The sequence below is a fragment of the Neofelis nebulosa genome, chromosome 15, assembly GCF_028018385.1.
Source record: "Neofelis nebulosa isolate mNeoNeb1 chromosome 15, mNeoNeb1.pri, whole genome shotgun sequence".
Classification (NCBI taxonomy): Eukaryota; Metazoa; Chordata; class Mammalia; order Carnivora; family Felidae; genus Neofelis; species Neofelis nebulosa.
In genome coordinates this window covers 3,933,915-4,058,822 of record NC_080796.1, presented here as the reverse complement: position 1 = coordinate 4,058,822, position 124,908 = coordinate 3,933,915, and the positions used below count along the sequence as shown (strand labels likewise).

General features: G+C 41.0%; 3 protein-coding genes and 2 long non-coding RNA genes across 5 annotated transcripts; 3 read left to right on the top strand and 2 right to left on the bottom strand.

Annotated features, from left to right (window-relative positions):
• Window positions 1-26,726: 26,726 nt before the first annotated feature.
• Window positions 26,727-38,481, top strand: LOC131495896 (ankyrin repeat domain-containing protein 26-like). Its single transcript, XM_058701069.1, has 6 exons — window positions 26,727-26,884; window positions 27,118-27,255; window positions 29,392-29,514; window positions 33,438-33,508; window positions 33,839-33,932; window positions 38,087-38,481. Exons 1-6 carry the CDS (start codon window positions 26,753-26,755, stop codon window positions 38,255-38,257), a joined length of 729 nt encoding a protein of 242 aa, XP_058557052.1. The 5' UTR covers window positions 26,727-26,752; the 3' UTR covers window positions 38,258-38,481.
• Window positions 38,482-38,539: 58 nt separating this feature from the next.
• Window positions 38,540-62,928, top strand: LOC131495903 (ankyrin repeat domain-containing protein 26-like). Its single transcript, XM_058701081.1, has 7 exons — window positions 38,540-38,581; window positions 42,688-42,740; window positions 43,085-43,178; window positions 47,392-47,444; window positions 47,791-47,884; window positions 61,861-62,151; window positions 62,691-62,928. Coding segments are annotated over exons 4-7 (609 nt in total). The 5' UTR covers window positions 38,540-38,581; window positions 42,688-42,740; window positions 43,085-43,178; window positions 47,392-47,442; the 3' UTR covers window positions 62,913-62,928.
• On the bottom strand, window positions 51,125-51,772 carry LOC131495987 (uncharacterized). The gene is made up of 2 exons (XR_009254242.1): window positions 51,290-51,772; window positions 51,125-51,191 (listed from the first exon to the last, which is right to left on the bottom strand). It is a non-coding gene; the product is annotated as an uncharacterized LOC131495987 (long non-coding RNA).
• A 1,230-nt stretch (window positions 62,929-64,158) lies between the features above and the next one.
• LOC131495948 (uncharacterized) lies at window positions 64,159-72,110 on the top strand. The gene is made up of 3 exons (XR_009254194.1): window positions 64,159-64,378; window positions 70,445-70,489; window positions 71,867-72,110. It is a non-coding gene; the product is annotated as an uncharacterized LOC131495948 (long non-coding RNA).
• An 11,337-nt stretch (window positions 72,111-83,447) lies between these two features.
• Window positions 83,448-88,973, bottom strand: LOC131495906 (ankyrin repeat domain-containing protein 26-like). Its single transcript, XM_058701085.1, has 3 exons — window positions 88,658-88,973; window positions 83,825-83,939; window positions 83,448-83,663 (listed from the first exon to the last, which is right to left on the bottom strand). The coding sequence occupies exons 1-3, from the start codon at window positions 88,906-88,908 to the stop codon at window positions 83,478-83,480; spliced, it is 552 nt and encodes a 183-aa protein (XP_058557068.1). The 5' UTR covers window positions 88,909-88,973; the 3' UTR covers window positions 83,448-83,477.
• Between the last annotated feature and the right edge of the window lie 35,935 nt (window positions 88,974-124,908).

Below are 124,908 nucleotides of genomic sequence, written 5' to 3'. Positions count from 1 at the left end.
TACTCTACATTTTACAAGTTTATTTTATCGTCCACCTCTCCCCAGCAAACCTGGGAGCCCAGTGAGTCCACGTTCCCTGCTGAGCCCCCCGCCCAGGGCAGAAGGCACCCCTCCTGCAGGAGCCTTCTGTCACCCCGAGGGCCCTGGCATCTCTGTACTCTTGCAAAACTTGCTGTCTGTTACACACACACACAAACACACACACACACACACACACACACACACACACACACACGCCAACCTTCCCCCAAATCTTTCACATAGAAGTAGTTCTGGCCGGTTCACCAAGGGACTCAAATTTGCTGTAACAAATCATGGTACAACTTAGGTCCTGGTGATGGCTGCACCCCCCATTGAACGGTACACTTTAGGAGGGTGGATTTCATAGTGTGTGAATTACATTTCAGTAACTGTTTTTATAGGAACTACAGTGGGGGCGCCTGGGGGGCTCAGTGGGTTAAGCATCTGACTCTTGATCTCAGCTCAGGTCAGGATCTCGAGGTTCTTGAGTTCCAACCCCCACATCAGGCTCTGGGCTGATGGTGCTGGAGCCCACTTGGGCTTCTCTCTCTCCCTCTCTCTGCCTTTCCCCTGCTTGTGCTCTCTCTCTCTCTAAATAAATAAACTAAAAATAAAAGATTAAAAAAATAAAACCAAGTAACTGCGGTGAGACTGTCACCTCAGGGCTCACTGCTGGGTCCTAACACCCTCCTCCTTGGTTACATCATCCGCCCAGCACTGGAATATGAAATCTACGATAGTGCAAGGCATTTCCAATTGCAGTCTGTGTATATGCAGTCCATAAATAAATAAGGCAGAGTCCCAGTCAACAGGGCAAAGTTTAGACAGTCATGTATTCACTGTCATGTGTCAAAAGCCACCGAAAAGGTTTATGAAGCAAAAGAATGGATATAATGGGACCTCTAGAATACATTAGATTAAAAAAAAAAATCAGAACAAAGACCGTTCTGTGCTTGTAACATCTGGAAAGTTTCCAGGAACCTCAAGTAGAATGAAAAATGATTTCCGGGGGTATTGACTGAATACAGTCATGTATTCACTGTCATGTGTCAAAAGCCACCGAAAAGGTTTATGAAGCAAAAGAATGGATATAATGGGACCTCTAGAATACATTAGATTAAAAAAAAAATCAGAACAAAGACCGTTCTGTGCTTGTAACATCTGGAAAGTTTCCAGGAACCTCAAGTAGAATGAAAAATGATTTCTGGGGGTGGGGGTGGGGGGGCAATCTTAAATAAAAATTGTAGATCAGTTCTGGGTTCACCACAAAGGAAACAGCATTCTTTATGTCAAAAATGAACACATGAGAAAAATCACCCAAAACCCAAATTAAGTAACGTTCCACAAACTAACGGCCTGTATCTCCAAAAATGGCAATGTCAAAACAACGTCAGTGTCATGAAACACAAAACAAGGTTGACAGGCTTTTCCTCATCAAAGGAGGCTATAGAGTCCTGAAAACCAACCGCAGGGTTGTACCTGGACCCGGCCCTGGGCTGAGAACAGTTCTAGAAAGGACTTACGGGGGACGTCTGAGAAAGGTCTGTAGATTCAACAACAGCATTATAAATCTTGGAAAATTGAGTTCTTTTCTGAGTGAATATCTGTGCTCTTAGAAAATATACACTGAGGGGCGCCTGGGTGGCGCAGTCGGTTAAGCGTCCGACTTCAGCCAGGTCACGATCTCGCGGTCCGTGAGTTCGAGCCCCGCGTCAGGCTCTGGGCTGATGGCTCGGAGCCTGGAGCCTGTTTCCGATTCTGTGTCTCCCTCTCTCTCTCTGCCCCTCCCCCGTTCATGCTCTGTCTCTCTCTGTCCCAAAAATAAAATAAAAAAAAAATGTTGAAAAAAAATTAAAAAAAAAAAGAAAATATACACTGAAGGGGCACCTGGGTGGCTCAGTTGGTTGAACATCTGACTTCAGCTCAGGTCACGATCTCAAGGTCTGTGGGTTCGAGCCCTGCGTCGGGTTCTGTGCTGACAGCTCAGAGCCTGGAGCCTGCTTCGGATTCTGTGTCTCCCTCTTTCTCTCTGCCCCTCCCCTGCTCACACTCTGTCTCTCTCTCTCTCTCAAAAATAAATAAACATTTAAAAAAAATTTTTTAACTACACTTAAGTATTTAAGGAGTAGTGAATAGAACACCAGGTCTGAAATGGTTGTATCTAGAGGGGGAAATTATAAAGGAAATGCTGTAAAGTATTAACAATTTGTAACTGGGTAAAGGGTGTATGGTAGCTCTTTGTCCCATTCTTGCAACAACTTTTAAGTTTGGAATTATTTTGAAAGAAAAAGCTTAAAAACTTGTGGACCTAACGAACATGCATTTGTCTCTGCTACTGAAAACAACGTGAAAATAACTACAGAGGGGGAAAACAGCTGTAAATGCCACAGGGATAAAGTGAGTGGGAGAAAAGATAGCAGCAGAGGAGAAATGTCAACGAGTTTTTGTAAGGTGAAAAGCAGGGTGACTGAGTTAGCAAGACAAAGCTGAAAACCTTTCTTCAACCAGAAGCAAGCAGATTCTTGCTCTAGACCTGTGGGGCATCAGCAAACTACAGCCCATGGGCCAAATCTGACCCACCACTTTTTTTAAAAAACAGGAACCCTGTTTTGTGGTAGAGTCCCCTCCCTAAGGAAAGAAAAACACAAAACAAAAAAACCTCAAGGCAACCTGGCCAAACGCCTATGTGACAGCATCCCTCACGACCTTGTAACAGGAGACCACTGAATCAGACTGCATGTTTGCATGTTACCCATATACGGGAGACAAGGAAGTAGAAAATATATTTAAAAAAACTATTGGGGGGGCGCCTGGGTGGCGCAGTCGGTTAAGCGTCCGACTTCAGCCAGGTCATGATCTCGCGGTCCGTGAGTTCAAGCCCCGCGTCGGGCTCTGGGCTGATGGCTCGGAGCCTGGAGCCTGTTTCCGATTCTGTGTCTCCCTCTCTCTCTGCCCCTCCCCCGTTCATGCTCTGTCTCTCTCTGTCCCAAAATTAAATAAAAAAACGTTGAAAAAAATTAAAAAAAATATATCGAGAATCCAAACACATCTTCCATGACCAAGAGACTATCATCTGTTGTTTATATTGGTGTAATAGGTAACTAAATGGTCTTCTTGTTTGTTTGTTTCTTCTTTTGTTTTTCCTCTGTTTCCGTTAATTCTAAACACATTGGATCTAGTAAAACATAAGTCGGATTGTGTCCTTCCTCTGCTCCAAGCCGAATTGCCTCCCATTTCACTCAGAGTACATGCCCAAACTCTTCCTAATGCCGACAAGGCCTGTATATGATCAGGTGTCTCCTTCTCTCTCTCTGATTTGAACTCTTTTCTACCCCTTTCATTCTGTCCAGCCATACTGATTTCTCACTACTCTTTAAGTACTTTGGACATACTTCTGTACTTGCTGTTGACTCTGTCTGGAATGCTTTCCCTCAGATACCTCATGGCTTGATTTTTCCTTTGTTGTTTGTTTTTCCTTTCAGGTTTTTGCTTAAAAGTCACTTTCTCAGCACGGCCTTTCTTGGCCATCCTGACTAGTACTTCAACTACCCTTTTCCCTATAACACATCAAAATGTGATTTCTCTGCTTTAGTTTTTCTCCTCTAATACTGTATATTTTGCCTGTGTAGCTTATTGTTATTGTATGTTTACTTCACTCATGAGTAGGATTGTTATCTGTTCATTGCCATGTCCTCAGTGCCTAGAAAATGTTCTAGTCTATATAGTACTTCTTCAATAATGTTTATTGAGTGAACGGAGTTTAACTTGTGTGTATAGTTTTTAACATAATACTAGTCCCCACCTTGACAAAGTTTGGCATGGGTTCATTCTGACAAGTAAACCTGCCAGTTATATACAGTTTTTGGATTTTAGGGGGCCCAATATTGTGTTTACTTGCTACTTATTCTTTTAGTTGTATTTATGTTAGTTTTCATTATGGTGAAATGTATCAAAGGAATAGCAAACTTCCTTTATATTTATTAAGGAAACTAAAATATGGTGGCAAATTATTATAGGACTTTAAAAATTCTTGCCAAAGATTATGAGCCCTCAATATCTGAAATAAAAAGATGAAGTTGTAATTGATCACTTACAAATAAGAGCGAGCTTTGCTGGTTAGGTATAGTCGTTTCTAACAGAGCAGTCTGCTATTCTTATACAGGGTTTGGGGAAGAGTGGAGTTTAAGGATGGGGGGACTTTCAGAAAATTAAATGGTTTGTCATCATCTGAAGCACCATGCTTATTTGGGTGATACTGTTGTGGATTGGTTGCCACGCTGAAGCATGTGTATTGGAGTCATTTTTGTCCTTTATTTGCTGTCTTCCAGAAGGAAGGAGCTGAAATGGATTGGTTGGTGAGTAGGGCTGGTGGGCATTGATTAACACATTTAAAACTGATTCTGGTGGCTTCTTGTTACCATGGCTACGTGTTAGGGTTTCTTTTTGTTTTGTTTTGTTTTGTTTTTTCTAAGTTTGAGGTGGCTTTCACCAGATGTTTTCTACTTAAAAGTTGCTTCTATTGACTGGGTTCAAAATGAAAGCTATTTCAAATTCTATAATTACAGATTCATTTTTGAAATTTGAGTTGAGAGGAATTGTTTGACAATTGCTTTCAGAAAGATTCTTCTTTTCTTGGATGTTATTTCCACGAAGAAAGTTATCTGTATAACAGTTTTTGAAAAAAAATTGTTAGTTTTGTTTTTGTTTTTGGTGCTCTTCGGGGCTCATGTTTAAGTCTTAAATAATCTGTGGGAAATTTCATTATTTTTGGAAATGTACGTAGCTGTATGGTAATAATATTCTGTTGCATGCATTTAGTCCATGAAAACAGAATTATAATTTTCTTTTTGGTGAATCCCCCATTTTTTTCTATCAGGATTAGATATTAGGCTAAAAGTATACAAAATTTACCAAATCATTTTTTTAAATTGTTTAAAATGTTTCTTCATTTGGAGAGAGACAAAGTGAGAGTTGGGGAGGGGCAGAGAGAGGGGGAGACAAAGATTCCAAAGCAGGATCCAGACTCTGGGCTGTCAGCACACAGTCCGATGTGGGGATTGAAGCCACAAACCCTTAGATCACAAACCGAGCCAAAGTCATACACTTAACGTACTGAGCCATCCAGGCGCTGCAAACCATTTTTTTTAAACAAAAGCACAACTAATCAGATGATTGTTATTTTTGAGTGATAGATAATAACATATGAGTACTTTTGAATTTTTTAAGTTTTTCCAGATTTATGAGATATAAGTAACATACATCTGTGTAACTAACTGTAAGGTGTACCTGTATTAATTTGATACACTTTTATATTGTCAAATGATTACCACAATAGTGTTAATACTTCCATCATCTCACATAAATATCATTTTTTGTTTGTGATGATCTAGTCTTGTAGCAACTTTCAAATGATATGATACAGTATTGTTCACTGTAATCACCATCCTGCACATTAAATCCCCAGAATTTATTAATCTTGTAACAGGTAGTTTGTACCCTTTGACCAATATCTACCCATTTCTCACAGCCTCCTAACCCTGGCAACCACCAGTCTGTTCTGTTTCTTGTGCAGTTTTTTTTTAATTCCACATATAAGTCAGATCATGCAGTGTTTGTCTTCTGTGTCTGACTTCTTTTCACTAAGCATAAAGCCCTCAAGTTTCACTCATGTTGTCACAAATGGCAGGATTTCCTTCTTGTTTGTGGCTGAAAATATTCCATTGTAACTGTATACCATATTTTTTTAATCCATGGATCCACTGATGGATGCTTAGGTTGTTTCTTGACTATTTTTTTTAATTTTTTTTAGCGTTTATTTATTTTTGAGACAGAGAGAGACAAAGCATGAACGGGAGAGAGCCAGAGAGAGGGAGACACAGAATCTGAAACAGGCTCCAGGCTCTGAGCTGTCAGCACAGAGCCCGACGTGGGGCTTGAACTCATGGACCGTGAGATCATGACCTGGGCCGAAGTTGGCCACTTAACCGACTGAGCCACCCAGGCGCCCCAAGTTTCTTGACTATTGTAAATAATGCTGCAATAAAGATAGGGCTGCAGATATCTCTCCAAGATAAGGATGTCATGGCTTTAAGATATATACCCAGAAATGGGATTATTGGCTCATATGGAGGTTCTATTTTTAGTTTGTTGAGGAGCCACCATACTGTTTTACATAGTGGCTGTCCCAATTTACAGTCCTACAGGAGTACAAGGAATCCCTTTCCTGTACATCCTTGCCAACGATATCTCTTGTCTTTTTGACAATAGCCATTTTAATAGGTCAAAGTGATATCTATATACTGCAGTTTTGATTTGCATTTCCCTGATGAATAGTGATATCGAGCACCTTCTTGTGTACCCCTGGCCATTTGAATATGTTTTGAGGAAAGACGTCTTTTAAGGTGCCTTGCCCAGTTTTTAATTATATTTGTTTTTAGCTGTTGAATTGTACGAATTCCTCACACATTTTAGATATTGACGTTTTTCATATTTGTAGCTTGCAAATGTTTTCATCCTTTCCATAGGTTGCCTTTCCGTCATGTTGCTTGTTTCTTTTGCTGTGCAGAAACATTGTTGATTGCATTGGTTGTTTTTGCTTTTATTACTTGTACTTTGGATGTCCTATCCTAAATCATTCGTAAGATCTATGTCAAGGAGCTTTTATCCTCTGTTTTCTTCTAGGAGTTTTATGATTTAAGATTTTATATAGAAGTCTTTATTTGCGTTTGGGTTGACTTTTGTGAGTGGTGTAAGGTAGAGGCACAGTTTTATTCTTTTGCATGTTAATATCCAGTTTTCTCACCATCATGTATTGAAGAGATTACCTTTTCTCTTTTGAGTATTCTTGGGTCTCTTAACAAAGAGACTTTATGCATGGGTTTTTAGTTGACTTTATGCATGGGTTTATTTCTGGGTTCTTGATTCTGTTTCATTCATCTTTGTGTTTTGTTTTTTTGTGTGTGTGTGTGCAACTTCATACGGTTTTTATTACCATAACTTTGTAATAGTTTGACACCAGCAAGTGTGATGCTTCCAGCTTTGTTCTTCTTTCTTAGGATTGTTTTGGCTATTTGGGATCTTTCTTGTTCCTTATACATTTGAGGAATGCTTTTCCTATTTCTGTGAAAAAGGTCATTGGAATTTTGACAAGGATTGCATTAACTCTGTGGGTGGTTTCAGGTAATGTGGATATTTAATGATACTAATTTTTCGAATCCATAACAACGGGGTATCTTCCCATTTGTTTGTGTCTCTGCTATTTCTTTTACCAATGTCTTGTAGTTTTTACTGTACCTATCTTTCAGAAATCCTTGATTAAAATTATTCCAAAATATTTTGTTCTTTTTGATGCTTTGGGGAAGGGGATTTTTTCCTTGTATTTCTTTTTCAGCTATTTCATTGTTATTGTTTAGAAATGTAACGGATCTCTTGATGCTGATTTTGTAATTTTTTTTTACTAAATATAATCTATTGTCAAATTGGTTTCCATACAACACCCAGTGCTCATCCCAACAGGTGCCCTTCTCAATGCCTATCACCCACTTTCCCCTCTCCCCCACCTCCTATCAACCCTTAGTTTATTCTCAGTGTTTACGAGTCTCTTATTGTTTGCCTCCCTCCCTCTCTGTAACTTTTTTTCCCCATCCCCCCCACCCATGGTCTCCTGTCAAGTTTCTCAGGATCCACATGTGAGTGAAATCATATGGTATCTGTCTTTCTCTGCCTGACTTATTTCACTTTGCATAATTCCCTCCTATTCCATCCACGTTGTTGCAAATGGCCAGATTTCACTCTTTCTCATTGCCAAGTAGTATTCCACTGTATATATAAACCACATCTTCTTTCTCCATTCCTCGGGTGATGGACATTTAGGCTCTTTCCATAATTTGGCGATTGTTGAAAGTGCTACTGTATACATTGGGGTACATGTGCCCCTATGCATCAGCACTCCTGTATCCCTTGGGTAAATTCCCAGCAGTGCTATTGCTGGGTCCTAGGGTTGTTCTGTTTTTAATTATTTTAGGAAGCTCCACACTGTTTTCCAGAGTGGCTGCACCAGTTTGCATTCCCACCAACAGTGCAAGAGGGTTCCTGTTTCTCCACATCCTTGCCAGCATCTGTAGTCTCCTGATTTGTTCATTTTAGCCACTCTGACCAGCTTGAGGTGGTATCTCAGTGTGGTTTAGATTTGTATTTCCCTGATGAGGAGTGACGTTGAGCATCTTTCCATGTGTCTGTTGTCCATCTGGATGTCTTCTTTGTGAAAAGTGTCTATTCATGTCTTCTGCCCATTTCTTCCCTGGATTATTTGTTTTGTGGATGTGGAGTTTGGTGAGTTCTTTACAGGTTCTGGATATTAGCCCTTCCTTTATGCGATATGTCATTTGCAACTATCTTCTCCCATTCTGTCGGTTGCCTTTCGGTTTTGTTGATTGATTCCTTTGCAGTGCAGAAGCTTTTTATCTTGACGAGGTCCCAATAGTTCATTTTTGCTTTCCATTCCCTTGCCTTGGGAGATGTGTCAAATAAGAAATTGCTGCGGCGGAGGTCAAAGAGGTTTTTTTTCCTGCTTTCTCCTCTAGGGTTTTGATGGTTTCCTGTCTCACATTCAGGTCCTTCATCCATTTTGAGTTTATTTGTGTGTATGGTATAAGAAAAGTCATCTAGTTTCATTCTTCTGCATGTTGCTGTCCAGTTCTCCCAGAAGAAAGAGACTGTCTTTTTTTCCCATGGGATACTCTTTCCTGCTTTGTCAATGTTTAGTTGGCCATACATTTGTGGGTTCACCTCTGGGGTTTCTATTCTATTCCATTGGTCTGTGTGTCTGTTTTTGTGCCAATACCATACTGTCTTGATGATCACAGCTTTGTAGTAGAGGCTAAAGAGACAGAGTGTGAACAGGGGAGAGGGAGAGAGAAAGAGAGAGAGAGAGAGAGAGAGAGAGAGAGAGAGAGAGAGAGAATACAAAGCAGGCTCCAGGCTTCGAACTGTCAGCACAGAGCCCAATAGAGGGCTTGAACCATAAACCATGGGATCATGAACTTAGCTGAAGTCAGAAGCTTAACTGACTGAGCCACCCAGGCACCCCTGCATCTTTATGTTGATTTGGTATCCTTCATCCATGGAACAGCTTTTTGGTGGTATCATCAGGATTTTCTATATATAAGAACATATCATCTGTAAACAAAGACAGTTTTACTTCTTCTTTTCTGATTTGGATGCCTTTTATTTCCTTTTCTTGCCTGACTGCTTTGGCTAGGACTTCCTCTATCCTGTTGAATAGGAGTGGTCAAGTGGGCAACTTTGCCTTGTTCTTGAACTTAGAGTAAAAGCTTTCCGTTTTTTACCACTGCATATGATGTTGGCTATGGGCTTATCATATTGGGCTTCATTATGTCCAGGTGTGATAATTCAGTACCCACATTGTTGAGAGTTTTTATCTTGAAAAGATGTTGAATTTTGTCAAATGCTTTTTTCTCCCATGCTGGGATGATGATATGATTTTTTTATCCTGTTAATGCGGTGTATCAAATGTATTTATTCGATTTGATTTCTGAAGGATAATTTTGCTGAGTAAAGTATTCTTGATTGGTAGTCTTTTTTCTCTTAGCACTTTGAATATGTAATCCCACTGCCTCCTGGAATGTAAGGTTTCTGCTGAGAAACTAATAGCCTTATGAGGGTTCACTTGTAGTCACATAGTCTTTCCTCACTCTTTTTCATTCTTTTGACTTTGTTCTCTGCTGACTGGATAATCTGAGAGTTCCTGTCTTTCAATTCACATTTTTTTTTTTTTGCTTGACCCATTTCCTGTCAGTGATCACTCTTGCTTTTTTCATCTCCTTCATTATACTCTTCAGCTCCAGGATTTTTGTTTAGTTAGCTTTTACTATTTCCAGCTCTTTGTTAAGCTTCTCATTTTATTCATAGAGTGTTTTTCTGATTTTATTGAATTGGCTTTTTGTGTTTTTCTTGTAACTCACTGAGTTTCCTTAAAACTGCTATTTTTGAATTCTCTTTTGATTAAATTACAGATCTCCCTGTGTTTCCGATTGATTACTGGAATATTATTGTGATCCTTTGATGGTATAACATTTCCTTGATATTTTATATTCTTTGCAGTTTTGCATTGCTGTCTTTGCATTTGAAGTAGCAGTCACCTCCTCCAATCTTTAATGACTACCTCTTCAGTGTGTCCAAACCTGATTTTTTTGCTCCGGTGGGATGCTGGAAATTCTCTGCAGGACACCTGGTTTTCCAAAAAGGCTCTCTCATCCACGGGTGATTATCTTAGAGAGTGTTTTCCAGGGAGGGGCTCACCGATGTGGCTGAGAGGGAGGGGCTGGAGGCGCTTTATGGGCTATTGCTAGGTCCACAGATTAGACTGTAGTATGTCTGCCTGTTACCTGATGCACGGGTAGGCAAGACTTGTCCTCGGTCCCTTGGAATACGGTGCTAGATCCCCACAGCTCCTGCAAAGGCAGTTTTGCCCGTGGGTGGATGAGATGCCAGTTTGTTGTAGGTGGGGAGACGCAACAACGTACATCTTGTTCAGCTATGATACTGATATCGCTCTGACATATGGGTATTTTATTTTTTTCTTTTTTTTTTTTTTTTAAATTTTTTTTCAACGTTTTTTATTTATTTTTGGGACAGAGAGAGACAGAGCATGAACGGGGAAGGGGCAGAGAGAGAGGGAGACACACAGAATTGGAAACAGGCTCCAGGCTCCGAGCCATCAGCCCAGAGCCTGACGCGGGGCTCGAACTCACAGACCGCGAGATCGTGACCTGGCTGAAGTCGGACGCTTAACCGACTGCGCCACCCAGGCGCCCCCATATGGGTATTTTAAAAGTAGTTTTCCCCCTAAGATATTTCCCTGATTTCTTCTTTCATGTTATATGGACCTCCTGCTACTTTAAAACTTTGTTGAAATTAAGCATTCTTATATTTAAAAGCAAAGCCCAAAATAGAGCACACATCTAGTTATTACTCCCATGTCTAAGAGTCACTGCCTTTAGGAAATGAACTCTAACTTTTTAGTGTAACCTTCAAGGTTCTTCAGAATTTCTTTCCTGACTGATCTCTTACTACTTGCTTCCATGTATTTTATGGTTTTTTTTCCAAGTTCCTATAAGCTTATACTTTTTCCTTTCAAGGCACCTAGATGCCATCTGTGTAATTTTTGTGCTCACATTCTAATCTCTAAGAAAATGGTTTTCTCCCGTTTCTTTCCCTGGCGACCTCTGCTGTTTATTTTCCCTCTTCAGTAAAGCCTTTCTCGTCCTCACTTACAGCTTTTCACATGTCAATTCTTACAAATCACATTGTATTCTAATTGTATATTTACCTGTGTTTGAAGCAACAGATGAGTATTTCCTTTTGTACGGTTGGTACTTCAGCACTGTTCTCTGAATTAATCAAATTAAGTCAGATGGGTAAAATTCAGAACTTGATGAAAATTGTCTTTTTATTCTTTATCAGTAAAATTATTAGAAAACATTGGCTTTTTTATGGCTTTTTAATGGCTTTGTTTTTTTTTTTAAGGAGGGAACCTGGTTTACATGTGAAGAAGTTAAAGAAAGGTGAAAATGAAAAAGGGACATCAAAAGGATCTGTGATCACACCAGTGTTGCAGAAGTCAGATTCCCTAACTGGTGGTCCACTACAAAAGAATGATGGCAGCCATTTCAGTGAAAAGGATCAGCATGAAAGCAGGTAAAATCTATAGATTCTTTATGTGCCTGTGAAGGAATTTTAGCAGTGATTACCTTTTGTGGAAATAAAATGCTGTAGTGCAGGTAGGTCCAAGCTAAAGCAAGAAATACTCAACATATCAAACACACTGCTTGAAAAGTTGTGATGAGGGTAAATGACTTTGTCAAGGAGCAGTTTGAGTAGTCACCATGAAGCATGGAAGATGAGTAAGTGTAAACAACTCCTTACAGCATTTTAATAGGGAAAGGTAATAGAGAAATGGATGATAACTGAAAAAGAATGTGAATTGCAAAGGCATTTTCTTTCTCTTTTTATTTTAAGATGGGAGCTTTTAGAGAATGTATTCTGTTGGAAATGATCAATAGAGATAGACATGGTTAGTTAATTTAATTTTGTTTGCATTTGCAAACATTAGGAAGTTTGTTGATTGTATTACATTATCTTTTAAAAATTATAGTAATTGTCTTTATTACTCTTATTCATGTGATTTTGTGCAAGAAGTTGATTTATTCTGAATTGGTTCCACAATGGGGTATTCTCATACAATTGAATGTGCAGATTTAAAAATATATATGTATGTATCCAAGTATATATATATATATATATATATATATATATATATTTGTATATATGTATATATATAAAATATATTAAATTAAATTAATTAATTTATTAAATTAATTAATTTAATTAAATAATTAAATAATTTAAAATAAGTAAATCAATTTAATTTAATAATTTAATTAATTAATTAATTAAATATATATTTATATATATGGCTGTATAATTTCTTATATGTATGTATATGTATATTTATTATATGTATATTATATGTATAATATACATATTATATTTTTATGTATATGCATATGCATAATATACAAATTATATGTATAATTTCTTATATATGTATATATAAGTATATGTGTATAAGTTCTATATGTATATATTTGTATACACACACACACTTATCATAAATGTATGCAAACACTGAGGCCATTCTGAATAAAACTAATCCTTCCTTGATGATTTTACATATCCAGTGCCTTTGATAGTATCACAAATAGCTATGATTGTGTTAGGGACTTTAAAGTATCTGGTTCTATTAAATTAATATTATTTAGGTTCTGGGGAAAGGGGAAGATTTTGTTTATTTACAATTGGAAAAGAAACTAGTAATCCATAACAGATTATTCCTTTTGGACTAGAGAGCTCTAAATTACCAAAACCATGCTTCCTGTACCAACAGTGCCATTGACACAGATTGTATGCTCAATAAGTATGTGTTAAATGTGGAATTAAACAGTGGAATGAATGAATGAATGAATGAATGCCTGTTGAGGAACTTCTCTAGAAGAAGCAAATCTTTAGTTTACTGAAAGTAGATTTCTCATCTTGCCAAGTATAAAGTCTCTTAAAAAATGTGTAAGATTCAGAAATTGTTATGTATCACTATAGCTAGAAATCGAATCATAATATAGATTCATTTGCTGTCATATTAGTTAGAAACACTGGAGTATTACTTTAACCACATAGTATAAAACACATGCTTTGAAGGCACATTCCTGGGTTTGAATTCAGGGTCTGTTCTTGGCCAGCGACGAGGTCTTCTTGGGAAAGTCACTTCGACTTTCTGTGCCTCATTTTCTTCCTGTGTAAAATACCTAATATAATAACCTACTTCATAGGATTGTTGTGGGGCTTCAAATACCTTGAAGACATGTAAAGTGCTCATAGTAATGCCTAGAGAGTAGTTGCATAGTGAATCTTCAACACGTTAATATCATGATTGTTAAAAAGGGGTTCTTTCATATAGGGACTTAACTTGCACTTTCCAAGTAGGTTTTAGTGCCAGTAAAAGTTTATTTTTAGTAAAATGACAACAACACAAACAATGGTATCATTCCTATCAAATAATGCAAGTAGCATTAGGATTTTCCTTTGCTTTTGTTAGTTAGTACCTAACGTTAGTACTTTGTTGTGCTTGCTTCAGCAGCACATATACTACAACTGGATACACCTAATCCCTTGTTAATATTAGCAGTAGTATGTTTTCTATGTTGTTTAATGTTACTCTGTTGTTTAATCCCCTTTGTAGAAAATTAGATTCAAATGCAGAGATTTTATATCAGAAACAATAGGTTTAGATACGCTTTGTATTTTAAGTATTTAATATTTGCCTGAAAAGAATTGTTTTTTTTTTCAGACCTGCAAAGAAAATTTCTAAGAAAAAGAACAAGGTAAGCAAAAGAGACAATGTAATTTTATTTTATTTATTATTTGTTTTATTTTTATTTTATTATATTATTTTGATACATATTTGTTAGGAATATTGTTCAGTGGCAAAAAATTACTTTATGAAAGATGTAGTGAAAAAATAGAAAATCTTCCTTTGTTGTAGAGACATTTGCTGTGAAAAAGTTATTTAGAAATACTAGCTATGGGGGCGCCTGGGTGGCGCAGTCGGTTAAGCGTCCGACTTCAGCCAGGTCACGATCTCGCGGTCCGTGAGTTCGAGCCCCGCGTCGGGCTCTGGGCTGATGGCTCAGAGCCTGGAGCCTGTTTCCGATTCTGTGTCTCCCTCTCTCTCTGCCCCTCCCCCGTTCATGCTCTGTCTCTCTCTGTCCCAAAAATAAATAAAAAACGTTGAAAAAAAAAAAAAATTAAAAAGAAATACTAGCTATGGATAACAGTGTCTTTTTGATAAAAATCCGTTCTTTTAAAAAGTCTCTATGGTTTTGCTTTTAAATGTTCATTCACTTATTTTTAAAATGTATTTTGAGAGAGAGCACGCACAAGTAGGGGAGGGGCTGAGGGAGAGGGGGAGAGAGAATCCCCAGCAGGCTCCATGCTGTCATTGTGGAGGTCAACGTGGGACTCAAACTCAGGAACCCTGAGGTCATGACCTGAGCCAAAATGGAGTCGGATGCTCAACCGATTGAGCCAGTCAGGTGCCCCTGTTTTTGCTTTTATAAAAAGATGGCTATTTATCACTTCTCTACAACTAGTATATTTTATAAATATTTGGGGGACATTTTGAAATGGTATTATTCATTGGTAGGTCAAAAAGCAAATTACTTCTATGGATGATCTTGTCGACTTCATTCAGTCATCTGAAGCAGCTTCAGAGCATTGTGAGTTGCCTTACTCTAAGAATTTCATGTTGCTGATTGAACAACTTGGCATGGATTGTAAAGGTACGTATATTGCTGTAGTAATATGTGCACACCTTGCCTACTACTGCACCATAGAACACTGCTGTATTATAGAGCTGCTCATCTCAGAAATATGTTTTATATTAAAATAAAAGCAGAACTATTGTATCCTCTCAGCCAAAGAGTCATCATTTCTACTGTACCTTTCTTAGAGGGAATGGCACATCTAATGTGTTTGTTAACTCTGCTTCTCTTCTGTGCCTTCACCCAGTTCAGGTCATTATTTTTCTCCTAGATGACTGAAATAACTTCAGGACTGTTTTCCCTGCTGTTCTACCTCCCAGGACCTTGGTCTACACTGCAACCATAATTAGTATATGTTTTAAAACAATGTGTCTTTCATCATGGTACCCCCTTGCTTAAAGCTTAGCTAGTACTTCTCATTGCTATTAGGTTAAAGGCCACAGTCCTCTGGCTTCATCTTGTATTGTTTTACATCCTTCTTTCCGTCTGTGTCTTATCCACTGTTTTAGACATTTCTTCCTGTGAAAGAGCTTTTCGTTTCCAACATTTTTAGTTCATATATGAAGTTTAGTTCATATATGAAGTGTGTCATTTGATAGTTTTGACATATGTTTACACGTATGAAACGATAACCATAATCCAGACAGTTAACATATTCATCACCCTTAAAAATCTCATGTCCCTTCATATTCCCTTATTATGAAGCTGCCAAATTGTTTTCTAAAGGAGTTGTACGGTTTTCCATTCCCAACAGCAGTCTGTGAGAGCACCAATTCCTACATACATATTCATGAACACTTAGTATTGTCAGCTTTTTGAATCCTAGCCATTCGGATGGATATTTAGTATATATCTCATTATGGTTTCAATATACATTTCCCTAATAACTGATGAGCATATTTTCATGTGCTTGTTTGCCATCTGTGTATCTTCTTTGAATTGTCCAAATCTTTGGTTGTTTTAAAAATTTGTTTGTTTGTTTTCTTACTTGTTGAGTTTTCAGAATTCTTTGTATATTCTAGACACAGTTCCTTATTTTGTTTTCTTTTTTTTGTGGTTGTTGTTGTTGTTGTTGTTTCCACTGAGGCATTTTATTTTCACATATGTATTACATCCCTAGAAAAAGAATCCCAGGATTTCCCCTTCTGTGTGTTTTCATCTTGCTTCTTCATGGTCCATGACTGTAGCTGAGGTGGTCAGTATAATGAAACCAAACTGAGCAGATTATTCTGCCATTTTTCTAGATCTTTGCATTTTCCATCAATTCTGGGGCCAGTCACTCCACGCTTGCTTAACCTGCCTGTGAGTTTCACAACAATTTACCCAACTCTTTTGATCATCAATGATTTTAAATTCACCAGTGTAACCATGCTTCATCATCACAGTTAGAAAGTGGACAATGTCTTTGGAGCATGGCCTAGTAAGAACCTGGCGTTTGCTTCTCTTTTCAGTATTGTTATGCTTTGGGAAGCATCTGCCACGACATTCACTTGCATCATGATGGTGGCACAGAAAGATGGTGGAAAGAGCTAGGTACAGTTCCTTTCTCACCTCTCTTTTTTTTGCAAGGTTTTTCTTCTCCCACTCTGTGACTTTTCCTTGTCTCAACAGTGTTTTTAAATTTTTTTCAACGTTTTTTATTTATTTTTGGGACAGAGAGAGACAGAGCATGAATGGGGGAGGGGCAGAGAGAGAGGGAAACACAGAATCGGAAACAGGCTCCAGGCTCCGAGCCATCAGCCCAGAGCCTGACGCGGGGCTCGAACTCACGGACCGCGAGATCGTGACCTGGCTGAAGTCGGACACTTAACCGACTGCGCCTCCCAGGCGCCCCTCAACAGTGTTTTTAAAGAGCAGTTTTTCTTTTTGGTGAAGTCCAGTTTACACATTCATTTGTTCTTGTATGATTCTTGCTTTTGGTTTTCATATCTAAGAAATATTTGCATAGCACAAGGTCACAAAGCTTTTATCTCATGCTTTCTTTTAGAAGTTATATAGTTTTAGGTCTTACATTTAGATCTATGACTGATTTTATATTCTTTTTTATTTGTGATACAGAGTATGGATACAAGTTCATTCTTTTGCATATGGATATCTAGTTGTTCCAGCACCACTTATTGAAAAGGCTGTGTTTTCTCCACTTTATGCCATTGGTCCTTTGTCATAATAAGTTGGCCACATATGTGTGGCTTTATGTATGGGCTCTATTCTGTCTCATTGATCTCTTTGTCCATCTTTGTACCAATATTATGCTGTTTTAATCACTGCCAGTTTATAAGGATTTTTGAAATCAGGTAGTGTTTGTCGTCCTGCTCCGTTCTTTTCAGTGTTCTTCCGCTACTCTGGATCCTTTGCATTTCCACGTGAATTTTAGAATCAGTTTGTCTGTTTCTTAAAACAAACAAACAAACAAACAAACCACAACTCTGGTGGTCTTCTGGAAATTAAGTTTAGATTATGTTGAATCTACAGATTTATTTGGGGAGAATTGGCTTCTTGACTCTATTGAATCTTTTAACCCCTGAACAGAGTATATATCTCTCCCTTGATATAGGTCTTTTAAAATTTTCTCAGTAATATTTTGTAGTGTTTAATGTATAGGTCTTTCTGTCTTTTATGATATTAACTGTGATTATTTTTTTATTTTAAGTGCAGTTGTAAATAATACATCTTAAATTTAATTTTTTTTAATGCTTACTCTTGAGAGAGCGACAGAGCATGAGTTGGGGAGGGGCGGAGAGAGAGGTAGACAGAATCTGAAGCAGGCTCCAGGCTCCAAGCTATCAGTACAGAGCCCGACGTGGGGCTTGAAATCACCAACGGTGAGATCATGACCTGAGCCTGAGCCCAGTGCTTAACCAGCTGAGCCACCCAGATGCCCTGAAATTTTAATTTTTGATTCTTTATAGCTAATATATAGAAATACAGTTGATTTGTGTGTAATGATTCTGTATCCTCCAACCTTGATAAATTTATATGTATGGATATATTTAATATTAGAGAGAATACATGAGCAGGGGAGAGGGGCAGAGAGAGAGAGAGAGAGAGAGAGAGAGAGAGAATCTTAAGAAGTCCCCATGCTCAGTGCGAGCCTGACATAGGGCTCCATCCCATGACTCTGGGATCATAGCCTGAGCTGAAATCAAGAGACAGACATTCAACCGACTGAGTCATCCATGTGCCATAATACATTCATTTATTAATTCTAGTAGCGTTTTTCTTAATCCTGTCAGATTTTCTACATAAGCAAAGGTCATAAAATTCATTTTTAACTACTATTTTACTAACAATGGTAAATATTGTAGACTTGTAGCCAATACATTCTCTGTCACAACTAATCAGCTTTTCCATTGTACTATAAGAGCAGCCAATAGATACTGCATAAATTAATGGACATGGCTGTATTTTGATAAAATTTAATTTACCAAAACAAGTAACATGGACCATAGGCTGGAGATTGCCAACTTCTATTTTGTGACCATGTCCTTGCTAGTAGAGACAGTTTCACTTCATTTTCTATCTGGATGTCCTTTGTTGCTTTATCTTGTTTGATTGCATTGGCTAGACCTGCTAGTATAGTGCTGAACAGAAGAAGTCATTCAGTGAATGTCATTCCTGTCTTCTTCCTGATCTTATAGGAAATGCATTCAGTTTTTCACCATTGTTTATAATGTTAGCTATAGAGTTATCATGACTTGTTTTGTTTTGTTTTGTTTTAAATCATATTGAAGTTCCCTTGTATTCCAGGATTGCCAAAAGTTTTTATCTGGAATGGATGTTGAATTTTGACAAGGAACTTATTTTATCTACAGAGATAGATACGGTTTTTGAATCTTAAACCAACTCTGCATTTCTGGGATAAACCCCATTTGGTAATAACAAATTATCCCTTAGCGTATTGTTAGATTCCCCCCCCCCACAAACACACATGGCTGTAGTTTAATTAATTAATTAATTAAATATAATTTATTGTCAAATTAGCTAACGTACAGTGTCTACATCGTGCTCTTGGCTTTGGGAGTATATTCCCATGATTCATTACTTACATACCACACCCAGTGCTCATCCCAACAAGTGCCCTCCTCAATGCCCATCACCTATTCTCCCCTTCCCCCACCCCTCCATGAACCTTCAGTTTGTTCTCTGTATTTAAGAGTTTCTTATGGTTTGCTTCCCTCTCTGTTTGAAACTATTTTCCTCCTTCTATTCCCCCATGTTCTTCTGTTAAGTTTCTCAAAATCCACATATGAGTGAAAACATATGATATCTGTTTTTCTCTGACTGACTTATTTCACTTCACATACTACCCTCCAGTTCCATCCATGTTGTTGCAAATGGCAAGATTTCATTCTTTCTCATTACCAAGTAATATCCATTGTATATATAAACCACATTTTCTTTTCCCATAAATCAGTTGATGGACATTTGTGTTCTTTCCATAATTTGGTGATTGTTGATAGTATAAATGTTGGGGTACATGTGCCCCTATGAATCAGCACTCCTGTATCCCTTGGATATATGCCTAGTAGTGCAATTGCTGGGTTGTTGGATAATTTTATTTTTAACTTTTTGAGGAACCTCCACTCTGTTTTCCGGAGCAGTGGCACCACCCATGCATTCCCACCGACAGTGCAAGAGGATTCCCATTTCTGCACATCCTCACCAATGTCTGTTGTTTCCTGTGTTGTTAATTTTATCTACCCTGACCGGTGTGAGGTGGTATCTCAATGTGGTTTTGATTTGTATTTCCCTGATGATGAGTGACGTTGAACATTCTTTCATGTGCCTGTTGGCCTTCTGGATGTCTTCTTTGGAAAAGTGTCTATTCATGTCTTCTGCCCATTTCTTCCCTGGATTATTTGTTTTTTGGGTGTTGAGTTTGGCCAATTCTTTCTAGAGTATGGATACTAATCCTTTATCCGATATGTCATGTGCAGATATCTTCTCCCATTCCGTTGGTACCTTTTAATTTTGTGGATCGTTTCCTTTGAAGTGCAGAAGCTTTCTACATTGATGAGGTCCCAATAGTCCAATTTTGCTTTTATTTCCCTTGCTTTCAGAGATGTGTTGAGTAGAATTTGCTGTAGCCAAGGTCAAAGAGGTTGTGGCCTGTGTTCTTCTCTAGGGTTTTGATGGTTTCCTCTCTCACATTGAGGTCTTTCATCCATTTTGAGTTTATGCACGGTGTAAGAAACTGGTCCTGTTTCATTCTTCTGCATGTTGCTGTCCAGCCCTCCCAACACCATTTGCTAAAGAGCCTATCTTTTTTCCATTGGATACTCTTTCCTGCTTTGCCAAGGTTTAGTTGGCCATACTTTTGTGGGTCCATTTCTGGATTCTCTATTCTATTCCATTCGCCTTTGTGTCTCTTTTTGTGCCAATAGTATACTCCCTTGATGATCGCAGCTTTGTAGTAGAGGCTAACGTCTGGGATTGTGATGCCTCCAGCTTTGGTTTTCTTTTTCAACATTATTTTGGTTATCTGGGATCTTGTGGTTACATACAAATTGTAGGATTGTTTGTTTTAGCTCTGAGAAGAATGCTGGTGCAACGTTGATTCGGATTGCACTGAATGTGTAGATTGCTTTGGGTCATTATCGACATTTTCACAATGTAGCTTCAATGCCAACTTCGTGAAAGCTTGTCTTATCTCTCTACTGCTTGCAGTCCTGGATACTCCAAGTAAACTGTAAACATCCAGATCTGTGCCCACTAAAATGGCCATATACACTATTAGGAAACAGAATGACCCTTTTCAGGTCCCGGACGTAGTCATTTTCATTGAACCAGACTCCCATTCTTTCTCTGATACAAGTTCTGATGAAAGTGAACATTCAGATATGCAGCTGGTTCCAACTGAGAGAATATGCAGGTTTGAGAACTTGTGTTCACATTACTCCAAGAGCGAATCAAGCATCATGAAATTTTCTCCCAAAATGTCAATCTGTGTAGGCTCAGTAATCTCCACTTCCTCAGATCACAAAAGATATCAAAATACTTTGAGGAATCTAACCTTCTTAACATTCTGTTTCTCCTTTCTTCCTTTAATCCTAAATGTCTAAATCTTCTCCTTACCTGCGAATGGTCTCTGGCTCATTTCTAACTCCTTGTCATGCAACCAAAACATACGTTTGTAAAGTATAGAGGTGGAGGTAACAAATATTCAGACTAAAATAAGCAACCAGAGGAAAATCGAGAACATATTGTCCAATACCACCATGGGACAAGTGGTTCTCCTAGGGGTCCTTCTCAGCGTGGGTGTGGTGGACTTGATCTGCGCCAAGCTTCAGGGCCAGGTAGAAACTGCCGGTAAATGCAATAGGAAGGATTTCTGGCTGCCATCAGCCCAGAATAGGATGTGGGGAGAGGGGAAGGATGGGGACATCCCATGAAAGAGAATGCTGGCATATGAAGTCTCTGGCAGGACTAGGGTGAAAAGAGCCTGAGTAACTGAAGCTTAAGTGAGAGAAAGGGTCGCAAGAAGCTGGGAAGCGAAGTCAGAAGGCTGATGATGTAGGTAGTGAGAAAAAGGTGGGGAGCTAGAACACAAAACTCATAGCAGGGGCGGAGATGAAGGGAGGAGAGACAGGTGCACAGGCATTGGGATTTCCCTTCCAGAAGGCCATGCCTCTGCCACTGCCGCCGCCTCCCGCTCCAGCAGAGCCTGGGGCCCGGCCCATGCCCACCTCAGTCTAGGGGGGTCGCCTCCTACAGCTACTCCCCCACCTTCAATTCCCGGCAGGTGGCGGACCCCGCCCCCACAAGGCCAAGTGCCTGCTGTGAGCCTGTGAACAAAACACCTGCTCTCCAGCCACTGCCAGGGTGGGGCGGGGCAGGGCGGGGCACTTGGGAAGCTGGGGGAGGAGCCACAAAGGCAGCAAGGAGCACCGCACTTCCCTCTTCTTTTTTAATGTATACATTCAGTGCTATCAGTCTTCATGTGAGTGCTACTAGGGTAGCACTACAAATTCTACTATGTTTTCATTTTCATTCAGTTCAGAATCCTTTCTATTTTTTTTTCTTTTTTCATTACTTCTTTGACCCAGGGGATATTTCGAAGTGTTCTGTAGTTCACAAACAGTTGAGTATTTTCCAGAGATATTTTTGTGCTTGTTTTTGATTTGATTGTTTTGTGGTCAGGGAACACACTATTATGACTTCAGGCCTATTGACTTCTTCCTTTTATTAAGGCTTATTTTTGACCCAGAACATAGTCTTTTTTGGTAAGTGTTCCATAGATCCTTGAGAAGAATAGTGGTGGCCAAGTCTACTATGCCCTTGCTGATGTTGAGCCTATTGAAATATCAGACTATAATTGTGAATTTGCCTATTTCTATTTTCAGTTCTATCAATTTTTACTTCATGTACTTTGAAGCTATTAACAGATACATGAACATTTAAGATTGCTCTTAATTGACCCTTTTATGATTATATAATGACCTGTTTACTGCTGGTAATGATTTTTTTGCTTGAAACTGTTTTGTCTGCTATTCATATAGCCACTCTAGCTCAGCCTTCTTTGGTCAAGTGTTAGTGTGGCATATCATATTTCTATCTTTTGAACAAATTTCTGTCTTGACATTTAAAGTGCATTTTGTATAGGTGGCATATAGTTGAGTCTTCCTTTTTTATCCATTTTGACAGTCTGCGTTTTAGTTGAGGCTTTTAGACCGTTTTCATTTACTGTGATTTTTTTTCAATATATGAAATTTATTGTCAAATTAGTTTCCATACAACACCCAGTGCTCATCCCAAAAGGTGCCCTCCTCAATACCCATCACCCACCCTCCCCTCCCTCCCACCCCCCATCAACCCTCAGTTTGTTCTCAGTTTTTAAGAGTCTGTTATGCTTTGGCTCTCTCCCACTCTAACCTCTTTTTTTCTTTTTTCCTTCCCCTCCCCCATGGGTTTCTGTTAAGTTTCTCAGGATCCACATAAGAGTGAAAACATATGGTATCTGTCTTTCTCTGTATGGCTTATTTCACTTAGCATCACACTCTCCACTTCCATCCACGTTGCTACAAAGGGCCATTTACTGTGATTTTTGAGATAGTTGATTTGAATCTGTCATCATGCTGTTTGATTTGCATTTGTCTTATCTGCTCCTTGTTCCCGTTCTCTTCTTTTTCTGCTTTCTTTTAATCGAGTAATTTTTATGATTCAGTTTTATCCATTTATTTATTTATTCACGTATTCATTTATTCATGTATTCATTTTTTCACTTATTTATTTAGGCTTCCTAGCTAGAACTTTTCAGTTTTGCTGCTTTAGTTGTTGGTTTAGGGTTTATAGTCTATGGCTTCAGCATCACAGTCTCCCTTCCAGTAATGTTATACCACATCGTATATAGTTTAGGCAAATTACAAGAGTTGACTTCCATTTCTTCTTTCCTAGACAGATCCTTCCTGGGTCAGTGGGATTATAGTTTTCATGAAATTTAGGAAGATTTGGGCCATATTTTTTTCCTGTCCCTTTCCCCTGCCTCTTTGGGCAATTGTATATTTCCCAGTTGAAGTTTTCTCCCAGGTTTCCAATGTTAAACTTCAGTCTTTTGTTTTGTGATGTCTAATATGTGTTTATTCCTACCCATCGTATTGTTCATGGCTAACATAATTTACATCTCTGTAAGTGCTATTTGGTTTTTAAAACTATAGCTTCTATGCCTCTAGTTATCTTTTCATGCTTTGTTTGGAGATATAGTTAAGTTACTTACAAACAATTGGATCCTTTAATCTTGCTCTTACGAATTATTGGCTGAATCCAGAGTGGTGATCAGCCTAAGGCAAATTATGAGTTTTTCTATCTTAGCTAATGTGAATAGACACTGTCCCTCGTGCTGTGGGAGCACCAGGCAGTGTTTCCTCTACTCTTTTCAGATTTTTTTCCCTTGATGACTAGGAAGTAACAACCATGTATGCACTGGTTGTTACTCTGCTGAATAGCCAAAGGGGACCCTGTGCAGATGCCCAGGGTTCTTTCTGTGTCCTGCTTTCTCCTCTCCTGGATGCTGACCTGTCGTCTCTATCTGTCTTGACTTCACCACACTCTCAGTTTTGCCACCTTGACACAAGGAGTATGGTGAAATCTACTTAAATAATTTATGTCTCCTGTGTCGTAGCCTGAAAACTCTCTCAAGGGAATGAGTTTGGGCATACGTGTTAGGCTAACGTGTTTTGTTTTCAGGGATCATTGTCCTTCATTTTCTGAAGATCTGTGTCTTGAAAATCATGTTAAAATTGTATTTTGTCTGTTTTGTTTTTGCTTGCTTCAGGTAGGAAGATAGGAAGATCAATCAGTATGGGTTACCCCATCTTGTCCAGAAGTAGATTACAGTGGAACTTCAGCACATGCTCTAGACTGTCGAGAGTGCTTGTCTTCCTCCTTTGCTTAATTGCCTCCTGCTCCTCCTTCATTCCTCAGTATAGTTATCTCTTCCTCAGGGACATCTATCTTCCTTGGGCCCAATCTAGATCAAGTTATGATCACAGAACTCTGTCTTCTAATAGGAACTATCTGAATTTAGAATTACCGTTTGAGTTGTCTTTCTCCTTCACTAGACTTTAAGCTAATCAAGAGCCAGGGGTCTTCTCTATTGTATGTGTAGAGCTGAGTATAACATCTTCCAATGAAGGTATATATTTATTCAATGTTTGAATGAGTGAATTGAAGATGCACAGGCCTGTATATGCAAAAAGTACTCATCTATTTTATTTCTGTTTCTTCTCTGATGCAGATTATGCTGGCTTCTTGAAAATCCAAGATATACGTGTTTCCTATGAGAAATTAAGGAAACTTAACAAAAATCACTGTAAACTTCTTATGGGAAAAATGACAAAAATGGAAAAAATGGTTAGTGCACTACAAAACGAGCTACAAGAAACCAAAGACATGATATCACGGTTAGAGCATCAAAAAGTTGAATGGGAACGTGAATTCTGCAGTTTGAGGTACAGCATCTTGGCTTTAAGGAAATATTTCAACTGTTTCCTTTTTTCCCAAAGATGTGTAGAGGCAGTTTTGTAATTGCTGACTTACCTTATGGGATTTTTCTGGAAAGAATACTTGTTTAGTGTTGTGAGGTGTGCGATTCTTGGAAAAAACACAGCAAGTTCTTAACAGTGAATACTTCTAATACTTTAATGTATATTCCAAATCACAATTTTAATGGCCATATAAAAGTCCACCATAGTCCAAGAAACATCATTATTTAAGAGATTGAATTCTGCCTGTTTTTCATCTTTCTGTATTTTAATTAATGCTGTCAAGAATGTCTTTTATAGAAATCTGTTTCTACATGTCTGGTTACTTACTTGGAATCAATTCTTCAATATAATGTTATCTGGATAAGGTATAAAAATTTTAAAAAAGGTCTCTGATCCATATTTTTAAATTGTTCTCAGGAAAGTTTATATTACTTTCTGTACCTACCAACAGAGTATAAAATGGTCATTTTTCTCAAGACAGTAAAATTCCCCAAAATTGATTCCGTTTGCTTCTTAACATGCAGGGGTTAAAAGGTAAAGTGGGGGTGCCTGGGTGGCTCAGTTGGTTAAGCATCTGGCTTCGGCTCAGGTGATGATCTCGTGAGTTTGAGCCTTGCTTTGGGTGGGCTCGAGCCCGGCTTTGGGTGAGCACGAGCCCCGCTTCAGGTGAGCTCCTCTTCTCTCACTGTCTCTCCCTCTCTGTCTGCCCGTCATGGGATTCTGTCTCTCTTTCTCTCTCTCTGCCCTCGCTCACTTGCGTCATCTCTCTCTCAATAAAAAATTTAAACAAAGTAAAATGGGGGCGCCTGGGTGGCTCAGTCAGTCAAGCATCCGACTTTGGCTCAGGTCATGATCTCAGGGTTCGTGAGTTCGAGCCCCACATCGAGCTGTGTGTTGTCAGTGCAGAGCCCACTTTGGATTTTCTGCCTCCCTCTCTCTCTCTATGCCCCTCCTTTGTTTGCATGGGCTCTCCCTTTCTCAAAAATGAATAAACTAAAAAAAAGTAATACAGAAAGTGATTACTGATAAGTTTTTTCAACATCTCTGTCATAGGTAGATAAAATTAATTCAAAAGTGTATGCTGAAAGGTCATATTACTCTTTATTGTTTACTTAATTAATACGTATCCTGTCGTGTTCTAGAATGGATGTTTAAGTGATTCCTAAAGTAGGTATGCATCAACAAGGTAAGTTGCAAGTGTTGTGGAAGAAGAAACAAAAAGCATAGGCAACAGATATTAGACTAGTCAGCGTAGTCTTGGACGACAGTAATCTGCACATGTATGTTGTGTAAACAACATCCACAGATGCTCTCTTTCACTGCACATCATTTTTGGAGGTACCTGTAAGGTTTCATCAAGTGGAGATTTCATTTCCAGTGAGTTGATAAACTTGCTTATAAACAGCAACTTCTCTTTTTAATGAGAAACTGAATTATCTGTCCTATGGAGGAATAATTATACCTGTGGGAAAGGGGGTAATTTTCAACTCTAACTTTCCTGAATAATTTCAAACTTCCTTTCCTACAACATCTACCAGAGTTATTACTGACTGAAACTAACGAAGTTGCATAATGCTTTCTCCTGGCTTTTTTTCAACTGTATATATGGTTTGGAAGAGATTGAAGTGACAAATTAAAAACATGAGCCCTACAAGAAAAACAATCGGAAAACATAGAAATTTTTCATTTGGATAATAAGCCAACATTTGTGGAACCAGATCATCAAATGAACTTTTTATGTCTAACAAAGCAAATTTTAAAAGAAGCACATGTAATTGCAGATGTACCTTAAAACAAGAAGAAGAAGAAGAAGAAGAAGAAGAAGAAGAAGAAGAAAGAAGAAATGCTGATATGTTATATGAAAATATTAGGGAAAAGTTAAGAAGAAAAGAAGACGAATATAAGAAAGAAGTTGAAACAAAACAACAAGTTGAACTCGCTCTTAGAACGCTAAACATGGAATTGAAGGCCACCAAAAATCAGGTAAATCAGTTTTTGATAAAAACTGTATTTCCATCCATATTACATAGTGTAATATTATACATATATATTTTATAGTATCCCTTTGACTCAAGATATATTATTTAGGTTTAAAATAAATTAAAACATGGGATTATGTTCTTTTGAACATTTTTTTAAAGTTCTCCACTTCAGCTTTTGACCTTTTTTTTTTTTTAACGGTATGAGACCAGAATCATAATGAAATGTGTCTCCAGGTTGTAGAAGAGCGCAGTGACACTCAGTGGCAACTTTCTCCAGATCAGAAGGCCAGAGTCTTACAAGATGGAAGTCTAAACAATCACCTTTACAAGCAAAAGGAGCTAGAAATGGCTCATAAGAAAACTAGTTCTAAGGTATCTTCTTTAGTTATTTTGAAGTACATGTGTGTATGTATTTGTATATATTCTATTTTTTAGTTATTATTACTTTTTTCTCCGTGTGTGTATGTATATATATATGTATGTATGTATGTATATATATATATCTATATATATACGTGTGTGTGTGTGTGTGTTATGTATATATATGTGTACATATATATGTATGTATATATGAAACTGAACTGTGTTCATCATGGAAACTATAGAGGATTTTAAAAGCACATATATTTTGAGGAGGGTCATGGGGGATGGTGGCATTTTTGCTTCACTGGATAAAATAATATTCTTGATTAAATGCATTTGTCTGCAACAAATAGTGACATTCATAATGTCCTCATCCAAGGGAGAGGCTTTTATTACTTTCTGTAGGAATTGATGAGCTCTCCCTAATCTCAAAACTATTGCTACTAGCAACATGTGTTTTGGTTTTGAACAGTTACTTCACTGCCTTGATATATTACTAGGTTAGTTGAACACTTCCGCTAATGGACAGGAGGGCAAGTGTAGCCAGTTCACTGATCATATTTTCGGTATCAAGTCTCCTACTTTTGAGAAAAGTAACAGTTTTGCTTCAAGAAGCATCCTATTTCATTACAAGGAACTTTTGATAACAATGGTATGCTGTGGTATATACTTAATGATAATTTATTGATAGGTATTTTATTCCTAATAAAATAGCTGAGTGTATTTCCCCTCTTTTATATTTATTACTGTTTTCAACAAGAGGCAATACAAGTTATTGTAGCAGTAAATAATCTCATGGTATTCTAAGAGATGTATAAATTTCACCTTATTTCCTATGAGTATTTTGAAATACAAGACTTCTTTCGTACTTGTGTATTTACACTAGAGAAGTGGCAGTGGTTGGTGCAAGAGCACTTGTTGTGGAGTGAGAAGACCTGGGGAGAGTCCTACAGCTCACCATTTTAATCTCTCCATTCTAGAATTGTGATAACCAAATGAGTTCATTGATGTGTGTAGAAGTGTTTCTATTATAGTACAGTGCCTAGATTTTTCAGTTATCAATAGATATAATTCTTATAACTGACTATAGAAATGGTAGCAAAGTAGATACCTATGAAATATTCTCAGGAAAGAAGAATTTTAGGAAATTTAATCTGTCCGAGTATATGCAGAGCTAAGGATTTTACTGTGGGGTCTCTGTGTTCGATATCTACTGTAAACTCAATTTTTAAGTGTAGTCAGGTTTATTAATCTTTTATTTTAGGCCTTCTGGTTTGTTGTAAATCAGAGAAAGGCTTTTCCAATTCTGAGATTCTGAACACTTTTCTCACAAATTCTTTTTTACTTTCATGCCTTCATTTTCTACAGTTAAAGTTCTGAACTTTTTGGAACTTACGCTTGTATAAAATTTGAGATTTGGAGCCAACTTTATTTTTTTTCCAGTCGGATATTCACTTACTGTAATCTTCCTTCCTTCCTTCCTTCCTTCCTTCCTTCCTTCCTTCCTTCCTTCCTTCCTATGTTTCTTTATTCATTAGAGAGAGAGAGAGAGACAGAGAGAGAGAGAATGCAAGCAGGGGAGGGGCAGGGAGAGGAGAGGGAGAGCGATAATCCTCAGCAGGCTCCTGACTGTCAGCACAGAGCCTGATGCGGGGCTTAAACCCACAGAATGTGAGATCATTCCCTGAGCCAAAATCAAGAGTCAGACACTCAACCAACTGAACCACCCTGGCACCCCCTGAAACCTTTTCATTGTTTAAACATAGATTATGCTTTCATTTAAAAGAAAATCATGATAATGCCATTTTATTGAGTGCTATCTGAAAATGTTTTTGGTTTTACTTAGCTTTCTGATAATCATGAGAAAACACAAGATCGGTTGCATAAAAACCACATGTTGCAGGATAAAATTGTCGTGCTGAGACTGGAAAGAGACACCATAAACAATCAGAAGTAGACAGGGAGATAACACCTTTAGTGTCTTTAACTGAATTCAGTGAACAGGAATGTGTATGTGTTACAAAAAGACGGTGAATTGATGTATGTGTTGATATTTCTCAAAGTACGTATGTGAGAGTTGTCTATTATTAACATAATTTAATAATAAGATGATTTAGAAAATCAGTAACAGAAATGTCTTATTAGGTAGTTGTGAGACAACTTCAACAAGAACTGGCTGATACTCTGAAGAAACAGTCTATGTCACATCTTCATCTGGAAGATGAAACACGGAATCTCAAGAAGAAATTAGGTCAAATCAGAAGTCAGGTATGTAGTAAATGTAACCTGTCAACAGCTAACTTATAGCTAGTTAAATAATATAAAGTGTTTTAGGATACCAATTTCCATGGACCGCTTTCTTTGGTATTTTCATTATAATTAATTTATTATGATTTTAGTATCTTTACAATGCATTTATTTCATAAACTTCTGCCTCTCCTTCTCCTATTTGTGTTATACATTGTTTTCTTATAATACTTACTTTTAGGAAAGTTGAGGCTTTTGTATCCTTCCTCAGAGAAATTGAGAGACTTTTTTCGTTCTTTCTTTAATTTAAATTTTTTTGACAGTTTATTTATTTATTTTGAGAGAGAAAGTGAGAGAGAGTGTGTGCATGCATGTTAACAGGGGAGGGGCAGACAGAGGAGAGAGAGAGAATCCCAAGCAGGCTCCATGCTGTCAGTTTAGAGCCAATGTGAGGCTCAGTCTCATGAACCGTGAGATCATGACCTGAGCTGAAAGCAAGAATTGGACGCTTAACTGACGTAGCCACCCAGGTGCCCCAAGAGACTTTGTCCCCTACTAAACAATGTTTTTTAATGATATCTCTATTACCATGATGAGGCAAGCTGGATCAAATCAGAAGATAATGTTTAATGGAATGATTCAGATAATTATCTTAGTTCTCATCTTCACTTTTGAGAAGAATGTATATTGATTTCAGGATGACTTGTACAGAAAGATCACTTAACAAACCACTTGAACTTCGGCATTTCCTTCATTTTCTTTGCCTTTTAGACATATTGTCAAAGCACGGAAATATTCTGATCATGTGTAGTATGGACGCCCAAAAGCGAGAATTAAGAACATTCTCTGTGTCCTGCCATTGGGTTTTTTTTAAAGCTATTTTGAGGTACAATACACATACCATAAAAGTCACCCATTTGCCACGCACAGTTCACTGTCTCTGTGTACACTCGTGCAACCATCACTGCCATCAAGTAGAATGTTTTCCTCATCCTGAAAGGAAACCCTTACCATTGCCCCCAGCCTCAGGCAACCACCAGTCTACTACTTGGTCTCTCAATGGAGTTGCCTCTTGTGAATATTTCATATAAATGGAGTCACACAACGTGTGGTCCCTTGGGACTAGCTAGCTTTACTTAATGTTTTCTGGGTTCATCTGTGTTGGTTACAGCTTATATCAGTGCTTCATTTCTTTTTATTGTCAAACAGTACTCCATTGTGGGCTAAGGCCCTTGTTCATTCATCAGTTGATGGACCTTTGGGTTGTGTCCACTTCTTGCCTATTAATATGGCTGCTTATGAACATTTACGTAGTTCTTGTGTGGATATCCGTTTTTAATGTCTCTGCCATCAGATTTTATCCTCTGAGTTAATCGGGTTGATTTTACCATCTCTCAGCCGTTACTCATGCTGTCCTGTCTTTTTAGTTCTGTTCCTCTTGAGTAAACCTATGTTATTCAGACTTGGCTCACAGTCTCCTTTCCAATGAATTTTCTCTGACTGTTCTAACTCCCATTAGCTTTAACTCTCTTGACACTTGTCATCTAGCCTGTGCAGAACAATTTAGTCCTTTATTTGACATTGTTTTTATTTTTTTCATGACAGGTAATTTCATCTTCCTAAGTATAAATTTAAGGGATAGTAATATTTGACACGGGTGATACTTATCCTTGTATAAATTGAAAATACTTTAACTTAACAGTTTTTCCAATAAAATTAATTACTTTATACCGTATCAATAAATTCTTCTTGAAAACATTGGTATAGCAAAGCTTTTATTCTAAATGTATGCTAAGAAATGAAATACTAAATTGAGGGGTGCCTGGCTGGCTCCAGTCGGATTAGAGTCTGCCTTTGGCTCAGGTCATGATCTCCATGTTCTTGAGATGGAGCCCTGAATTGGGCTTTCTGCTGTCAGCAGAGCCTGCATTGGATTCGTTGTGTCCCTCACGTTCTGAGCCACTCAGACTCGTACTCTGTATCAAAAAATAAACGTTAAAAAATGTGTGTATATCTCTATACACACACACACACACTTATATAAGTAAAACTATTAATGAAAGCACTTAATCAAATAGAGGAGAAGTGTTCAATCAAATGTTTAGTTTTTTTTCCCTCTCACTATGAAAAAGCACGCTAAATTTGTCTTTCTTTCTTACACAGCCAGAACTGTGATTTACAGATTTGTATCACTTTACCAATGCAAATATCTGGGGACAGCTTTTCTGATATGCTTTTACCACAAACCCTTAATCTCTTCATCAGAGTACATGCTAAAGCAGCCTAACGTAAACAGTATGGACATGAAATGATGGAGGAACTTTAGTTTCACAAGTCTCGTTTATTTCCATGTCAGTGGCTTTCCCTTGCCTCTGATGGTCATGTAAAGGATCTACTACTGAGTCAAAGAGGTGCTATTTGTACCGTAGTCTGTGAGCATTGTCCACTCAGTGGTATAGAGAGGAAGTAAGTTAAAAGGATTATAAGTGGAAAAAAGTACTGTTGGCTAGTGGCATTGGCAAAGTTTTTTGAAGTACTGAGGAGAGATTCTGGGCCTCATGCTCCCCATTTGCTACCACTTGCGGTGGAATGAAGAATAACTTCAGTATAATTTGTATAGGGGAAAACTTGTTTTGGCAAGCCACCTGCCTAAACTATCACATTGTATTGGAACACAAACTACAGCAACAGTAATCATGCTACATGCAGACACTTAGAGCTGACTATGTGCCACGTACCCTTCTAAGTTGTTCATCTATTATTTCCTAATGTAATCTTCCCAACATCCCAGTGGGGTAGATACTATTATTATTTATTTTGAGATCACTTTTTTAAGGTCCTTTGTTTTGAGAGAGACAGAGAGAATGTGGGGAAGGGCATGTAGGGAGAGAGAGAAAAAGGGAGAGAGAGAGAGAGAGAGAGAGAGAGAGAGAGAGAGAGAGAGAAAGAAAGAGAGAGAGAATCCCAAGAAGGCTCCTCACTATCCATGCAGAGCTCGATGTGGGGCTCAATTACATGACCCTGTGATCATGTCCTGAGCTGAAATCAAGAGCCAGACACTGAACCAACTGAGCCAGTCAGGTGCCCCAGTAGGTGCTATTATTACCTTCATGTTACAGATGCAGAGATTGAGACATGGAAGTTTTAGGTAGTGTGCTCAAGGTCATACAGCTCATAATGAGCAGAACTGGGAAATCAGACCCAGGCATTCTGGCCCCTACTAGGATATTATTTCTCAAATTCTTCCATTAAATATCTTGTTGTCACTGAAAATAGCATGTTCAGTTTTATAATCATGAGAATAGAAACGTCATTCACCTATGTGAATATGTAAAATCATAGTTGATGTGGTGCTTGGAATATGAAAATAGAAATGTTTACCATGAGGTAAATTCTTATATTTCCTCCATTTGACCAATAGATACATTTGTACATTTATGTGATCATATATAATTTAAAAAGATTAACAATGTTATGTTTTTGTAGGAGAGTAAGGTTGGTAAACTATTCTGTAAGAGTATTGAAACATTTCATCTTTGTAAGCCATAGTCTCTGTTGTAGAAGCTGAACGCTTTTGTTATGACCTCAAAGTAGCCATCAATCAGCATGTAGAGGAGAGAGTGGCTGGCTCCAAAAATATTTTACTTACAGCGGCGCTTGGGCGGGTTAGTTGGCTGAGGTCCTGACTCTTAATTTCCACCCAGGTCATGATCCCAAATCCCACATCATGAGACCAGTCATGAGACAGAGCCCCACATCAGGCTTCGCCCTGAGCTTGCAGCCTGCTTACCATTTTCTCTGTCTCTCCCTCTGTCTCTTTTCCCCACTTCTGCATGCTCTCTCTCTCTCTCTCTCTCTCTCTCTCTAGTCAAAAAAATTAAAGAAACAGGTGATAGTGTTCTACTAGATTTTCAGTGGTTAAAATTATTTTTTCTCTATTTTAGTTGCAAGAAGAACAGGAACGACATGCAGAGGCCGTAAGATATGCTGAGGAGATGAAAGATCATGTGCAAAAGTATAATTTAAGCCTCACAGAAAATAACTTGTTTATTTATAAAGCAGATAAACAGTGTAGTATGGGAAATGTATTAGTTATGCCAGTATATCATTGTTAAGCTGGATACAAATTCCAGCTTTGAGCTATTTTTAAATGCAGAATTGTGGCATATTATCTCTCAATTTTGCACCTTATCCACAAAACACGATGAGAAAAATGGCACAATTCCGAAATCTTCCTCTTGACAAAATTTTAAGGATTTCTGTAATACCCTCATTTGTTCAGAAAGTATGTGTTGTTGTTTTAAATTTATGTGTGAGAATAATTACCTTAAGATCTGCATTTTAGGCTACAGGTTAAAAATGCCATGCAAGAAGCAACCATCAAACATCAAGTGGCCCAGATTCAAGATCTTGAGAGCAACGTGATAAAGACACGTTTGGTAAGTCGGTCTCTTAATGTCTGTCCTACTGAAAAGGAATCCGTATTTCACTAGTAGTAGTACATAAGAATGTTTTGGACCATATGGAAAATCTCACTGCTGCAAAGGTTTGGTTGATATTGTTCCTACTTGCTACTAGTGATGTAATTCTTCTATATAGATGAAGTTGATTGAATTCATAAAGTAATGACCTTTATAGTGAGATTTTCATAAAAAACATTGTGAGAATCTAAAAAAAGCAACATTTTATATATACCACATTGAGCATCTGTTTTAGTCCACCTTTGGCTACTGTTAATAATGATGCTGTGAACATTGGCATACAGATGTGTGAGTCCCTGCTAATATTTTTCAGCGTGATTCAAACATCCCCAATCTTTGAGTGGTCATTTGATCTTGAATACTGACATTCTCTTGTAATCTCATCCCTTCAGTGAGAGTTTGAGAACGGGTTATTTTAATGATGATTTGTTGTAATTTGTAATTATAAGTTTGCAATTTATTATCTTCATTAACAATGACCGGCAGATCATTATGCAAACGTCCTTCTCAAAGGAATGGACTTTTCTCCTTGTTGGATTTTGTAAAGGAAAAGAAATGCCAGTGAAAAAGGAGAAATGGCTGCTCTGTCAGGGCCTTACCTAGTAACATAGTGCTCCTACCATTGCAAGTTCAGACTCAATTTTTTTTCCATTCACTTCAGTTAGTCAGACTTTCAGAGATTTCACAATTCAATCTCAGAAAAGACTAATGTGCATTCAGGATTCTCATTTATTGATATGTAGTGAAACCCCAACTGTTTTCCAACCAGAACAGTTAATGTCCTCACACTCTCACCCTCCTTTGTAGGATTCTCATTGTAAATCCTAAGTGGGAGCAATGAGGTAGATACGCTGACCAACTCGTTTCTGTCAGTCACAAAAGCTATATAATATACATCCAAGTTTCATTAGACAGCTATACCCGTCAGGGGAACTAGAACATTCTGTTGACTGGTCCTTTTTGTGGCTGAAGAGACATTGAAAATTACTTCCTTTTCTAGACGTCTTATTAATGAGTCACATTGTATTAGGGAACTTTTCATGCGAGTAACATGATACTCAGTTGATCAGTCTTCTATGAATGAGAGTGCTAGGCATTGTCTTGCTACTGTGTCCTGAAGAAATCTTTAAGGTCTCAAAAACTAAAATTTGTAAGAATATCCGAAACTGGTGAAGCTTATTAAAGAATAATGAGGGATTTAGTGTAGATACCTATAGGAAGGAATTAGGGTTATGGCATGAAATTACCTGCCACTTTAAGGTGTTCCCTGTGGGAAAAAAAAAAAAAAAACTTAGATAGCTTTCAGCCAACTCAGTCCATAGCTCTGACTTCTCTAGAAGGTCCTTATCTCCTGAATCCCCAAACCAGGGGCTACCTGGGTGAAGATATTTGATGCACACAATTTTGAGGTGAAGAATCTGGATTGGGAAGAAGAGGTAGCTCTAGCCAACTTAACCTTCCTAACAATATAGTCAAGTATGCGTCTGAAAGGAACTTCAGAAGACTTCCATAAGTTGAAATCTCTATGGACGAAGAAGTTACTCAAAAGGAAACAAAGGCAAGCCAGTGATCATCCAGCCCTTGTGATAAATGTCGTGTTATAAAGAAAAGTGAGACAAAGTATGCTGGTCAGCATCCTAAGGGTAAGGGTGCCCCCTAAGACTCAATAAGAAAAACACACTCAAAGTACCACAGAAAAGAGTCCAAATAAAATGTACACGATTAGCTGTCTACAAAGGTACTCCATGTCAAGTAATGATTTTTGAGTGTGCGGTTGAGGATGTTGTCTATGAGCACCTACATGGAAGAGCGAAAAGTACACATGGCCTAGGTAAAGGGGCCAAAGCTAGAAATGTGAATTAGAGAATCTGGTTGTGAAGGCTTAAGAGCAATTCAAAACACAGATAGCAAGGGGCAAGGACTTAATGTCAGGGGTTGCCGTCCTTCAGAATTACAGTGTGGTTAAAAGAGAAGAGGGAGGGCATGGTCATTTTTCTCAGCTGCTGCTGAAAAGTGAAGCAGGATAGAGACCTTAATAAAATAAAAAAAAAGAGGTTCTTGATGACCCTCAAAATGTCTTAGTGGAATGATAGGAGTGAAAGTTAGATTTTAGTGTAAAAGAAGGAAATAAGTGAAGAAAAGTTGATTCTGTGGATGAGACAATACATTAAAGAATGCTCGAGTCCACTGCAAGGGGAGAAGCAGCGTGATAGGTGGACAAATCTTCAAAAGTTAAGCAAATGGTTACTAGAAACGGAGAAATTGAAATCTTTCTTCCTTATGCAGCCAGTGCTGGAATTTACAGATTTGTAGCACTTTACTAACTGCAAAGCTCTGAGGCCAGCTTTTCTGATATGTTGTTACCACAAAGCCTTAATCTCTTCATCAGAGTACCTGCTAAAGCAGCCTAATGTAAACAGTATGGACATGAAATGATTGAGGAACTTTGGTTTAGCAAGACTCGTTTATTTCCATGTCAGTGGTTTTCCCTTGCCTCTGATGGTGATGTAAAGCATCTCTTACTCAGTCTAAGATGTGCTTTTTGTACCGTGGTCCGTGAGTATTGTCCACTGAGTAGTATAGAGAGGGAGTTAGTTAAAAGTATTATAAGTGGGGGGGAAAAAAAGTACTGTTTGCTAGTGGCATTGGCGAAAGTTGTGTGAAGTACTGAGGAGAGATTCTGGGCCTCATGCTCCCCATTTGCTCCCACTTGCGGTGGTATGAAGAATGACTTCAGTATAATTTGTATAGGGGACCACTTGTATTGGCATGCCACCTGCCTTAACTATCTCATTGTATTGGAACGCAAAATACAGCAACAGTAATCATGCTAAATGCATACACTTAGAGCTGACTATGTACCATGTACCCTTCTAAGATGTTCATGTATTATTTCCTAATTTTATATTCCCAAGATCCCAGTGAAGTAAATCCTATTATTATTTATGTTTCAGATCACTTTTATAAGATTCTTCATTTTGAGAGAGAGAGAGAGAGAGAGAGATTGTGGGAAGAGCAGGTAGGGAGAGAGAGAGAGGGAGGGAGAGAGAGAGAGATTGTGGGAAGAGCAGGTAGGGAGAGAGAGAGAGGGAGGGAGAGAGAGAGAGAATGCCAAGCAGGCTCCTCACTACCCACCCAGAGCTGGATGTGGGTCTCAATCACGTGACCCTGAGATCATGTCCTGAGCCGAAATCAAGAGCCAGACGCTGACCCGACTGAGTCACCTAGGTACCCCAGTAGGTGCTGTCATTACCTTCATTTTACAGATGCAGAGACTGAGACACAGAAGTTTTAGGTAGTGTACTTAAGGTCATACAGCTCATAACCAGCAGAATTGGGAATTCAGACCCAGGCTTTCTGGCTCCTACTAGGATTCTGCTTGTCAAACTCTTCCATGAAATATCTCGATGTCACTGAAAATAGCATGTTCAGTTTCATAATCACGAGAACAGCAATGTCATTCACCTATGTGAATATTGAAAATCATAGTTGATATGGTGCTTGGAATATGAAAACTGAAATGTTTACTATAAGGTAATTTCCTATATTTCCTCCATTTGACCATTAGATACATTTGTATGTTTATCTAATCATATATAATTTAAAAATATTAACAACGTTATGTTTTTGTAGGAGAGTAAGATTGGTAAACTATTCTGTACCAGTATTGAAATGTTTTCGGCTTTGTAGGCCATAGTCTCTGTTGTACATGCTGAGCTCTTTTGTTATGACCTAAAAGTAGCCATCAATCAGCATGTAGAGGAAAGTGTGGCTGGGTCCAATAAGATTTTAGTTACAGGAGTGCTTAGGCTGCTTAGTTGGTTGAGCGTCCTGACTCTTAATTTCCACTCAGGTCATGATCCCAAACCCCACATCATGAGACCGGTCATGAGACCGAGCCCCACATCAGACTTCGCCCTGAGCTTGCAGCCTGCTTGCCTTTTTCTCTGTCTCTCCCTCTGACTCCCTTCCCACTTGTGTGTGCTCTCTCCCTCTCTGTCTCTCTTTCAAGTACAAAAAAACAAGAAACAAAAACATTTAGTTACAGAAACAGGTAATGGTGTTCAACTAGATTGTCAGTATTTAAAATTATTATTTTTTCTTTATTTTAGTTACAAGAAGCACAGAAACGACATGCAGAGGCCGTAAGATATGCTGAGAAGATTAAAGATCATATGCTAAAGTATAATTTAAACCTCACAGAAAATAACTTGTTTATTTATAAAGCAGATAAGCAGTGTACTATGAGAAATGTATTAGTTATGCGAGTATATCATTGTTAAGCTGGATACAAATTCCAGCTTTGAGCTATTTTGAAATGCAAAATTTTGGCATCTTATCTCTCAATTTTGCACCATTACCACAAAACACAACTAGAAACTTGGCACAATTGCCAAATCATCTTCTTGATACAATTTTAAGAATTTCTGTAATACCCTCACTTGTTCAGAAATTACACGATACAGTTTTAAAATTATGTGTGAGAATAATTATCTTAAGATCTGCATTTTAGGATAAAGGTTAAAAATGCCAGGCAAGAAGAAACCATCAAACATCAAGCGGCCCAAATTCAAGGTCTTCAGAGCAACTTGCTAAAGGCAAGTTTGGTAAGTCGATCTCTTAATGACTGTCCTACTGAAAAGGAATCCTTATGTCACTAGTAGAAGTACATAAGAATGTTTTGGACCATATGGAAAATTTCACTGATCAAAATATTTGGTTGATATTGTTCCTGCTTGCCAGTAGTGATGTAATTCTTCTATATAGGTGAAGTTGATTGAATTCATAAAGTAATGATGTTTGTAGTGAGATTTAAATAAAAATATTGTGAGAATCTAAGAAGAGCAACATTTTATATATACCACAGTGAGCATTTGGTTTAGTCCTCCTTTTGGCTATTGTATATAAAGGTGCTGTGAACATTGGCATACAGATGTGTGAGTCCCTGCTAATATTTTCCAGTGTATTTCAAATGTCCCCAGTCTTTGAGTGATCATTTCATCTTGCATTCTATCTTTCTGTTGTAAACCCAACCCTTTAGTGAGAGTTTCAGAAAGGTTCTTTTAATGATGATATGTTGTAATTTAAAATTACAAATTTGCCACATATTCTCTTCATCAACAATGACTAGCAGGTCATTATGCAAACGTCCTTCCCAAAGAATAGAGTTTTCTCTTTGTTGGATTTTGTAAAGGAAAAGAAATGCCAGTAAAAAAGTGGAAATGGCTGCTCGGGCAGGGCCTTACCTAGTAACATAGTGCTCCTACCATTGCAAGTTCAGAAACTCATTTTTTTTTCCATTCAGTTGAGTTAATCAGCCTTTCAGAGACTTCACAATTCAATTTCAGAAAAGACTAATGTGCCATTCAAGATTATAATTTATAGATATGTAGTGAAACCCCAACTGTTTCCAACCAGAACAGTTAATGTCCTCACACTCTCACCCTCCTTTGTAGGATTCTCATTGTAAATCCTAAGTGGGAGCAATGAGGGAGATACACTGACCAACTCGTTTCTGTCAGTCACAAAAGCTATATAATATACATGCAAGTTTCATTTGACAGCTATATACGTCAGGGGAACTAGAACATTCTGTTGACTAGTCCTTTTTATGACTGAAGGGACATTGAAAATTACTTTCTTTTCTATACGTCTTATTAATGAGTCACACTGTAATAGGGAACTTTTCATGCGAGTAATATGACACTCTGTTGATCAGTCTTCTATGAATGAGAGTGCTAGGCATTGTCCTGCTACTGTGTCCTAAAGAAATCATTAAGGTCTCAAAAACTAAAATTTGTAAGGATATCCGAAATTGATGAAGCTTATTAAAGAATAACGAGCGATTTTCTGTACATCACTATAGAAAGGAATTAGGGTTATGGCATGAAATTACCTGCCACTTTAAGGTCTTCTCTGCGAATCAAAAACTTAAGATTGCATTAGGCCAACTCAGTCCATAGCTCTGACTTCTCTAGAAGGTCCTTATCTCCTGAATCCCCAAACCAGGGGCTACCTGGGTGAAGATATTTGATGCACACAATTTTGAGGTGAAGAATCTGGATTGGGAAGAAGAGGTAGCTCTAGCCAACTTAACCTTCCTAACAATATAGTCAAGTATGCGTCTGAAAGGAACTTCAGAAGACTTCCATAAGTTGAAATCTCTATGGACTAAGAAATTACTCAAAAGGAAACAAAGGCAAGCCAGTGATCATCCAGCCCTTGTGATAAATGTCGTGTTATAAAGAAAAGCGAGACAAAGTATGCTGGTCAGCATCCTAAGGGTAAGGGTGCCCCCTAAGACTCAATAAGAAAAACACACTCAAAGTAACACCGAAAAGAGTCCAAATAAAATGTACACGATTAGCTGTCTACAAAGGTACTCCATGTCAAGTAATGATTTTTGAGTGTGCGGTTGAGGATGTTGTCTATGAGCACCTACATGGAAGAGCGAAAAGGACACATGGCCTAGGTAAAAGGGCCAAAGCTGGAAATGTGAATTAGAGAATCTGGTTGTGAAGCCTTAAGAGCAATTCAAAACACAGAGAGCAAGGGGCAAGGATTTAATGTCAGGGGTTGCCCTCCTTCATAAATAAGGTGGGGTTAGAAGCGCAGAGGGAGGGCATGGCATTTTTCTCAGCTGCTGCTGAGAAGGGAAGCAGGATAAATACCTTAATATTTTTTTTTTTAAAAAGGTCCTATATGACCCTCAAATTTTCTTAGTGGAATGATTGGAGTGAAAGTTAGATTTTAGTGTAAAAGAAGGAAATAAGTGAAGAAAACTTGAATCTGTGGATGAGATGATACATTAAAGAATTTTCGAGTCCACTGCAAGGGGAGAAGCAGCGTGATAGATGGACAAAGTTTCAAACTTAAGCAAATGGTTAATAGAAAAGGAGAAATTGAAATCTCTCTTCCTTATGCAGCCAGTGCTGGGATTTACAGATTTGTAGCACTTTACCAACTGCAAAGCTCTGGGGACAGCTTTTCTGATATACTGTTAGAACAAAGCCCTAATCTCTTCACCAGAGTACCTGCTAAAGCAGCCTAACGTAAACAGTATGGGCATGAAATGATTGAGGAACTTTAGTTTAGCAAGACTTCATTATTTCCATATCAGTGGCTTTCCCTTGCCTCTGATGGTCATATAAAGCATCTACTTCTCAGTCTAGGCGGTGTTATTTGTACTGTACTCTGTGAGCATTGTCCTCTGAGTAGTATAGAGAGGATGTAAGTTAAAAGTATTATAAGAGGGGAAAAAAAAGTACTGTTGGCTAGTGGCATTGGCGAAAGTTGTGTGAAGTACTGAAGAGAGATTCTGGGCCTCATCCTCCCCATTTGCTGCCACTTGCGGTGATATGAAGAATAACTTCAGTATAATTTGTACACAGGGCCACTTGTATTGGCATGCCACCTGCCTAAACTATATCATTGTATTGGAATGCAAAACACATCAACAGTAATCATGGTAAATGCATACACTTAGAGCTGACTATGTGCCACGTACCCTTCTAAGTTGTTCCTGTATTATTTCCTAAATTTATATTACCAAGATCCCAGTTATGTAGATACTATTATTATTTATTTTGAGATCACTTTTTTAAGGTTCCTTAATTTGAGAGGGAGAGAGAGAGAGATAGAGTGAGAGAGAGACAGACTGTGGGGAAGGGAAGGTAGGGAGAGTGAGAAAGAGGGAGAGAGGCAGAGAGAGAGAAAGACAGAATTCCAAGCAGACTCCTTGCTGTCCACGCAGAGCCCAATGTGGGGCTTAATCACGTGACCCTGAGATCATGTCCTGAGCAGAAATCAAGAGCAACACGCTGACCCGACTGAGCCACTCAGGTGCCCCAGTAGGTGCTGTCATTACCTTCATTTTACAGATGCAGAGACTGAGACATGGAAGTTTTAGGTAGTGTGCTCAAGGTCATACAGCTCATAACCAGCAGAATTGGGAATTCAGACCCAAGCTTTCTGGCTCCTACTAGGATACTGCTTGTCAAACTCTTCCATGAAATATCTCATTGTCACTGAAAATAGCATGTTCAGTTTCAATCACGAGAATAGAAGTGTCATTCACCTATGTGAATATTTAAAATCATAGTTGATGCAGTGCTTGTAATGTGAAAACAGAAATGTTTACCATAAGGTAATTTTCTATATTTCCTCCATTTGACCAGTAGATACATTTGTATGTTTATCTGATCATATATAATTTATAAATATTAACAACGTTATGTTTTTGTAAGAGAGTAAGTTTGGTAAACTATTCTGGAAGAATATTGAAACATTTTCAGCTTTGTAGGCCACAGTCTGTGTTGTAGCAGGTCCACCCTGCTGTTTTGACCTAAAAGTAGCCATCAATCAGCATGTAGGGGAGAGTGTGGCTGGGTCCAAAAAGATTTCAGTTACAAGGGCACTTGGGTGGCTTTGTTGGTTGAGCGTCCTGACTCTTAATTTCTGCTCATGTCATGATCCCAAACGCCACATCATGAGAGCGGTCATGAGACTGAGACCCACATCAGGCTTCACCCTGAGCTTGGAGCCTGCTTACTAGTATCTCTGTCTCTTCCCTTGACTCCCTTCCCCATTTGGGCATTCTCTCTCTCTCTCTCTGCCTCACTAAGTCAAAAAAAAATTACATTTGGTTACAATAACAGGTGATGGTGTTTTACTAGATTGTCAGTAGTTAAAATTATTTTTTTCTTTATTCTAGTTGCAAGAAGCAAAGGATCGAGAGGCAGAGGCCATAAGATATGCGGAGAAGACGTAAGATCATATGCAAAAGTATAATTTAAACCTCACAGAAAATACCTTGATTATTTATACAGCAGATAAGCAGTGTAGTACGAGAAATATACTTGTTATGCCAGTATATTATTGTTAAGCTGGATACAAATTCCAGCTTTGAGCTATTTTGAAATGCAAAATTGTGGATATTATATCTCAATTTTGCACCTTATCCACAAAACACGAGAAAAATGGCACAATTCCCAAATCTTCCTCTTGATACAATTTAAAGAATTTCTGTAAGACCCTCATTTGTTCAGATATTATATGGTATTGTTTTACATTTATGTGTAAGAATAATTATCCTAAGATCTGCATTTTAGGCTAGAAGTGCAAAATGCCAGACAGGAAGAAACCATCAAACATCAAGCGGCCCAAATTCAAGATCTTCAGAGCAACTTGTTAAAGACAAGTTTGGTAAGTCGGTCTCTTAATGTCTGTCCTACTGAAAAGGAATCCGTATTTCACTAGTAGTAGTACATAAGAATGTTTTGGATCACATGGAAAGGCTCACTGATCCAAATATTTGGTTGATATTGTTGCTATTTGCTATTAGCGATGGAATTCTTCAATAGAGATGAAGTTGATTGAACTCATAAAGTAATTACTTTCATAGTGAGATTTTCATAAAAACTTTGTGAGAGTCTAAAAAAGCAACATTTTTATATATACCACAGTGAGCGTTTGGTTTAGTCCACCTTTTGGCTACTGTTAATAATGCGGCTGTAAACGCTGGCATACAGATGTGTGAGAGTCCCTGCTAATATTTTTCAGCGTGTTTCAAACTTCCGCACGCTTTGAGTGATCATGTCATCTTGAATTCTGACTTTCTCTTGTAGTCTCAACCCTTCAGTGAGAGTTTGAGAACGGGTTATTTTAATGATGATTTGTTGTAATTTGTAATTACAAGTTTGCAACTTATTCTCTTCATCAACAATGACTAGCAGGTCGTTATGCAAACGTCCTTCTCAAAGGAATGGACTTTTCTCTTTGTTGGATTTTGTAAAGGAAAAGAAATGCCAGTGAAAAAGGAGAAATGGCTGCTCTGTCAGGGCCTTACCTAGTAACATAGTGCTCCTACCATTGCAAGTTCAGAAACTCATTATCTTTTTCCACTCACTTGAGTTAATCAGCCTTTCACAGATTTCACAATTCAATCTCAGAAAAAACTAATGTGCCACTCAGGATTCTCATTTATTGATATGTAGTGAAACCCCAACTGTTTTCCAAGCAGAACAGTTAATGTCCTTGAACACACACCCTCCTTTGTAGGATTCTCATTGTAAATCCTAAGTGGGAGCAATGAGGGAGATACACTGACCAACTCGTTTCTGTCAGTCGCAAAAGCTATATAATATACATGCAAGTTTCATTAGACAGCTATACCCATCAGGGGAATTAGAACATTCTCTTGACTGGTCCTTTTTGTTGCTGAAGAGGCATTGAAAATTATTTTCTTTTCTAGACGTCTTATAAATGAGTCACATAGTAATAGGGGACTTTTCATGCGAGTAACATGACACTCTGTTTTCAGTCTTCTATGAATGAGAGTGCAAGGCATTGTCCTGCTACTGTGTCCTGAAGAAATCATTAAGGTCTCAAAAACTAAAATTTGTAAGGATATCTGAAACTGATGAAGCTTATTAAAGAATAACGAGGGATTTAGTGTAGATCCGTAAAGAAAGGAATTTAGATTATGGCATGAAATTGTCTGCCACTTTAAGGTCTTCCCTGTGAAACAAAAACTTAGTTATCTTTCAGGCAACTCAGTCCATAGCTCTGACTTCTCCAGAAGGTCCTTATCTCCTGAATCCCCAAACCAGGGGCTACCTGGGTGAAGGCATTTGATGCACACAATTTTGAGGTGAAGAATCTGGATTGGGAAGAAGAGGTAGCTCTAGCCAACTTAACCTTCCTAACAATATAGTCAAGTATGCATCTGAAAGGAACTTCAGAAGACTTCCATAAGTTGAAATCTCTATGGACGAAGAAGTTACTCAAAAGGAAACAAAGGCAAGCCAGTGATCATCCAGCCCTTGTGATAAATGTCGTGTTACAAAGAAAAGTGAGACAAAGTATGCTGGTCAGTATCCTAAGGGTAAGGGTGCTCCCTAAGACTCAATAAGAAAAACACACTCAAAGTAACACAGAAAAGAGTCCAAATAAAATGTACACGATTAGCTGTCTACAAAGGTACTCCATGTCAAGTAATGATTTTTGAGTGTGCGGTTGAGGATGTTGTCTATGAGCACCTACATGGAAGAGCGAAAAGGACACATGGCCTAGGTAAAAGGGCCTAGGTAAAGGTGTGGTTAAAAGAGCAGAGGGAGGGCATGGTCATTTTTCTCAGCTGCTGCTGAAAAGTGAAGCAGGATAGAGACCTTAATAAAATTTTTTAAATTTTTTTTTCAACGTTTATTTATTTATTTTTGGGACAGAGAGAGACAGAGCATGAACGGGGGAGGGGCAGAGAGAGAGGGAGACACAGAATCGGAAACAGGCTCCAGGCTCCGAGCCATCAGCCCAGAGCCTGACGCGGGGCTCAAACTCACGGACCGCGAGAACGTGACCTGGCTGAAGTCGGACGCTCAACCGACTGCGCCACCCAGGCGCCCCAATAAAATTTTTTTAAAAAGTGGTTCTTGATGACCCTCAAAATGTCTTAGTGGAATGATAGGAGTGAAAGTTAGATTTTAGTGTAAAAGAAGGAAATAAGTGAAGAAAAGTTGATTCTGTGGATGAGACGATACATTAAAGAATGTTCGAGTCCACTGCAAGGGGAGAAGCAGCGTGATAGATGGACAGAGCTTCAAAAGTTAAGCAAATGGTTACTAGAAAAGGAGAAATTGAAATCTTTTTTTCCTTATGCACCCAGTGCTAGGATTTACAGATTTATAGCACTTTACCAACTGTAAAGCTCTGGGGCCAGCTTTTCTGTTATGCTGTTACCACAAAGCCTTAATCTCCTCATCAGAGTACCCAGTAAAGCAGCCTAACATAAACAGTATGGGCATGAAATGATTGAGGAACTTTGGTTTAGCAAGACTCCATTATATTCATGTCAGTGGCTTTCCCCTGCCTCTGATGGTCATGTAAATCATCTATTACTCAATCTAAGAGGTGCTATTTGTACTGTAGTCCGTGAGTATTGTCCACTGAGTAGTATAGAGAGGGAGTTAGTTAAAAGTATTATAAGTGGGGGAAAAAAAAGTACTGTTTGCTAGTGGCATTGGCGAAAGTTGTGTGAAGTACTGAGGAGAGATTCTGGGCCTCATGGTCCCCATTTGCTGCCACTTGCAGTGGTATGAAGAATGACTTCAGTATAATTTGTATAGGGGACCACTTGTATTGGCATGCCACCTGCCTTAACTATCTCAATGTATTGGAATGCAAAATACAGCAAAAGTAATCTTGCTAAATGCATACACTTAGAGCTCACTATGTGCCACGTACCCTTCTAAGTTTTTCACCTGTTATTTCCTAATTTAAGCTTCCCAACATCCCAGTGGGGTAGATACTATTATTATTTATTTTGAAATAACTTTTTAAAGGTTCTTTATTTTGAGAGAGAGAGCGAGATTGTGGGAAGGGCAGATAGGGAGAGAGAGAGAGAGAGAGGGACAGAGAGAGAGAGAGAGAGAGAGAATCCCAAGCAGTCTCCTCGCTGTCCACGCAGAGCCTGATGTGGGGCTCAATCACATGACCCTGAGATCATGTTCTGAGCCGAAATCAAGAGCCAGACGCTCAACCAACTGAGCCACCCATGTGCCCCAGTAGGTGCTGTCATTAACTTCATTTTACAGATGCAGAGATTGAGACACGGAAGTTTTAGGTAGTGTGCTCAAGGTCATACAGCTCATAACGAGCAGAATTGGGAATTCATACCCAGGCTTTCTGACTCCTACTAGGATGCTGCTTCTGAAACTCTTCCATGAAATATCTTGTTGTCACTGAATACAGCATGTTCAGTTTTATCATCACAAGAATAGAAATGTCATTCACCTATGTGAATATGTAAAATCATAGTTGATGCAGTGTTTGTAATATGAAAACAGAAATGTTTACCATAAGGTTAATTCCTATATTTCCTCCATTTCACCAGTAGATACATTTGTACATTTATCTGCTCATATATAATTAAATAAATTTAAAAACGTTCTGATTTTGTAGCAGAGTAAGGTTGGTACATTATTCTAGAAGAGTATTGAAACATTTTCAGCTTTGTAGGCCATAGTCTCTGTTGCAGCAGCTCAACTTTATTGTTACGATCTAACAGTAGCCATCAATCAGCATGTAGCGGAGAGCCTGGCTGGGTCCAATAAGATTTAATTACAGGCGCACTTGGGCGGCTAGGTGGTTGAGTGTCCTGACCCTTAATTTCCACTCAGGTCATGATCCTAAACCCCACATCATGAAAGCGGTCATGAAACCGAGCCCCACATCAGGCTTCACCCTGAGCTTGGAGCCTGCCTACGATTTTCTCTGTCTCTACCTCTGCCTCTATTCCCCACTTGTGTGTGTTCTCTCTCTCTCTCTCAAGTAAAAAAATAAAAACATTTAGTTACAGAAACAGGTGATTGTTTCTACTAGATTGTCAGTAGTTAAAATTATATTGTTTTCTTTATTTTAGTTGCAAGAAGCAAAGGATCAACATGCAGAGGCCATAAGATATGCTGAGAAGATGTAAGATCATATGGAAAAGTATAATTTAATCCTCAAAGAAAATAGCTTGATTTTTATAAAACAGATAAGCAATGTAGTATGAGAAATGTATTCATTATGCCAGTATATCCTTGTTAAACTGGATACAAATTCCAGCTTTTAGTTATTTTGAAATGCAGAATTGTGGCACATTATATCTCAATTTTGCACCTTATCCACAAAAGACAATGAGAAAAATGGCTCAATTGCCAAATCTTCCTCTTGATACAATTTTAAGAATTTCTGTAATCCCCTCATTTGTCAGAAATTATATGGTATTTTTGTAAATTTATTTGTGAGAATAATTACCTTAAGATCTGCATTTTAGGCTAGAAGTGCAACATGCCAGGCCAGAAGGAACCATCAAACAGCAAGCGGCCCCAATTCACAATCTTCCGAGCAACTTGTTAAGGACAAGTTTAGTAAGTCAGTCTCTTGATGTCTGTCCTACTGAAAAGGAATCCTTATTTCAATAGGTGTAGTACATAAGAATGTTTTGGATCATATGGAAAAATCTCACTGATCAAAATGTTAGGTTGATATTGTTCCTACTTGCTATTAGCGATGGAATTTTTCTATAGAGATGAAGTTGATTGAACTCATAAAGTAATGATGTTTATAGTGACATTTTCATAAAAACATTGTGAGTCTAAAAAAGCAACATTTTATATATACCACAGTGAGCGTTTGGTTTAGTCCACCTTTTGGCTACTGTTAATAATGCTGCTGTGAACGTTGGCATACAGATGTGTGAGAGTCCCTGCTAATATTTTTCAGCGTGTTTCAAACTTCCGCACGCTTTGAGTGATCATGTCATCTTGAATTCTGACTTTCTCTTGTAGTCTCAACCCTTCAGTGAGAGTTTGAGAACGGGTTATTTTAATGATGATTTGTTGTAATTTGTAATTACAAGTTTGCAACTTATTCTCTTCATCAACAATGACTAGCAGGTCGTTATGCAAACGTCCTTCTCAAAGGAATGGACTTTTCTCTTTGTTGGATTTTGTAAAGGAAAAGAAATGCCAGTGAAAAAGGAGAAATGGCTGCTCTGTCAGGGCCTTACCTAGTAACATAGTGCTCCTACCATTGCAAGTTCAGAAACTCATTATCTTTTTCCACTCACTTGAGTTAATCAGCCTTTCACAGATTTCACAATTCAATCTCAGAAAAGACTAATGTGCCATTCAGGATTCTCATTTATTGATATGTAGTGAAACCCCAACTGTTTTCCAAGCAGAACAGTTAATGTCCTCGAACACACACCCTCCTTTGTAGGATTCTCATTGTAAATCCTAAGTGGGAGCAATGAGGGAGATACACTGACCAACTCGTTTCTGTCAGTCGCAAAAGCTATATAATATACATGCAAGTTTCATTAGACAGCTATACCCGTCAGAGGAATTAGAACATTCTCTTGACTGGTCCTTTTTGTTGCTGAAGAGGCATTGAAAATTATTTTCTTTTCTAGACGTCTTATAAATGAGTCACATAGTAATAGGGAACTTTTCATGCGAGTAACATGACTCTCTGTTGATCAGTCTTCTATGAATGAGAGTGCTAGGCATTGTCCTGCTACTGTGTCCTAAAGAAATCTTTAAAGTCTCAAAAACTAAAATTTGTAAGAATATCCGAAACTGGTGAAGCTTATTAAAGAATAACGAGGGATTTTCTGTGTATCCCTTTAGAAAGGAATTTAGATTATGGCATGAAATTGTCTGCCACTTTAAGGTCTTCCCTGTGAAACAAAAACTTAGATAGCTTTCAGCCAACTCAGTCCATAGCTCTGACTTCTCTAGAAGGTCCTTATCTCCTGAATCCCCAACCAGAGGCTTCCTGGGTTGAAAAATTGTGTGTGTGTGTGTGGGGGGGGGGCGTTACTCTTTTGTTGTATCTTTAGTTTTATTTTTTTTTAATTCGCATCCCAATTAGTAAGCATTTAGTGAAGCAATGATTTCAGGAGTAGATTCCTTAATGCCCCTTGCCCATTTAGCACATCCCCCATCCCACAACCCCTCCAGCAACCCTCAGTTTTTTCTCCATATTTATGAGTCTCCTGTGTTTATCCTCCTCCCTGTTTTTATATTATTTTTGTTTCCCTTCCCTTTTGTTCATCTGTTTTGTCTCTTAAAGTCCTCATACTAGGGAAGTCCTATGAGTTTTGTCTTTCTCCGACTAATTTCACTTAGCATAATACGCTCCAGTTCCATCCATGTAGTTGCAAATGGCAAGATTTCCTTCTTTTTGATTGCCGAGTAATACTCCATGGAATGAATATATATATATATATATATATATATATATATATATATATATATATATATATCACATCTTTTTTTTTTAATTTTTTTAACGTTTTACTCATTTTTGAGACGGGGAGACAGAGCGTGAACAGGGGAGGGTCAGAGAGAGGGAGACACAGAATCTGAAACAGGCTCCAGGCTCCCAGCTGTCAGCACAGAGCCCGATGCGGGGCTCAAACCCATGAACCATGAGATCGTGACCTGAGCCCAAGTCAGAAGCTTAACTGACTGAGCCACCCAGGCACCCCGAACATCTCCCTTTTAACGTGATTATTATCCATTTCTGTATCGTCTTTAAAGAACTAATCCATTCTTTTGCCCGTTATTATATTGGATTGTCTTTTCATTATTGGAAGAGTTATTTAAATATCCTACATGCAAATCCCTTAGCAGATATGGGATTTTCAGGTATTTTCTCCTATTTAGTCACTTGCCTTTTCACTTTCTTGATGGTGATATTTGAAACATAGTAGTTTTTAATTTTGATGAAATAAACTTAATCTGCTTTTGTCTTTTGGTGTCATGTCTAAGAAATCATTGTCAAATCCAGTCACAAACACATACACGTAAGCTTTTTTCCAAGAGTTTTATCATTTTAGCTCTTAGATTTTAAGTTAATTTTCTATATATGCTATGGGGTAGAGGTCTGATTTTATTGCTTTGCATGTGGATATCCATTTGTCCCAGTACCGTTTGTTACAAAGACTAGTCTTATTCCATTTAATTGTCTGGCACCCTTGTGGAAAATCAGTTCACTATAATGTGAGAGTTTATGTTTAGATTCTCAATGTTAATACATTGATCTGTATGTCTGTCCTTATGCCAGTACCATATCAAATTTTATGAAAACTTTTTCCATGTTATCTTGCAAATTACCAGTCACTTATGTAATAATAAAAAGCCAATGTAGTAGAACTTAACTTTGCTCCTATAGAGATTTTTGTTTCTTGAAGGACCCTTTCGCCAGCCTATGCCTTGCTGACCCCATGACTCGATGTGAAGTCAGGCTCAAAAACATAAAATGCTCTTTCTTTAGTGTGTTCAGACTTTTATTTATTTATTTATTTATTTATATTTATATATTTTTTAGAGCGTGCACAAGCAGGACGAGGGGCTGTGTAGGGAAAGAGAGAGAGAGACAGAGAGAGAAGAGAAGAGAGAGAATTTTTAGCAGGCTTCACACTTAGTGTGGAGGCTGACAGGGGTCTTGATCCCATGACCCTGGGATCATGACCTGAGAGGTTGAGGTTCAACTGACTGAGCCACCCAGGTTCCCCGCCTGTGCAAACTTTTAGTGTCTCAGTCAGTGCTGCCCACTTTCATTTCCATCAAATCTTGGCCATAGGATCTCTTGACTCAGTCTACCGTTTACTTCATTATGTTTTATTATCTCATTATAATGCATAGACTCATCCATAGTTTTCACCATCTAGGAAGGAAAAGATTAACTCTGGGCTATTCCTCTTTCCTGTTAAGCAATCTTGCTAACCCATCATCTTACAATTCACAATGAGATCCTCTTCTGACCTAGTTCTTGTGTGTAACACTGGTGTTAATCCTGTTCTTGGCACAGAACCTACATTCTTGGAAAACACAGTAGCCTGTTTCCCCTTCTTTCACTTAAATAGAAAGATATGCATAGCTATATGTTTTAGCTCAGTGTATAATTAATGGAATAAACATTACATCATTCAAATAATACAGCTGTACAAAGTGAGGTAGTATTAAGTTGATTTATCAGAGACAAATAGTAGATTGGTAATTTGAATGACAACAAACTTTTGAAGCCAACTTGTATGATATGGAGAAGCATTGTGGGACAACACAAAGATGAAGTGATCTTACCTCCCCACACAAAGAAGGTTGGAGTAAGGTAAAGGAGAATGTGGAGTTAATTTAAGTAGTGCTAAAGGACAGTGCATTTGTTTTGCTACTGAAAAGATGAAAAATGATTCCATAACATTCTCTTTATTTCCTCACTGAGGAAAGGAGAATGAAGATTGAGCATTCAATGGTTTAAAAAATACTCAAAACTGCCTATTTCCTTTAATTTAAATCAGATCAAAGGCCCAATTTTGGTTATCAAATTGACTCTTTCTAGTTTTTCAACTATTGTGCTTCAAATCGTATGTCTCTGTGTTTCTACCTTAACTTGAGGGGACATTCTAAAGAGGCATTCCTTCCTACTTGTAAGAATTGTTGGAATTGAAGGGAATCTTAGAAAAAGATCTTAGAGATAGGAAGAAGGCAGAGGAGTAGGAGGACTCTAGGCTTGCCTCATCCCACGAATACAACTAGATAACAATCAGCTCACCCTAAATACCCCAGAAATTGACCTGAAGACTGACAGAACAAACTCCACAACAAAAGGGAGAGAAGAGGCCACATCAAAGAATGTCCTTGATGCAGAAATGTCGTCTAGAAGAGAAACAGATCCTGGCTTCTGCAGAGGGGAGGGAGTTGAGGTTGTGGGTAAGGGTGAGAGAGAGGAACGCACAAGGGAATGCACAAAGAGAACATTTCCCCATAGCCACTGGCTTGGAAAAATTTCGTGAGTTCTTGCAACCAGTAGTGCGTAAAGTCTGGAGTTTTAAAGGGAATCCGGTTTAGCTGGTTTAGAGCCCTGAGGTACTGCACTGCTCATGGACAGAGGGCAGGCAAACAACGTGGGAGCATATAGCATGGGTAGAGTGGTCTGAAGAGTGCCTGGGGCACACAGTGGGGAGATTATTTGCTCTTCTCAGAGCACGTCCCTCAGAGGCAACGTTCAGAGAGACCTGTCTGTAGGAACAAAGCCGCTGGCTGGCACCATCTCCTTCTCCTGCCCCTCACCACAAACATAAAGCCACCTGTAAGAAGCAGTGCATTGCTAACACTGGGTACCTAACTTGCTTACACCAAACGCCACCCCCTTGCACTCTGGTGGAACTACCTTTCTCAATCACTCTTGCTTGAGTTCCAGCACAGCTACCCCTCCCCCAGAAGACAAGGACAAATGCCTGCCCACACCACATCTCCCAACCAGAGAGTTTCCCTTGGCCTCAGTTCCAGGAGAGGTGGTGACAGGTCTCATTTCCTAAGCAGACCAGAGCACACCTAGTTAAAACTCGCTATGTTCAGGCCAGGGACCAAACACTCACCAGACCAGGCAAAGAGAGCCTCTGCAGATGACTGGCCTGAAGGATAGCATAGCCAGAACACAACAGCAGACCGCATGCAGCACACACTGGTGACACTCCCTGAAGTGCTAGACCCTGGGCATTACATGACGTCTTTTTCCTAAGTCCATTACTTTCGGGAGCAGGTGACATAACTGGCTTCTCTAACACACAGAAGCTGGCAGATATTTAGACAAAATGAAAAGACAGAGGCATTTATCCCAAATGAAAGGACAGGATAAGGCCATGGCCAGAGACCTAAATGGGACAGATGTAAATAACACGCCTAATGGAGAATTTAAAACCATGATCATAAGGATATTCACTGGACTTGAGGAAAGAATGGAAGACATCCGAGAGACCCTTACCACAGACATAAAAGAGTTCAAGAATCAGAGATGAAGAGGGCAGTAAAAATGAACAGCAAGCTGGAAGAAGCAGAGGAACAAATTAATGACCTAGAAGACAAAGTAATGGAAAGCAGTGAAGCTGAAGAAGACAAAGACGAATTATCCAATGCAAGAATAGACTTAAGACACTCGATGACTCCGTCAAATGTAAAAACATTCATATGATAGGAGTCCCAGAAGAAGAAGACAGAAAGAAGGGGACAGATAATTGATTTGAAGACACAATAACTGAATAATTCCCTAATGTGGAGAAGAAAACAGACATACACATCCAGAAGGCACAGAGAACTTCCATCAAAATCAACACCCAAGACATGTTGTAATTAAATTTGCAAAATATACTGCTAACATCTTTTTTTTTTAGTGTTTTGTTTTTTGCTTTTTTTTTTTTTAATTTCCGTGACAGAACGCAGACACAAGCATGGGAGGGGTAGAGACAGAGAATCCCAAGCACTCTCTGTGCTGTCAATGAAGAGCCCACTGGAGGGCTTAAACCCACGAACTGCGAGGTCACGACTTGAGCTAAGATCAAGTCATGCTTCACCGACTGAGCCACGCAGGCGCCCCACTGCTACAAATCTTAAAAGCAGCAAAACAAGTCATTCACTTCCAAGGGAAAACCCACAAGGCTAGCAGGAGTTTTTTCAACAGAAACTTTGTAAGGCAGAAGGAAATGGCATGATATATTCAAAGTGCTGAATGAGAAGAATCTGCAGCCAAATATACTCTATCCAGTAAGGCTATCATTCATAATAGAAGGAGAGATAAAGAATTTCTCAGACAAACAAAAATGGAAGGAGTTTGTGACCACTAAATCAGCCTGTAAGAAATATTATCGGGGACTCTGAGTGGAAAGGAGAGATCAAAAGTGACAGTATAAAGGAAGGAAATGTAAAAGCAGTAAAAATGTATATTTCTGTAAAAAAAATATCAAGGAATGCCCCCCAAAAGGATATACAATATAATAGCTTATCAAAACATGGGGAGGAGAAAAAAAATGAGCTCTAACTTAAGTGACCATCAACTTAATATAGACTGCTACACGCAGAAGAGGTGATATACAAATTAATGCTTATCATATACCAAAACCCACTAATAACCATGCAAAGAATAAAGAGAAAGAAATCCAAATATATCATTAAAGCAAATTAGAAAGACATCAAAGGGAGAAAAACAATAAAGGATTTGAGAAAATCTCCAGAAACAACCACAAAACAAGTAGTAAAATGACAATAAATACATACCTGTCAATAATTACTTTGGATATAGATGGAATAAACACTCCCAACCAAAAGACCTAGGGTGACAGGATGGATTAAAAAGACCCATCTGTATGCTGCCTATAAAAACCTCATTTTAGACATAAAGACACCTGCAGATTGAAAGTGAGGGGATGCTTGCACTGTTGGTGGTAATGCAAACTGGTGCAGCCGCTCTGGAAAACAGTGCGTAGGTTCCTCAAAACAATTGAAAATCGAACTACCCGACGACCCCTCTATAGCACTACTGGGAGTTTATGCAAAGGATACAGGAATGCTGATTTATAGGGGCACATGTACTCCAATGTCTATAGCAGTGCTGTCAACAATAGCCAAATTCTGGAAAGAGCCTAAATGCCCATCAACTGATAAATGGATAAAGAGATGTGGTTTATATATACACTGAAATACTCCCTGGCAAGGAGAAAGAGTGAAATCGTGCTATCTCTTGCAATATAGATGGAACTAGAAGGTATTATGCTACATGAAATAAGTCACAGAAAGACAGATATCATATGTTTTTGCTCCTATGTGGAACTTGAGAAACTTAACAGAAGACCGTGGGGGAAGGGAAGGGGAAAACAGTTACAAACAGAGCAGGAGAGGGGCAAACCATAGGAGACTCTTGAATGCAGAGAACAAAGAGAGGGTTGATGGGGGCGGTGGGTAAGAAGGGAAAGTGGGTGGTGGGCATTGAGGAGGGCACTTGTTGGGATGAGCCCTGGGTGTTGTCTATAGGTGATGAACCACGGGAATCTACTCCCAAAACCAAGAGCACACTATACACAGTGTATGTTAGCCAAGTTGACAATAAATTCTATTAAAAAAAAATGAAAGCGAGGGGATGAAGAAAAATTTATCACGTTAAAAGAAAAAAAATAGCGATACTTTTGTTAGACAAAAGAGTCCTTAAAACAAAGACTGTGGGGCACCTGGGTGCCTCAGTCATTTGAGCAACTGACTAGGTCTTGGCTCAGGTAATGATCTTATGGCTGGTGCCTTTGAGCCCCATGTTGGGCTCCAGGCTGACAGCATGGAGGCTGCTTGAAATTTTCTCTCCCCCTTTCTATGTCCTTCCCCAACTCTGTCTCTCTCAAAATAAATAAACAACCAAAAACAAAGACCGCAGCAAGAGCCAAAGAATGCTACTATATCATAATAAAGGGTACAATCCAATAAGAAGATCTAACAAATGTAAATATTTATGCACCCACGACGAGAGCACTCAAGTACATAAAACAATAACCAACATAAAGGAACTAATTGATAATAAGACAGTAATAGGGTACTTTAACACCCCATTTACATCAACAGATCTTAACAACCAAAGAAACAATGGCTTTGAGCCATACAGAGAAAGACAGATATCATATGTGTTCACTCTTATGTGGATCCTGAGAAACTTAACAGGAATCCATGGGGAAGGGGAAGGAAAAAAAAAAGAGGTTAGAGTAGAAGAGAGCCAAAGGATAAGACACTCTTAAATAAAACTGAGAACAAATTGAGGGCTGATGGGGGTGGGAGGGAGTGGAGGGCGGGTGATGGGTATTGAGGAGGGCACCTGTTGAGATGAGCACTGGGTGTTGTATGGAAACCAATTTGACAATAAATTTCATATATTTAATAAAAAAAAAAGAAAAAGAAACAATGGCTTTGAATGACAGAGTGGCCCAGATTGGACTTAAGAGATTTTTTCAGAACGTTCCATCTTGAAACAGAATACACGTTGTTTTCAAGTGTCCATGGAATATTCTCAAGAATGGATCACAAACAAAAAACAGGCCTTAATTATTAAAAACAATACATGCAGGTTAAATAACATGCTACTACACTGGAATGGGTTAAGCAAGAGATACAAGAAGAAACTTAAAAAATTACGTGTATACAAATGGAAATTAAAAAAAAAAACAAAAACAAAAACAAAAAAAAACAATGGTCTGAAACCTTTGACATGCTGCAAACGTGGTCCTAAGAGGGAAGTACATAGCAATATAAGCCTACTTCAAGAAGCAAGAAAAAATTCAACCAACCTAACCTTATACCTAAAGGAGCTAGAAAAAGAACAACAAATGAAGCCTGAAGCCAGCAGAAGAAAGCAAGTAATAATGATCAGAACAGGGGCCCTTGGGTGGCTTAACTGGTTAAGTGTCTGACTCTCGATTTTGGCTCAGGTCATGATCTCACAGTTGTGAGATCGAGCCCCGTGTTAGGCTCTCTGCTGGCAGCATGGAACCTGTCTGGGATTGTCTCTTTTGCTTTCTCTCTCTCTCTCTCTCTCTCTCTCTCTCTGCCCATCCCCCACTCGTGTGGTGTCTCTCAAAATAAAATTTAAAAAAAGAGATTAAAGCAGAAATGAATGATAGACAAACAGAAAACAGAAAATACTAGAACAGATCAATGAAACCTAGAGCTGGTTCTTTGTAAAAATTAATAAAACTGATAAGGTGTTAGCCAGAGTAATCAACCAGAAACTAGAAAAGACCAAAATAAAACCACAAATGTGAGAGTAGAAATAAGAACCAACACCACAGAAATACAAACATTTATGAGAGAATATTGTGAAAAAATGTATGCCAACAAGTTGGACAACTTAGAAGAAATGAATAAATTCCTGGAAATATATAACTTACCAAAGTAAGACAAGAAGAAATAGAAAATTTGAAAAAAAATCAATAACCAGCAAGGAAACTGAATCAAGAATCAAAAAACTCTCAACAAACACAAGTCTAGGACCAGATGCCTTCAGACGTAAATTTTAACATGTAAAGAAGAGCTAATCCAAAAAAAAAAAAAAAAAGTTTAACCTGTCCTTTTCAAATTGTTCCAGAAAAACATAAAAGGAAGGGAAACTTCCAAATTCATTCTATGCCAGCTTTACCCTTATACCAAAACCAGATAAAGATGCCACAGAGAGAATTACAGGCCAGCATCTCTGATGAACATGCAAAAATCTTCAACAAAATAAGCAAACTGAATCCAACAATACATTAAAAAATCATTCACCGGGGGCAGAAGCAGCTGGGTGGCTTAGTCAGGTAAGCATCCAACATCAGCTCAGGTTATGATCTCATGGTCCATCGGTTTGAGCCCAGTGTCAGGCTCTGTTGACAGCTTGGACCCCGGAACCTATTTCAGATTCTGTGTTTCCCTCTCTCTCTGTCCCTCCCCTGCTTGTGCTCCTTCTCAAAAATAAACATTAAAAAAATCATTCAATCACTCACTATAACCAAATGAGATTTATTCCTGGTTTGCAGGGGTGGTTCAATATTTGCAAATCAATGAATGTGATATCTCATATTAATTTTCAAAAAAGCATAAAGTCATATCATTGCAATAGATGCAGAAAAAGAATTTGACAAACTATAACATCCATTCATGATACAAACCTCAACAAAGTAGGCTTAGAGGAACCATACCTCAACATAATAAAGGCCATATATGGAAAATGAACAGCTAATATGATCCTAGCTGGGGAAAAACTGAGAGAAAAATTTCTTAGATCTTGCTTCTAGTTATCTGCTTCTCATGAGCACCATTGGTTGTTAATAAATTAATCTTAACATTTATTATATCCTACTTTAATGGAGACCAATTTCTCCTATACAAGTTTATGTGTCTTTTTTTTCATCCACTTTTCAATTTATCATTTTGGTTTTTTTCTTAACAAACTCCCCAAAGGTTAGATTTATTTTGTTCACAAATCTGTTAGGAAAAGTGTGGCCAGGACAGGTAGTCTCTGCCCTGCTCAGCTTCAGGTGGGGCAACTGAAAGGTTTGGGGCTGGATCCATCTGAAGATTTGTTCACTAACGTCTGGTGGTTGATGCTGGCTGTTGCCTGGGACTTCAGGAGGCAGCAGAAACAAACTGACACACCTAGACCCTCTTTGTGGCCTAGGATTCCTCACTAGATGGGGAGCTAGATTCCAAGTAAGCAGCCTGAGATACAGAGCAAGGCAGAAGCTGTATCGCCTTTTGTCATCTAGGCTTGGAATACACACAGGATCATAGTCACATATTCTGTTCATTAGGAGCAAGTCACTAAGGTTGTTCCATGGCCTTTTTTTTTTTAATGGAATTAATATTTAAAACCTATGGGGCGCCTGGGTGGCGCAGTCGGTTAAGCGTCCGACTTCAGCCAGGTCACGATCTCGCGGTCCGTGAGTTCGAGCCCCGCGTCAGGCTCTGGGCTGATGGCTCGGAGCCTGGAGCCTGTTTCCGATTCTGTGTCTCCCTCTCTCTCTGCCCCTCCCCCGTTCATGCTCTGTCTCTCTCTGTCCCAAAAATAAATAAAAAATGTTGAAAAAAAAATTTAAAAAAAAAATAAAACCTATGGACACCTTTAAAAAGTAGTATAATTTACCCGCTGGCCACAAATGTTTGTATTCTTCCCACCTGAAAAATACATTCACTCCCCTCCTCCTCGAATACCTCCTGCAAGTCTCAGTTATCATGGCATCAGCTTCAGGGCTTGAGTCCAAGATCTTACCATCTTAATCAGGTGCAGTGGGGATAAGCTGCCTGGGTTATGGTATCTCAAGTATAGCCCCTTGATTGCAAGGGTTCTCAATATGAGGACTTGAGAACGAAAGAGACAGTTATTTACCACTCACAAATGGAACATTCTAGTCAACTGCTGAAGACTCTCCCATTCAGAAAAAGAAGATGGGAAGCACCATAGTCCATAAGAGTTTTGAAATATAGCCTGATGCATGCTGTCAGTTCTTAAGTTAGGACTTAGTCCTAACCACGGGAATACTTCCTCCATGTCTCTTCCCTTTCTTTACTCTTTAAACTCTTGGTTCCTTCCTTTTCATAAGGAATGACTTGTATTTGCAGCTGTTTTTTCATCCTGCTTCCTCCCTGTGGGATTTCTAAGACCCAAAGGCCTCTTTTCATTTTACACTATTTGGCCCCTTTTAGTCCAAGGTAGCAAATAGTATGTTTGCTACTATAAATCTCTTACCTTTTTTAGTTTTCTGTAAATATTACTGGATTTCATGTCGTGTTTTAGCAAAGCGACCCTCGCAAGTCCTTTTGAGATAAGCTTTTCGCTTCAGTTTCCTGTGAAGCTCTTATAGGAAAATGCCTTTAAAATTCGTCTACTCTTGGGGCTCCTGGCTGGCTCAGTTGGTAGAGCATGTGACACTTGATCTCTGGGTGCTGAGTTTATGCTAATTCCACACCCATGTCGGGTGTGGAACCTACTTTAAAAAAAAATCTTACACTCTTAAGATCCTTAAAGAAATTGGAGGCATACCTTAAATCTTCCTGTTTTCCTGGTAGCACCCTGGATTTTTTCTTAACCCAAAAGCCATTTCTTTATTTTAGCATTATTTGACAGTTCAACATGTAGAGAGGCTGTAAAGGAGAAACAGATACTTGAACCCTGTAAGTCCTGGTTCCTTTCAGTTGCATAGTCTTTCTTTAGTTTCTCTTTCCTATCCGTTTCACTTTCAGGTATTTTGTAGCATGACTTTCCTTTCTTCCGGTGTCATTTTCTTCACTTGCTTAGAGACCCTTGCTGTCAGCCTCTTCATAGGCCTTCAGGGTTCCACTAAGAGTCTTGTGGAGGCCATTTTTGGGTCTCATCCTTACGCTTTTCTACATCTTTCCACTTCCACCTACTCTTGGTTCAAAGGAAGTTTACTTTTAGGGTTTTTTGAATAGCAGCACACCATTTTTAGTATCAGTATCTGTGGTAGCAATTTACTGCCGCATAATAAGCCACCTCAAAACCTAGTAGTTCAAAACAGCATTTCTCTTGTTCACCAATCTTATTTTAGGCAAAGCAGAGTAGGGCAACTCATTTCTTCTTCATTTGGCATCAGCTGGCATAACTGGAAGCTGGAGACTAGAATCATCTAAAGGCTTGTTCACGCACGTGTTTGGCTGTTGAGGCTGGCCTTTGGCTAGGACGTTGGCTAGTCTCAGCTGGAGTATCTACACGAAGACTCACTAGGTAGCCTAGGATTCCTCACAACGTGGTGGCTGGGTTCTAAGGGTGAGCTTCCCTAGAGAAAGAAAGTCAGATGGAAGCTGTATCACATTTTCTAAACTGGCCTTAAAAATCACAGCAGTTGGGGCGCCTGGGTGGCTCAGTCGGTTAAGCGTCCGACATCAGCTCAGGTCACGATCTCGCGGTCCACGAGTTCGAGCCCCGCATCGGGCTCTGGGCTGATGGCTCAGAGCCTGGAGCCTGCTTCCGATTCTGTGTTTCCCTCTCTCTCTGCCCCTCCCCCGTTCATGCTCTGTCTCTCTCTGTCCCAAAAATAAATAAATGTTAAAAAAAAAATTTTAAAAAAATCCCAGCAGTTCTGCATATTCTGTTCACTAGAAACCAGTTACTGAAGCCAGCATATATTTAAGGGGAGGAATTTTCACAGAAGTATCAACGAATTTATTAAACCACCACATCCATTCACCTTGTCTTACCAATCATATAGAATGGATGGAAGTCCTTCCCAACTCAGCATCACTGAAACTCCACCAGTTTTGTTGTTGTGGTTGTTTTTGTTTAGTATGATCTCTTATTTTCTGGAAAGTAACAACGGATTACAAGATAACAGTATTGAATTAAATATTTTTTTGCTTCAAAAAATATGTGGATCATCCAATTAATGTTTTATACTGGGAGATGTGATTTCTTAACACATCCTGGAGAATCATTTCTCCTGCGAATGCACTTCAAATTAGCATAAAACATTTGCAGTTCAGAAACAGACCATGGTGTTAGAGTCATTACTTATAGATTCATGAATTAGAGTCTTATTTCCAGAGTCTTATCTTGGGACGTATTTTTTGACGTGGGCATACATAAGTCAATATGATATTGCTAAAACTTCTTTAAAAGTTATGGAGTGTTAAGATGGGGGAAGGGCCAAGAGACTTTCTCCTAAGAGGGGACTTATGAAAGAAAGATATGAAAAAATCATAGAAAATAAAAGTATAGAATTGAGTGCAAATGTTGTGTAGTAAAGAGAATGATAGCAAAGATCTATTTCAGTAACACCTGATGGCTTTAACTTGGCTCTTGATTTTCTGAGTTGTTTAAGGTTCCACATTCTAAGACAGGTAACATTTTATTGCAAATGAGTTTATTTAAAATTTGAGTGCCTGGCTGGCTCAGTTACTCTTGATATTGAGATTGTGAGTTCAAGCATCACACTGGGCATAGAGATTACTTAAAATCTGAAAAAAACATTTTTTTTCATAGTAGTTTTGAGTTAGACTCTTTTCACTCCCTTCCAAACTATAGTGTTTTATTCATGCAGGCTGATGTCCTTACAACAGAACTGGAAACTACATCTTCAAAATGTCTACACCTGGATGCAAAAAATCAAGTTCTTCAACAAGAGTTATTATCAATGAAATCTTTCGAAGAAGAACGTGAAAAACTAGAGAGCAATAACAAGAAGTTACAGCAAGAAGTAGTAAAATTGAAACAATTTATGGAAATGAATATGGTAGAACGCAGTCAAGTGGAACAGTATAAACGGGAGATTGAAGAAAGAGCACGACTGGACATAGAAGAAAAATTACACGAAGTCAACCTGTTTTTACAGGTTAATTGATTGATCTGTAATGTGCTGTAATTCATTTCACTGCAAATTACATTTTGGATAGATGTATTGTAGGGGTTTCCTCTACTTGCTTTATGGTAATTTGTAGATTTCTGGAGGCATTTGTTCCCCCCTTTAAAGATTTCAGTTTTCATCATTATTCCTACTAAATCGAGAGGATAAGAAAAAATGATGATTTAAACAACTAGTCTCACTATGAAGAGGAAAAGAAAAATGATTTAAAAATTGCACTGTACTTGGATTATTCTTAAGTTTATTGTTGACTTTTAAAATTTTGTCATTGATTCTACTATTTGAATTATCAGATTGTGTGAATACTAATACAAGAATGATTCAACTTTAATTTTATAAATCATATGATAAATATGATATGATATTTATGATATGATAAATATTTTACATTTGAGCTTTTTTTCATTTAAAATTGCTCTCTGAATCATTGACTCCGAACTAAAGGAAACAGGTATAATTAGTTATTCAGTTTATAGCTATTTTAAAACTATCCTGTTAATTTGCTTTAGGCACAAGCAGCAGCTCAAGAAGACTTGGACCAGTTAAGAGAAAATGCTCATGCTTCAACGAGAAGTCAAATGGAACTTAGAATTAGAGATCTGGAATCTCAGGTCTCTACAATGAAGACTTCTCAAGAAGATTCGACTAAAACAGAGTTGGAAACCTACAGGCAACTCTACCTAGAAGAATTAAAAGTTAGAAAGTCCTTGAGAAATAAGCTGAACACGTAAGTCAAAACAGAATCATAGTCAAGAAATTTAGCTTATTAATTTGCTTCTAAAGCATAATTTCTGTGGAGCCAAGATCATGAGATGAGTAGGAAGTGAAAGCCAACTAGATCGTGTCATTTTGAGAAATGATGTTTCTAAGTGAACTTACCTTTGAAATGTTAGTCCAGGACAGTTTCAATCCCTCCTCTTTTTTTCGGGTTTACAGGACCTCTTCCCCCACCCCCTCCCACACCCCCCGCCCTGTATATTTTCCATTGATCGGATCTGCTAGTCTTTAAGTGCATTGTTTGAAGCTTTCTCATTTAGAAGCATATTAGTATAAAATTGATTGTCAGAATTACCCTAAATAGAAATGTCGATGAGTTTCTTTTTGGAAGATTACATCTTTAACCTAAAAGGTCAAGTACTACTACTACTATTCATCCTGGCAGCTTGGTACATTTATTCTCTTGATTGTGATCTTTGGTATGATTACTAGAGTGGGCCTTGAGAAAAACTATCCTTTATGCTTTTTCTACATTACATAAAGGCATACAGGTGAAATACAGAAAGACTCACACAGGGCTGAAGGGTAGTATAATTCCCAAAATGGCTAAAAAGAGCACCATGGTGGGAGGGAGATATGTGGAAGACTGAAGACAGAAAGGGCAGATTCTGCCTCCAGTGCCTTGGTAACTGTTATAAGCTAATTGCCTCTGTAGCTGTTTTAGTTCTTTCTGATCACACGTCTGTCATCTACTATCTCCCCTAGAGATTGTTGGTCTCATGATTCCTCAGTGTCAAATGCTCAGTTTCTTTGAGATAATAAGTGAAATGTACAAGAGTGGTGAAAGCAAATGCTTGAAAATGTCTTTGAGGGATGGTTTAGTTTTATATCTGTAAACAGGTTTACTAAATATAAGTGTGTATATATAATGGTATCCTGAAGCATCCTGTCAGTACAGCCATCCCAGAAGACAGCAAGTATTATTTGTTAAGCCATGTACATCACTGATAGCCACTTATTTCCCTTCCCTAATTTGAATTGTTAGGAATCCCCCTGGAAACAAAAGTATTTCTTTAGAACAGTTTTAAAAGTACAATTTTAGATAGTAGGTGTGCTCTGTCACATGTTCAGTGCTAAAACACTGTTCAATGGCAAATGCTATTTACTATTATGGAAACTTAAAAAAATGTATGTCATTTAGGAATGATTTAGGGAAAAAGAAAATGTATTTGTGTTTTTTAATCTTCACAGGAGTAATGAGAGACTGTCAGAGAGCAATACAAAACTTCTTGTGGAGAGACAGCAGCACCAAACTTTACTCAGGACCCTTACTATGAGCCCAGGCCTGGAACCACCTTATTGTGGACATTTTGAAAATAATTTAGTGCTCAATGGAAACTTTACTCCAGGAGGAAACTTAGTGATTCCTACCTTGAACCCACGGCCGTCATATGACTACTGAGAGACTTCCTTGTGGAAGGTTAGTTATATTATCTGTTTTACTTTGGGTTTCAGATATCTGATATAATAGTTACTTTTATTTTGGTGAAATTCTGAGTTGTTTAAGTAACTAATACATACGAAGTAAAAGTCATAATTATATGTGCTAAGAAAGAACTGAGGTAAAATTATATATATATATATAATATAATATATATAATATATTATATATATAATATTAATATAATGTATATAATATATATTATAATATAATATATAATATATATAATATTAGTCCCTTGATCTCTCATTTCTAAGAGATACTTATTTTTATTTTATTTTACTGAGAGAATGAGTGAGTGCATGCAGGGGAGGGGCAAAAGGAGAGGAAGAAAGAGAATCCCAAGCAGGTTTCATGCTCAGCACAGAGCTGAATGTGGGGCTCTGTCTCAAAACCATGAGATCATGGCCTGAGTCAAAATGAAGATTTGGACACTAAAAACAACTGAGCCACACAGATGCACCACAAGAGACACCTAGTATTAACTGTATTCAGTAAATACAACTAAACTGACCCATGTAAAATTTCCTGAAAAGCTTTCATTTAAATTTGATTTTAGAAAGTAAATGTGATTGCCTGCTAACCATAGGTACACTTAGATGCTTGGACTTATTTTCAGTTGGCAGTGGTTCATAAACATTTGAACGTTTTGTTATAATCCAGTTTTTGCACCCCTGTATGTCAGTGAATGTTCGTCCTCCAAACACTTAACGACATGAATGTTTACTATTTAAAAGAATCCATGGGGGTGCCTGGGTGGCTCAGTCAGTTCAGCGTCTAACTCTTGATCTCAGCTTAGGTTTTGATCTCAGGGTCATGAGTCCAAGTCCTGCATTGGGCTCTACGCTAAGCATGGAGGCTACTTAAAAAAAAAAAAAAGAATCCATGGTAAGTCCTTTTTATGAATTAAATCAACTTGTAACACTAAAAAGATTAATTTCTCTTTTAAGTTAAAATTTTGCTATTTTCTTACACGAGAATACATCTTTAATTGCTTTCTTATTTATGGCACTCTTTTTTCTTTTTCCTTTTTTTTGACTTATACCACCTTTGTTTCTATTTTTATAAAATATCTTGATGAGTGATTGTAGAGCATTTTATAAATAGCTAAATCAAGCAAATATTTGAATTTTTAAAATGAAACCTTTTTTTCTTCAAATGAGTTCTTTGCCCCTTTCTCTTTTCTTTTTCTGGAAGCCCTTGAATGCAAGTATTATTACACTGGATGTTGTCACACAGGTCCCTTAACCTAGCCTCATTTTAAATTTTTTTTTATTTTTTATTTTTGGCTTGGATGATTTCTACTACCCTGTCTTGCAAATTGTTGATCTGTTCTTCTGCATCTTCTTATCTGCTGTTGATTCCCTCTAGTGTATTTGTCATTTCTGTTATTGTATCCTTCAGATCTGATTGGTTCTTTTTTATATTTTCTGTCTCTTTGTTGATGTTATCACTGGATCCATTCATTCTTCTCCCAAGTTCACTGAGCATCTTTATGACCGTTACCTTGAACTCTTTATGAGGTACATTACTTATCTCTGTTTCACTTAGTTGTTTTCTTAGGTTTTCTCATGTTCTTTCATTTGGAATGTACTCTCTGTGTCCTCAGTTTGTCTGACTTCCATGTTTGTTCCTAAAATGGTTCCTATCAACTTTTTCTCTCTTTCGAGTGGGCGTTGCTTTTGAACAATGTACGTTAGTTATGAAGTCAAGGAAGAAGAGAATGTTTCTGTAAGTGTTGTCTAGTCATTTTTCTTGGTGGAGCTGTGACAGGTGACACTGGGTAGGTGGCAAGTAACCCTGGTCTTTTCTTTCTAAATTCAGAACACAGGAGACAGGGAGATGGAGATAAACTTAGTAGCTTTATTACTAATACACACTAACAAATTGGAGGATATGATTTAGGTTATGTTAGCCACATTGGGCTTCCTCCCAAATTGGGCACTTCCCCACACAGTTGTAAATTGAGGAAACAAATGCTTGACACCCACCCCGGGGGCAGGGTGTTACCACAGAGCTGAGAGCAGACCCAAATTCATGTTACTGTGGGCAGGCACATCTTTTCAAAGAGGAGATTCAGAAACACATCAGCACTGCTTAGCTCCTTCTCCCAAATTCACCTGTTAGGTAAGTCTCCTTTCCCGTCGGGAGGGAGAGAGAGATAAGTCCACATGTGAGAAGTGAAGATTCACCTATAATTTCCGACTGGATTTAAATTATTAATAAAGTCAATTGTGTCTTTTGTACATACCAACGAATGATGAGAGGTTAGGCAGAAGCATGCTAGATGGGAAAGAGAAATCTGTGTTGGGTTTCAAATTTTGCTATAAATAACCACACCATGGGTTCACTCATTGGTTGATTGATGTTGATAAACCAAATTTTCTTTGGAAAGAATAAATAATGCTTTCAGGAAGAATTTCCTCAGTTTCAGCTTGCTTGCTTCACCTAAAGATTTTCTCTTTCAAGTTCTCTGTCCTGTGGTTTAAAAAAGTTGTGCTTGGCGCGCCTGGGTGGCTCAGTCGGTTAAGCGGCCAACTTCGGCTCAGGTCATGATCTCGCGGTCTGTGAGTTCGAGCCCCGCATCGGGCTCTGTGCTGACAGCTCAGAGCCTGGAGCCTGTTTCAGATTCTGTGTCTCCCTCTCTCTGACCCTCCCCCATTCATGCTCTGTCTCTCTCTGTCTCAAAAGTAAATAAACATTAAAAAAAATTAAAGAAAAGTTGTGCTTAAAAATTGACTGCTACTAAAAGAAGTTAACATAATTTCTGTTCCTTTATTTTCATTCATGACTTTAAAATTTGTAATTTAGTTAGAGAGCTACTATTGTGTACCTCATACCTAAGCATTACTGAACCACATGACAAAGTTTTATGTATTCATTTTCTCTGAGTCATACTTAAAATACACGTATTTTTCCTGACTATGAGGAAGTAACTGGCATAGAACTCTAGGCTTGGTAAGACCACAAGTGTATTCCTGGTCTGCATCTAGTTGGTTTCATGACCTCAGGCAAAGTACACTCTCTCTGAGCCCTATTTGTCTATTACACAAAATTCGGGATTTTGACTAAATTAGTGACTTTTATACCTTCAAAATAATTTTTTTCAAAGAATAGAACGTTGTTTTTTGCTTTTTGCATTAAACTGTATTGTGTAAAACAGAGAGAAGTAGAGCTGTCTAACTAAAGGAGAGATGGAGACTACGGCTGTGACTTCCTTGTCCCTCAATCCTGCAGTGTCCCCAACCGAACCTTAGATTTCTATGGGCCATATTTGAATGTTAACAGTTAATGAGAAAATCCTTCTAATTAAAAATCCTTTAAAAATGTTCTTTGAATTAAAATTTGCTGATATATAGTTTTTCTGTGTATAATTTTCTCACCCTCTTATATTTCTGATCAATGGAAAGGTATACATAAAAGTACACATGTGTTCTTATTCATGGACTTGAAAGCTATTTTCACCATCGAAACACAGTTTTTACTTAGATAAAAATATAAAGGTCACAAAGGTAAATATTTAGGAAAAAAGCTTTTGGGGAAAAGATGCAACATTACCTTGGTAGCTCCTTAAGTCATGTCATATAGAAAACGAGGTTTATATTTTATATCGTATTTATTAATGGTAATATAAAATTGTTTGAATAAAGCCTTCTCCCATCATCTGGTATTGAGTTATTAATTTTATAAGTCTGGTATAGTCATGTTGTCCCATTCATTTTATAAGGCCTGAATATAATGCTACTGTCAAAAAAGTGTTATGGTTCCTCAAAAACTTAAAAATAGATATTCATTAATTCCACTGCTGCGTATTTACCCAAAGAAAATGAAAACACTAATTTGAAAAGTTGTATGCATCCCTATGTTTATGGAAACATTGTTTGCGATAACCAAAATAGGGAAGCAACCTAAGTGTCCATGGACAGATGAATGGATAAAGACAATGTGTAATATGCATACAATGAAATATAGCTCAGCTATCAAAAAGAATGAGATCTTGCCATTTGTGACAACATTGATAGACCTAGAGGGTATTATGCTAGGTGAAATAATTCGGAGAGAGACAAATAAATACTATCTTATTTCACTTACATGTGGAGTACAAAAAAAAAACAAAACAAGTGAACAAACAGAATCATAACTACAGAGGACAAATTGGTGGTTGCTAAAGGGGAGGTGGGTAGAGAGGTATGGGCAAAATAGGTGAAGGGGAGTAAGAGGTACAAATTCCAGTTATAAAGTAAATAAGTCACAGGAATGAAGAATACAGCATATGGAATATCCTCAATAATATTGTATTAATGTTGTATGGTGACAGAGGGTAACTACACGTATGGTAGCAAGCTTAGCATAGTGTATACAATTGTCCAATCTGAATTTGTATACTGAAAAACTAGTGTAACATTGTATGTCAACTATACTTCAATTATAAAAAAGGTATTAGGGAAAACAGTCTTTGAAAATATTGGGAAATATGTCAGCCAAAACATTTGTCCTCACACCTAAATTTGTAAAGACATTGGAATCCTTATCACCACAGTGTTGATTATGTCCTGTACACTATTTTGGAGCCTGTTTGGGGCATTCAGGGAGAGGCTACCTTGTCTAAGAAAGATCTAAATAAGAACATTCTAGACAGGAACAGTTGTAATATACAGTTGACCCTTGACCAACATGGTTTTGCACTGTGCGGGTCTACTTTACTTACACATGGATTATTTTTGGATACTGTACAGTACTGTAAGTGTATTTCCTCTTCCTTCCATTTTTCTTAATGTCATTTTTTGCCCTAGCTTATTCTACTGTACGAAACATGTATGAACCGGCTGTTTATGTTACCGGTAATGCTTCCAGTCAACAGTAGGCTATTAGTAATTAAGTTTTGGGGGATGAAAAATTATATACAGGTTTTTGACTGTACCCCACCCCTGTGTTATTCAAGGGTCACCTATAGTTTTAAATATTCGTACACATTTCATAAGTAAGTGGATAACCATAACTTTAATAAGTCAAGTGTTTCAAAACTTGGTCCTAATTTGGAGAAAGGAAACAAAGTTACAATTGAAAATTGTATATTGTTTTCCTTATCTCTAATGGAGAAAGTTATACATCAGAAGCTAACTTTGAAAACTGTTGTAACCCTCTATTTTTCCTTTCTTCAAAGAGATTTTCTGAAATCTTTGTGTGCATATGAAAAGAAATAAGTGTTTTAGTCATAATACAGATAGCAAAATATTTTTACTCAATTTTTTGCCAGTAGAATTTCCACATGACAGTAAGACAGTCCCACTTTTTTCATTTTATATGTATTTAAGAGTCAGTCCTGAAAAATTAATAGCAAAAAGCATTCCTTCAAATTTTGTTTTTCTAAAAGTGAAAAAATGGAAAGCCCATTTTAAGGAACTATTCATTAAGGTAAAAAACTGATTAAACTTTCATAAATGGCAGTTTTTCTAATCATTTCCAAGTAATAATTCAGTATACAATATGATTCTTGTTTAAACTTTTTGTACCAGTAAGACCAAACATCACGTTTCAGAGATTATACACATTCAATAGATCAATATTGATTGTGCTTTTTATCACATTCACTTAAATAGTATTATATATATATGTATATATATATATATACATATATATATAATATGCACATATTATATGTATTAGTATAATACACATAATGTATTATATATATAATATACACATATTATATATATGTATACACACACACGTGTATATGTATACATATATATAATACATATGTATTATACATACATATACACGTGTATACATATTCACGTGTGTGTGTGTGTGTGTGTGTGTGTGTGTGTGTGTGTGTATGTATCTGTTCTCCGTTATCTAAAACTAAAATAAAATAGGTAGGAATTTATTTTATTCATGTGATAGTTTTTCTATTTAAGCAATCCCTAACTTTGGTTTAATCTCTACAAGTATTATTTCAAGACCACATGTCGTAAGCTATATATAATTCTTACCATGTCTTGTTTACCTTACACATTCTAAATAATATTTGGCTTATTTCAGATGCAGCGGGAGTTGGAAAAAGAATAACCAGAGCACTAGAAGAAGGTATGTTGCCAAAATGTATGAAGTTATATATCATTGATTTCTGAACTAAACTATAAATAGTAAATGTCATCCCTTTCCATTGTTTGGATAATAGATACTACATTCACATTTTTTGTACATATCTAATAAAAAATGTAAAAGCATGAGCATAATGAAGAACACAATTCCTCCTCATTTAGTCCTCATGTTTCATAGCTCTTTTAAAATCTCCCACAAGTCTAGGGGCACCCAGGTGGCTCAGTCGGTTGGGCGACTGATTTCAGCTCAGGTGGGTTCAGGCCCCACAGAGGGCTCTGTGCTGAAAGCTCGGAGCCTGGAGCCTGCTTCAGATTCTGTGTCTCCCTCTCTCTGTGCCCCTGCCCGCTTGTGGTTTGTCTCTCTCTCAAAAATAAACGTTAAAGAAGTTTTTTCAATCTCCCTAAGTCTATATATCTGTTATTATTTCTGGCGACAATCTTCCTTCACTGGTGCCATCCCTGTGGAACTGTCAACCTGCACAAGTCTCAGAAAAGGTGTGCTTTATCAAATTGTTGTTTCTGCTAGTGATAGAAGACCCAAAAATCCAAAGTCGTCTTAGTAATGCTTGGTTAAGTAATTAGAGGTCATATAGCTGTCACTTGACAGGTAACGGGTTTCAATCTTCACTCATTGACTTTGTCATTGCTTTTGCCCTCGGGTAAAACTTCAAATTCCTTAGCATGGAATGAAAACACCCAAATCAGTTTGCTTCTTGCCAGATGATTCAGCCTTGTCTCTCACTATTTGCCCTACTCTGCTGCTTTGCTCTAGCACCTTGTCAAACTAAACTACTCATAATTGCACAAGTGTTCTTCCTCACTTCTAGCTCTTTGTATGTGCTTCTTCCCTCTACCTAGCATACTTTTTCCTTGTCCTTCAGGTATCAGCTGACATATCACCTTCACCAAAGAGCAGACAATATTGACACAAAACTGGGATGTCCCTTCCGTATGTTCCAGTAGTGCTGTGTTTTATACCTGTCACTTACATCTGTTTACTTGGCTCTGTTTGGAAATGCCTGTTTGATTTTTCAGTTTATAGTTTATGATTGTTCAGGGTGGACTGTGTCCTCATCTTGTAATTTCACCTTGTAATGAAAAAACCAGAAACTCTGATATGTATCCACAATAGCAATTAATTCAGTGTGCAACCCTGAGCAAAATATATTTAATACTAATCTTGGGTTTCATATTGCAGTTGTACATAGGTATTTTTCATTTTTCTTAACATCATAAAGGCCCCAACTTTCTTTTTGTCTTTTTCTTTTTTTTTTCTTTTCTTCTTCTTTTTTTTTTTTTAATCACTTGTAGTTGAAAATTATTTTGGAGAAAGAAAATAATTCTTTCTTTTCCTTTTCAGCTGCTACCGAATTTGAATGAGGATCCTGTAGAAATCCTTTAGTATCTACTGATGATTCAATTCTAAATCAAGATCCAGTATGGAAAGCGTCACGAGAATATGTACAGATTTTGAACAAAAATTATACAATTTGAAAAATAAATAGAAAAAATTTACTGGATGCTTACAAAACATTTTCATTGCTTCCCAATTGAACACACTATACGGCAAAATCTTGATTAAAGGAAAAAGTTTTTGTTTCATATGTGTGTAATGAAAATCTTTATAATATTTTAAACTATGTTTCTTGGCATCTCATTAACTTTTAAGCACATTTTGTACGTGGAAACCAGCACTAGAGGGTTTTACATACATCAGACCACTCCACTACCAGCGGTTTGAACAGCACCCAAACAACCAAGTTGTCATTAATACTTCAGTAGTGTTCATGGATGGCTTTTTGTATTTTCCAATTTTTATGACTATATGTGGGCCTAAAGATTTAGACATTATGTTGATATATTCCTGCTATGCCTATTGCCAATGTGTGTACATATTACAATTTTTTTTATACTACCATAAAACCTATCTATAATTTTAATTGTAAACACTGATTCGTAGCTCTTTCCACATGGAGAAATAAGATTTGCCTAAGGCTTTTCAACTTTTCTATTTATTTATTTATTTATTTATTTATTTATTTATTTATTTTTGATTTGCTTTTTGGAAACAAAGTTAGAGACAAGAAAAATTAGAGAAAACAAAACAAAAAAACCTCCCCCCCCCCGCCCCAGAGCCATTTGCAAGTAAACTGCTAATGGGATGCCTGATTCCTGTAGCATTTAAATCCTACAAGTCAGTACATTCCACATAACTACCACACAACCTTCACAATCAGAACATTAACTCTAATACACTCGACTCTTAAACAACGGGGTTAAGGGCTCTGACCACGCCCCCCCACAGTCAAAAAGCCATGAACAACTTTTGACCCCCAAAGACTTAACCACTACTACTACCAGTAATCTTTTGTATATTATCGTATCATACTATATTCTTAAAGTAAGCTACAGAAAATAATACCATGAAGAAAATTATAAAAGAAATTACATTTCCAGTACTGAAAAAAAAAATCTGTGTGTAGTCAGTGCACCCATTAAAACTCTTTTGTTCAAGGGTTCAGTATAATTCTATCATTTATTCCTCATAATTCTCTTTAAGTTTGGTCACTTATCTGTAGTATACGTTATACCAAGGAAGGTCCTGTTTAGAGCCATATATTGAATTGTGTGTCTTGGTCTCTTTCACTCCAGAACAGTTCCTTTGTCTTTCCTCGACTTTCATGACTTTTAACCTTTTGACGGGTAAATTCCAGTAATGTGGAATGTCTTTCAATGTGGATTTTTCTTAGGCTTCCTTATGGTAAAATTCAGACCATACATGTTTAGCAAGAGTATCACTACAACCTACTCTTTGCATCCTATCATGTGACCTACAATTTTGATTTGTCCCCATACTGGTGATGTTAATGTTGGCCACCGGAGGTAGTATCTGCCAGGTTTCTCGCCTGGAATGTTAACTTTCCACTTTCCAATTATTTAGTATTTTATGGGGAAGTACTTTGAGACATGTAAATATCTCCTTTCTCAGACACCCTGTGCCAGGCCACCTCTTCTGCAGATGACTTGCCCCCCTGCAGGTTCTGAAAACCCCCACTGGGCTATTCTTCCCCTGTGCAGATGCCTCCCTACCCTGTTCAGTCTGTGATACTTCATTATTCTATACCATTCACTTTTCAGGGATGCTCTCACTTGAGCTCCAACACTGTGCAGGGTGACTGTCCTACACATAATGCCTTCCCCATTCTAAGCTCTAACACCTCACTCTGGACCCCCACAACTCCATGCCTCTGTTTCTAGGACTGGGAACTAAAATGTTGGGGATGAGAAAGAAGAAAGGAAGAAGGGCTCCACGGGTCTTTTATAATCAACTTGGCAAGCTCTCCAAAGCCGGTTCTCATTGGAATTGCATCAAATCGGCCAACAGTTTGTAAGGAAAGACATTTCTTATACTGATTTTTCCAAACAACTAGTCTTTTAATTATCTAAGCTTATTCCCCACAATATATTGTTTCTTACTCGAGTGTTTTTTCTGCAGATTCTTTTGGATTTGGTACATGCAGTGACATATAATCTATAAATAGTGGCATTTTTGTTTCCAATTCCTAGAGCCTTCATTTTTTTTCTTTCCTACTACAAGAATGACGTTGAGTAAATGTGAGGATAGTGAGTGTTCATGTCTTCTTGAAATTGCAGCATGTAAAAGTAGTTTTCTATAACTATGTAGATAGTGGGGTTTTTAAAAGTGTGCGTCTTTTATTAGTCTCTTAGTTTGCTCTTGCCGTTTACAACAGATCACCATCCACACAGTGTCTTAAAGCCACACGCATTTATCTCACATTTTTATGGGCCAGAAGCTAAGCAATGGCTTAGCTGGGTCCTTTGTTCAGGTTCTCACAAGGCTGTACTCAAGGTGTCTGCTAGACTGCGCTTCCCCATTTGGGTGCTTCAACGGGGAAGAATCTGCTTCCAAGCCCATTGAGTTTGTTTATAAGAGAATTTCCTTGTGACCGTATGACTGGACTCATTTCCACAGCTCTTTGCCAGTTGGAGGCTAGTTGGAGGCTTAGGTCCTAAGCGTTCCCAGACACTTGTCTTAGTCTTTTTGGGCTGCTCTAACAAAATACCATAGGCTTATGAAAAAAAAAAAAAAGTTTTATTTTTCACAGTTCTGGAGGCTGGGAAGTCCAAAATGAAGGCACTGGCAGATTCAGTGTACAGCGACGGCCTGCTTCCTGGTTCATGGACGCTGGTCTTCCTGCTTGGCACAGGGCCAAGGGAGCTCTCACAGCCCTCCTTTATAAGGGCACTAATCCCATTCATGAGGGCTCCACCTTCGTGACTTCATCATTTCCCAAATCCCCCACTTCTAAATACTATCACGTTGAACATTAAGAGTTAACACATGAATTTGGGAATTTGTGGGGACACAAATATTCAGCCTAGAGCAAGGCTGTTCCTTGTTCTTGGCCACGCAGACTTCCTCAATACGGCCGCTTAGTTTAGGAGGCCAGCAAGGAGAATGTCACTTCAGCGAAGGCTCAGTCCTCCTTGAAGGGTGTTCACGTGATTAGATCAGGGTTGCCTAGCATAATCCTCCTTTGGATTAACTCTGAATTAACTGAATTAATTATGTCTGCAATTTTCCTTTACATGTGCCATATTCTAATAGCTAGAGTCAAGTCACAGATCTTAAGCGAAAAGATTTATAAAGAAAAGGTGACAACACTAAAGGGCAGATATTATGGGGTCACTTAGGGTCTTTCTGCTACAAGTATATTAAGGAAGTTCCCTTATAATACTAGTTTTCTAAGTTCTGTCATGAATGAATATTGAATGTTAAAAGATGTTTATTTCACATCTATTGAGATAATTTTTTTAACTGTTTATTTTTGAGAGAGACCAAGCAAGCCAGCAGGGGAGGGGCAGAGAGAGAGGGAGACAGGATCTGAAGCAAGCTCTGCACTGACAGTGGCGAGCCCAATGTGAACCCCACGTGGGGCTTAAACTCACATACTGTGAGATCATGACCTGAGCCTAAGTTGGATGCTTAACCGACTGAGCTACCCAGGTACCCTGAGATAAGTTTTTAAAATATTTGTGAATGGGGGGAGGGGCCAAGATGGCGGAACAACATGGAAGTTTTGTGTGTGTGTCTCCCATCCATGAAATACAGCCAGGCCAACACGAAACCATCCTACACACCTAGAACACTGATCGGAGGACTAACACAACAATCTGCACAACCCGAACCACAGAATTCAGCAGGAATTTACCCCAAAAGAAAGAGCATGAAGAAACCACAGCCAGGGATTTAACCAACACAGGTACAAGCAAGATGTCTGAACCAGAATTTAGAATCACGATAATAAGAATATTAGCTGGGGTCGAAAATAGATTAGAATCCCTTTCTGCAGAGATAAAAGAAGTAAAAAATAGCCAGAATGAAATTGAAAATAATATAACTGAGCTGCAATCCGGATGGATGCAGTGGCAGCAAGGATGGACAAGGCAGAACAGAGAATCCATGATATACAGGACAAACTTATAGAGAATAACGAAGCAGGAAAAAAAAGAGGGAGATGAAGGCAAAAGAGCATGATGTAAGCATTAGAGAAACCAGTGACTCATTAAAAAGGAACAACATCAGAATCATAGGGGTCCCAGAAGCGGAAGAGAGAGATATAGGGTTATTAAGGTTATGTGAGCAAATGATAGCGGAAAACATTTACAAAACCTGGGGACAGACACAGACATCAAAATCCAGGAAGCACAGAGGACCCCCATTAGATTCAACAAAAACCGACCAACAAGGCATATCATAATCAAATTCACAAAATACCCAGGCAAGGAGAGAATCATGAAAGCAGCAAGGAAAAAAAAAAAGTTCCCTAACCTAAAAGGGAAGACAGATCAGGTTTGCAGCAGACCTATCCACAGAAACTTGGCAGGCAAGAAAGCAGTGGCAGGATATATTCAGTGTGCTGAATCAGAAAAATATGCAGGGGCGCCTGGGTGGCTCAGTCGGTTAGGCGTCCAATTTTGGCTCTGGTCATGATCTCGCAGTTTGTGAGTTCGAGCCCCCTGTCGGGCTCTGTGCTGACAGGTCAGAGCCTGGAGCCTGCTTCGGATTCTCTGTCTCCCTCTCTCTCTGCCCCTCCTCTGCTCATGCTCTCTCTCTCTCTCTCTCTCTCTCTCTGTCAAAAATAAATAAACATTAAACAAATAAAAAAAATAAATGCAGCCAAGAATTCTTTATCCAGCAAGGCTGTCACTCAAAATAGGAGAGAGAAAAAGTTTCCCAGACAAACAAAAATTAAAGGAATTTGTGACCACTAAACCAGCCCTGCAAGAAATTTTAAGGGGGACTTTCTGAGGGAAGAAAAGATGAAAAAATATATATACATACATACATACATACATATATACATATACATATATGTATATATGTATACATATACATATATATATATATATATATATATATATATATATATATATATACTAAAAGCAACAAAGATTAGAAAGGAGCAGAGAACTCCACCAGAAACTCCAAGTGTACAAGCGTCATAATGGCAATAAATTCATATCTTTCAGTACTCACTCTAAATGTCAGTGGCCTCAATGCTCCAATCAAAAGGCATAGGGTAACAGAATGGATAAGAAAACAAGGTCCATCTATATGCTGTTTACAGGAGACCCAGTTTAGACCTAAAGACACCTTCAGATTGAAAATAAGGGGATGGAGAACCATCTATCATGCTAATGGTCAACAAAAGAAAGCTAGAGTAGCCATACTTATATCAGAAAATCTAGAGTTTAAAATAAAGACTGTATCAAGAGATGCAGAAGGGCATTATGTCATAATCAAGGTGTCTATCCACCAAGAAGACCTAACAATTGTAAACATTTATGCGCCAAATGTGACAGCACCTTAATATGTAAATCCATTAATCACGAACATAAAGAAACTCATCGATAGTAATACCATAATAGTAGGAGACTTCAACACCCCACTCACAGCAATGGACAGATCATATAATCAAAAAAAAAAAAATCAACAAGGGAACAATGGCTTTGAATGACACACTGGACCAGATGGACTTAACAGATATATTCAGAACATTTCATCCTAAACCAGCAGAATATACGTTCTTCTCCAGTGCACATGGAACGTTCTCCAGAATAGACCATATACTGGGACATAAATCAGCCCTAAGTAAGTACAAAAAGATTGAGATCATACCGTGCATATTTTCAGACCACAACACTATGAACACTATGAAACTCACAGAGCTAGACAAATCCATGTAAATCTGCTCAGTCCCCATTTGACAATCCTTTTTGTGGCAAACATTCACATTTGAGGAATCAGAGTTTCAGGGATATAGTTTGGAGAGATTTCCGATAAAGGTGAAGCTTTTCCCCAAGTTATACAAACTTGCTTGTCTTCTGTCAGTGGTATCAGGATCCACTGACATCCGAGATGTCAACATAAGGCATCACTGCTCCAAATGGGTCACTAAGGAGATGGGCTCAGAACTCCAAGAGTTAAGCCTCAAATGAACTTTGATTACTTAATATTAAATAGCCCATGGTCTTTCTCCTATTATAAAATGCTAAATTTTTATCTTAACTGTTAGGAAGCTCCATATGAAATTTTATTGTCAATTATAATAATCCTGGGACCCTAATATGTATCTACTTCTAAAAAAATTGTTTGTATTCTAGTTGTATTCCAGTTTCCACTGGAATAGCTACTTACTTTATATTTTAGGCAAACTATAAATCGGAAATAAAAATATAACGGCTTATCAATAAAAACTCAAACACTGATTTATACAGATCATTTTTAGCATAATGAAAGTGACTACATTATTTGCATTTTTAGGGAACAATGCTGAGGAGAAAGAGAATATTGTCTGCAATAGGCATAACCTATTCAACTGTAACCATGATTAATCTAATACAGTTTGCAAATATTCCAATAGGAATATGATTATTCAAATTTTGTTTCTTTTAATGCTTATTTATTTTTGACAGAGAGAGACAGAGCATGAGCTGGCGAGGGGCAGAGAGAGAGGGAGACACAGAATCCGAAGCAGGCTACAGTCTCTGAGCTGTCAGCACAGAGCCCCACACGGGGCTCAAACTCGCAGACAGCGAGATCATGACCTGAGCCGAAGTCGGACGCTCAACCGACTGAGCCACCCAGGCGCCCCAGGAATACGATTATTTATAGTATACAGAAGGAAAAAGTGTCTTGTTTTCAAACTAACTTATGGGGCACCTGGGTGGCTCAGTCAGTTAAAAGGCCGACTTCGGTTCAGGTCATGATGTCATGGTTTGTGAGTTCAAGCCCTGCATTGGGCTCTATGCTGACAGCTCAGCCTGGAGCCTGCTTGGGATTCTGTGTCTCCCTTTCTCTCTGCCCCTCCCCCACTCATGCACGTGCTCTCTCTCTTTGAAAAATCAATAAACATTAAAAAAAATGAATAGAATACAAAAACAACTTAGAAAGTCTAACCTGGAAAATTCAATCCTATTCCGAAGACACTAACATAAAATACAAAATATATATTATAAATTAATATGGATTGCCTTGAAACCCTTGAAATCTTTATCAAAATAGACCATAAAACAGAGGCGACTGGGTAGCTCAGTCAGTTAAGCATCTGACTCCTGACTTTGGCTCAAGACATGGTCTCATGATTCATGAGTTCAAACCCAGTGCCTCCTAGGGATTGTCTCTCTCTTTCTCAAAATTAACTTTAAAAAAAATTACCAAGATTTCTTTGTGTCCAAAAGAGATCTGATTAGCACAGTCTAATATATATATATATATATATATATATATATATATATATATATGTATAAATATATGTGTGTATGTTTTTGTGTATATCACAGAAATATATGATATATATATGTGTATATATGTATACATATATATATATACATATATATATACATATATATAATAAAACAGTAATTGTAAACGCATTGCTTATGGAGGCAAAGTAGGTGACTTGAGTAAGTGAAGAACCTAAGTGGGGACAGTAGCAAACTGGAGACACACATACCTCATATAAAAAGGTCAGCCGCTGAAATGCATACCAAACAGTAGTATGGGCTCAAAGTACCAGGTATGATTCTATAAGAAGTGTCTGATCCAGATTTCTGCATGAGTGTCATAATTTTAAATGTTGACTCAATTTATGGAGGAAACGAAACACATCCAGGGGACAAATTTAGTCAATAGCCCACGGGTATTTTGGTTGTGCATAAAGCAAATATTTGTATGTAAATCTTTCCTGAAGTATCAGTATCACGTTTTAGCAAAAACTTAGGCCCCGACATGTAATAAAAATTGCTATTAAGACTCATAAGAGGGTAGGGGAGCCTGGGTGGTTCAGTCGGTTGAGCGTTGGACTTCGGCTCAGGTCACGATCTCACAGTCCATGAGTTCGAGCCCCGCGTCAGGCTCTGGGATGATGGCTCAGAGCCTGGAGCCTGCTTCCAATTCTGTGTCTCCCTCTCTCTCTGCCCCTCCCCCATTCATGCTCTGTCCCTCTCTGTCTCAAAAATAAATAAATGTTAAAAAAATATTTTAAAAAACAAGAAAAAGGGGCGCCTGGGTGGCGCAGTCGGTTAAGCGGCCGACTTCAGCCAGGTCATGATCTCGCGTCTGTGAGTTCGAGCCCCGCGTCGGGCTCTGTGCTGACAGCTCGGAGCCTGGAGCCTGTTTCCAATTCTGTGTCTCCCTCTCTCTCTGCCCCTCCCCCGTTCATGCTCTGTGTCTCTCTGTCCCAAAAATAAATAAAAAACATTGAAAAAAAAATAAAAAAATAAAAATAAAAATAAATAAATAAATAAAAAACAAGAAAAAAAAAGACTCATAAGAGGGGAGCCTGGGTGGCTTAGTCACTTGAGCATCTGACGCTTGACTTCAGCTCAGGTCATGATCCCAGAGTTGTGGGACTGAGTTCTGCATCAAGCTTGGCACTGAGCTTGGAGCCTGCTTGAGGTTCTCCCTCTCTCCCTCTGCCCTTCTCCCCCACTCACACTCTCTCTGTCTAAAAGAATCACAACAAAAAGACTCGTAACACCCACTTTAAGAATTTTTCCAACGCTTCTTAAAACCGCAATCTATCTGTGTTTAATTCTCCCAGACTGTTAATCAAATAGACAAATTAGTTCACAACTATGCCGAAACTAAATTATGAAAACAATTCCCAACTGCATTGTCACTAACTACATTTCCATGTTTAAAACTACCATTTGGATTATACCAGGGCGATATGAATTTAACAGACATCATAAGACAGTCGGTCACATAGCTTCAACTAATAAAGAAGATTGAAGATTTTATCCTATTGCAATCAGGAAAACACTGCTTGTAATAACCAAATGGCTATGAATATGAGAGAGAGAGAGAGAGAGAGAGAGAGAGAGAGAGAGAGCAAGCATGAGCGAGTGGGGGAGGGGCAGGGAGAGAGATTCTCATGTGTCTCTGCACCATCAGTGCAGAGCCCAATGTGGGGCTCAAACTCACAAACCATGAGATCACAACCTGAGTGGAAGTCGGTCACTTAATCAACCGAAAAACCTGTGTACCCCTGCATTCAATAGTTAGCTTTTTTTAATTTTTTTTAAATGTGCACTTTTTGTGGAAGAGAGAGAAAGAGCACGAGCAGGGGAGGGGCAAAAAGAGAGGGAGACTACAGAATATGAAGCAGGCTCCACGCTTTGTCTAAGCTGTCAGCACAGAGCCCAACACGGGGCTAGAACTTGTGAACTGTGAGATGATGCCTGAGCCTGAAGTCAGACACTTAACCGACTGAGCCACCCACACACCCCAGTAGTTCTTAACCAAGAGTTGTAGCACAGTCTCAAAAAAAATATTTCTAAATATCCATGTCTATGTATACATGTTACTAGATTTACTCAAACTCTTCAGGGGAGAGTTTAGGCTTGTTAAAAAAAAATTGAAACTTCCCCAGGGCACGGGGATTCACCACCACAATTCTAGCTGAGAGGTGGTGCAGCAGACAATCACATCAGTCTCATCTATGTGGCCAACTCCCTCTATCATTTAAAGATTTAGCCAAAAAAATGACTTATCAAAACTGCATTTAATTTCCCTGAGCAGAGGTAGAACAGGGACTAAATGTAAAGTCCAAATGCAACTTGATTGCATTACTTTTAAACTTCTTACTTCCAATCAAGATATTCTAGATTTCAGAGCAGAGTTTAGACTCTTACCTAAGTGGCTGTTTCTGCCAGAATAGGATTATATGACAGTGAATTATTTGTTCTTTTTTCTCCTTGACCACTTAATCAACCACCTGTTCACTGCCAATCTGATTTCCTCTGAGTCCTCCTACACTTGGTCTCTAGGCAGGTTTGCAACTCACTCTTTCCCTAAGTAACAATTATTCCCCTCAAACATTGAAGACTCCTTGACTAAACGTATAAACTGAAGGGGAAAAAAAAACAATAAAACAAACAACCTCTTCTTGATATTTTCTCTCACTTGTCAAATTTCCAAATTGGCCCACTTAGTTCTGACTGCTCCCTCCTTTCCCCTTTTTTCTCTTAAGCCTTGGCCAATAAAAGATAAATCCCATTTTTATAAATCACTTTTTTATCAAATAGGAACTTGTCAACAGCAGCAATATTTTTTATTGTAAAATGCATTTCTTTTCTTTGAGTTTTAAGACAAAGCCTAGGGCAAATTTTGCTTTCCTGTGTTGTTTTTCACTAATAAAAAAAATTGGATGGGAAAAATATTTGAAAAAAAATAAGTTTTACCTTTAACAAATATATTGTTTTCATAAATATTTGCCATAAATACATAAAACAAAGCAGTATTCTCTGTTTCTTTAGAAGTATCCTTATTTAAAATGAAATCGTAGGGGTGCCTAGGTGGCTCAGTTGGTAGAGCATCCAACTTTGGCTCAGGTCTTAATCTCATGGCTCATGAGTTCATGCCCTGCATTGGGCTCTGTGCTGACAGCTGGGAGCCTGGAGCCTGCTTCAGATTCTGAGTCTCCCTCTCTCTCTCTGCCCCTCTCCCCCTCTTGTTCTCTCTCTCTCTCTCTCTCTCTCTCTCTCTCTCTCTCTCTCTCAAAAATAAATAAAAAATAATAGGAAGAAAGAAAGAAAGAAAGAAAGAAATCTTAGATAAATAAGTTACTGCCAAATATTTTCATTCAGGGAACCCTTGAACTTCCGAATACGTAAAATTGACCCTGCCCATGTCAACCAAGGGTGTTCCTCTAGGGGCTTCAGCAGTGAGAGGTAATGCATGTCAAAGAAAAGGAAGGTGGGCCAGCAAGTGTGGCCATCATCTACTCCCCATGTACAGCTACAACCCTGCTGAGGAGCTACACAAGGTTGAGCAGGAGCTACTCTCTGAAGTGGGACACCCCAACATGGTACATGGCTGGCCGAGTGGCTACCAACACAAGTAGATGCCTTTGCTGGATGTCCAGACATGACCTGACCCCAATGTCCTCATCTTCAGAGCACCGGGGCCTGCAGTGCCCAGCACCTGCAACCTGTTGCTTTCTCCTCCCGCTTGCACACATCCAAGCTCTCCCTGCTGGGTCTGGGTCTCCATTCCTCCTCCCACCTATCCCCAGCAGCACCCCTTGCCTAAGCCCCTGCATAGCACCCAGCCTCCATCGTCGCCTCACTCCCCTCTAGACCTTTAGTCCTTTATGGGCTCTGAGACTACCATCCACTTGTAGGCACTAATGGAAACATTTTCTTTCTGGGGTGGAAGGGTGGCTGGGAGATACAACTTTGCCCTTTCTGTGGGCACTACTTTTTTCTAGCCCTCCCTGACTTGGCATTGGAGTTATTTCCATGATGAAAGGGCCTGATATATAGAATTCAGTGAGTGAGTATGTGTGTGCATGCGTGCATGCGTGTGTGTGTGTGTGAAATAAAACATTTTGTGGCTAAAATATTCACGTGTATATATAAAATTTCAAATAATGTATAAATTAGTTCTTTACCTTATTTCTTGCTTCAGTATTCGCATTGTATAGCAGCAGCTTCTCTATTATGGATATATTATCACCAAAGGCCGCATAGTGGAGAGCAGTGTTGCCACTCACATCCCTAATATTTGGATCGGCACCATTTTCCAATAGTATGTTTACACATTTCTCTTCCTGGCACTGTACGGCCTGTCAGTGATATGCCAAGAAACAGAGTGTAAATTCTGAGAATTTAAAGTAAGCATGCCACAGGTTTCACCAATTCGTTTTGTTTCAAGGCAATAATTTCATTTTCATTCTAAGTAATGACATCAAATCTATCTCAGGCAGACATAGCTGGTACTACATACCTTCATGAGAGCTGTCCTGTTTTCATGATCACAGAGGTTAAGATGACATTTCCTCTCTACTAGGAGGCTCACCACTTCTGGATGGCCATTGGCACAGGCCAAATGGAGAGCAGTCCTAAAAAAGTGAGAGGACTTTTTAGGAAATGATAGTGCACTCTCTCAAAACTTGCAGTTAATTCAGGAAATTGTAAACATTAAGTAGCATGTTATTCCTATGCCTCCAAAACAAAGATTCAGTTTTCCTCTGGAGAAAGTACAATATTTAGTAGTGATTACTCATCACACTAATAAAAGAGTGGCCTGTTTGAAGAGAAAGAGCATGACCTGGGGATTCAGCTCCACTTGGGTTTGAATCCTAGTTTAACTCTGTCACTCACTAGTTATTGCTTAGACTTATCCTCAATGTCCTCAACAAAAGGGGATAAAAATAGTAGTTGTCTCGTGTCATCTGGCTAGCTCAGTCTGAAAAGCATGTAACTCTTGATCTCAGGGTCGTGAGTTTGAAGCCCCACGTAGGTGCAGAGATTAGTAAAAAAAAAAAAAAGATAATAAAATGAAATGAAATGAAATGAAATGAAATACTGAGTAGTTATCTCACAAGACCTCGTTGTGATGCTTAAATGAGGATCTATGCAAGTATTTAGAACATTTCCTAGCACAAATAACATCTCAATAGTTGTTGGATAATATAATTAAATAACATCTCAATAGTTGTTGGATAATATAATTTTTACCATTACTACTGCTTTACATAAACAACACTTCAATTAGGTACCTTGATACAATTACACCTACTTTGCAGATATGTTTTAAGGATTAGCAAGAATACTGCGTTTCAATGATTCTAAGATGCTCATTTTGTCACATTTTAATATCTCTGATATTGGAATGCAATTTATAACTCAAAATGTCTTACAACTGTAAATGGCAGGACTTTAAAAAAATAATTGGCATATAAAATAGTGGGACACCATAGAATCTTGGTGCCTTCCATTATGTGAAATGATGGTATATACAATAGGTCTATTGCAGTTCTAGTCATATGATTGGCACTTAAATAAATTTTAGTTCTGAAAAGCATTATAGGAAAAGAGGACTAAATTAACAAAAGGAAAACATTTTTTAAGGACTCCTTACTTTGCTTCTCAAGAAAGTTTAAGCCACAGGAAACTCAGGATTCCAATGACTAGGAACAGCTCATTTTATTAGGTATTGAGGTCTACAGATTGTACGAAAATCAAGTATTTCCAGTGATCAATATTAGTACCTACTACTATCGTAAATTTCAGAAGGGCAGGTAAAGGTTATCTTTTACAATTTCCTATATTCAGAAACTTTGACAGGAAAGAGGAAAACTTCCCATTGAGAGTAAATCCTAATACTTCAATGTAAAATTTCTCATCTTAGGGGTGCCTTGCCGGCTCAGTCAGTAGAGCATAGGACCTTGATCTCAGGGTTGTAAATTTGAGCCCCACGATGGGTATAGAGATTACTTAAAAATAAAATCTGGTGCAGAGCCTGCTTTAGATGCTCTGTCCCTCCTCTCCTTTTCCCCCTCCCCCTGCTCATGCTTTCACCCTCAACAATAAATAACACTTAAAACATAAAGTAAACAAGATAAAAGCTGGGGCACCTGGGTGGCTCAGTCTGTTAAGCGTGCAGCTCTTGATCGGGCTCAAGTCACGATCTCATGTTCACTGGCTCAAGCCCCATGCTGGGACTCTTGGAAAAGTGTATTGGAAAAGTTCCTGCTTTCAGCACGGGGCCTGCTTGGGATTCTCTCTCTGTCCTTCCATTGTCCCCATCCCCACCCCCACCCCATCCTTCTCAAAAAATAAATAAATAAACTTAAAAAAATAAAATCTTTAGAAAATAAATAAATAAAATTCCTCATCTTGCTCATACTGTGCAAAATGAAGTCTTTGTGAACAAAAGGATCTTGGGTAGAGTATGTCCGCTAAATAATATATGTGCAGGTTCTAGGTGATAAATAAATGGATGGAAAGAGTGGATAAATACATTTGGAGAGTTCAATATTTTTAAAGAAAAGGTATATAAAGGAAAGCATACTTCTGAAACAGTAAATAATCACTTATATCTGCTAAGTCTTATTTTTTTCATAAGCACACAACTAATATATTTTATTTTCATGATTAATATAAACCATTTACCTATTACTCGTAATAAAGCTACCTATAACAGAAAACATATGTATATGCTTAATATATGCATAATAAAATCTACAAGTGCAAATAAAAATACTCCCTTTACTTCTGAAGAGGCCAAAAGTTGTCCAAATATGCCAATCCTCAAAAATCATTTTAATTAACTCACTTTTCTTATTTTACATCCAAAAATATTTTTTAACACAAAGTGAGAAATTATTTTTATGTATATAAGATCAATATTCTTGCTCTTCTCCAGGATTACTTCAACGACAATAAACCCTTTCTGTTGATAATAAACTTTTAATAGGACCTTTATACACCTTTTCCTGTAGAAAGCACAGATTTTCTTTGAAGGCAAAGAAAAATGCATGTAAATACAAAGGCTCAGAAATAACAAATGTCATCCCATTTTGTGCATATTTGGGCTTAACATAAAACCGTAGTCTGCTTGTGTGTACCTATGATCACACTGATTTTTGTTCTCACTTAATGATCAACTAAAGCACAGCTCTGCATCTCTGTGTATATCTATTATCTATGCCACTTTCAATGATCACATATCCATCTTATGGATGTAATGACATTTACTTATAAAAGCCATTATACGAGTTCTTCTTAATACATTGCTATTTTAAATAGTGCTGAGAAAAGCAAAATGTATGTCATTTATCTCTAGTGATTTCCTAAAGATATTTTAGTAGAAATAAAATTGATGGGTAAAAGGAATACATATTTTTAAAATGTGGTACTTACACGAAATTGTCTATTGGAAAGTTGAAAACAACTTAAACTTTAGCGGCAGTATAAGCACCATCACTCTATTTTCACAAAGGTTGTAGATGGAAAACTGTATTTCAGTCGCTTTTTCACTTAAATTTCTTTTTTCCCAGGGACACTATATTTCCCTATGTCCACTGGTCCCTTGTAGATATGCAAAGAAATACTTTGCACGATTTCAAATTACAGGTTTTTGTTCATTTTGATTTCAAAGACTTCTCTGTAAAACGAAGATAGATTCTGTTGTCTGATACAAATATGTTGTAAATATTTGCAAGTGCATTGTCTTTTATTTTAATAATATTATTTTCTGATAGAGGCTTTTAGTTTTTTATGTTGCTAAATCAATCTCCAGAATTCTTGATATAAAAAAATATTTTTTAATATTTATGTATTTTTGGGAGACAGAGACACAGCGTGCAAGCAAGGGAGGGGCAGAGAGAGAGGGAGACACAGAATCTGAGCTGTCAGCACAGAGCCTGAAGCGGGGCTCGAACCCACAAAGCACGGGATCATGACTCCCAAAGTCAGACCACTTAACTGACTGAGCCACCCAGGGGCCCCATTTTTTTTTTGAGAGAGAGAGAGAAAGAGAGAGAGAGAGAGAGAGAGAGAGAGAGAGAGAGAGAGAGAGAGGCAACACAGAATCCCAAGCATGCTCCACATTGACAGCAGGGAGCCCGTCGAAGGACTTGAAAACACGAACACATGAGATTATGACCTGAGCCGAAATCAAGAGTCAGAGGCTTAACTGACTGAGCCACCCAGGCACCCCCCAAAAGTCTTGCTTTTCAAGTCATTCTTAGGATGGGTAAATAGGCATTTGTAGGATTTTTTTCTGTTACTTTTCTTATTTTGCCAATTAAAATTTTTAAATTGACATCCCATCTGGAACTTAATTTAGGGAGATAAAATTCTAACAAGTTTTCTCCAAATCGGCTGTTTCTCCACTACTTACGAATAGTTCACCTTTTCCTACTAATATGAAATGTCACCAGTATGAAATTCTAAAGTCTTATGTATATTTGAGCGTTGGTCATGTTCTACTCTGCACCACTCCTTTATCTGTCTTTTCAGCTGTGTGTAAATGAATAATTTGTGGAAATTTCAGGTATATTTTGATATCTGGAAGGGCAAATCTACCTCCTATATAAAAACATAAGTTCTTAGGTTAATTCCAGTTTGTTAACATACAGTGTTCTATAAATTTCAGATGTACAAGATAGTGAGTCCAAAACTTTCCTTAATGACATCACAAGAAGAGCATGTGTAGCTCAAAATTCTTAAAACCAGGATGCTTTCATTTGCTTTACCTAACACTGACAAATACAGGAAGGGCACACATTTTGAGAAAAAGGAGTCCTCCTATTCAGAGCCATCTTCCACTTCAAAATGTCCTTCCAAGGTCCCTCAGGAAATAGCACACATACCTAAGTGTACACAGACATAAACTGGATACTGGATTTTGTCCCAAGAATTTCTAGCCCAGAAGTTGATTACAGGAATTATTTCTCCCATTATGCACTTTTCTGTGACGTTATGGTATGAAAATGAGTCCATTACAAACAACATGTTGTCGACACTTAATTTCGTGTGTATTACTATTGAAATTTGGGTAAATCACGTCAAATTTGAGAGTCAAGTGGTCTATTCAGGAATTACGGGGTACGTGCCAGGGCAGCTGAAGACTCTGTTTTTGCCGCTCACGCTGTTGGCCTGGTGCTAGACCACATAGGGTTCCCACGACCGAGGGGCAGCGGGACCTCAGGAGGGAAGAGAACCCAGCTCCCCGAGGGAGGGCTCGGATGCACAGGTAGAGCTAGGCCAGGTGTGCTCTTCTCCCAGGTCCGTCCCGCCTCCTCCCTGCCAGCCTCCAAGCCCCTATTACCTGTTCATTTTGTCTCTATCATCCACGCCATTTTCCGCGAAGAACAGAATCTGCTGCACTTGCGCTGCGTTGCCCACACAGGCAGCCTTGTGGATCTTTCTGAGATCTCTGTCTTGGACATGGTAACCCAGCAGCAAGTTGTCAATTCCATTGTTCTTCTGCCCAACGCCCCTGCCCTGCCTCTGCAAGCCAGAAGCGGAGCCCAAGGGCGACATGCCCTTCTCCCTCCCGAACCCCCAATTCCTCTTCATTGTGAAGCCTGCGGGCTCCACAGAGACTTCACCCCGCCCTCCCTTTCCACTACCCCCCGAGCCCAACACTAGCGCCGGAGACAGGCCAAACCCGCCTGGCCACAACACCCCAGCAATGAGGATCCGCCTTTTGGTAGCTGCCACTTCTCAGTAACCGGCAACAAGCAATACCGCCAGACACAAGCGCGCTTGCGCACTTCAGAAGAGGCATCCACTGCGCATGCGCACAGAGGCCTAACTGTCAACGGTAACCAAAGCTCCGATGCCCCCCACCCCCCCCCCAGGCCCAGCGCCGCGCAGCGAACAGAGAGGAGGGGGCTCCGGTGGGGGGTGAGGCGGGGTCCAAAGCCGCGGAACCCAGCGGGAGCCAGCACCTCTGCTCGCCACGCTCGGGTCTCGCCTCGGCACCCTTCTCGCCCCACGCGCGCCTCCCGAGGGGCCCCTTCCCCGCGCCGCAGCCCAGGGTGCAGCCAGGCGGCCGTGCCTGCACCGCGGGAAGGGGTGGAGGTGGGGCGTGAGGCGGGGATAGGGGCCGGGCCGGGGCCGCGACGCCCGCGAAGCCTGGAGCCCGCTGCAGCCGCCACCGGATCCCGGGATGGGACGAGAGACTGCGGCGGAAGCCAGCATCTCCCAGCCTGGGGCTCCGGGGGCCGCGGAGCCACCGCCGCCGCCACCGCCGCCGCCACCGCCGCTGTTGCCTCCGCTGCTGAGACCAGGCTAGAGATGGGTGAGTTGACACTGGCGTCACGGGGGACCCGCGCCACAGCCCCTCCATCCACGCACTCCTAGCCCTCCGCCTTGAACTCCGCGCTGCCGGCACAATCCCCCCCCCCCCCACGCTTTCAGGGCTCCCACAGCCCCCTCCCTCCCTGAGCATGACCCTAGGGGCGGGAGCGGGAACCCCGGGCCCGGGGGTTGGGGGCTTCGATACAGGGAGGTGGGGGCCGGATGCCAGGGAGACTATTGGGCTCCCACTCCCACGCCCAGGCCCAGCGTGGCACTGTGAACGGAGGGGGGGCGGCTCCGGTGGGTGGTGGGGCAGGGTCCGGAGCTGCTAAGCCAGGCGGGAGCTGGCACCTCTGCTCGCCGCGCTGAGGCCTGCCTTTGGCACCCCTCTCGCCACATACGCCCGTCCCAGGTGGCCCCTTCCCCGCGCCGCGTCCCAGGGTGCAGCCTGTCCGCCGTGCCTGGACTGCGGGAAGGGGTGGAGGTGGGGCCGGGACGCGGGGCTATGGGCCGGGCGCGGGGCCGCGATGCCCGCGATGCCGGGCGCATGCCTCAGCCTCCACCCGAGCCCGGGATGGGGTCAGAGGCTGCAGCAGACGCCAGCATCTCCCCGCGGGGGCCTCGAGGTCCGCGCAGCCATCGCCGCCGCCGCCGCCGCCGCTGTTGCCTGCGCTGCTGAGACCAGGCTGGAGATGGGTGAGTTGACCCTGGCATCCCAGGGAACCCGCTCCGCAGCCCCTCCATCCATGCCCTCCTCCTGGCCCTCAGCCTCCATCTCCGCGCTCCCGGCACAACCACCCTCCCACAGCGTCAGGGCTCCCACAGCCCACTCCCTCCCTGAGCGTGACCCTTGGGGCAAGAGTGGGAGCCCCGGGCCCGGGGGTTGCGGGCGTGGAGACAGAGAGGTGAGGGTCGGATGCCAGGGAGACTATTGGATGCCAGGGAGACTATAGGGCCCCGGGCCTACAGGGGAACTGCGAACAAAAGGCAGGGGGCTCCGGTGGGGGAATGGGGTGGGGTCCGGAGCCGGGGAGCCTGGCAGGAGCTGGCACCTCTTCTCGCCTAGCTCCGGCCTCCCTTTGGCACCCCTCTCGCCCCACACACCCTTCCCGGGGGGGCCCCTCCCCCGCGCCGCGTCCCAGGGTGCAGCCTGGCGGCAGTGCCTGGAAGGCGGAAGTGGTGGAAGTGGGGGCGTGAGGCGGGGATGTGGGCCGGGCGCGGGGCCTCAAGGCCCACGATGCCCTGCGCTCGCCCTAGACTCTGCAGGAGCTCGAGATGGGGTGAGAGGCTGTAGCAGACGCCAGTATCTCCCCGCTGGGGCCTCGAGTGCCGCGCAGCCATCGCCGACGCTGCTGCTGTTGCCTCCGCTGCCGAGACCAGGCTGGAGATGGGTGAGTTGACCCTGGCGTCCAGGGTAACCCTAGCCGCAGTCCCTCCATCCCCGCACTCCTGGCCTTCCGCCTCCATCTCTGGGCTCCCGGCCCAACCCCCACCCCGCCAAGCCCTCAGGGCTCACACAGCCCACTCCCTCCCTGAGCGTCACCCTATGGGAGGGAATGGGATCCCCAGAAACAGGGATTGGGGGCATAGAGACAAGGATGTGGGGGCGGGATTCCAGGGAGACTACTGGGCTCTGATGCCCCCTCACCCAACCAGGCTGGCCCTAGGACCTTTCCCAGGCCCTGGAGGGCAAAGCCTCATGCCTTAGATCCCCTCCCTAGGCCTGGGCAGGGGCGTCCCCTAGGCGCTGGGCTCAAAAGGCTCTTTGTGAGCTGTGCCCCCCACTCCCCAAGCCTCCAGCTTGGGGGTCGTGGAACAGGGCGAGGCGGAGGCTGGGACTGTGGCTGCTCGTCTGGACCAGGCAGAGGGGCGTGGAGAGGGCACCCTTAGTCCTTTCGTTGGGGTTGGGGGGGCGTGGCGAGGCTCAGTTGCTTTTCACTGCACTGCAAAGGGTGGGGAAGGGAACCTGGCCGGAGGAGGGCTCTATCAATATCTGCAAATAGTGAGTTCTGGAAGCTGAGTTGGGGAGGGAAGCTTGGATGTAAGTCAGAATGATGACACCTGAGCTGGAGTGCCATGAGAAGCAGAGGTGAGTCTCAGCCAGCCCTAGTAGCTGGAGGTCACGTGACTCTCCTGGCTCTGGAAGACTCCCTAGAAGGCCTGTGGGCAGGAATACTACCCCAGAGAGACCCCTCCATGGCCCCCCAGAACTGGCACTGCCCCATCCCCATAGCACTCCTTGCCACTCCTGGGACACCAGTCCTGACCTGCCTTGATGAGGAGCTGTGGATACTGGCGGGTCACCTCCCCGGGCAGGGCAGGTACTGAAGATCCAGGCCTCCAGGTGCTGAGGAGATAGGCACAGGGTCTTGGGAAAGTTTGGAAGAGGTTCTGCCAGCCCAGGGAGGAGAGAGAAGTTGCTGGAAGAGTTGGCTTGCTCAGAACTAAAGGGAAGGGCACTCTAGGTAGAGGGAATGGCTGGAACAGAGGCTGTGAGATGTGAGCGCCTGGTCGGGGTGGAGAGTTGTGGAAGGGGGGGCTAGTCAGGTATGGGAGTGACCCATGTGAACGAAGGGAAGGAGGGCCAAGTGGAGGTGAGGTGTCAGGCCATCCCAGCGATCTGGCACAAGCAAGCTCCCAAGGACAGCGAGGAACTGATGGGGCGGCAGTGCTGCCATCTGGCTCAGCAGCCCCTCTGGAGTCTGCCCAGGGTCCCTGCTGTGGTCAGGGCTGCTTGGCCCACATCTGCTGGTGGCTGGACCACCCCAAGCAAGTCTGCTTTCTGAGTCTCAGTGTCCACATCTGTCAAACGGGGAGACTCCTCCACAAGGTTGTGGGGAGATCTGCATGAGGTGATGAGTGTAGGGAGCCCAGCCCCTGAGAAGGCCTCGGGAAATCCTTGGCCGCTGTGCCAGTATGTTTACCTGGAAAATGGGGGCATTGATGTCAGCTGGTGGGCCAGTCTCAATTTACCCTGTGGCGATGAGGATCCTGTGAGGGCTGGATGTGATCCAGGGAAGCCAGGGCTGGGGGCACTGTAAGTCCGTGTGCTCATGCTATTCTGGAAGAAGAGAGAAGCAGTGGGCGGCGACCGGGGTGGGGTGGCCCTCCTTGTGCCCCTATAGGCACCTTAGCCATGGCATTCAATGGACCCTGCTGTGTTCCCCAAGGCCAAAGCCTCTTTTTTCTCCATGCTGCACGATGCACCCCTTCCTCCTAGTCAGCCCTAGGCCTGCACATGGGGGACCAGAGCTCCCTTCCAGAAGGATCTTCAGACACTGAGACCAACAAACACAATATCTTCCTGCGAGGGGCACTGTCATGGGCAGCCGGGTGGAGAGGACACAGACCTTAGCCCCAGGAGAATGGAATCTATTTGGGCAGCAAAACCAGTCGGGCCTCCATGGTCTTGCGTGGCCCTGTGCTGGCTGCTTAGGGGTGTGTGTGGGGGGCCGGGATTGGGGGGATGGGGGACTGGGCGTTGCAATAATTGCACCATGGGACAGTCAAGGGCAGAAGTTAAAAGCAAGGACTCCAGATCCAGTGGCCCAGGTTCAAATCTCAACTCTGCTACTTCTTACTGTGTGAATGTGGACTGGTGACTCTGCCTCTCAGTGCCTCTATTTCCTTGCCTGTAAAATGGGAACAAGGCACACTAGTGCTATTTGAACAGCTTGGTTCTGTTTCTAGTGGGCATTTATGCCCCCTCTTCCAGAATGGGTCTCCCAGTTCACCCCTGCGTCCAGGAAGATTACACAGCCTGCTCCAGTAGGCTATCATCTTCCTCTTGTGTGTGAGTCCCTATAGGCGGGGGCTTGCCTTTCTGTGTCCGTTGCTTGGGCAGGGGGCAATGGTGTGCTGGCAACAGGCCCTCTGGGAGAAAAAGGTACCTGATAAACAGCGTTGGCAGGTTTCCATGGTGTAAATCTTCCAGCAAGGCCTATTTGAGGTTACCAACAGCTTAACCATCTCGCAGTGGGAGCTGGTCCATGCCAGCTTTAGCACCCAGGCATTCAGTAGGTGCTTAATAAATGATGGTTGAATAAGGAGAGAAGGCTCCAGAGACTTGGAGAGCTGCCAGGCCATACTGTAGCTGAGAGAGGGAGGCATCCGACAGGCTGAGGCCAGGAAAAGAGACCACTCTGAATAAGTAACCCATGGTGAGATGGAGGGCAGAGGGGAAGGAGGACTGGTGGCCTCCCTTCCTGGGAACCTCTGCACCTCTGACCCTGCGTCACTTCTGTTCTGGATCCTCTTGACCTTAGCCTGGTTTGGGCTGTCTGCACAGCATGACCTAACTGGATCCCAAGCATTAACCTGACAGAGCTCTGAGAAAGGGTCCAGACGGGTCTCAAATGTCAGATTCTATTCCCTTGCTTATGCTGTTCCCTCTGCCTGAATGTCTGTTCCACCCACTTCTTCCTATGTGCCCTGAAACTCTGTCACCCTTCAAAAGCCTCCACCCCAAATCCCACAGACCCTCCTCCCCTTCTGCTGTTTCTCTGGCCTTACAGCCCCTCTCGTGTGCACCCTGCCTGCCCATAAAAATATTAGTAGCTAACGTTGCATCTGGACAACAACCTGTGATAGAGGTACTGTGATAATCCCTTTTGCAGATGGGGCAATGGAGGCTCTGTCTTGTTATCGACCACCCATCCTTTGCCTCTCGGCTTGAGCAGCCATTCGTTGTGCAGAGAGGCTCCTTGCTGTGGGCTGGGCAGAGCACCACTTCTCTTTCTTCAGTGTGTTTGCTGTGGCGTGTTCCACTAGGCCGTGAGTTCCCTATCCTATGGGAGCTTGAATGAATGAAAGAATGAATGAATGAGTGAATGACTTTCAGCCCCAGGGAGCATCCCTGTTCTTTTACCCATTCCTCCTCCCTTTCCATCCCTGTGGGAGGAGACTGACCCTCCAGAGGGCATCCTGACACCATGGAGGGATGGTCACAGGGACCCTGCTTAGCCACACCTGCCAGAAGGGACGGGGAAGTGAGGCTTTGGGCGGGGCTGAAAGCAGGCATGGTAGAAGGGTAGTGGACCACCCTCCTGTGGTCTCGAGTGGGGCTGACATGGGCCCACAGCACTGCCTGTAACCCAGGAAGTTAACGGGGTCCCAAAATACGTTTTCTTGCACCACCCCATGTGGAAATTCCCCTGTTGGCCCACTTATTTTTGTTTTATCTAGAAAAATAAAGTTGGAAACAATCATTCACACACCCTAATTACTCCATTGCTTTACGAATTTAGAGCCTGTTTGGTTCTAGACTTTGGCTCCTGCTGAAGGAGGAATCCCCTGGGAGGGGCAGGGTGAGGGCCAAGGCAGGAGACCAGAGCCTGCTCTGATGCTGGGGCCTCCTCGGGGTCTGCCCTCCAGTTGCCCTCTCTTAGCAGGCTGGGAACTTCCCAGAAGCAGCAACCCAGATGGGGGTCTGAGCAAGGGAGGGTGGCCAGAGGCAGACTCCAGGATTCTGGTTGACTGGGGCCCATAAAGGATGACTTCCCAGGCTCAACCTCTGAGTCATAATAATTTGCTGCTATTTATCGAGCACTTACTATGTGCTCGGCGCTGGGCCAAGCACTTTGTCGGCATCATCTCAGCTATGCCTGCTAACTTCCCTTGAAGCAGGTACTATTATTCTCCCCTTTTGGCAGTTTGAGTGTGCCTGGGGCCCGGGGCACAGGGCCGGGAAGTGGTGGGGCTGGGATTGTATCCAGCCTAAAGGACCCCCATAGCCCGATGGGGCCCCTTGGATAGGCGCCTCAGTCACTCAAAAGGGAACGGTCTCTGAAGCCTGGACGCCCAAGACAACCACGTCACTGGTGTCCTGGCCTCCAGGCCACCCTCCTTGTGGCCCTGATTGCCACTCCTTTCTTCCCCATAGTCCTGGGCTCTGTCTATGGAAGCCCCATGTAGCCTCACCTGGGTGGCTTGGGGAAAATACAGACTTCCTAGGCCCTGCCACACCCCGCTGAGTCAGAGTCCCACTACGGGAGAGGGGGCTGGAAACCCAGATTTTAAAATGTTGTCCTGGGGATACAGAGGCTTGCAGACTCCCAGAACCACTGCCCGGCCCAGTGGAGTTCAGGCTGCTTTAAGAGACTCCCTTGCCCTTAACCCAGATCCGTATGACCCTGCCCCCGCTTGTGTTCTCAGCCTCTGCCCCCTGCTACCCTAACCCAGCTCTGCACACACCACACCACACTGACCCCCCACGCCCCAATTTGCCTTTATCCAGGCACCTGCTGCTGCTGCTGTTCCCTTCTGGAAACAGGTCGCAGCTGGCCACAGACCCCACAGAGCTTGTTTAATACTCTGGGCAGGTCGATCGTGGCCCCACTCTTGCTAACCCGGGCCTGGCACACAGCCTGGGGGAATCATGGTGGGTGAGCGATGGTGGCCGGGGAAGGCGGAACAAGGGAGGGCTGCCCATGACACGTGGGGCTTCTAGGCTGGGCACACAGGCACTCTCTGGGGGCCGGCACGTTGCCTAACATGCAAAAGGCATTTGATGACTGTTTCTTAACTGCTTAATGAATGGTGCTGGGTCGTGAGACAGGTGAGGGCCACTTCCAGAAGCAGTGCAGATTGGCCGGTTTAGGCAAAAGATGGAGAAGGTGCCTTCCGGGCCATCTCTGAGGACCGTGAATATTAATGGTCCGAACTCATTTATGGCTTGGATGGGAGTGAGGGGCTGGTGCTTTCTTGCTTGATTTCATTTCAGTATCTCAGGAGCCCTGGGAGGGGGTACTGATGTAATCCTTATTTCGTTCAATGGAAACTGAGCCCTAGACAGGTGACTTAGTAGGGTCACACAGCTGGGAGGGGTCCTGCAGAACGGAGCCTTGCCCATTGTGTGAAAAAAAAAAATAAATGAGTCTGCACTCTACAGTTTCTGAAGCAGTAACACATTATCTCAGTTGGTTCTAGCTGTGGCTTGGAGGTGTGGCTCTACATTTTCACCTGTGCCCACATCCCAGGGTCAGAAAACCTGCATCCAGGGGCCTTCTGTGTCTGTAAGGGGTGGTGGTGGGAAGAGATCCTGCCTCCGGGCTGGCAGGAGAGAGAAACCAAAGAGGCAGTGTTGAGGGCTCTGGCACATAGTAGGTGTTTGGGAACCCCTGTGGTCAGTTCAGGCAGAGCCAGCTCTGGTCCCATCTGGACCTTGGAACAGCCCAGATCAGTCTCCAGTCTTTGAGCCAAGGCCCACAGGGTGTGGATGACGGGTCCAAGGTTATACCTGCCATAAGGACTAGAGCAGAGGGTGTGAGGCTCCTCCACCAAGGCGGAGAGGTCCAGGGAATGGGGCAGGGGCATTCTGTGTGTGCGGGATGACCTCTGTCAGAGCCATTAAACCACAGAGCCTGGCCCCAAAGGGCCCCCAGGCAAACCCCCTCTCAGGGGTGTCCAGGACTGCTGTGGGGCCTGGCATATTATTGCTGTCACGGAAGTTCAGGGCCATACCTGAGTAGGGGCAGTGGTCCTACAGCCACCAGTGGGGAATGTAACAGACTCTGTGGTCTGCCTCCAGGCACTGTCATGTGGGGAGGGTGAAATGCACCAGCACCCCATCCAGACTAGAATCCAGGTGCTGGCTTCCCCCACACACACCTCCGCCACCCCCGCCCCGCCCCGCCCCGCCCCGCCGCTGGGCTTTTGCAGTTGCTATCCCTCTGTCTGCAGTGGCCTTCCCCTCCTCTCCTGGCAGGTGCTGGATCATCCTTTAAGACCCCACCAGGAAGCCCTGCCTGACTCCAACCCCAAGGGCCAGGCTGACCCACCCTGACAGGATTTCCATCTGGCTGCTCCACAAGATGCTGAGAACCTTGAGGGCCTGGTCTGAGATGCCAGTGGAGTGGACAGGGAAAACAGCTGTAAGGCGCAGCCCAGTTCAGGCAACTGTCCCTGCAGCCCAGAGAGGAGACCACGCTGGGGAGCTAGCCAAACACGTCCATTTCACAGAGGAAACATTGAAGGCGCGAGGTGCTTGGGACTGACCCAGAGCACCCTGGGGAGTGGTTGGTAGTCCCTTTGTGGCTTGTAAGAGGAGAGCCCAGGGCTATGTGGCCGTACCCCTCCCCCACTCCGGTCCCCGGCTGGAACATTTGTCTGCAGGATCCAGGTCAGGTCTAAGGGGGATGGGAAGAAGCCCAGGAGAGCAAAGTCCCCAGGGCTCAGGTCTGCACTAGGTCTTCCCATGTGGAGGAGAAAGCTCCTTAGAGAAAAGGCTTGCTGTCCAAAAGCTGGCAGGAAATCCACATCGATAGCTCATTCTAGCAAGAAGGTGCACGGGAAAAAAAGCCTGTGAGAACTTAGGCCCAAATGTTAGGCCAGGGATGGTGGGTGATATTACCCTTCTTTCGCTGTGATTTTCACATTTCCTAGGTTGTAGGTGAAACCTTTATAGCCAGAAAAATGAAGTTACCATGTAAAGGAGAGTGGTCTAAGAAAAGGTGCCCTGAGAACAGCCAGCTCCCCATTCATGAGACTCTGGGGTCACCAAGTGTCAGTGGCTTCCAGAGGGACCCTGGCCCCGGGCCCATCCCCCAGAACAGGCGTGCCTGGGGCAGACAGCTTAGCCTATGTGTCTCTCTTTCTCGGAATTGGGGTCAGAGAGAGTCCAGACCTGGGACTACTGGGATGTAGCACACCCAGAATTCCATTCAAACCTCTGCTGTCCTTTCTGTCGTGTGGGTTAGGCCTCAGGGCCCTCGCCTTCCCACCTCCACCTGGAAAGCCACCCCACCCCAGGCTGCCCTCTGCCCCTCCCAGCCAGAGGTGGCCCTAAGGCTATTTGCTTCACCTCCATCTGGGTGCCCAGGTGGGTGTGTAGCACTGTTGACTGCCTTCCTTACTGACTCCGGCCCCGAAGTGCCTTTCCAGGGGGTCTTCCTACAATGTAGTCAAGTTCGACCTCGTGGAAATGGTCTTTGGAATCACAGCTGAGCCTTGATCCTGGGTGAGGATTCGATCTCCATCTCCCCCATATACCTAGTACAGAGCACCCATTCATTCGATCAGCTATTATTCAGCCAAGTGCCAGGGCCCAGGCTAGGTGCCAGGGGCACAGATCTGCTAACTTGAGGATGTGACGTGTCTGTGTTTTTGAGCACGTGTTTTGTGCACATCACCTGCACGCACACACAGCGTGAGCATCTCTGTCATATGTGAACTCTTGTCTTTGAGGCTGTGACAGTGTGTAATCCTGCTGGGACTCTGGGCACACCTGGTTAATTCATTCTGCAAGTGTTTAACAGACACCCACTAAGGAAGTACCAGGCTCTGACCCCAAAGAAAAATGACCCAAGGTCTCTGTCCTCGGGAAGTGCCATCTTGGGGGCTGTCGCCGTGCGGACTCGTGGGGGCAGAAGCCAGCAGGGCTGGGGGTGGTCAGAAACGTGGTCCTGGAGACACAGGGAAGAGTGGGGAAGAGTGTTCCTGCCCAGCTGTGAGTATGATCTCCAGTATCCCCTTCAGCCCAGTGACCTGGGGCCTGGGACAGGCCTCCCCAGCTATTTTCATGCCCTAAAGCAGCCCTGAAGGCCGACGGAACTGGAGCTTCAGGTGGTGACCTGTGGGCCCCGACTGCTGGGGGCTGGGAGAGAATACAGGGAATGAAAATGAAGCATGTGGGCTGGAGAAACTGCCTGGGCTGCAGACCTTTCTGAGAGGCGAACTTGGGGACCAGGCACCAGAACACAGCACCTGGAAAGTAGCACCCCATGATCCAGACCAGAGAAGCGGGATCACGGAACTCAGAGGAGGAAGATGGAGCAGCAGACCTAGAATGTGGGCCTTCTAGAACCTGGAACACTCAAGTCAGCCAGAAGCTGGAAGATCCAGTCTGTGCCCCTGATGGTCAGTGGGGGAAACTGAGGTCTGGCAAGAACGGGGAGGTCTTGAGCATTGGTGAGCTGCAGTGGCATGCACGTGGTCTCTGCTGAGCCAGGACCTCTCCACAGCTCGCTGCTGCCTGACCTGGTGCGAGTCCTGTCCCCTCTGAAAACCTCAGTTTCCCCCTCTGTGAAATGGTCACGTGATGGTGAGACAAGATGGAGCACTTCACCTGGTGCTCAGGCTCTCCCGGCAAGCTTAGTGGCATTGCTAAGGCCTGGACCCTGGCCACTTGACTCCTGAATGACTCTGTCCCCTTGTGGTGATGGTCTGGTCACTGCTGTTCCTTTCTCTTCTTTCTCACACTCAGTGGGACATTTGGGCACTTGCAGCCCTTTTCTGGAATGCTCTCGGGATCTAGCAGAGGGAAAAGACTAATCAGAGGAGCAAGAACAGACTGGCGGCTCCATATGAAGGAGCAGGCCCTGGTACCTACAGCCCTGCATGGTGCCCTGTGCCATTTGGTGAGGGCTTCTTGAGTGTCCCCCGGTGGAGACAGTCGGGTCCTGAGCCAAGGGCACCACGGACCCTCGAAGGCAGGGGTGGGCAGAGGTGCATTGGGAAGGGAAAAGAGAAAGGGCTCATTGTTCCAGCTACACGGAGGCTCCCCAGGCGCACCTGCTCCAGGCCACCTCTCCTGAAGGAGGTGGAATACCTTGATCGGGCTCCCAGAGAGCCGGAGCTGTAGGATCTGGGCCAGGAGCAGCCTGGTCACTTCCCCAGATCCCCGTGAGGCGGCATTACCAGCCCCCGCTTTTCTGCCTCCAAGAGAGTAGGATTCCAGAGTTGGGGGCGGGGGGCAGAGCAAGGGTCCCAGCCCATCCTTTGAGCCAGCAGCAGCCGGGCATGGTGCCAGGCACTGATGGGGTGAACCAGGGGTGAACTGAGCACCCAGAGGTGAACTGAGATCCCTTCCTGTTTCCCCTCCTTCCTTGCCGGTCTCCTCCGGACCATCAGCCGTCCTGCTCAGAGCGCTTTGAAGGCTGGAGCCCTTCCCCATGTCTCCGCTCTCCACCACTTCCCTCCCATTGTGGGGGACCTGTCGAGTTCCTGTACATGAGCCACCTCATCGGGGTGTGCCTTGCCCAGGCAGGACTAGACTTTTTACAACCCCCGACCAGTTGTGAGAGCCCAGCAGCACTGACTGCAGGTGCAGGTATGTGGATTTGGGGGCGGAGGGGGGGCTGTCGTCAGCACCTCCTTTGTATCAGGGTCTGTCCTGGGGCCCCAGGAGAGTTGGTCAGCACTGTACAGTTTAGGGTGAGGAGCCCTGATGTGCAGGCCAGGGGTGAGGGAGCTCAGTCCTTCGTCAGTCTGGGGGAAGTGCAGTTCAGCTGAGCCTACCTGGGCAGGGAGTGAAAGATTACACAGAAACTTGGAGCCTCCTAGAGGATTTGGACTTTATCCTGGGAGCAGGTGTTCCAAGCTGAGAGGGACAACATCAGATGTGGCTTTTGCTTGGCTCCTGGGGCTGAAGCCAGGAGCCCCTTCCCTGGCAAGGCTCCTGCTGTTGTCCAGGTGAGCGGGGATGGTGGCGCAGGCAGCATGGGACAGTGGCACAGGGGGCCGGGTGGGATGACAAGTACCTGGGCATCGAAGAGATGTGCCTGGCGATGGGGAGCTCGAGGTCAACGAGAAGCCAGATTCAGGATGACTGCCGGGCTCCTGGCCTGGGAGACTGGGTGGATGGTCACATCTCGGGTTATCAGCTCAGGTTTTGGGAAACAGTATTTGAGCGAGTTCTTTGTGCCTGGTTTTGCGGCGGAGGGTCCCAGGCAGGATGGGAGCCGACTCTGAGCCCAGGCCTCTGCCCTCCAGCTTGGCCCAGACCCCGCCTGGTCTGCTCCTCTCTCTCCCTTCACCCTACAGGCACTTTAGCCTCTTGAGTGCACGGCTGCACTTCACAACTGTGCCCTGTACACATGGGCGAGCGCCACTCCACTCCTGCTGCCTGGGTACACAGGGACTGTCCTCTGCCCCAGCACGCTGACCCTGTGCATTGATGTGTCTCATCCACTCGCTGTGCAAGGGCATCTCCCCCAGGCCGCAAGGCTCAGCTCCTGGAACAAAGCCTCTCCGCACTACAGCTTGAATCTGTCACCCTCCTGGCCCTGTGCTGGAGCAGGCTCCAAGAGGACAGAAGAGGGCTGGGGCCCACCCTCCCCTCCCCTCTCCCACCTCAGGCCTGTGTGCTAGAGATGGAGCTGAAGCTCCGTGCTGAAGTGGCCCTTTGTACATTGTCCCCCTGGAGGATGGGGGAGCCTGGTGGGAGGGGCTGGCACTGCCAGACACCCTGTGCTGATCTCAGTGGCAGTGCGGATCCAGATGGGGAGTGCGGGGAGTGGGGGGGGGTGCGGGTTCTCTGGGGCTGGGATCAGGGGAGAACACCCTGCCATGTATGGGCTCGCACTGGCCGGGCCTGCCACCCCACACTAGATGGTACTTGTCATCACTTCTCAGGCAAGGTGTGTCTTCAGACACCAGTTGTTTAGGGAGTGTCTGCTCGGGGCCAGGCTTTGTTCTAGGGGGTGGGGCTCCACTGTGACCGGTGACCGCTGACTGAGGCTGGCAGGCTTAAGGTGACCCTGTTCTGTTGACACTCTGAGCGCCAGGGTGTGGGTGGAGGAGACAGACCACGAACAGGTAAACAAGGAGACTGCTAGCTTCCGCTGTGAGTGCTGGGGAGCAGAAGACCTGGGCAGGGGACAGCCGCTGTAGCTGGAGGGCCAGGAGGGCCCCTCTGAGCAGGCAGCCACATTCCAGGCCAAGGAGCAGCCAGTGGGAGGACACTGAGACGGAAAGGTGGAGACTGTGACTGGAGCCGAGTGGACGAGGGCGGCGAGGGCAGCAAAGATTTGAGGACCAGATTGGTGGGGTCTGTGGGCCCAGAGAGGAGGTTGGATTTCATTCTGAGGGAGACTAGTGTGCGGTGGGGTCGAGGGGAGGGTCTTGTGGGAGGAGGTTGGGTGGGGTGGGGGGAGGGGGGACGTGCCCTGGTGGGAACTTTGCAGTGATAAATTTGTGGGGCCCAGTGCCAAATGAAAATGTAGGCCCTGAGGGGTGCCTGGGTGTCTCAGTGGTTTAAGCATACGACTCTTGATTTCTGCTCAGGTCAGGAGTCCAGGGTTATGGGATTGAGCCCTGCGTCTGGCTCCGCATTGAGACTGGAGCTTGCTTAAGATTCTCTCTCTCTCTCCCTTTGCCCCCCTCCACTCTTGTGTGCGCTCTCTCTCTCTCTCTCTCTCTTTCTCCCAAATAAAATAAACTAGAGGCACCTGGGTGGCTCACTTGGTTGACCACTTCAGCTCAGGTCATGATATCGAAGTTCATGAGTTTGAGCTCTGCGTCAGGCTCTGTGCTGACAGCTCAGAGCCTGGAGCCTGCTTCAAATTCCGTGTTTCCCTCTCTCTCTGCCCCTCCCCTGCTCACACTCGGTCTCTCTCTCTTTCAAAAATAAACATAAAAAAATAAAATCATGAAAAGAAAAAAAATGAATGAAATCACAACTATATTCAGTTAATCTGAGAAATGCAAAGTTGGTTTAACATGAGCAAATAATGTAATTCCACACATTAACAAATACTTTCTTTTATTTTTTTATTTTTACTTTTTAAATTTATTTTTTTATTTTTCAGAATTTACATCCCAATTAGTTAGCATAGAGTGAAACAATGATTTCAGGAGTAGATTCCTTAGTGCCCTTGCCCATTTAGCCCATCCCCCCTCCCACTACCCCTCCAGCAACCCTCAGTTTGTTCTCCATATTTGTGAGTCTCTTCTGTTTTGTCCCCCTCCCTGTTTTTATATTATGTTTGTTTCCTTTCCCTTATGTTCATCTGTTTTGTCTCTTACAGTCCTCATACGAGTGAAGTCATATGATTTTTGTCATTCTATGACTGACTAATTTCACTTAGCATAATACCCTCCAGTTCCATCCATGTAGTTGCAAATGGCAAGATTTCATTCTTTTTGATTGCCGAGTAATATTCCATTGTATCTAGATACCACATCTTCTTTATCCATTCATCGATCGATGGACATTTGGGCTCCTTAGCATACTTTGGCTATTGTTGATAGTGCTGCTATAGACATGGGGTGCATGTGTCCCGTCGAAACAGCACACCTGTATCTCGTGGATAAATGCTTAGTAGTGCAATTGCTGGGTCGTAGGGTAGTTCTATTTTTAGTTTTTTGAGGAAACTCCATACTGTTTTCCAGAGTGGCTGCACAAGCTTGCATTGCCTCCAACAGTGCAAAAGAGATCCTCCTCCACATCCTCGCCAACATCTGTTGTTGCCTGAGTTGTTCATGTGAGCCATTCTGACAGGCATAAGGGGGTAGCTCAGTGTGGTTTTGATCTTTATTTCCCTGATGATGAGTGATGTGGAGCATTTTTTCATGTGTCAGTTGGCCATCTGGATGTCTTCTTTGGAGAAGTGTCTATTCATGTCTTTTGCCCATTTCTTCACTGGATTATTTGTTGTTTGGGTGGTTGAGTTTGACAAGTTCTTTGCAGATTTTGGATACTAACCCTTTATCTGATATGTCATTTGCAAATACCTTCTCCCATTCTGTCAGTTGCCTTTTCGTTTTGCTGATTGTTTCCTTCTCTGTGCAGAAGCCTTTTTGTCTGATGAGGTCCCATTAGTTCATTTTTGCTTTTGTTTCCCTTGCCTCCAGGGACGTATTGAATAAGAATTTGCTGCGACCAAGATCAAAGAGGTTTTTGCCTGCTTTCTCCTTGAGGATTTTGATGGCTTCCTGTCTTGCATTGAGGTCTTCCATCCATTTTGAGTTTATTTTTGTGTAAGAAAGGTGTAAGAAAGTGGTCCAGGTTCATTCTTCTGTATGTCGCTGTCCAGTTTCCCAGCACCACTTGCTCAAGAGACTGTCTTTATGCCACTAGATATTCTTCCCTGCTCTGTGAAAGATTAGTTGGCCATACGTTTGTGGGTCCATGTCTGGGTTCTCTATTCTGTTCCATTGTTCTGACTGTCTGTTCAAGTGCCGGTACCATATTGTCTTGATGATTACAGCTTTGTAGTATAGGTTGAAGTCTGGGATTGTGATGCCTCCTGCTTTAGTTTTCTTTTTCAAGATTTCTTTGGCTCTTCGAGGCCTTTTGTGGTTCCATGCACATTTTAGGATTATATGTTCTAGCTCTGTGAAGAATGCTGGTGTTACTTTGATAGGGATTGCATTGAATATGTAGATGGCTTTGGGTGGTATCGACATTTTAACAATATTTGTTCTTCATATCCAGGAGCATGGAATCTTTTTTTTCCATTTTTTTTGTGTCTTCTTCAATTGCTTTCATAAGCTTTCTATGGTTTTCAGTATATACATTTTTCACCTATTTGGTTAGATGTATTCCTAGGTATTTTGTGGCTTTTTGTGCAACTGTAAGTGGGACCGATTCCTTGATTTCTCTTTCTGTTGCTTCATTGTTGGTGTATAGGAATGCAACCGATTTCTGCGCATTGATTTCATATCCTGCAACTTTGCCGAATTCAGGAATCCATTCTAGCAGTTTTTTGGTGGCATCTTTGGTGTTTTCCATATAGAGTATCGTATCATCTGCGAAGAGGGAAAGTTTGACCTCCTCCCGGCTGTTTTGGATACCTTTTATTTCTTTGTGTTGTCTGATTGCAGAGGCTAAGACTCCCAATACTATGTTGAGTAACAGTGGCGAGAGCGGACATCCCTCTCTTGTTCCGACCTTAGAGGGGAAACTCCCATTTTTCCCCACTGAGGATGATATTAGCATTGGGTTGTTAATATATGGCTTTTATGATCTCGAGGTAGGCTCCTTCTCTCCCTCCTTTCTTGAGGGTTTTTATCAAGAAAGGATGCTGTATTTTTTCAAATGCTTTCTCTGCATCTATTGAGAGGGTCATATGGTTCTTGCCCTTTCTTTTGTTGATGTGATGAATCACATTAATTGTTTTGCAGATATGGAACCAGCCCCGCATCCCAGGTATAAATCCCGCTTGGTCGTGGTGAGTAATACTTTTCATGTATTGTTGGATCCAGTTAGCTAATATCTTGTTGAGAATTTTTGCATCCATGTTCCTCATGGAACGTTGTCTATAGTTCTCCTTTTTAGTGGGGTCTCTGACTGGTTTTGGAATCAAGGTAGTGCTGGCTTCATAGAAAGAGTTTGCAAGTTTTCCTTCCATTTCTATGTTTTGGAACAGTTTCCCCAACGTTTTTTTTTTTAATTTATTTTTGGGACAGAGAAAGACAGAGCATGAATGGGGGAGGGGCAGAGAGAGAGGGAGACACAGAATCGGAAACAGGCTCCAGGCTCCAGCCCAGAGCCTGACGCGGGGCTCAAACTCACGGACCGTGAGATCGTGACCTGGCTGAAGTCGGACGCCTAACCGACTGCGCCACCCAGGCGCCCCTGTTTTGGAACAGTTTCAAGAGAATAGGTGCTAACTCTTCCTTAAATGTTTGGTAGAATATCCCCCTGGAAAGCCATCTGGCCCTGGACTCTTGTTTTTTGGCAGATTTGTGATTACTAATTCAATTTCCTTACTGGTTATTGGTCTGTTCAAATTTTCTATTTCTTCCTGTTTCAGTGTTGGTAGTGTATATGTTTCTAGGAATTTGTCCATTTCTTCCAGATTGCCCATTTCATTGGCATATAATTGCTCATACTATTCTCTTGTTATTGTTTTTATTTCTGCTGTGTTGGTTGTGATCTCTCCTCTTTCATTCTTGATTTTATTTATTTTGACCCTTTCCTTTTTTTCTTTTTTGACCAGACTTGCTAGTGGTTTATCAATTTTGTTAATTCTTTCAAGGCACCAGATTCTGGCTTGATTGATCTGTTCTACTGGTATTTTTCTGTTTTTTGTTTGTTTGTTTGTTTGTTTGTTTGTTTGTTTTGATAGCATTAATTTCTGCTGTAATCTTTAGTATTTCCTGTCTTCTGCTGGTTTGGGGTTTTATTTGCTGTTCTTTTTCCCGCTCCTTAAGGCGTAAGGTTAGGTTGTGTATCTAAGATCTTTCTTCCTTCTTTAGGAAGGCCTGGATTGCTATATATTTTCCTCTTATAACCACCTTTGTTGTGTCCCAATGGCTTTGGGTTGTGGTGTTATCCCTTTCATTGACTTCCATATACTTTTCAATTTCCTCTTTAACTGCTTGGTTGGCTCATTCATTCTTTAGTAGGATGTTCTTCAGTCTCCAAGTATGTGTTACCTTTCCCAATATTTTCTTGTGGTTGATTTCGAGTTTCATAATGTTGTGGTCTGAAAATATGCACGATATGATCTCAATCTTTTTGTACTTACTTAGGACTGATTTATGTCCCAGTATATGGTCTATTCTGGAGAATGTTCCATGTGCACTGGAGAAGAAAGTATATTCTGCTTGTTTAGGATGAAATGTTCTGAATATATCTGTTAAGTCCATCTGGTCCAGTGTGTCATTCAAAGCCATTGTTCCCTTGTTGATTTTTTTTTTTTGATTAGATGACCTGTCCATTGCTGTGAGTGGGCTGTTGAAGTTTCCTACTATTATGGTATTACTATCGATGAGTTTTTTTATGTTTGTGATTAATGGATTTACACACTTGGGTGCTGTCACATTTGGCGCATAAATGTTTACAATTGTTAGGTCTTCTTGGTGGATAGACACCTTGATTATGACATAATGCCATTCTGCATCTCTTGATACAGTCTTTATTTTAAAGTCTAGATTGTCTGATATAAGTATGGCTACTCTAGCTTTCTTTGGTTGACCATTAGCATGATAAATGGTTCTTCATCCCCTTATTTTCAATCTGAAGGTGTCTTTAGGTCTAAACTAGGTCTCCTGTAAAGAGCATATAGATGGACCTTGTTTTCTTATCCATTCTGTTACCCCATGCTTTTTGATTGGAGCATTGAGGCCACTGACATTTAGAGTGAGTACTGAAAGATATGAATTTATTGCCATTATGATGCTTGTACACTTGGAGTTTCTGTGGTGTTCTCTGCTCCTTTCTAATCTTTGTTGCTTTTGAGATATATATATATATATATATATATATATATATATATATATATATATATATGCATATATATGTATGTATGTATGTATATATTTTTTCAACTTTTCTTCCCTCAGAAAGTCCCCCTTAAAATTTCTTGCAGGGCTGGTTTAGTGGTCACAAATTCCTTTAATTTTTGTTTGTCTGGGAAACTTTTTCTCTCTCCTATTTTGAGTGACAGCCTTGTTGGATAAAGAATTCTTGGCTGCATTTATTTTTTTATTTTATTTGTTTAATGTTTATTTTTGCAGAGAGAGAGAGAGACAGAGACAGAGCATGAGCAGAGGAGGGGCAGAGAGAGAGGGAGACACAGAATCCGAAGCAGGCTCCAGGCTCTGAGCTGTCAGCACAGATCCCTTCACGGGGCTCGGACTCACAGACCACGAGATCATGACCAGTGCTGAAATCGGATGCCTAACCGACTGAGCCACCCAGGTGCCCCTGCATATTTTTCTGATTCAGCACCCTGAATATATCCCGCCACTGCTTTATGGCCTGCCAAGTTTCTGTGGATAGGTCTGCTGCAAACCTGATATGTCTTCCCTTTCAGGTCAGGGAACATTTTTTTTTCCCTTGCTGCTTTCATGATTCTCACCTAGCCTGAGTATTTTGTGAATTTGACTATGATAAGCCTTGTTGATGGTCGGTTTTTGTTGAATCTAATGGGGGTCCTCTATGCTTCCTGGATTTTGATGTCTGTGTCTTTCCCCAGGTTTCGTAAATGTTTTCCGCTATGATTTGCGCACATAAACCTAATACCCCTATATCTCTCTCTTCCACTTCTGGTACCCCTATGATTCTGATGTTGTTCCTTTTTAATGAGTCACTGGTTACTCTGATTAAATTGTGCTCTTTTGCCTTAAGCTCCCTCTTTTTTTTCTGCTTCATTATTCTTTATAATTTTGTCCTCTATATCGCGGATTCTCTGTTCTCCCTTGTCCATCCTTGCCACCACTGAATCCATCCGTGATTGCAGCTCAGTTATAGTATTTTTAATTTCATTCTAGCTATTTTTTACTTCTTTTATCTCTGCAGAAAGGGATTCTAATCTATTTTCGACCCCAGATAATATTCTTATTATCGTGAATTTAAATTCTGGTTCAGACATCTTGCTTGTACCTGTGTTGGTTAAATCCCTGGCTGTCGTTTATTCATGCTCTTTCTTTTGGGGTAAATTCCTACTGAATTCTGTGGTTTGGGTTGTGCAGACTGTTGTGTTAGTCCTCCAATCAGTGTTCTAGGTGTGTAGGATGGTTTCGTGTTGGCCTGGTTGTATTTCATGGATGGGAGACACACACAAAACTTCCATGCTGTTCCGCCATCTTGGCCTCTCCCCCCATTCACAAATATTTTAAAAACTTATCTCAGGGTGCCTGAGTAGCTCAGTCGGTTAAGCATCCAACTTAGGCTCAGGTCATGATCTCACAGTATATGAGTTTAAGCCCCACGTGTTGTTCGCATTAGGTTCACCACTGTCAGTGCAGAGCTTGCTTCAGATCCTTTCTCCCTCTCTCTCTGCCCCTGCCCTGCTGGCTTCCTTGGTCTCTCTTAAAAATAAACAGTTAAAAATAATTATCTCAATAGATGTGAAATAAACATCTTTTAACATTCCATATTCATTCATGACAGAACTTAGAAAACTAGTATTATAAGGGAACTTGCTTAATATACTTGTAGCAGAAAGACCCCAAGTGACCCCATAATATCTGTCCTTTAGTGTTGTCACCTTTTCTTTATAATTCTTTTCTCTTAAGATCTGTGACTTGACTCTAGCTATTAGAATATGGCAAATGTAGGGGCGTCTGGGTGGCGCAGTCGGTTAAGCGTTCGACTTCAGCCAGGTCACGATCTCGCAGTCCGTGAGTTCGAGCCCCACGTCAGGCTCTGGGCTGATGGCTCGGAGCCTGGAGCCTGTTTCCGATTCTGTGTCTCCCTCTCTCTCTGCCCCTCCCACGTTCATGCTCTGTCTCTCTCTGTCCCAAAAATAAATAAAAAACGTTGAAAAAAATTTAGAATATGGCAAATGTAAAGGAAGGTTGCAGACATAATTCAGTTAATTCAGAGTCAGTCAAAAGAGGATTATGCTAGGCAAACCTGTTCTAATCACGTGAACACCCTCCAAGGAGGACTGAGCCTTCTCTGAAGTGACATTCTCCTTGCTGGCCTCCTAAACTAAGTGGCTGTATTGAGGAAGTCTACGTGGCCAAGAACAAGGAACAGCCTTGCTCTAGGCTGAATATTTGTGTCCCCACTCACCCGAATACATGTGTTAACTCTTAATGTTCATCGTGATAGTATTTAGAAGTGGGGGATTTGGGAAATGATGAAGTCACGAAGGTGGAGCCCTCCTGAATGGGATTAGTGCCCTTATGAAGGAGGGTTGTGAGAGCTCCCTTGGCCCTGCGCCAAGCAGGAAGACCAGAGTCCATGAACCAGGAAGCAGGCCGTCACTGTACACTGAATCTGCCAGTGCCTTAATTTTGTACTTCCCAGCCTCCAGAAGGGTGGAAATAAAACTTTCTTTTTCATAATCCTATGGCATTTTGTTAGAGCAGCCAAAAGGACTAAGACAAGTGTCTGGGAACGCTTAGGACCTAAGCCTCCAACTAGCCTCCAACTAGCAAAGAGCTGTGGAAATGAGTCCAGTCATACAGTCACAAGGAAATTCTCTTAAAAACAAACTCAATGGGCTTGGAAGCAGATTCTTCCCCATTGAAGCACCCAAATGGGGAAGCGTAGTCTAGCAGACACCTTGGCTACAGCCTTGTGAGAACCTGAACAAAGGACCCAGCTAAGCCATTGCTTAGCTTCTGGCCCATAAAAATGTGAGATAAATGTGTGTGGCTTTAAGGCGCTGTGTTGATGGTGATCTGTTGTAAACGGCAAGAGCAAACTAAGAGACTAATAAGACATAAACTTTTAAAAACCCCACTATCTACATAGTTATAGGAAACTACTTTTACATGTTGCAATTTCAAGAAGACATGAACACTCACTATCGACAAGGGAAGACATGTAAGGCTAGCAGCAGGCCTGTCCAAAGAAACTTGGCAGGGCAGAAGGGAGGGGTAGGAAACGGTCAATGTGCTGAATGGGAACATCTGCGGCGAAGAATCCCTTCCCAGGCAAGGCTGACATTTAGAATAGAAAGAGAGAGAAAGGCTTTCCCAGACAAACAAAACCTCATGGAGTTCATGACCACTAAACCAGCCCTGCGGGAGATCCTAACGGGCGACTCTGTGAGTGGAAAGCAGCAGAGACTACAAAGGACCAGAGGCCTCACCAAAAGCATGAAACCTTCAGATAACACAAGGACACTAAATCCATATCTTTAACTAATCACTCTGAATGTGAATGGACTCAATGCCCCAATCAAAAGACACAGGGAATCAGAATGGGTAAAACACAAAACAAAACCAAACAACAAGATCCATCTATATGTTGTCAACAAGAAACTGATTTTAGACCCCAGGACACCTCCAGGTTCAAAGTGAAGGTATGGGGAACCACCTATCATGCTACTAGAAGTCAAAAGAAAGCTGGAGTCGCCACACCTCCACCAGACAGACTAGATTTTAAACCAGAGACTGTAGTAACAGATTCAGAAGGGCATTGGGTCGTAATTAAGGGGTCTATCCATCAAGAGGAGCTAACAATTGCAAATGTTTATGGCCCCAAAGTGAAACGCCCACACATATGAATCGATTACTCACAAACATGATTAAATGTATACATACAAATACCATGATTGTAGACGACTTTAAGACTCCACTCATGGCAAAAGGCGGATCGTCAAGGCAGAAAATCAGTAAGGAAACACAGATCCAATGTGTCACTGGACCAGATGTATTCAGATATACATAGATCTATATTGGCCTCATATATATACATTTATATACATGGGTATCAACACCGATATATTAAGATCTTTTCACCCAACAGCAGTAGAACGCACATTCTTCTTAAGTGCACATAGAACATTCTCCAATGTCTCCAAGTGACATCCTGGGTCACAAAACAGCCCTCCACAAATATAAAAGGACTGAGATCATATCTTGCATATTGTCAGATCACAACAACGAGCACTTGCTCATTCTTTCTCTCTCTCCCTCCCTTTCCAAGAGAAATGCAAACATTTCAAAAACATTTAGCTCAGCCCCTTCCAAGAAAGAGAAAAAACAAGAATAATAAACCTTGTGGGGCAACGAGTCCTGGATGGAAACCACACACAGACAGTAGAATTCCATAACCAATATGTTGACAATGGAGTTGACAGAAAGTGATGTACTAAAAGAACAGACACTAAAGAAATCGTTTCTGCAAGGACAAATTAGGGTAGGGGTAAACCATTAAAAACGAGCCTGGTGCGGGGAACACATATGTGGCACAGTGAGTTCAGCATCCACCTTCAGCTCATGAGTCATGATCTCACGGTTTGTGGTTATCAGCCCCACGTTGAGCTCTGTGTTGACAGCTCGGAGCCTGCAGCCTGCTTTGGATTCTGTGTCTCTCTCTGTCTCTGCCCCTACCCCGCTTGCACTCTGTGTCTGTCTCTGTCTCAAAAAGAAATAAACTTTGAAAAAATTTTGAAAATACCGTAAAAAGCACGGGGTGAGAAGAGGGAAAAAGGAAACAAAAACAAAAACAAAAACAAATGACCAATCAATCAAGCATGAGCTTAAGACAAAAAAGAAAAGGAAAAATGTGAGCCAAAGAAGGCAAGTGGAAACAACATACATTTTTCAACAGGTACATGAGTAGGATTGGGAATATACTATGAAAAATAGTCCCTTTTAACCTTTTAAAAATATATGTCTTTATATATGTGTGATATATACATATATATATATATATATATATGTGTGTGTGTGTGTGTGTGTGTGTATGTTTAGGTGTACATAAATATGTATACATATAAGTGTGTATTTATATATGTGTAAATATATATGTGTATATATGTGTATATTATATATATCTCTACCTATATCTATCTATATCTATCTATCTATCTATCTATCTATCTATATCCATATCCATCTACCTATGTATCTGTCTATATAATATTTATGTAAAAGAGAGGCTTTGACTCACAGTATATCCCTAATAATACTGACTCTTATCACTCTACAGTTATCTGGTTATAAATACTGTAATAAAGAATTTAATTTTTTTCACTATAAATACATTGTTCAATTCCTGGCATCTTTCGCTTCCGAAAAGCTAGAAATTATTACTAGACTAACAAAAGAACAGAAAAAGAGAGGTTCCTAACACGTCAACATCCACTATGGAGAAAGAATTGGGAATGAGAATTCTAGGAAGAAATGGGAACCTTTAAAGGATGTAGGTAATGGGACACAGATGGGGTTAAACAAACAAAGGCTGAGGACTTTTTCTCTGCAATTCTAAGCTCACAATGGGAGGATACTAAAAATAGACTGTAACCTTCTTTCTTATGTAACTCCTGATTTCCTCAATAGAATTCATTTGCGTGTATACATGTTAAACACTAAAACGGAATATAAACTGAAGCCTGACTTTTTAAATTCACATATTTAATTGTGATATATCATGCGTATTTGGTTACTTTTCAAACTCCATTCTACGGAATTCCATTTCCCTACTCATTTGTTCACATTCAAAAACCATGACATTGCTTCTTCCAAGCAAGACTTTATTTTAGGAGCTCCAGGAGTCAAACCAGTGCGTTCCCTAACCTCCAGGAGCTTATCATGATTTAGGGGCTTTGAAATGAATACTGAAACAAATATCAGATGTCTGAAACTTTAAATTTTAGAATCTGACACAAGGACTAGGAGGAGATAGTGTTCAAAGCTAGAATGGGCCAGATTTCTGAAATTGGAAATTTGACACCTTGGCTATGAAGAGCCTCTGCCCATAGAGCTACTCTTTTCAGCAAAATACGTATTCTTCGGGGAGATGCACAATTTTAACTTACTCTTCATGGAGTTATTTCAAAACTACAGGGGAACACCTTTGTAAGGTAAATGTTGAGAAATAATGTAAACATCTAAATTTCTACATTTACTTTTTAAAATTTTTTTTTCAACGTTTTTTATTTATTTTTGGGACAGAGAGAGACAGAGCATGAACGGGGGAGGGGCAGAGAGAGAGGGAGACACAGAATCAGAAACAGGCTCCAGGCTCCGAGCCATCAGCCCAGAGCCTGACGCGGGGCTCGAACTCACGGACCGCGAGATCGTGACCTGGCTGAAGTCGGACGCTTAACCGACTGCGCCACCCAGGCGCCCCTAAATTTCTACATTTTCTAATATGATTTTATTCTAAATGGAGAACAAAGGATAGAGCCAAAGGAAAATGCTGTATCTCACCAAAATAAAACGTGCCCGGGGCGGGGGGCAACCTACAATAGATACTTGGACCCAATCAGGTTTCATTTAGGCATGAGTATTATCAGTCATGTTATGATCACAGTAAGAATCCTTATCCTTAAGCAAACGTCATATTGCCTCCATTGTGGGAAAGCTTTTCCCAATATAATTTGACGGTCATTATATATTTTCCAGCCCATTCATTTATCAGCCTCCACCTGTAGGATTTACCAAAGTACAACACAACAAAACAAAACATTCAACGCGTCATGTATCTGTAATGTGGTTTGTCCTTGCTAACTTTCCATGACACACATAAAATGATGATACACAGGCTCCTCTTAAATTTTCAGAGTGAATAAGGGAGAAAACTCAATTCAGAGCAGGAAAGTGAGTTTCACGGGACGGTACTTTACCTTGGTACCAAAATCTAAGTCTTCGCTAGATGAGGTAGACCATGAATCGTTAGGACCAGGTTTGTCAGAAAGCCTTTAGAGCAAAAAAATACAACAAAAACATGTTCATTCATTTAAAAACAAAATTTAAAAAAGTTAAGGGAAAGGTCACCTATCTGTTTATTCCACGAAGTTTCTTGGTATAATGAAAAGTTGGCCTCTGGTTTTGTCATTAAGTTTTATTTTAATTCCAGTAATAGAAACATCCAGAGTTATAGTAGTTTAAGTTGTACAATATAGTGATTCACCAACTCCATACTCACCCCGTGCTCATCATGACAAGGGCACTCCTTCATCCCGATCATCTCTTTCACCTTTCCCACCACTCACCTCCTCTCCACAACCATCCGTTTCTTCTCTGCAGTTAAGAGCCTATTTCTTGGTTTGTCTCCCCTTTTGTTTCCTCCCTTTGCTCGTTTGTTGTTTCTTAAGTGCTACATGAGTAAAATCATATGGTATTTGTCTTTCCCTGACTTTGCTTACCATACTACCCTCAGGCTGCATCCAGGTGATTGCAAATGGCAAGATTTCATTGTTTTATGATTGAGTAATATTACAGTGTGTGTGTGTGTGCATGTGTGTGTGCGTGTGTGTGCGTGTGTGTGTGTGTATGGATATACATATACACACACACATACATTCATATAGGGCTTCTTCTTCGTTCACTCAGCTGTCAATGGACGCTTGCGCTGGCTGTTGGAAATAATGCCGCAATAAACACAGGAGTGCGTGTGTCCCGTGGAATTCATGTTTTTGTATTCTCTTGGGTAGTATCCAGTAGTGCAATTACTGGATCATAGGAGAGTTCTGTTTTTAATTTTTTGAGGAACCTGCATACTGTTTTCCACAGGGGCCGCACCCATTTGCATTTCCACCAACGGTGCAAGAGGTTTCCTTTGTCTCCACATCCTCGCGAACACTAGCTTCTTGTGTCTTGGAGTGTAGCCATTCTGACAGGTGTGACGTGGTATCTCGTTGTAGTTTGGGGGAGCATCTTTTCATGTGTCTGTTGACCATCTGTATGTTGTCGTTGGAAAAGTGTCTGGTTATGTGTACTGCTCATTGGTAAACTGGGCTTTTTTGGAGGGGGGTGATGTTGACATGTGTCAAGTTTTTAGACATTGTGGATACTAACCCTTTACTGGATTTGCCAAATATTTCCAAATTTGTTCTCCCATTCCAGAGGTTGCCTTTCAGGTTTGACTGTTTCCTTCACTGTGCAAAAGCTTCGTAGGTTGATATAGTCCCCAAACTTTATTCTTGCTTTATTTCCCTTGGCTCAAGAGACATAACTAGTAAAATGTGGCTACAGCCAAAGTTTGAGAAATGACGGCCTGTGTTCTCGTCAAGGATTTTTTTTTTATGGTTTCAAGTCTCACACTTAGGTCTTTAATTCATTTTGAGTTTATTTGTGGGTATGGTAGAGAAATTGGTCCAGGTTCATTCTTTGGCATGTGGCTTGTCCAGTTGTCCCCACACCATTTGGTGAAGAGACTGCCTTTTCCCCACTGGATAGTCTTTCCTGTTTGTGGAAGATGAACTGACCATACAGAGGTGGATTTATGTCTGGCTTTGCGGTCCTATTCCACTGAGCGATGAGGCTATTTTGTACGCCAGTACCCACCATACTGTTTGGAATACTACAGCTTTGGAATAGAACTTGAAAGCTGAGATTGTGATACCTCCAGGTTTCTTCGTTTTCAATATTGCTTTGGCCATTCAACGTCTTTTGTGGTTCTATACAACGTTTAGGATTGTTTGTCTAGCTCTGTGACAAATGCTGTTGGTATGTTGACAGGGATTGCATGACATCTGTCGATGGCTTTGAGTAGTGTAGACACTTTAAAAATATGTATTCTTCCCATCTGTGAGCATCGGATGTCTTTCTCTTTCTTTCCGTCACTTTCAATTTCCTTCATCAGTGTTTTACGGTTTCCAGAGTACAGGTCTTTCACAATTTGGACCCTGTTTTAAAAAAAGCTTTCTGTTCTCTATTTGGCCTCGACCTCTCCTAACCTGTGAAATCTCCAGGAAAGACCCAGTCTCAGTTTCCATAACCAAATATGACAGGCAGGGATTGCTCTGAAATGGTTGAAAATTAAATGTGTAAACGTTACCACAATGACGTCTCACCTCACATCTGTCAGAATGGCTCAGTTTCCACACACAGGAAACAACAAGGGTGGCTCAGGGTGTGGAGAAAAAACAACCCTTGTGCACCGGTCATGGGATGTAAATTGGTATCGCCGCAGTGAAAGCCAGTATGGAGGGGCCTCAACAAATTAAAAACACAAATACCATAGGATCCAGTGATTCCACTACTGGCTATTTATTTACCCAAGGGAAATGGAAATACTAATTTGAAAAGATATACGCACCCCTATCTTTATTATAGCATTATTTACAATAGACAAGATATGGAAGCAACCCAAGTGTCCACCAATACATGAAGAGACCACACACACACACACACACACACACACATACATACACACACACACACACACAATGAAATATTATGCAGCTCTAAATGAGAATGAGATCCTGCCATCTGCAACATCATGGATGTACCTAGATGGCATGAGGGTAAGTGAAATAAGTCAGACAGAGAAACACAAATCCTATATGATTTCACTTCTGTGCAGAATGTAAAAAGGGGAATAAATGAACAAACAGAGCAAAAGCAGAAACAGACCCATAAATGCAGAGATTTGACTCTTGCCAGAAGGGAGGGGAGGTGGGGGGATGGACAAAATGGGGGAAGGGGAGAGGGAAGTTCAGGGTTCCAGTTATAGAATGAATAAATCACAAGGCTCAAAGGTACAGCATAGGGAATCTAGTCAGTGGTATCCTAATAGCCTCATACATTGACAGATGGGAGCTACGCTTATGGCGATCACGGTGAAACATCCAGAGTTGTTGCATCACATATTACATTGTGTGTCACGTAGACCTCCGTTTAAGTAAACGTATCAAAGTTTAGGCTTCTATGTTATGAGTGGTAGTACTAACTAGAGATTGACAGACTCAAAGTTCCCAAGGCCAACTTTGTTCCCACACTGGTCTTGCCTTATTTAGGTCCATAATAACTAGCAAGACACTCCAAGCCTTCAGGGGCATTCAGCTACCCAAGGAGGGAGATTGTGATCAAAATGGTCCTGGTAGTTGTGCCTCTATTTCTCTATACGCTGCCTGAATATTTTCTTCCCTATGAGCTCCCACTCCTACATCACTCTTCGGCACGGTTGTGTGGCATTCCCCAACCTTTCAATCTTTAGCCTATGAAGCCATACACTCCTACAACAAGGATGGGCTCCAATGACCGAGGGTAGGAACCATGTCCTGCTCCTGGAGAACAAGCGAATTGGGAGTCTCACTCATCCACACAGTCACCTCAACAGAGGCATGTTATCACCGATCCAGATGAAGCTCCCTTACTGATTTGACAAGTCAGACCTACCCCTGCCCAGCCCTACAAGTACATGGGAAGGGCATCACAGATTGAGGAAAAGAGGTGGAGTGAGGAGACAGCTTGCCTTGGGCCATACATCTCTGATGTTCGGAATCTCCACCCCCACCCCCAATTCCTTGAGAGGATCTAAGCTATCCTCCCTCAGTTGGGGTGGAAGTAGGGGATATCATATTTCTATCTGCTGTAAACAGACTCTGCCCAGAAGCTCAAATGATTTTTAATCTCTCTCATCAGAAAATCTGAGGTATGCTCGCACCTTCAATGAAACCAACACACGCAAAAGCAGAAACTTGGTCACGACCCCCTTGAACTCTCTATTTGAATATGTCTTAATAAACAACTCCCCTAATCCTGGGTCCTTCATTCCTGTCATTCACCTTTATCTCACTTGGCATAACCCCCCATATTCTGACATCTTTTCTCAAACTCGTATTCCTAACCAACTCAGTGTAGTTCTCCTGGAAACCTGGTCTCCTCTGCTAATTCGATTCTTACCCTCCTTCATTGTATTCATTAGACCCACTCCCCAGGCTTCTATTATTAAAACAGTTGCCTGCAAGATCAAGACAAAAAAAGAAGGAAGGAAAGGAAGAAAGAAAGAAAGGAAGAAAGAAAGAAAGAAAGAAAGAAAGAAAGAAAGAAAGAAAACCAGAATTTAAGTCGCATTTCTGTCACTTATCATATCCAAATAGGTCACTTCAATCTCTTTTGAGTTTCAAATTCTCCGGGGAAACAACCATTGGGCAAGGAGGTTAAACATAGGTTGACACACCAGAGGGTGTTTTGAAGAATTAATCTCTGAGGATCCCTACATCTGGAGACTCTAAGTGCTTTTGATTTGGCCTCTGGAAAAATGGAGAGTCCTTAGCTGGAAGAAGTGGGGAAATTATTGGAAAAAAAAAAGAAGAAGAAATACCAAGGAAAAAAAGAGAACAAAGTCAAAAGGCAAAAACACAGTACAAAAAGTCATTGGAAAAAAAAAAAACAACTCCAAAAAAACCGAAAAGCTTCCTAGAACTAGACAAGGATACTAGCCCAAAGGGAAACCAGCCTGGGAACTTAGGCAACAGAGAATCATATAGGAATGTCCTCGAAATAGAGAGTGAGTTTAATTAATGTAACATGGTCTACAACTAGATATCCTTCCCTTACAGAAAACTCATTTGTCTCAAGAAGAGGGGATATCACTGCATCTAAGGAGTTGCCTGACGACATCTTGCTTTTTATGTAAAAGCCTTGACACCATGGCCATAGCTGACATCCACCCTAAAATCTCGGATGGTAAAAACAAGGGACTAGTTACCACTGCACTAATGACTTTTGTTGGCACTAGTGGTCAAATATATGAGGCCAAATGCTTGGACTAACCTGGGTTCTTAAGCAAACCCTAAATTAGTGTTCCGACATCATTACCTTTGACATTCTGAGTTGATCTGCCCTAGGATCTGTATCTTCATCTCAGTGCTGCTGAGGAACCAGGGAATGGATGTGGAAGCTTCACGGGCTGATGGGCAAAGCCCCTCAGCAACCCGTGAACTATGGAATCATGGTCGAGTCATCAACCTCCCTGAACCACAGTTGACAAAGGAATAAAATGTAGGCTACAATAGCACAGCTACTTGGCAAAGCTATACAATGACTATATAACGGAACAGATGTTACCCATAGGATATAGTGTCTGGTCCAGTGTAGAACACGCAACAACTGCTTTTGTTCTCTGCGTTCCCTTAGGAGACACATAATTTTCAGTTCATTCATTCCCTTTCCTTTCCTTTCATTATCCGTTTCATTTCATTTCATTCCTTTATACTTTGAGAGTGAGTGCCCACAGAAATCGGGAAAGATATCCCAAGGAGGCTGTCAGCGCAAAACCCGACGTGGGGCTTGAACTCACAAACCTGAGTTGAAATCAAGAGTCACACCCTTAACCGACTGAGCCACCCGGGTGCCCCAGCAAATGTCATTTTTACAAATCCATAAAAATCCTACCTGGCTCTAGGATCTTCCTCAGCATTCTTATCTGCTCCTAAAGAAGAAAGCAAAATACATGTTAAATCAACAATCGAAAAATAGAGGAAAATTACAAGTGTACGGCTTATGATTTGTCAAAAAGTATTGCTTTCGGACCACACCTGGAAACCACACTACACTGAATGGTAATTATACCATTCGTAGGCTTAAAGCACTAAGAAATCTTACTTTCTCCTCTATATTGACCAAAACCAAGAATGGGTTTTATCAGAATTTGACACCTACAGGGGAACTGATGTTTACAATGGCCATCGCTGACCGACACTGTGACACTGGAGGAAACGGGTATCGTTCGGAGAATGATTATCATGAGCTGACAATGTCAGACTGAAGCTAGCATGATTTTTCTGGACTTCCACTACTAGAGGAATTGAAAGAGAATATCTTTATTTTGCTGTAACACGGCAGAACTTCCCCAGCTCTTCAGCAGACACTCTTCAGTTTTAGGAGGAAACACCCCCTCACAACGTGTGCTCTATAGCTATTGTACTTGGCAGCGTGGCCAAACAATAGCAAACAGCCTCTCCCTGGCCTTGTTTCCAATGGCAAGGTAAGAAGGAAAGATTTGGCATTCCACTTTGATATAGTTCTAACCTCTTGAGGCTGTCTCCTTCCATTGCTAGAGAGTCTATCTAGACCCGCCGCACATCACAGAGGAGGATGATCCCAATGTGAGTGCTCTGTAGTGGTTCATGAGGTCATTTTTCTCAACCCTCCCCATTAGGTGACACACATCTAGAGAAATCATACTTTTTGTCATGGAAGGCAGAGGTCATCAGATCCTCTACTGATGAGCAACTAAACAAAACAAAGGGCAAAGAATATCTTGAATGCCTACATTCAATTACCAGGATATTTTCACTTTCTAAACATTCAAAGACATCCACTCTATGATTCTAACTATATGACACCTGGAAAGAGCAAGGCTATGGAGCTAAGGGTTGGGGTGAATGTAGGGAGAAACGGGCACAGCACAGAGGACTTTTAAGGCAGTGGAACTCTTTCACACGATACCACAAAGGTGGATTCACATCATTACACATTTGTTAAGACTCATAGAACGTATGACACCAAGGCTGAACACTAATGCAAGTTAGAGACTTGGCCTCCAAATGAAGAGTTCGTGTCCATAGAAAATGCACCACTGTTGTCAGGGCGCCTGGGTGGCTCAGTCGGTTCAGCGTCCAACTCTGGATCTGAGCTCAGGTCATGATCTCACAGTTCATGGGATCAAGTCCTGCATCAGGCTCTGGGCTGACAGCACAGGATTCTTTCCCCCCTCTCCCTCTGCCCCTTGGCTGCTCACACGCATGCATGCTCTCTCACTCAAAACTAAACCAAGGAACTGAAAAAAAAAATTCCTACTAAAAATGGGCCACTGTCGTGCAAGATGTTAACAACAGGGGAGGCTAGGCGTGTCCGGGAGCATGGTATGGTATATGCAGACTCTCTGTACTTCCTATTATATTTTGCTGTGAACTTAAAACTGATGTAAAACATCAGGCTTATTAAATGTATGAAACAGCAAAAACAACAAAATATGGTTTCCATTGAAGCTACTCTTAGCATATACTAACTCATGATACAGTCACCTTGAACATTAAAATAGAGATCAAAGTAACACAATAGGGGTACTGTCTCCCATTTGGAAGTGTATGAAAATACATACACAAAACACAAAAATACAACGGTTATTTGTGTACTTAGGCAACAAAACAATTGATGAATATGATCCAAAATCTTATACCTATAAACAGGGGTTCAGCACCATAGGAATCAAACCTGGGTTTTCCATATAATTACGAGATTTTCATTCTAATTTTAAATCAAAAATCATTATGTTGATCATACGTAAGAATCATAATGAAAGCTTAATCACATAAAAAAAAAAGATTATAATGACCTCATATTGCCCTAGTAATTTTTATACAAATACCTACTTCATATGGATGATGAAACTGAAACCAGTACCATGGTAGCCATCATGTTACATGCTAGCAAAACAAAATTTGAAGACACCACCAAAAATGACGTCAGGGCTATAATTCCTATGCAGAACAGATTTCATCCAGCAGGCCAAAGATGGCTACCCTCACAACATCCTACTTGAATGACTGGCCCTTGGTTGTTCCCTGGGATCTTGGATTTCAGGAGGGTTCCCACCATTCCCTAGCTGGTTAAGAGTGGTTCCCTGTGCCTAAGTGCTGGTACAAGCAATGTCCTTAAGGCTGTACACTTGATTTCCTTGGTGGAAACCTGGAATTTTGGGACATGCTAAGGAGAAGATGCCTATGTGATTAGCATTTGATGAAAACCTCGGGCACTGAGTATCCGTAAGCCTCGTACTGGCAGACAACATTTCACTTGTGCTGTCCTAATTTCATGCTGGAGGAATTTAGCACATCCTGCTAACTCCATAGAGAAAGGATTCCTGGAAGCCTGCGCTTGCTTTCCTCTGGCCTTCACCCCATACACCATTGCTCGGTGCTCATTGGCCTTTCTAGCCTGTCCCCATACCAAGCCACACGCATGACTACAACTATATGCTGAGTCCTGTGAGCTCTTCTAGTGAATAATCAAATCTGGGTGTCATTGGGATGCCTCTAACACAACTGCATTATATGAAATTTTATTATTTCGGTTGATGTCTTTCACGTGGTTACAGTCAGAAGGTTATGTCACAGAATACCTTTCCTGGAATCTCTTTTCTTGGTATTTGCCTTGAAAATTCCTACATCCCTATTTATCCATTTGAAGAAAGGTTTAAAAGGAATAGATGAAATCATGATGTCAGAAAGTGTGAAACAAGCAACGATCTTATTTTACTCTGAAAAAAAAAAAAAACAGAGGGAGAGAGCAAATCCTGGTGATTGCCCCTATGTTCTACCATATAAAAGTTCTCTGAAATATGAAAAATCAGTTAATTTTCTCCAACTACCTAGGACTTAGTTCATTTTTCTGGCAGGTAGGAATCAAAGAAGTAACAGGGATCATTCTACAACAATCAGAACTGTCAGACAGAATATGAAAACATACTACTGATTATAGTGTTCTTTTGTTTCTTTCCCTTATGTTCCTAGAACATTAAAAATATAGTTCACCTATTAAAGGCAGTTATTGCCAAAATAATCAAAAGCCACAAATACGGCATCCAAAATGTCAGATGAGTTATCTTGATGTCTCCCTATCTGACCCTCCTTCCAATTCTCTTATTTTGCCCTAAATGATACTACCGTATGAAGTACACCCATTTTATATGGCATTAACGTATATACATTTATCACTGACTACAAATGCTTATGTTCACCCATGGTAGTTAGGACATAACTCTGCATCATCAGCTAGGTCAGTCCTTAATGTCTTGCCAACAGTGAGGATCACAGTAAGAGTGGGAACATTTGGGGATACTACTCTGGCAAATTCTGGTACGAGAAGCTCACCTGATAGTGTTGCTGCATTTTAAATAGTCTGCTCTTCCCTTTAAAGAACTAGTGTATTTTACCACCTTCCAGTAGGAACACAATACACACCGGCTTACTTTCCTTCATTTACTCCCTGTAGTCTCCGCCATTCACATCATTCCCTGTTTGGCTCGTCTCTTCTTTCCTGAGGTTCCTTAGGCCTTCCAGTGTCTTGAAAGGGAACTAGTCATTTAGCTCCTTTGGTGGCACTCTCAATTTAATCTGTTGCTGACATCACATATATGCAACTTATCTCCTTTTCGCATCTCTTTCTCTTTCCTATGCACTTAACAGGCGGTTTTCTTTAGATATTAGAATATATCAGTGTTCCTGTTTTAAATCAACATTCTGTCAAATAACCTTTGAATAAAATACTGGTCTTACCTTCTACTTGTCCATTTAATATACTTTGCACTTTCTGATCCGCAGCACCAGAGAAATGAAGAACATATTTGTTGGGCTTCTCAGACATACTCTGTTAAAAGTAGCATCAGTAATGAGTTGCGTGAAGACTTCCTAATCCTTTTCCAAGAAAATATCTGAATTTATGACTTTAATAACAATCAGACTTACAAATAAGAAAACCGTATTGAACACCAAAACATTTAAATACAAAACCTCATATATGCTCTCTTGATTCAGCGTCCCTTTGAATCTTCATTTGGCTATTGACTCTCTAAACGGATCATGGAAGGCCAGAATAAATACTTTCAAAGGCAGAAGCCTGGCTTGTATGCAGATTTCAAAAAGGAACTAACAAAAATCCCTTCCTTTGCATTCCTGACCAAAATGAAAGGACACTTGAAATAAGTTTTGAAACAAAATCTTTAAAAGTGTACTTGCTATAAAGGAAAACTGCTTCTAATAAAATGGCCGACATTTGTTTCAGTGTCAATTCATACCTCACATGATCAGAAACTTTGGAGTATATCATGTTGTGTATCAACAAAACACTGTCGTAGCTGCTGCTTCGTTTAGGTAAACATAGGCTTGACCTTTTTCTTGACGAAAGAAGGGTTGGATCGAACGGCAAAGTTGGAAGAGAAACTTTTCTTAAAATTGTGATGAACTAGTAGCAGAAACAATGTAGATATAGGTATGGAACTCTTCAGAATGTGTAGTAAGCATTCAAACGGCAAGTATAAGAACATGTATGTCTCAGTCACCTAAAATGTGCCAAGCACTCATTTCACTATGCACATTTTCTTTTTTACACACAACAATAATAATAATGATTATGATGATGGAGTGAGCCTTCCTACAGCTTGGTCACTCTAAGGCGTTGGAGTAAAATGATGATCCGTGGTCCTCTCTGTCCAGAATGTCCCTCGCCACGGTCTACACGACTGGGCCTTCTCATCTTTCACTTGGCACCTTTTGCCACTCTCAGATCTTTTCTGGCTACCAAAATTCCCACTCCCACTCTCATCCTCATCCTCACTACAAACGCCCCCAATATTCTCTCAACTAACATTGTCCATTTCCTATCGATGAAGCCTTTATAGTGACTTCTAACAGACTGCTGTTGACTTACTTTTCTGCTCCGACCACAACAACCTAAACCCTCCAC

What these genes read in the sequence shown, in the direction of transcription:
- LOC131495906 (XM_058701085.1), bottom strand. Translation starts at nt 88,908, where the DNA reads ATGAAGAGGAATTGGGGGTTCGGGAGGGAGAAGGGCATGTCGCCCTTG. An exon ending in GATAGAGACAAAATGAACAG is followed by an intron (nt 83,940 to 88,657) that starts GTAATAGGGGCT and finishes TCACTTTTTTAG; the next exon opens with GACTGCTCTCCATTTGGCCT. An exon ending in ACAGGACAGCTCTCATGAAG is followed by an intron (nt 83,664 to 83,824) that starts GTATGTAGTACC and finishes TATCACTGACAG; the next exon opens with GCCGTACAGTGCCAGGAAGA.
- LOC131495903 (XM_058701081.1), top strand. An exon ending in ACTTGTTAAGGACAAGTTTA is followed by an intron (nt 47,885 to 61,860) that starts GTAAGTCAGTCT and finishes TTATTCATGCAG; the next exon opens with GCTGATGTCCTTACAACAGA. An exon ending in AAGTCAACCTGTTTTTACAG is followed by an intron (nt 62,152 to 62,690) that starts GTTAATTGATTG and finishes AATTTGCTTTAG; the next exon opens with GCACAAGCAGCAGCTCAAGA.
- LOC131495896 (XM_058701069.1), top strand. Translation starts at nt 26,753, where the DNA reads ATGTTATATGAAAATATTAGGGAAAAGTTAAGAAGAAAAGAAGACGAA. An exon ending in ATAAGAAAACTAGTTCTAAG is followed by an intron (nt 27,256 to 29,391) that starts GTATCTTCTTTA and finishes ATGTCTTATTAG; the next exon opens with GTAGTTGTGAGACAACTTCA. An exon ending in TAGGTCAAATCAGAAGTCAG is followed by an intron (nt 29,515 to 33,437) that starts GTATGTAGTAAA and finishes TCTCTATTTTAG; the next exon opens with TTGCAAGAAGAACAGGAACG.